This window comes from Petaurus breviceps, unplaced genomic scaffold (assembly GCF_028583685.1).
Source record: "Petaurus breviceps papuanus isolate PSGF00001 unplaced genomic scaffold, PetGlider_PUasm1.0 90865, whole genome shotgun sequence".
Taxonomy (NCBI): Eukaryota; Metazoa; Chordata; class Mammalia; order Diprotodontia; family Petauridae; genus Petaurus; species Petaurus breviceps.
In genome coordinates, this window is record NW_027187367.1 from 3,430,532 (window position 1) to 3,574,710 (window position 144,179).

Consider the following 144,179-nt stretch of genomic DNA (forward strand, 5'->3'; position numbering starts at 1 on the left):
GTAGGGTTCCAGAACTACCTGTCCCCCTCCCCCATCTAATTCTTCTGTATCAATTCATGACATAATTTCAAATTTAAACTCTTTTGTTCTGGTGTGGGGATGGAGAGTCCTCTTGACATTGCAGAGTATTAAAGCTAGTGGAGAATTCCTATCTTCTCTTTACAAACCTCCACCCCACCCCAGGTGGGAAGGTATTTGGACTGGACTGGACTTGACTAATTTGGAATTGTCCTTTGGGCTTTTTAGACCTTGAAAAGGACCAAATGCTGGAACTCATTTTCTTCCTTCCTTCCTTCCTTCCTTCCTTCCTTCCTTCCTTCCTTCCTTCCTTCCTTCCTTCCTTCCTTTCTTCTTTTCTTTCCTTTAATTCCTTCCTTTCTCTCTCACTTTTTTGTTTTATTGATGCATTTTCTTTTTACATTATAATTATTTACAGATTACCCTCATGCTGTGAAAGGTCTCAAACTACAAAGTAAAATGATTAAGTAAAACTAACAACATAATACCCTCTGAAATTGCATGCAACATTTCACACCTGTAGCACCCTTCTTCAATCTTTCTATTTAAAAAAAATGAACAGTTCTACTACCCCACTGGAAAAAAGATAAAAAGGAAAATTTCTTGTAAAAAATATGCATAATTAAGAAAAACAAATTTCCTTATTGGCCATATACAAATATATATATCATTCTGCTCCCTAAATCAATCACTTCTCTTTCAGGAAGCAGACTATGTTTCATCTTCAGTTCTTTGGAATCATAGGTATTGATCATAGTTATAACAGCTTTTGAAGTTGTTTGTCTACAATCTTGTTGTCATACAAATTGTTCTACTGGTTCTTTTCCTTTAAATTTTTATCACTTTATAAAAGTCTTCAAAATTATTCATGTTTATAATATTGATGTTATAGCATAAATTATGCTTCTAGCCTATTTACTTCATTCTGTACCAGTGCATAGAAGTCTTTCCCCACATCTTTGAGATCATCCATTTCCTCATTTCTTGCCACACAATAGTATTCCATCACATTCATATGCACCAACTTATTCAGCTACTCTTTAATTGATGACTATCTATATAGTTTTCAGTTTTTTGCCACCACAAAAAGAGCTTCTATAAATATTTTTGTACATAGAGAACCTAGGCCCTACAATGCTATAACTGGGTCAAATGGCATGCACTCTATTTTTTTCCATTTAACAGAATTTTATTTTTTCCAACTACATGTAAAGCTAGTTTTCAACATTAACTTTTATAAAATTTGAGTTCCCAAGATGGCAGCATAGAAGCAGGAAAACTCCCTGTACTTCTCCCATAACCACCTCAAATACCTATAAAGAATAACTCTAAACAAACTTTAAGGTTACATAACCCACAAAATAACAGAGAGAGAAAAAAACCTCCCGCTGAAGACAGCCCAGCAGACTGGCAGGAAGGGTCCTTTGCAGTGCACTGGGAGCAGAGCCCAGCCGCATGAGTCTGTGGTTTTATCCCTGGAGCCCAACATGGAGGGACTCCAGGAAAGTAGACCACCAGCAGCTGTGGTGGGTTCCAGAAGTATCAAGCCATAAATACCAAAGATAAACTAAGAGGTCAGTGAACTTTGGGAACAGGGAGTCTGTGAGTGTGGTCTAGCCTCTGCCCCCGGGGCGAGAAGTGGCTGAGGTGTGTTGGCCATGCAGCTGCCATGGTGTGTCTCCTTCAGAGCTCCTATCTTGCAGATTGTAGTGGAACCAGGCTAACATTTCGAGGGGTAATCTCTCTTGCTTTAACCTGCTTGAATCTGGATCACTGTCTTGGGTGGAGGTCCTGGGGTGCGAGACCAGTGAACCAGAGCATGTAGATGCTTCAGAGAGGGCACCCAATTAATAGCTCTGGCAGCTGAGAGAACCCCAGTGATTTGGGACAAAGCTTTCCTCTCTGGTAGCAGAGTTCTACTATGTCAAAAAGCTCAAAAGTCAAATAATTGAGTGGCAACATGAGCAAGCAAAGCAATCTGACTTTGGACTCTTTTTGGGGGGACAAAAAGGATCAAAGCACAGAACAAGAGAAAGACAACACAGTCAGAATTCCTGCACCAAAAGCTTCCAAGAAAAATATGAACTGATTACAGGCCAGAGAGGAGCTCAAGAAGGATTTTTTTATTATTATTTATTGACTTATTACTCATGCAAAGTGTTGGGATAAACACTGGGTATACAAATAGAAAAGCATGCTAATGCTAGCTCTCAAGGAACTAATTTTCTTTTTTTTTTCATTTTTCAAATAATTTATTAACTTCTGATTTACATCATTAATTTCCACCAGATTTTGAGTTACAAATTTACTCCCTGTTTTTCCCATACCCACCACCCCAGAATAGCAGTCCCACAGGATATCCTGCCTCCAATCTGCTCTCACATATCTTCTCCCATACCCCATTCGACTTTTCCAGTAGGACATGGTGGATCTCTATGCCCAGTGCCTATATATCTTCTTTCCCAATTACATGTAAGATAATATTAATAATAGTATATATGTATATATAATTTTAAACATTTGATTTTAAAACTTTGAATTCCAGATTCATTCCCTTCCTCCATTGTCACCCACCCTTACTAGGAAGATAAGCAGTTCAGTATAGATTGTACATGTGTAGCTAAGGCAAAACATTACCATAATAGATATATTGTAAAAGACTAACTATATTTCCCTCCCTCCTATCCCACCACCCACTTGTTCTATTCTCTACTTTGATCCCATCCCTTTTCAAAAGTCAGTGCTTCCAACTTCCCTCCCCCCACCGCAGCCTGCCCTCCCTTCCATCATTTTGCTTCTCATCCCCTTCCCCCTACTCTCCTGTAGGGTGAGATACCCTATTTAGTGTGTATTTCATTCCCTCCCTGAGCCAAATTCAGTGGGAATAGGGTTGAACCATTCCCTTTTGCCTTCCTATTCTTCCCCTCCATTGTAACCACTTTCTCTTGCCTCTTTTTATGAGATAGTTTACCCCCATTCTGTCTCTCTCCATCTCCTCTCATTATATTCCTCTCTCACCTCTTAATTTCCCCTTTTAAGTATCATCCCTTCCTATTAAATTGGTCCTGTGCCCTCTATCTATGTATACCTGTAAGCATATATACACACATTCACACATGTATTCATACTCCCGTATACCCTCCGATATAGGAAATATATATATATTTCTATTCCATTCAACTATTTTCATAATGAGAAAAGTTTCATCAATTACAATTATCATTTTTCCTTGTAGGAATGTTAATAGTTCAACTTTGATCAGTGGGTATGATTTCTTTTCCCTGTTTACCTTCTCATGCTTCTCTTGCTTCTGGTATCTGGATGTCAACTTTTCTATTCAACTCTGGTTTTTTCATTAAAAATGTTTGAAAGTCCTCTATTCCACTGAATGACTTTATTTTCCCCTGAAAGATGATACTCAGTTTTGCTGGGTAGGTGATTCTTGGTTTTAATCCCAGCTCCCTTGACCTCTGGAATATCACATTCCAGGCCCTTCGATCCCTCAGTGTAGAAGCTGCCAGATCCTGGGTTATCCTGATTGTGTTTCCACAATATTCAAATTGTTTCTTCCTGGCTGCTTGTAATATTCTCTCCTTAATCTGGGAATTCTGGAACCTAGTTATAATATCCCTAGGAGTTTTCTTTTGGGGATCTTTTTCAGGAGGTGATCGGTAGATTCGTTGAACATCTATTTTGCCTTCTGGTTCTAAAACATCATGGCAATTTTCCTTGAGAATTTCTTGGAGGATGATTTCTAGGTTCTTTTCCTGATGGCTTTCAGGTAGTCCGATAATTTTGAAATTATCTCTCCTGGATTAATTTTCCAGGTCAGTGGTTTTTCCCATGAGATATTTCACATTGCCTTCTATTCTTTCATTTGTTTGGATCTGTTTAACAGCATCTTGATGTCTCTTAAAGTCACTAGTTTTCCCTTGCTCCAGTCTAATTCTGAAGGAATGATTCTCCTCAGTGAGCTTTTGAGATTCTTTTTCCATCTGGAAAATTCAGCTTTTTAAGGCATTCTTCTCCTCATTGCCTTTTTGAGCCTCTTTTGCCATCTGAGTTAGTCAATTTTTTAAGGTGTTATTTTCCCCAGTCAGGCTATTGATTCTCAGTTCATAATTTTCTTGCATCGTTCTCATTTCTCTTCTCCATTTTTTCTCCACTTCTCTTATCTGCTTCTTTAGGTCCTCTATGGCCTGTAACCAGCTCCTATTTTCCTTTGAATCTTTTGGTGCAGGAGTTCTGACTTCACTGTCTTCCTCCTGTTCCATGGTTTCCTTCTTTATGTCCCCAAAATAGGAGTCTAATGTTGGAGTCTTCTGTTTGTTTTGCTTCCTCTGTCTGGTCATGTCACCCCTCAGTCACTTGACCCCTTTTTGCCACAGTAGGACTCTGCCACCAGACAGGGGAGCTTTTTGTCCCAAACGCTGGGGTTTTCTCAGCTGCTGGAGGTATTAGTTGGGTGCCCTCTCTGAGGCCTCCACATGCTCTGGCAAGCTGGTCACACATCCCAGGACCTCTACCCTATACCACCATCCAGATACAAGCAGGCTAAAGCAAGAGCGATTACCCCTCAGACTGGTGCTTGGCCCCCCTACACACTGCAGGCCAGGAGCTGAAGCTGCCACGTGGCTCTGGCATGGTGTCTCAGCGGCTTGTTGCCCTGGGGACAAAAGCTGTCACAATCCAAACTACTGTTCCCAAAGTCCACACTGCACTGACCTCTCACTTTGTCCTTCGAATCTATGTGTTGATGAATCTGGAAATGGTCACAGCTGCTACTAATCTGGAGTCCCTCCAGCCAGCAGCTGGTCAGGCCAGCCCTAGGGCTAAAGCCTTGGCATGGGGCTGGGCTTGGCTCCCAGAGCACTATGCTGGCCAATTCCTGCCAACCTGCCAGGCTGTCCTCAGTGGGAGGTAACTTCTCTGTGTCATTTTGTGGGCTCTGCAGCTCCAAAATTTGTTTAGAGTCCCCTTTCACATGGATTGGGGAAGATGGAAGCTGGAGCCCCGAGGAGGTCCTGCTTCTACTCCGCCATCTTGACTCCCTCAAAATTGGGAAGAGATATGACAATGATGCAAGAAAATCATGAAAAAAGAGTCAACAACCTGACTTAAGAAAATAACACCATAAAAAATAGACTAACTCAAATGGCAAAAGAAGCTCAAAAAGGCAATGAGGAGAAGAATGTCTTAAAAAGCCAAATTTGCCAGATGGAAAAAGAATCTCAAAAGCTCATTGAAGAGAATAATTCCTTTAGAATAAGATTGGAACAAATGGAAGCTAGTGACTTTATGAGAAATCAAGATACTATTAAACATATCCAAAAGAATGAAAAAATAGAAGGCAATGCAAAATATCTCATGAGAAAAACCACTGACCTGGAAAATAGATCCAGGAGAGATAATTTAAAATTTATTGGACTACCTGAAAGCCATGATCAAAGAAAGAACCTAGAAATCATACTCCAAGAAATTCTCAAGGAAAATTGCCCTGATGTTTTAGAACCAGAAGGCAAAATAAAAGTTCAAAGAATCTACCAATCACCTCCTGAAAAAGATCCCAAAAAGAAAACTCCTAGGAATATTATAGCCAGGTTCCAGAATTCTGCATTAAGGGATCAAAGGACTTGGAATATGATATTCTGGAGGTCAAAGGAGCTAGGATTAAAACCAAGAACCACCTACCCAGCAAAACTGAGTATAATACTTCAGAGGCAAATATGGATATCCAATGAAATAGAGGACTTTAAAGCATTCTTGATGAAAAAAAAGAGCTGAACAGAAACTTTGACTTTCAAATACAACAAGCAAGAGAAGCATGAGAAGGTAAAGAGAAAAAAGAAATCATAAGGAACTTATTAAAGTTGAGCTATTTACATTCTTACATGGAAAAATGATAATTGTAATTCATGAGACTTTTCTCAGTATAAGGACAGTTGAAGGGAATGCGTATGTTTGTGTGTGTGTATATATATGCATATATGTATACATACATATATGTATGTATAGGAGGGTCTATGTATGTATATATGTGAGTATGTGTGTACATGTATACATAGAGGGCACAGGATGAGTTTAAAATGAAAGGATGATATCTAAAAAATAAAATTAAGAGGTGAGAGAGGAATATATTGGGAGAAAGAGAAAGGGAGAGATAGAATAGGGTAAATTATCTCATATAAAAGAGGCAAGAGAAAACTGTTACAATGGAGGGGAAGGACAGGAAAGTAAAAGAGAATGAGTCAACCTTACTGTCATTGAATTTGGCTTAAAGAGGGAATAACATACACACTCAATTGGGTATCTTACCCTACAGGAAAGTAGGGGGGGAAGGAGATAAGAGGGGGGAATAATAGAAGGGAGGGGAGACTTGAGAAGAGGGTAGTTAGAAGCAAATACTTTTGAAAAGGGACAAGGTGAAAGGAGAAAATAGAATAAGTGGGGGTCAGGAGAGGATGGAGGAAAATATAGTTAGTCTTTCACAATATAACTACTATGGAAATGTTTTGTGTAACTACACAGGTACAACCTATATTGAATTGCTTGTCTTTCCACTAGGGGTGGGTGAGGAGGGAAGAAGGGAATTTAGAAGAAGTATCTGAAACTCAAAGTTTTAAAAACAAATATTAAAAAATATATTTTAATGCAACCAGGAAATAAGATATATAGGCAAAGAAAGTTGGGGGGGCAGGATATAAGAGAGAACAGATTGGGGGAAGTATGCTTGTAATCTTGGGGTGGGGGTAGCGGTAAGATGGGGAGAAAATTTGTAACTCAAAATCTTGTGGAAATGAATGTTGAAAATTAAATATAAATGATTAAATAAAAGGAAGAAAATTTTTTTTGAAGAATCATATACAAAAAATACACACGGAGGACTCTAAACAAACTTTGGAGCTACAGAACCCACAAAATGACACAGAGAAGCTAACCCCCCGCTCAGGACAGCCTGGCAGGCCAGCAGGAATCAGCCAGTGCAGAGCTCTGGGCCCAAGCCCAGCCCCACTCTGAGGCTTTAGGAATATTATAGCCAGGTTCTGGAATGCCCAAATTAAGGAGAAAACATTACAAGCAGCCAGGAAGTAACAATTTGAATATTGTGGAAACACAATCAGGATAACCCAGGATCTGGCAGCTTCTACACTGAGGGATCGAAGGGCTTGGAATATGATATTCCGGAGGTCCAAGGAGCTGGGATGAAAACCAAGAGTCACCTACCCAGCAAAACCGAGTAGCATGTTTCAGGGGAAAATATGGTAATTCAGTGGAATAGAGGACTTTCAAGCATTCTTGATGAAAAAACCAGAGTTGAATAGAAAATTTGACATTAAGATACAAGAAGCAAGAGAAGCATGAGAAGGTAAACAGGGAAAAGAAATCATAAGGAATTTATCAAAGTTGAACTATTAACATTCCTACATGGAAAAACAATAATTGTAAATTATGGAACTTTTCTCAGTCGTTGAAGGGAATAGAAATATATATCTCCATATATATGTCTATATATGAAGGTATATGGGCATATGAATACATATGTGAATGTGTGTATATGTTTACAGCTATACATAGATAGAGGGCACAGGACTAATTTAACAGGAAAGAATGATACTTAAAAGGTGAAATTAAGAGGTGAGAGAGGAATATAATGAGAGGAGATGGGGAGAGACAGAATGGGGTAAACTATCTCATATAGAAGAGGCAAGGGAAAATGGTTACAATGACGGGGAAGAATAGGAAGGCAAAAGGGAATGGGTCAACCTTATTCCCATTGAATTTGGCTTGAGGAGGGAATGAAATACACACTAAATAGGGTATCTCACCCTCCAGGAGAGTAGGGGGGAAAGGGGATGAGAGGGGGGATGATGGAAGGGAGGGCAGGCTGGGGGGGAGGGAAGTTGGAAGCACCCACTTTTGAAAAGGGACAGGATCAAAGTAGAGAATACAACAAGTGGGAGGTGGGATAGGAGGGAGGGAAATATAGTTAGTCTTCTACAATAAATCTACTATGTTATTGTTTTGAATTAGCCACACATGTACAACCTATACTGAATTGCTTATCCTCCCAGTAAAGGTGGGTGACAAGGGAGGAAGGGAATGAATCTGGAATTCAAAGTTTTAAAATCAAATACTCAAATATATATACTATTATTAATACTATTTTACATGTAATTAGAAAATAAGATATACAGGCACTGGGGCATGAAGATCCACTGCAAAAGTCGAAAGGGGTTTGGGAGAAAATATGGGAGAGAGCAGATTGGAGGAGGGGATATCCTGTGGGACTGCTATTCTGGGGTAGTGGGTATGGGAAAAACAGGAAGAAAATTTGTAACTCAAAATCTGGCAGAAATGAATGATGTAAATCATAAGTTAATAAAGCATTTGAAAATTAAAAAAAAAGAATGCTTGAAAGTCCTCTATTCCACTGAATGACCATATTTTCCCCTTAAACATGATACTCAGTTTTGCTGGGTAGGTGATTCTTGGTTTTAATCCCAGCTCCTTTGCCCTCTGGAATATCATATTCCAAGCCCTTTGATCCCTCAGTGTAGAAGCTGCCATATCCTGTGTTATCCTGATTGTGTTTCCACAATATTCAAATTGTTTCTTCTTGGCTGCTTGTAATATTTTCTCCTTGATCTGGGAACTCAGGGAACCTGGTTATAATATTCCTAGGAGTTTTCTTTTGGGGATCTTTTTCAAGAGGTGATCAGTGGATTCTTTCAATCTCTATTTTGCCCTTTGGTTAAAATATCAGGGCAATTTTCCTTGAGAATTTCTTGAAGGGTGATTTTTTGATCATGGCTTTCAGGTAGTCCAATAATTTTTAAATTATCTCTCCTGGATCTATTTTTCAGGTCAGTGGTTTTTCCAGTGAGATATTTCACATTGCCTTCTAGTTTTTTTCATTCTTTTGGAACTATTTAATAGCATCTTGTTTTCTCATAAAGTCATTAGCTTCCATTTGCTCCAATCAAATTCTGAAGGAATTATTCTCTTCAGTGAGCTTTTGAAATTCTTTTTCCATCTGGCAAATTTTTCTTAAGGAATTTTATCCTCATTGGCTTTTTGAACCTCTTTTGTCATTTGAGTTAAGTCTATTTTTTAAGGTATTATTTTCTTTAGTCAGGTTGTTGACTCTCTTTTCATGATTTTGTTGCATCATTCTCATTTCTCTTCCCAATTTTTCCTCCACTTTTCTTATTTGGTTTTGAAAATCCTTCTTGAGCTCCTCTATGGCCTGTAACCAATTCATATTTTTCTTGGAAGCTTTTGGTGCAGGAGTTCTGACTTTGTTGTCTTCTTCTTGTTCCATGCTTTGATCCTTTTTGTCCCCAAAAAAGGTATCTAAAGTTGGATTACTATTCTTACTTTGCTTCCTTTGCTTGCTCATGTTAACACTCATTTATTTGACTTTTGAGCTTTTTGCCACAGTAGAACTCTGCTTCCAGAGAGGAGAGCTTTGTCCCAAATCACTGGGGTTTTCTCAGCTACCAGAGCTATTAGTTGGGTGCCCTCTCTGAAGCCTCCACAGGCTCTGGCACCTGGTCACACACCCTAGGACCTCCACCCAAGACAGTGATCCAGATCCAAGCAGGTTAAAACAAGAGAGATTACCCCTCAGAATGGTTGCTTGGTCCCCCTATGATTTGCAGGCCAGGAGCTCTGAAGCAGCCATGGTGTGGTGGCTACATGGCCACCATGACTCTGACACTTCTAGCCTTCTCGCCATGGGGGCAGAGGCCAGAGGGCACTCTTGGTCCCCCTATTCCTGCAAAGTCCACACTGACCTTTAATTTTGCCTTTGGCATTTATGGGTTGATAATTCTGGAAAGCACCACAGCTGCTGGTGATCCACTCTCCCAAGGTCCACTCCAGCCGCTGCTGGTCAGGGCCACCCTGAGGCTAAGACTGCTGGGCTCTGCTCCCAGTGTGCTACAAAGGACCCTTCTTGCCAGTCTGCTGGGCTGCCTTCAGCAGGAGATTTGTTTCTCTCTGTCACTTTGTGGGTTCTGTAGCTCTAAAGTTTGTTTAGAGTTATATTTTATAGTTATTTGAGGTATTTATGGGAAGAGCTCAAAGAGTTTTCCTGCTCTTATACTGTCATCTCAGCTCCACTCCCCACTATTTTATATTTTTAAAAATATTCATTTAATTCATTTAAGTTGTTAATTTTATTGATATATAACTGGGCAAAATAGTTTCTAATAATACCTATTTCTTGTTCATTTATGCTGTGTTTTCTTTTTTCATTTTTGATACTAGTAATTTGATTTTATCATTTTAGTTCAATCCATGAGACACTGGAGTGATTTGCCATTTCCTTCTCCAGTGGATCACCTTTTGCTGAAATTGCCAGACTGGATGAATCAAAAGCTGGAATTAAGGTTGCCTGGAGAAATATCAACAATCTCAGATATGCATATGATACCACTCTGATGGCAGAAATTGAAGAGGAATTAAGAAGCCTCTTAATGAGGGTGAAAGCAGAGTGTAAAAGCTGGCTTAAAGCTTATCATCAAAAAAAAAAATTAAGATCTAGGCCACTGGATCCCATTGCTTCTTGGGAAACAGAGGGAGAAGAAATTGAAGCAGTGTGAGATTTGATATTCTTGGGTTCAAAGATCACTGCAGACGGTGACTGCAGCCAAGAAATTAAAAGACACTTGCTCCTTGAAAGGATAGCAAATTGGGACAACACGGTAAAATGCAGAAACATCATCTTGCCCACAAAGTCCACATAGTCAAAGTTATCATTTTTCCAGTAGCAATGGATGGTTGTGAGAATCGGACTATAAGAAAACCTGAGAACTTCAAGAACTGACACTTTCAAATTGTGGTGCTAGAGAAGACTTTTGAAAGTCCCTTGGACAGCAAGGACATCAAATCAGTCAATACTTAAAAGAAATTAATTCAGGCTAAACACTGGAAGGTCAAATACTGAAGCTGAAGCTTAAATACTCTGGCCACATAAGGAGAAAGTGGGGCTCATTGGAAGAGACCCTAATGTTGGGAAAGACTGAAGGAAAAAGTAAAAAGTGGACAGTAGAGGATGATATAGATGGATAGTATCATGGAAACAATGAACATGAATTTCAATTGAATTCCAGAGATAGTGGAGGATAGAAGGGATTCTATGGTCCATGGGCTCATGAAGAGTTAAACATGTCTGAATGACTTAAAAACAACAATTTTATTTTCCTTTTTCTTCTTTTTAATCAACTTAGCTAATGGTTTATCTATTTGGTTTTTTTAATAGCTCTGACTTTTATTTATTATTTAGTGGCTTTTTTTGTTTTAAATACTTTAAACACTGGGTACATAAATGTTAAATACTGAAATAAATTCATTGTCTACCTTTCATCAAAATGTAGTTTCACTCTTTATCTCTTTTAATTAATTTGTTATTGCTTTATTTGAAATTATAATGACTGTCCCTAATTTTTTGTGCTCAGCTGATGCATAATAGTTTTTCTTCTGGTCTCTTATTTTAATTCTGTATAAATCTTTATGTTTCAAGTGTGTTTCTTGTAAACAAGAAATTGTTGAATTTTACTTTTGGGGGGAAGGGGGTTGAGTCATTTATCTATTTATCTTTTGCATACAGAAATTTGAGAGGAAACAGGAATGAAGTGAAGCCAGTTTTATAGAATCTACTCTGCTAACCTCTTCCATTTTATAAGTGAGTTCATCCCATTCACACAATTATAATAGCTAATTTTTTATTTTCCTCCATTCTATTTTCTTATACTTTTTTCTTCTCTATACTCTTTCTTTTTATTTCATGTTGTGACCCTTTCTTTTTAACATTCTCTTCCCCCTCTCAATTCTTAGGGTCTGTTTTGCTTATTCTTGTCCTTCCCAGAATCTACCTTTTTTCTTACACTACTCTATCTGTTTTGAGTTAATTTTTTTGCACACCAAATTCTTTGTGTGGATTTTCTGCCCTCACTTTATATGAAACTGAAGTCAAGTGATGCCTGCTCCCTCCACTCCTATATTTATATATAGCTGAATTTATACAGACTGATTATGCATGTTATCAGGTATCTCCATCTATCCTACCATTTTCTCTGGTGTCCTTTCCCCTCCCCCTTTTCTTTTTTCTTACACTATATTCAAAACTATTTATAGCCCTTCTGCCTCTGACTATTTCCATGAGCCATTGTGATATTAGGATTCTAAAAGAACCCTTTTTAACATTCCACCCCCCCCCCCAATAGAAGGTAAAGAGTCCATCCTTATAAATTCCCTTTTGACTGTGCACTTTTATTTACATTTTTATTTTTCTCTTAATTCCCAAATTTTTATTCTAAAGTTTTTTAACTCTGGTGTTGTTTTTTTAATCAGAAATATTCGAGGTTTTCTATTTCACTAAATATCTACTTTTTTTTCCTTGCAGAACTATATTCAACCTCTTTTGACACATGTCTTTCTAATCCTTATCCCATAACCATTATCTCTGATACTGAGCTCAAGAGGCTAGAGCAGGGGTTCTTTTTAAAAACAATTTTTATTATGTCATATTTACAATATCATCATCTTTGCCCATGTGATGGGTATGAGGTAGAACTTCAAAGATACTTTAATTTGCGTTTCTCTAATTGTCAATAATTAAAGCATTTTTACAATTGTTGACAGTTTGAACTTATTTCTTTTAAAACTGTCTGTTTGGGTTGGCTAGGTGGCACAGTGAGTAAAGCGCCGGCCCAAAGTCAGGAGGACCCGAGTTTGGTTCCGGCCTGAGACACTTAACACCCACACAAAAAAACTAGCCGTGTAACCTTGGGCAAGTTACTTAACCCCCATTGCCCTTCAAAAGGCAAAAAAAACAAAAACAAAAAAACTATTCAAAGTTATCATATATAAATATGATAAAATATGATGGAGGGGATATTATTCAGAAAAACCTGGGAAGATTTGTATAATCTAATGCCAAAGGAAGTGAACAGAACCAGGAAAATAATTTATTCAGTGACAGCAATATAGTAAAGCAATATGGCATTTTGAAAGAATTAGGAACTCTTATCAGTGTAATGACTAACCAGGATTACAGAGGATTAATGATGAAATATGCTACCCACCTCCCAATAGAGAGGTAAAGGACTCAGAACCCAGAATGAGACTTTTTTTTAAACATGGACAATGTGAAAACTTGTTATGATCAATTATACATGTTTGTAATGGGGTTTCTCTTTAAATCTTTAGTTGGAGAAGTTGGGGAGGACAAGAAAGCAGTGATTTGCTGATTGAAAAAAAAGATATATCCATATGTATATAAACAAGCAAACTGCATGTTTATATACTTTGACTATCAGAAAAAAATTCTTAGTCTTATAAATTTGAATCATTTCTCCGTTTATCTTGGGTAAGAAACTTTTTTCTAGTTACCTATTTTCCTTTTAATTTTTACTGCATTATATTTGTTTTTTGAAAAACTTTTAAATTTTTATATAAACAAAATTGTTCATTTTTATCTTGTGTGACCCTCTAGATTCTTTGTTAACTCAACTGTACTCTTCCTCTATGCTAGAACTTAAAGATAATTTCTTCCTTGCTCCTTTAGTTTGTTTACAATGTGACTTTATATCTAGGTCGTGTATCCATTCACAGAATTTTAATATTTAATCCTGGAAGTAATAGGGAATCATAGGAGTTTGTTGGAAAAGAATGGGGAAAAGGGTAATATGGTAAAACTTGCACTTTAGGAAAATCACATTAGTGGCTGAGTAAAGGATGGATTGTAGTAGAGAGAGACTCAAGGCAGGTAGACTAACCAGAAGGCTCTCACATAGCCTGGGTATGAAGTAATGAGAACCTATACCAGGGTCCCATGGCTTGCCCTCCTAGAACACCATCTTATTGCCTAATAAGATTCTAGAAGGAATATTTCAAGCCTCTGAGGTAGCCCGTCTCTTCAAGAACATTAAAGTGGACTTTGAAAGCACAAATAAATAAATCAGAAGCAAATTTGAAGACAGCTCCATTTTTTCTGTTAAAGGAACAGAGAGCTGCAGGGAGTCTCCAAAAAAGCTAATTCTCCCTAAAAGATGTTATGCATCATGTCAGGGTGTGGTGACGTTGGATATGAGACCAGCTGGATGGTCTGATGCCCCATTAAAGCTGGGTGCCCATGCTGTGGGTGAATTGGGATGCAGCAAGAAAGCATACACAGGAAAGAATGTGAGCCAGAAAGGTAAGATTCTTAGTTCCATCAACTGATAGGGGAGAGGAGTCATGAAGAGCTGAACACAACTGAAAAACAACTGACCAACAACAAGAGATTCTGGTGTAACATTGAATTGGCTTACCAAGAAGTCAAGATAGAGAGAGGAAGATGGTACAGCCAGTAGAAGCAGGAATATTGTGAGATTCAAACAAGACAATGAATATGAATCATTTTCTTCTATATAAATGCCAGTATTATTATTGCTATTAGCCTCAAGTCTGGTGATGACTTCATTGCCTTAGCCTTCCACTACACTCCTGCTAAACTAAAGGTTTATAGAACAATATGGGGATATGCTGACAAATGTTTAATGATCTGATTCTCAGAGGAAAAAAAGTATACATACACTGTTAAGTTTAATCTGCATTATTAATATTTTATTAAATTTAAAAATCAACAAAACAATAAATCAAGCCCTGATTTGAAATGACTTCTGTTTTCTGAAGCATAGATGCTCATACTGAAAATTTAACAAAAGTGGCCCAGTGAGAGCTGGCACACCCCTGAGTTGTGATGTGGGAAAGAAAGGAGGGGTAGAAGTAATGGAGGTCATAGTGAGGAGGAATAAAAAGGTTAGGGATCATAATGCAGAGGAAAAGATGGAATGATAAAAGATTATGATCAGAGGAAGGAATTTTGGAATTAATGAACATGGATATGGAACACTTGTGAGTGATGGCAGAATCAAGCATATGACTGTGTAGCTAGAGTAGAGGAGTAGGTCATAGGAAATGAGTAATTAATTATTACTTGGAAAATTAGAGTGTTTGAGGGAGTATCAATATGTATGCTAAAACTTCCTAGTATAAAGGGAAAGGCTGGGACAGGTGCAGAGAGAAAGACTGTGAACCTGGCACTGAACTCACTGAGGAAGGAAAGAGAATGGACTGGAGGGTTGATACATAATGACATTAATTTTTAGTGGGTCGCAAATTTGGATTAAATAAACCTTAAAGGAAGATAAGTTATTAAGAGATAGTTATAGAAAGACAGTCTGGAAGAGGCAATGAGGAGAAAGAAGTATTCTAACTCCGCCACCAGGGTATAAGTTTCCCTTCCTTCCAGTCCCTCAAAGGTAAAACAATTACTGGAAAGGGTGGCCAGGGATGTAATATCATCAAAAGGAAGCCAGGTCTCAGTGAGAACCAGGAGGTGGAGGAAGTTGGAAAGGAAAAGTTTTATGTTGGAAGCAGATTTACTTACCGGAGCATTCCAAAGAGCTGTGAAAGGGGAAGGTAGGTTTGACATGAGACATTTGTAGGGTAGGGCTGAGGGGCCTGGGAGTAAGGGAGTAAGCAATAAGGGATAGGGAAGAGGGTTGTATAATGACAACAAGAAGTTCAGAATCATTGGGATGGGGACAGTATAATTGGATGAGAATATGCTAACCATGAAGGAATGAGGCCAGGTAGGGTATAAGTGGCCGAAGAGAAGGTCTGTAGAGGGAGGCGCGTGATACAGCTGTTGAAGGATCTCTCTGGAGGTCTAACCTTGTAGCAGGTGAAGATGTTGAGTCTTGAGAAGTCCAGGAAGACCAACTTACAGCAAGCTGAAGCAGACAAAAGCATGACCTGACAGGGGAAGGGAGAGAAAGGACAAGATAACCTAGACAAGAGGCAAGAGGCAGTAATTCAGGGTGAGACACTGGAAAAGGTTATGGGGCAAAGAAAGAGCTCCCTGGAAAATCTCAAAAGGAAAAGGGCCACAGGCTAGGCTTGCCTGAATTAATGCTCTGTGGGAAGTCTCTGAAAATCTGTTTAAATCCTCTTTCTTCAAGGTCCAATTCAAGAAGTACTTCCTCCATGAATCCTTTCCCATCTCAGCGGAAATTTCTTAATGAATATGCAGACTCTTCTATCTTGCCTTTATCACATGCTTCTATTACAGTTATTCATGCATGTGTCATGCCAAATTTTAAACTGCAAACTTTATCACCCTCCCTGTGTAACATCTGTTCCAAATCTCTATCCTTAGGCCCCCTAGAGTATCTTTCTTCCTCCCCACCCTCTTCCAGGAGAGTACCTTATTTCCTTATTTACTAAGAAAATTTAGGCTGTCAATGTGAAGCCCCTCATAATCTGGTTTCTGACCCCATGACTCAACTGAAACTGTTCTCTTCAACATAGTGGACAGGGCATTGGACTTGAAGTCAGGCACACCTGAATTCAAATACTGCCTCAGAAGCTTACCATCTGTATGGCCCTGTGTAAATCACCTAACTTTTCTCAAGCTCAGCTTCCTTGTCTGGAAAATGAGCATAATTATAGCACCTACCTCACAGGATTATGAAAATCAAATGAAATAATATATGTAAGGCATTTTTCAAATCTTAAAGCACTATATAAATATTAGGTATTATTATTGATGTTAAATCTGAAGGATTTTTCTGGTTCCTTATTCTACTTGACCTCTGCAACTTTTGACATTGTCAAAACAAACAAACAAAACTTCTTCATACAAACTCTCTTCTCTCCTCTCTAACAAAACATTGCTCTCTGATTCTCCTATCTAATTGTTCTCTCAAGGTCATTCATGGATCATCCTCCATATCCTGTGCCCTAATTCTAGAGATCCCCACTATGTTCTGTTCTGGGCCCTCTTTTCTCTCTGCATGCTAAATTTAGAGAGCTAGGATTTGTTTGTAAGAGGTGATAGTTAAACCCATGGTAGCAAATGAGGTCACTAAGAGATAGATCATATAAAGAGAAGAGGGTTCAAGGCAGAGCCTCTGTAGTACAACCACACCAGGGGACAGGGATGGTACAAAAAGAAAGAAAAGAAGGCTGAGAACCGGTAGACAAGTAGGACCCGGAGCTAGACAATAATAGCATTATAAAAATCCGGGGAAGAGAAGATGTCTTGGAAAAAGGGATGGTGACATGTTTTCAATGAGGTCAAAAAGAATAAGGACTGAGAGAAGACCAAAAGATAGTACATTATAGAGAGTGACCAAAAGATATTATAATATAGAGAGCATTGAGTGATGAGATTGGAAGTTAACTTGCAAGGGGCTGAGAAGTGAGCATGAAATGAGAAAATGGAGGAAAGGAATGTAAACAGGTTTTTCTAAGAGTTTAACTGGGAAAGAAAGGAAAGATACAAGGCAGCAACCTGAAAGGACCAAGTAAAGGTGTTTTGTTTTTCAAAGAAATAAGATCTAGGCATGCTTGCAAGCACTAGGGGGAAGAAGCAGTGAATAAAGAGACATTGAAAATTAGGGAAATTGGGGTGGCTAGGTGGCACAGTGAATAGAGCACCGGCCCTGGAGTCAGGAAGACCTGAGTTCAAATACAGTCTGACACTTAATAGCTGTGTGACCTTGGGCAAGTGACTTAACCCCAATTGCCCTGCCCTCCCCCTCCAAAAAGCAAAAAAAAAAGACAATTAGGGAAATTGTGAGGATAATAGAAGAAGCAATCCAAGGGCACAAGTAGAGGGGTTGGAGAAAGTGGGGAAGGGAAGATGTAGAGGTGATTTGGACTCATGAGAGATGGCCTCAAATTTTTCATTCATGTATTTGTCTTGGACTCAGGGGTTCTTAATCTGGAGCCTCTAAACTAACTTTTTAAAAAATATATTTTATAACTATTTGAATATAATTGGTTACCTTTGCAATCCTATATGTTTCCTTCATGCATTTAAAAACTTTATTCTGAGAAGGGATCCATAGGTTTTATCCAAATGCCAAAGGGATCCATAACACAAAAAAGGTTAAAAACCTATGCTCTAGGTCCTCTGCTAAGAGGAAGGGACAAGCAGTGCTGTAGGTGACTTGCAGAGAGAAGGAAAGATTTCCAACAGATACTGAGGGAAGTGATATAAAAAGTCAATCAGGGGAGAATCAAAGAACTAGCATGCTGAAGAGGGCTGCTTTGTAATGGACCTAGGCCGACGAGTTGTATGGATTCCTCCTTTTGTGTTCAAAAGCTTCTCAAATTCAACCTGTCCAAAAGAGAATTCATCATGTGCCCCAACCCCAAAACTATCCCTTCTTCCAAACTTCCTTGTTTCTGTTAAGACCACCAGCATCCTTCTAGACACTCAGGGTCATAAATTTAGAGGCATTCTTGACTTCCCATCAGTCCCCTGAAGGTACCCTAAACTTCTCCCTCATACCTAATCATTTACCAAGTCTTGTCAATTCTACTTTCAATACCAGGTTTGATACCTGTCGCCTTTTCTCCTCTCCCAAAGCCAATGGAATAATTCAGGCCCTTATCACCTCTGGCCTGGGCTATCAAAACAGTTATCTAATTGATCTCCCTGCTTCCAGGCCCTCCCCATCCAATTCATTCTCCACTAGTTGCCAAAATCCTATTGCTCCCTACACTGAACATTTTCCCTTAGCTATTCTCCCATTCCTGGAGATTTTCCCTCTTCCTCTCTGACTCCTGGCTTCCTTCCTGTTCCATTTAAAATCTTACCTTCTGAAAGAACGCTTTCCTGATCCCCCTGAATGCTAATGCCTTCCCTTGGTAGATTATTTCCAATTTATCCTGTTTATAACTTGTTTGGACATAATTGAACATAATTCCCCATTAGACTGTGAACTGCTTGAGACCGGGAATTTTTACCTTTTTTTCTTACCCCAGAGTTTAGCACTGTGCCTGGAACATAGTAGGGGCCCGATAAATGTTTACTGACACTACTGACCGACTGGCATAGTTCTGAACAGGTCACTCCGCTACTCAAAGCTCTTCAGTGGCTCCCTTTTGCGTTTAGAAGAAAATACAAATACATCCTAGTGTTTAAAACTCTCCATAATCCAGCTCCAACCTACCTTTCCAGATACTTCGCAAATATATTCATTTAATCTTATTCTGCTACCCGTCCTCACTATCAAACTAATAATCTCTGAAGTCTAAAAGAATTGTCGATGGTGGGTGGGGGTGGGGATGGGAGTGGGGGTGGGTTGGGGGGGTAGATCTCGATTAGTTGATTAGAAGGGACACCAATAGGCTCTGTGGATTGGCCGATTATTGAAGGGGCGTCATCAATTTCCTCCAGTCAGACCAAGTATCTGAGGCCGCAGCAGAAAAGGAAAAGTGAAAGTCGTAAAGTTTTCAGAAGTTTCCCTTGGGTTGGGCAGTTTTTCCTTCCCGAGCCCACTACCTCCTGCCCCTTCTCCAGCCACCAGCGGACTGCGTAGGCTTGCACCTCCTTCCGCCTGTCCCTGTCTTCTCCACCTGAGTCCGGCAAGGTGAGACATTCTCAAGCCGAGCCCAGAGGCGGCGGTTAGTGTGGATGGGGTGGGGGCTTTCCGTTAAAAACACCGGTTTGGGTCTCAGGGAACCTGGGTTTGGACTCTAGACGTGCTATTTAGTTACCAGCAAAACGCTGTCTTTCTCTGGGACTCCTCAGACCAAAACCCCTTCTAAGGCCACTGCTTCCTTATGTGTTACCTAGCCCATTAGGATATAAGCTCTTCGAGGTCAGGGATTGGCTTTTTTTTTTTAGATTTGTGCTAAGTCAGTGTTTGATAAATGCTTTTTCATTCGTTCTTCATATACTCAGTTTCCTTATCTGTAAAATGAGGGTTGGATTGGACCTCCAGCTCTAAAAACTGTTCATTCTAAATCTCATTAACGTAGTCGAGGTCTTGCTGTCAGTTGGCATTTAAGTACCAGCTCGGTGCTAAAAGCAAGGAACACAAAAGAAAGGCAAAAAAACAGTCCTCACCCTCAAGGAGCCCACAGTCAAATGGGGGAGACAACGCGCAAAACTAAGGACAAACATAATAAAGACCTCATAAATTGAGGGTAGTCTCAGTAGTGTCAGTCAAAGACTGAGAAAGGATTCTTGCAGAATGTGTGACTTTATTTGAGACCTGAAAAAAACAAGGGAAGCCAAGAGGCAGAGAGGGAAGCGAAAGAGTTTCAGGCTTGAGGGACAGCCAGTGAAAATGCTGTTACTTTGAAGAAAAAAATGGTTACCAGACTTATGTAATAGGTGTCACATGGACTTGTTTGGCCTTAGGAAAGGACTCAAGGAAATGCCTATTCTGAGGCCTTATATCAGCCTGATTTGCTTTGGGTTTTGTTTTGTTTTGTTTTTTGAGGGGATGAGGGGGAGTTGATGGTGGTGAGGTTGTTTTGGTTTGGTTTTTGGTTAGCATCTCACACAGGATGGGGGCATCCTGCACTGGAGCTTATTATCACTGTGTCCTAGAACAGGGATGTGGAATTTTAGACTCATTTGCAAAGTCCTAGACTTTGCTGACATGTAAGTTTTGTCTACTACTGATTTTTAAAGTTGTATAACTAGTAATTTTTTAAATTGTATTGATAGAATCCTAATAAAACTGCCCCCAGCCCCAATATTCAAACTTCATTATAAGCCTGGCACTAGTGAATAGCACCTACCTAGCTCTCCCCTCTCCCCACCAATGTCCTAACTTCTTCATATATGCCTCACTGCCCAATGGAACAACAGGTGTGTCCCTGAACTCTTAGTTCCCACAGAAACAGCAGGTGTGTCCATATGATGGGAACCCAGCTACTGCCTATTCCTGGTCACTGCCCCCAGACCTATTCTGACAGAAACAGGTGTGTTATTGTATTCAATCACAATCATATCATCTATCTAGCCCAAGATAGGACCACAATAGCTAGCCAGTTGGAGGGCAGAATGACCAGAATGTTTTAACCACCAAACCATAGATAGGACCCCTCCTCCATTAGCTAATCCCTTAACAAAGTCCTCCTGCATTTTTAATATTAATGATATTCCTCTATTCTATGTAAATTTCTGTTTTGTAATTGTATCTTTACTCTATAAAAATTCATCTTGCTTTCTCTGAAGTTGCTGGTTTTTGGAATTTAGCCTGCTTCATAAGAGGAGTCAATCTCAATAAATGCCTATACTTGGAGTAGAGGTGGTCTGACTGAATTCTTTGAGATGGTTTCCCACAACACATCATGAAACCTCAACAGTTTTGGGTGGGCAGAGCCCCCACCTCAACAGTTTTTGGTGTCCCTGGGTTTAAACTGCAACAGTAGAACTAGTAATACTCAAAGTGATTAAATACATTGCCTGGATTCTCTTGTGTAGAGGTTCTTAACCTGGAATCTATACCCCCCAACTCCCTCCCCCCCCACACACACATACATCTGTCAGTAGATTTCAGGGACTCTATGAATTTTGGTAGAAGAAAAAAATGTATTTTTATCTTCACTAACCTCTAACTGAAATTTAGCATTTCATTTCCTTCAATCCAACATTATTCTGAGGAGTTCTTGTGCTTCACCAAGACTGCCAAATGGGTCCATGACACAAAAAAAGTTATGAACCCTTACTCCAGTGGGAGCTTGAAAGCTCTCCTCAGCCTCCAACCTTGTGTGGTCTGTTGCCCTTCTTAGGAATCAGGAACGTCTGGCAAGATTTTGGAAGAATTTAAGACAACCTGAAAGAGTTGGTAAGTCTAAGGTAAGAATCCAGTTAGACCTCATTCCAGAATTCAAAATACAGTCAGATTTTCCCCTGTGAACCACTAAAAAGGATATTTTTTTTATATTAACTAATCGTTCTATCATATCAACCCTCCTTAATTTCTTTTCTGTGCACAATATATGACCTGTCTGCATTGTCTTCACCCTTCCTCCCATCCAACACCACTCCTCTTCCTCCATTTTGATTAGAATCCTGCCCTCACACCTAAGTCTTCAACCCTATTTATCTAGACCTATCCACCATTCTAACTCCTTTCCAAACATCTTCTCAAAATCCCTTTTGAAAAGAGTAGGCACTATTAGTTTGGTGCAATCGAAAGTCAGAGAAACTTGAGTTCCAGTCCCAGTTCTGCTATTTCCTACTACCTGTGTAACCCTGGAACAGTTGGAATAGATGGCCTTGTAAGGTCCTTCCAAGCCCTAAATCTAATGTATGATCCTAGTCTGAATACCTAGAAATTTGATTCCATGCTCAGTCAATTTTCATCCAAACTTTCCCCAATCAAAATTTCAATCCCTACTCACTTTCAGAATTTCTCTCTTTTACCCTATTTACCTCATTACTCTGTCTAGGAAGCGAATATAGATGAAATAAAGTGGTCATGGCTGCCAGACCCCTACCAGAGAACCTCCTGGAAGAAGTGACCTGCAGTATTTGTGTGGAGCACTTGAATGATCCAGTCAGCATTCCCTGTGGCCACAGTTTCTGCCGAGTCTGTATCACTAATCTATGTGACTTTTATAAAGCCCGTGCCCAGGACTCTGTGTCCTGTCCAATTTGCAAGGAGCCTTTTCAAAAGAAAAACATCAGTCCCAATTGGGTGCTGGCACAATTAGTCCCCAGCCTCCTCAACCTAGAACTCTCTGATAAGCAGTCAGAAGATTCTAAACAACCAGCAGATTATCAACTGTGTAAGCAGCATGGGGAAAAGACCTTTTTTTACTGTGAAACAGATGAGCAGTTCTTGTGCTTTGTGTGCAGGGAGCTCCGAGAGCACAGTACTCATGTTGTCCTACCGGTAGAGGATGCAGCCCAGCCCTACAAAGTAAGAAATTTGCCTTGGTCTTTTCTCCCCCTTGATAGATTGGTCTAGGAGGAAACTGGTGAATGCAGTGGTCACGGTACCTGCAATCAGCAATTAGTCAGCAGATATTTGTTAAGCATTTAGTGTGTGCCAAGTATTGTGTTAACCTACAGACCTGTGGTTTGGTTCTCCTGCACCCACCAGGTTTGTCACTCTCAAAGTCCCCTGCTGTCTCAAAATGCTGCTACCCTACCTACACAGATACATATCCCCACCAGCATGGTGCTGTAAAAAGAATTCTGGATTTGAAGTTAGAGTACCTGGTCTAATATCCTGGCTCTTTCACTTCTAATGTGACCTTGCATAAGTTCTTTAACCTATATGACCTTCATATTCCTGTAAATGAGGGCATTGGACCCTGTAGAGTTCCTTCTAGGTCTAAATCTATGATTCTATTACTATTACTGTTGAGTTGGTCTCCAGAAAGGACAGAGGTGTGTAACAGTAGTATTTGGTGAGTTTATTATTGAAAGGGAGAGGAGTAGGAGTCTGAGGAGGTGAACAAAAGAGGTATGGGTAGAGTTTGCTTAAAACTCATGGAGAACAAACCCCTGGAGAACTCCATTGTGAAGATTTATTCAATGAACAGCCAGCTGTGTTGGCAAAAAGTAGAAATGAACTAAAATTAGAACTGGAGCAATTTTAAAGAAAAGCAGAAATTTCCCAACATTCACAATAAATAATTAAGCCCTAAATCAGATATAGGTTTTCTTCATCCCTATGTTTTTAGGAATAGCCTCCAATATTTTCCTTTTGTACCTAGAAAAATAGAATTCTTGGCTAAAGGTGGTTTCATTCCCTATGGGAGTGATAGGATCTGAAAGCTCTGTGGTATTTTGAAGGAAAACCATTTTCTTAGAAAACCATACTCTTAGAAAGAGTAGCCATGGGGCAGCTAGGTGGTGCAGTGAATACCAGCCCTGGAGTCAGGAGGACCTGACTTCAAACGTGGACTCAGGCACTTAACACTTACTAGCCATGTGACCTTGGGCAAGTCACTTAACCCCAATTGCCCTGGCTTTCCCCCTGCAAAAAGAAAAAAAAATAATGAAAAGAAAGAGTAGCCACAGTAAAAAGGCTAAGTTAGGAAGGACCTTGTCAGGAAAGACTTCATGGAATGAGTTGAACATGGTCCCAAAGGAAATAGAGCATTGTACTGAGAGCAGGGACAGGTAAGGAACATTCCAGGAGGGGTGAAAGAACATCAGGAAGAACGTACTAAAAGCTAAATACTAGCTATGATCGGGCCCCATTTTGTATCACTAACTCTGAATCTTATGTCAAGTTTAAGGCTGTCCTAATCTTACTGCTAACGTTTTCACTTATCCTCTTCCTGTATTTAACCATAATGATCTTTTCCTAGATCCTGATATTGAGTTTCAGCCCCTTTCTCCATGGAAAGTATTGGAAGCATACTGATCAGTTTTTACTGAGACTCATAAAATGTCATCACTTTAAAGTTCTTTCATCAATAATCTAGTCCAGTCCCCTCAATTTAAAAAAAAATTTTATTCTTTATTCTGGACTTAACACCAATAATTGCATGAACATTTCTATATATAAGGAACAGAAAATGTTTACATAAGAAATGGTGAATCTGTCTTACTTTCAGTTTATTTTTTTAAGTTGCATATGATAAATTCAACAGGTTAGTTCCTAAGTCATCCTACTTGTCTGTCTCCCTCTGAACTTCTTTCACTTCTTGTCTGTACATTTCTTTTTTTTTTTGTCTGTACATTTCTTCAAATGCTTCCTTGATGCTATTTTCTTTATTTTTCATTTTTGGACATCACCATAACTAGCCCCCATACATGATTTATATGCTATCAAAAGTACTTTCTAGTTTTATATACATACTATGACTCTTTCATGAAGAGATGTTGAAATTGTATTTTGTCAGTAGGAAAGTAATTCTCCTTTCTACAGGATGAAATTCAGAGACAGCTGAAAAGTCTGAAGGAATCCAAAGAAAAAATTATGCATTTGAAGGAAAACGATACGTTCCAGGCACTGTTGGTAGGAGATAATTCCTTCCTCTTCCTCCACCTCCCCCTACTCCCACCCCCCCAAAAAAAAGTAGTGCTCTATTTCAGGGGCCCAGTGTCTCTGGATTATTTGCTTAGAGGCCTGGAAGGAAGAACATGACCCTCCAAGGTATGGAACAAGTATTCCTTCCCACGTTCCTAAGAGAATGATGGAGGGGTGAAGAAAGTATGTCTTTATGCAAATCAATCTATCTTCTTAATTTTCATCTTTGTTAAATGGTGATGAGATCCTGTTTGACACCCTCACCTGTCTTATGGGATTGTTGTGAATTTAAATGAGGTAATAGATATCAAAATTCTTTGAAAAATGCTATGCACATTTAGTTATTATTGATAAGAAAAATCTATTCCATCAAGGATAGGTCCAAGGCAATGGAGGGCTTGGGTGAGATGACAGAACTAGAGAATAATGAAAAGTCAAGAGAGATAGATATGAGAATGTTTTTATGGCTTCTCATCTTCTCACTGATATTTTCCTCCTACTTATTGCACCACTCCCATTCATACTGTACTCAAGGCCAATATAGCCATTATTTTCCATCAGTTTCACATGATGGGCAAGTAAGGTGAACACCTGAGATTATATGGGTTGGAGGCACCATGTTAGTTATATGCCATAGATCTATGTGACTATGCCATAGATTCTCAAATTCTGAAACTGGGAATCCAGTCAAGAAAAGGGAGGAGTGAAATTCTAACAATCGTACTATCTTTTTTTTTTTCCGGTTTTGGTCATTGGTAGTGAGACTCTAGGAGATTTATGGTGGTTGGTTTTTTTTTTTTTAATTTATAAATTTATTTATTTATTTTTAGTTTTCAACATTCATTTCCACAAGATTTTGAATTACAATTTATTCTCCCCATCTTTCCTCTGCCTCCCACCCCAAAAGAGCAAGCCTACTGAATACCCATTCCCCCAATCTGTTCTCTCTTATATCCTCCCTCATCACCCCCCCAACTTTCTAGTAGGGCAAGATGAATTTCTATACCCCAGTACCTGTATATCTTATTTCCCAGTTGCATGTAAAAAACCATTTTTTTAAACATTTGTTTTTAGAACTTTGTGGGTTTTTTTCCCTTCTTCCCTCTTCACCCACCCCAATAGGAATATAAGCAATTCAATATAAGTTGTACATGTGTAGATATCCAAATCATTTCCATAGTAATTATATTTTGAAAGACTATATTCCCCTCCATCCTATCCCGACCCCCACTTATTCTATTTTATCCTTTGACCCTATTCCTTTTCAAAAATGTTTGCTTCTAACAGCCCTCTCCCCCAATCTGCCCTCCCTTCTATAATCCCCCATCTTATCCCCTATCCCCCTATTTTCCTATAGGATAAGATACCCAATTGAGTGCATATGTTATTCCCTTCTTAAGCCAAATTCATTGACAGTAAGGTTGTCCCATCCTCCTTTTACCTTCCTGCTCTTCCCCTCCATTGTAACAGCTTTCTCTTGCCTCTTTTATATGAGATAATTTTTTTTTAAGCAATGGGGTTAAGTAACTTGCTCAAGGTTACACGGCCAGTTATTTCTGGGTGTGGTGCTAAGTATCTGAGCCTGGATTCGATCCCCAGGTCATCCCGACACTGGGGCCAGTGCTCTTACTCGCTGAGCCACCTGGCCGCCCCTAAGCAATTGGGGTTAAGTTACTTGCTCAGGTTACTTAGGTTACACGGCCAGGTGTTTCTGGGTGGGTGCTAAGTGTCTGAGCCCGGGATTTGATCCCCAGGTCATCCCAACACTGGAGCCGGTGCTCTTACTCACTGTGCTACCTGGCCGCCCCTATATGAGATAATTTACCCTAATCTATCTCTTCCTTTCTCCTTCTTCCAATAAATTCCTCTCTCACCTCTTAAATTTTATTTTTTAGATATCCCTTCATATTCAACTCATCCTGTGCCCTCTGTTTAGGTATACATGAACATACATATGCCCACACTCACATATATATTTATATAGACATACATCCTCCTATATATATTCCCTTCATACTGAGAAAAGTCTTATGAGCTACAATTATCGTTTTTCCATGTAGGAATGTAAATAGTTCAACTTTAATAAGTTCCTTATGATTTCTTTTCCCTGTTTACCTTCTCATGCTTATCTTGTTTCTTGTATTTGAAATTCAGATTTTCTGTTCAGCTCTGGTTTTTTCATCAAGAATGCTTAAAAATCATCCATTTCATTAAATGACCATATTTTTCGCTGTAGCATTATACTCAGTTTTGCTGGATAGGTGATTCTTGGTTTTAATCCTAGCTCCTTTTACCTCCCGAATATCATATTCTAAGCCCTTTGATCCCTTAAGGTAGAAGCTGCTAGGTCTTGTGTTATACTGATTGTGTTTCTACAATACTCAAATTGTTTCTTCCTGTATTTTCTCCTTGACCTAGGAACTCTAGAATTTGACTATAATATTCCTAGGAGTTTTCTTTTGGGGATCTTTTTCAAGAGGCGATCGGTGAATTCTTTCAATTCCTATTTTGCCCTCCAGTTCTAGAATTTCAGGGCAATTTTGCTTGATAATTTCTTGAAAGATGATATCTAGGCTCTTTTTTTTTATCGTGGCTTTCAGGTAGTCCAATAATTTTAAAATTATCTCTCCTGGATCTGTTTTCCAGATCAGTGGTTTTTCAAATGAGATATTTCACATTGCTTTCTATTTTTTCATTTGATTGAATCTGTTTTATAGTATCTTGATTTTTCATAAAGTCATTAGCTTCCATTTGCTCCAATCTAATTTTGAAGGAGTTATTCTCTTCAGTGAGTTTTTGAAATTCCTTTTCCATCTGGCAAATTCAGCTTTTTAAGGCATTTTTCTACTCACTGGCTTTTTGGGCCTCTTTTGCCATTTGAGTTAGTCTATTTTTTAAGGTGTTATTTTCTTCAGTGTATTTTTGGGTTTCCTTTAGCAGGCTGTTGTCTAGCTTTTTATGATTTTCTTGCATCATTTTTCTTCCCAATTTTTCCTCCACTTCTCTTACTTGATATTCAGAATCCTTCTTGAGCTCCTCCATGGCCTGTGACCAATTCTTATTTTTCTTGGAGGCTTTTGATGCAGGAGTTCTGACTTCACTGTCTTCCTCCTGCACCATGCCTTGATCCTTTTTGTCCCCAAAAAAGGTTTCTATGGTCTGTTTGTACTTTCTCTAATTGCTCATATTGCCAGACAATTACTTGACTTTTGAGCTCTTTACCACAGTAAAACTTTGCTTCCAGAATGGAGAGAGCTTTGTTCCAAATCACTGGGGTTTTTGCAGTTGCTGGAGCTATAAGGAGGGCACCTTCTCTATAGCCCCCACAAGCTCTGGCTCACTGGCCACACACCCCAGGACCACCACCCAAGACCGGGATCCAGATCCAAGCAAGTTAAAGCAAGAGCAATTACCCTCTGAATGGTTGCTTGGTTCCCCTGCAATCTGCAGGCTAGGAGCTCCTGAGGTAGCCACACGGTGGCATAACTGCCGCACCTCAGCTGCTTCTCACTCCACCCTGGGGGCAGGGACTTGACTGCACTCTTCCATTCCCTCCCCACCCCACCCCCCACTTCCAACAGAGTTCTACACTGACCTTTTACTTGCTCTTCGGCATTTATATATTGATAAGTCTGAAAACCACCACAGCTGCTGGTGATTCACTTTCCTGAAGTCTGCTCTAGCCACTGCTGGCCGGGGCCACCCTGAGGGCAAAACTGTGGGCTCACGTGGGACTGTGCTTGGCTACCAGCTCAGTGAGACAGACCCATCCTGTCCACCTGCTGGGCTTCCTTCAGCGGGAGATTTGTTTCTGTCATTTTGTGGGTTCTGTAGCTCTAAAGTTTGGTTTGAGTCATTTTTTTACACATTTTGGAAGTGATTGGAGCAAGAGCTCACACCAAGTTTGTGCTTCTACTCCACCATCTTGGCTCTACCCCTACATTAGGAATTTTTAACCTTTTCTTGTGCCATGTACCCCTTTGGCAATGTGGTGAAATGTATAATACTTTGTTGCTTACATTCATAACTGAAGAAAATTCAATAAGGAATTGGTGAAAATAAAGATGTAGGGACTTTTTTTCCCATCCAAATTCACATCTGTCTATTGACCTTTTGGGCACCCATGGACCCCAGATTAAGAACTCCTGCTCTAAACTGAAGAACATTTTCTGCTTCATTTCTATAGAATCAGATCCAAGACAAAAAACTGAGAATTGTGTCTGAGTGTCAACAGTTCCAGGAGTTTCTTGATGTACAGAAACAACTCCTCTTGTTCCACGTGGAGGAGCTGGAAAAGGACATCACCTGTAAGAAAGAGCAACATGCCACCCAAGTCTCTCAAAAAATATCTCATCTTGAAAAATTAATAAATAAAATGGAGGAGAAAGCTTCTCAAACCCCAAGTGAAATCCTTAAGGTGAGAAACAAGGGAACATACCATCTATTCCCCAGATGGTGAGTATAATAAATGCGTTAGAGAATAGAAACCAACATGAAAGAAGACATGGATTGAAGTGAAGGAATGACAACATACAATGGAATGAATTTCCAACTGTCAGAAGCATGAGATATTGGAACATAAAGGGAATTAATGATATTGAGAAGAGCTGGGATTTGTAGGTGTGGTGTGAGCATCTGGAACAGCTGAGGAAAAAACAAAAACTAGTTTTGGTACTCTCTAGGGATTTGTTTCATATTCAGTGGGGAATGGCTATAGAAAAACTGACTTTTTTTCCCCCTCTCTTCCATAGATCAGAAAACAACTGGAAGAAAGGTAAGTGTTCTTAGATGGGTTTTTGCCTTTGTATGTATTCTCTATGTCTCATTCATTTGTGGATATCCAATAAGTAAGTCAGTTCTTTTTTTCCCCATTAGCCTGATAGAATACTTTCAATACAAGGATTTATACTTATATTAAAAAAAATTTCCCAAACATTTATTCAAGGTCTAACAGGCATAGAACACTGGAGTAGTTTTTCTAGGAAATAGAAATTCCCAGTCCCAATAGGTTTACAATTTAATAAGGAGTGAAGATGCAAAAATATTTTTTTTTCTTTTTGGAGGAGGAAGGTAGGACAATTGGGGTTGCCCAAGATCACACCGCTGGTTTTGTGTTAAGTGTCAGATTAAGATGTTAAGACGCCAGATTTGAACTCAGATTCTCCTGACTCCAGGGCCAGTGCTCTACTCACTGAGCCACCTAACGCCCCACAAAAATAATTTTGATACACAACATTATATAAGGATATCTGAGACCTATGCAAAGTGCCACATACCATGTTTCCCCTATAATAAGACACTGTCTTATTTTTTTTGGACAGAAAAACACCAGAGGGCTTATTTTCAGGGGAGGGCTTATTTTAATGAACATTGACAGCAATGACATGTGACTCCTCTACAATTGCTTTCTTATACTCAACAGTATAGCTCTTCCTTTTTGTACTCATGTCTGGGGGTCAAAACAGACAGAATAATAAAATTATGACCATCAGTCCTTCTTTTCACTCCATCATGCCCCCTGAGTTCTTCTTTTTTCCTCCATCATGCCCCCTCACTCCCGCTTACATACCGGGTTTTTATGTTGTCCTGCCTCAGCTCTCCTCCGAGGCACTGCTCTCAATGGCGCCAGCAAGCAAATCACTGGGGAAGAACAGGATGACGCGCTCACTGCTGCAGCTCTGATTGGATGCAGCTCAGAGCGCGGCGTGCGTTTCATGGGGGGGGGGGGGGAAACGGTGCATATAGAGGGTACCGTAATGTAGCGTGTAGCACAGGGGATCACCTTCACTACAGTAGCAATCTCAATATGGGCTTATTTTCGGGGGAGGGCTTATTTTAGAGGAATCTTATACAGTAAGGGGAGGGCTTATTTTCGGGATAGGTCTTATTATCAGGGAAACACGGTAGTAATCTAGTCTTTGCTTGAAAATGCCCAATGACAGGAGACCCACTATATGCTAAGGCAACCCATTTCACTTCACATGTTCCCTGAGTCTTCTCTTCTCTAGGGTTCTCCTTCCTACCAGTTTCTGCAACTGATCTGCATTTAGCATGAACTTGAAGCCTTTAACCTTGCCCTCTTCTAGATGCTGTCCAGTTTATCAGTGTTCTTTGTAAAATGTGGTGCCCAGAACTGAATGTGATACTCCAGATATGTAGACTGATCAGGAAAAAGTACAGTGGGATTAACATTTCCTTATTCCTGGGAGCTGTTTCTCTTTTATCTTCATTAAATTTCAAGATTGCATTAGCTTTTTTGGCTGCTATGTAACATTGTTGAACCCCATTCCCTCCCCTCCCCAGATCTATCTAATTCCACTACCATCTAGTCCACATTTTTTCCATCTTTCTTACAAGCATAGCATAAGAAATTTTATCAAATACTTTATTAAAAGTATCTTTAAACCATATCTATAGATTACTTCTATCTACCAGTTTAGTAGCCTATTGAAAAATAAAATAAAATTAGTTTATTATGATTTGTGCCTGGTGAAACCATGCTGGTTCCTTGTTAACACCTTTTCCTTTTCTAGATGTTCACCAAGCATTACTTGAATCATACATTCTATAATTTGACCAGGAATTGAAATCAGATTAATTTGCCTGTGACTTGCAAGTTGCTTTCTCTTCCCTATTTTGAAAACTGGGGCATTTGTACTCTCCAATCCTATAGTATTTCTCCTGTTCTTTAAGATTTTTCAAATATCACTGTTTCAGCATTCATATTTGCCAGGGTTTTCAGTACCTAAGGATGTAGTTCTTCTGGGTCAAGTGACATACTGAGGTCGAGATGCTTCTTTCACATCCAGTTAGAGATACATCCTTAAGGCAGTTGGAAGTGCCCATCTAGAGTCTGAGTCAGAACCAGAGATCAATATTTTAGAATCATCTGAATAGAGATGGTAGTTGGAGCTGTGGGAATGAATGACAATACCAAGAGACTATCAGATAGGAAGAAAAAACACATGCACATGCATGTGCCCAAGTTTCATTTTTGACTGATAAATAGGTAAGATCTCATACTCTTGTTCCATTTTTCTTTTAGTTCATCCTAGAAACACAGTGCATCCATTCAACTTTATACTTTCCCCAGTTTTCTAGTCTGGAGGAATAAAGACAGGGAGGAATAAGATGATTTCTACGGATTCCTTCTTTCCATAGCATTCCTCTGAGTTTGTTTTGTTTTTTTGGAGGTGTGGGAGGAGAGTAGCTTTTGTTTTGGTGAGTCAGTTTAGTTCTAATGGTGGATTAGTGAATAATGAGAAATATGAAAAAACAAAAGTATCTAACATTTTTAAAATTCACAAAAGAAAAAAAAGCAGGAGATAAATAGCAATTTTGTTAGTACTTGGTTAAATGTCGTATAATTTATGTATTTTTAAAACTATGCAATAGAAGTTCATATTTTCTTATACAGTTCTTCTTTCTTTGTTCCTACATTTATTCGTTATTATACTTGAGATTCTAGATCTTCTATTTTTCCAAATAAGTCCTGTTATTATTTGGTCTAGTTTTACAAAGTAATCCCTTGATAGATTGATTAATATGGTATAAAATTGTAAATCAACTCCTCTTGGAAAATATTGTACATGAACCTGCCAATCTGTACCATAACTTGCTTTCCAAGTATGTAATAAATTCAACATGTTATTTTTAAAGTTGACTTGCTTATCAGTTTCTTATTAATATTCCTTCTGTTCACTTCTGTGCATTTTAAAAATTTCAAACTTAGGCATTTCCATATACAAAATAGAACAAAAAAAGATCATATATGAAACTGCACATATTTCTGTTACATACATCTTGGGTTTTTTTTCTTTTAAGTTTATAATAAGCTTTTTAAAAAAATATATAATAGGGGGCAGTCAGGTAGCACAGCGAGTAAGAACACCGGCTCCAGTGTCGGGATGACATGTGGATCGAATCTGGGCTCAGACACTTAGCACCCACCCAGAAACACCTGGATGTGTAACCTTGAGAAAGTTACTTAACCCCAATTGCTTAGGGGCAGCCAGGTGGCTCAGCAAGTAAGAGCACAGGCTCCAGTGTAGGGATGACCTGGGGATCAAATCTGGGCTCAGATACTTAGCACCACACCCAGAAATGACTGGCCATGTAACCTTGAGCAAGTTACTTAACCCCGATTGCTTTAAAAAAAAAAAATATATATATATATATATATATGATAATTTCAACATGTAATTTTTAGAGTTGTCCTGATTGTTTCTATTTGCTTCTGGCCTTCTTTCTGTTTTCTTCTGTGCATTTTGAAAAATTGTTTCAATAATCTTATTACTGTTCTTTTTGTTTTGTGGTTTATAGCAGCCCTATTCATAGCCCACCTCCTAACTCCATTAAAAAAGAAAAAAAAAACTCCTGAAACAATTATACATAGTCAAGCCAAACAAATGCCCACATTGGCAGTGTCCAAAAAGTATATCTTATTCTGCACCTTAAGTCTATTATGTCAGGGGATGTGTATCATCATTGGTTTTCTGAAATTTTTTTGTTGATCATTCCCTTTAATAGAGTTCTCAAGTATTTCAAAGTTTTCTTTCTTTACATTGTTGTATCATATAAATTATTCTCTCGGTTCTACTCATTTTACTCTGTATCAGTTCAAACAAATCTTCCTAAGCTTCACTGAAATCACCCTTATATCATTTCTTATAGCACAATAGTTTTCTGTCACAATCATATACCATAATTCACCCCTTAATTTCCAATTCTTTTCCAACAAAAAGAATTGTTCTAAATATTTTTTTTCAAAACTCCATCAGTTTTCATTTTCCATTTCAATGAGTAAGACAGAACTTCAGAGCTGCTTCAACTTATACCCTCTAATTAGTAATGATTTGGAACATTCTTTTCAAATAGTTGCTGATAGCTTAGATTTCTTCCTTTGAGAACTGCCTGGTTCATATCCACTGGTCATTCATTTAATGGTGAATGGTTTTTCTTATATAATTAAATCAGCTCCTTATATCTCTTGGCTATGAGAGCTTGGTCAAAAAAAAAAAAACTTATTGCAAAGATTTTTTCCCCCAGTTAACCTTTTTCTCTTCCATAACTACATTAATTTTATTTGTTTAAAAATTTTTCAATGTCATAAAAGTAGTCCATTTTATTTCTCTGGCCCTCTCTATTCCTTATTTAGTCAACAATCCTTACCCTATTCATAGTTACAAAAGGCATTTCATTTCTTGCTCCAATTTTTTTGTGATATGACCTTTTACAATCCAAGTCATCTACTTGGAACTTACATTAGTATATGGTGTGAGAAGTTGCTCAAAACCTAGCTTCTGTCAGACTACTTTCCAGCTCTCAAACATTTTTGTCATTTCATGAGTCCTTACCCCAGTAGTTGGGGTCTCACTATGCTAATATTTTCATTTATTTCTCTATATTTGTACCTAATATGTTTCACTGATGATGTATTTTATTTTTTAACCAATGCCAGATAGTTTTGCAGGATTACTGCTCTATAGTATAATTTGAGGTCAGGCCCTGGTGTTAGGCCATCTTCCTTTCTACTTTGTTTTTCATTCTTTCCCATGAGAGTCTCAACTTGTTGTTCTGCCAGATGTTGATATTTCCACCCTAATTCGTATAAAGTAATCCTTCGGTAGTTTCCTTGGTATTAACTGAACAATTAAATAACTTAGATTAAATAAGTAGTTAATAAATAAATAATTAGATGGTATTATCATTTTTATTATAATGGCCTAATGAACCATGAGCCATTAATATCTCCATTTATCCATATGTACCTTTATTTCTTTAGTAAGAATATTTTGTAGTTGTATTAAAGTAGCTCCTATTTATGCATTGATAAGTAGACTACTAAATATCTTATACATTCCGTAGTTATTTTGTACAGAATTTCTCTTTCATCTTTTCCTATAGGGTTTTGTTGTTAATATGTAGAAAGACTGATGATTTGAGTGGGTTTATTTTATATCCTACCATTTTGCTAGTTACTGTTTAAATTTATTTTTAATTGATTCCTAGGGTTCTGTAAGCATATCATATCATCTCTAAATAGCAACGGATTTGTTTCTTCTTTACCTTTGCATATTCCTTTAATTTTCTTTTATTATCTTATTGCTATTCCTAACATATCTAGCACAATATCTAAGAACACTAATGATAATGGACATCCTTCTTTATTCCTGATCTTATGGACATATCTCTAACTTATCCTTATTGCATATAATGTGGGCTTTCGTTTTTAGATAGATGCTATTATATTTTCTAAAGGTCCATTTATTCCTGTTTTGAGTTTTTTAAACAGAAATGGGTGCTATATTTTGTCAAGCCTTTTCTGTATATGTTGATATAATTTTAATTGTTTTTGTTATGAATATGGTCTATATTGCTTACACTTTTTCTAATATGAACCAACCATGCATTCCTGGTATAAACTAAACATAGTATATAATCTTTTTTAGTATGTTGCTGTAGCCTCTTTGCTAATGTTTTATTCAAATTTTTTGTTGATATGCATAAGAGATATTTGCTTAGAGTTTTCTTCCTCTGTTTTATCCCTCCCTGAGTTAGGTATCAAGACAATATTTGTATTACATTTGGTAGGATTCTATATTTTCTTATTTTTGCAAACTGTTGATGTAATATTGAAATTAATTATTCTTTAATTGTTTGGTAGACTTCACTTGTAAGTCTATCTGGTCCCAGGGTTTTTGTTGTTTTTCCCACTTTGGAAGCCCATTTGTGACTTGTTCAATTTCTTTTTCTGAGATTGCATTATTTTAATTCTCTGTTTCTTGTTTTTTTTTTAATATAGATATTTTATATTTTTGTAAATATTCATCTGTTTTGTTTATTTTGTCAGGTTTATTGGCATATCCTTAGGTGGCTCAGTGGATAGAGTGCTGGGCCTGGAGTCAGGAAGACTTATCTTCCTGAGTTCAAATTTGACCTCAGACACTTACTAGCTGTATGCCCCTGGGCAAGTCACTTAAACCTCTTTTCCTTAGTTCCTCATTTGCAAAATGAGCTGGAGAAGGAAATGGCAAACCACTCCAGTATCTTTGCTAAGAAAACCACAAATGGGGTCTCAAAGAGTCAGACACAATTGAACAACAATTTCCTTTTATTCTTTTCAATTTGGTGTATATTTTCCTTTTTTCATTTGATGATAGAGATAATGGTTTGATCTGAGGTGGTGATAGGAAGCAGGTGGAATGTGGACCAGTAGTATAGTTTATTTTTTTTTAATTATGTGGTTATTATTCTATAGGATTTTTTTTCTCATCTTTTGATTGTTGTTGTTTTAATCGATTTTGTGTATTTCTAACTGTTTTTGAGTTGGAAGTGAGGAGAACTGGATTTGGCCAGAACCTTTCATTCCTATTTTTCCTGAAGTCTCTTCTGATGTTTTCTATTGACCTGTTTCTCCTCAGGTGGGAGAAAGAACAGGTCTTGACTCCTTTCACCAAATCTCAAGACCTAGAAGAAAGAGTGTGTGCATTCACTGAAAAGACAGATGCCTTGGAGGAATCCATGAGAAGTTTCAAAGGTAAGGAGAAGGGCCCATAGCATCATGGGGACATTAGTGTTCATACAGTTCAGCATCTGCCTTTGACAGATGAGGAAGCCTAGCCCCAAAGCCTAAAAGAGTTCTTGAGGGGGCATCTAGGTAGCTTAGTTAATAGAGCACTGGCCCTGAAGTCAGGAGGACCTGAGTTCAAATTTGGCCTCAGACACTTGACACTTAGCTAGCTGTGTGATCTTGAGCAAGTCATTTAACCCCAATTGCCTTGCCTTCTCCCCTTTAAAAAAAAAAAGAAAATTAAAAAAAAGAGTAATTGGGAAACTAGCTCAGTAGGGTGGGATTGTAAGTGAGCTTGAATTCATGGTCAATTTTCTATAGCTGCTGAGCCCCCAAGAGAGGAAAATGACTTGCAACAGATCAGATTGCCTCCTCTTTTCTCAGAGAGTCCTCGGCTATGTCCAGAAAAAGTCCTTTTTTAACCTGTCGTTGTGATGGGCAAGTGATAGAAACCCACAAGTTAAGTCTCTTCTTTTTGTCCTTTTTTTTCTTTCCCCTAGCTCCACGGCTACAACTTCACCTTCAGAACAAGACAACTAAGGAAGAGGTTTGGCATACATTTTTGCAATTTTGTTATGTATTTATCAGTGTTCTAATGAGCCCATATGTCCATCTCTGAAAGGGAGAATCATTGATTATGAACCTAGCCCTCAAGTGCAAATGATTAATGAGGATTCTACTAGTTACTATTACCCCATTCTCTTACCATTACATTTTGGTTCTCTCCTTCATCTGAATGGAAAGTGCAACATTATTGAGAAATTATTTGGCACTCCTCCCTCCCAATCCCTCCCCCCCAAAAAAACACAAAAAAATATGGTCAACTCTTAGTTTTCTATTTTTTCCAAGGTAGAATTTCAAAAGTCACCTCTCATTCTTCTCTGTCTAAAATAGGGATAACCCTAGAAACATTAAGAACACTTGGATTAAAGGGAGGAAGCATCTGAGCATGTGTTTATTTGACCATTACCAAGCCAAACAAGTTACTTTTGGATTTTCTATGCCCACTTCTTTTCCAAGACAGAATTGAATGCTAAGTGTAAATATAAGAATAATGAGTTTTTTAGAAATTGTGGAAGATTTGACTTTTCCTTCTCAGTAAATCCACCTCTTCTGTCCCTTTTCTTTCCCTCATGTGCCTAACTCATCGATTGTGTCTCCTTTCTCCTAGATATGCCAAACAGTGGAGCAGATGTTATACCAACTTGCCACTGAAATAATAACCCAATCGAAGTCAAAAGATGGTCAAGGAATCTTTTCTGAAACAGACAGATCTGAAATACTAGAGATGGTGGTCCTGGGAAAATTAAAAGATTTATCTTCCAAATTGAGAATGAAAATAAAGACTACCCCCTTGAGAGTAGCTGTGGTTGGAAATGCTTCCCTGAGTAATCCATTGCTCAGTACTCTGCATAGGTTGACTTTTAAGACCAATATGCAAAGTCTTTTTGGCTTCAAGACTGCCTTCACAATCCCCTTTGTAGCAGAGTTGCAAATGCTACCAGATATTGAGACATACAGGGAATCGGTAACAACTTACCTGAAGGAGATAGATTGTGACCATTTTAATGTTGTCATCATTGTTGTCTCTATCTACATTGAATCTGTTCATACCAGCCTAGCAATAGAGCTCCACAATATGGGGAAGAAGGTCTACTTCATTTCAATGAATATACAGCCCGTCTCAGCATCCCCAGACCTATGGTATAATTTTGGAAATACAATGCTATCTGTTTGGAACCTGGAAAGGATAAGTATAAGTAATCCTCAAGTGTTCCTGATCTCTGTCATGAATGGCGTATCTGACTTTGAAGCTTTTTCTATGGCCCTGAGGGTATTTGGCGATCAGAGGAGGGCCATGGCTCATATTTTGATGGATTTCCTGTCTAATACCTGTGTAGATGCCATTGAGAGGAAGAAAACTGCCTTACAGGAGGTAATTGGAGTGGAATCTTTGATGGTGGCCCTACAGGTCTCTGGTGCTTCTGGGGTTTTAGACGAGCTCAGGAACTGTCTGAATCATTATCGAAGGTTGTTTGGAGTGGATGATCTTTCCCTCACCAATCTGGCTCAGATGCTTGGTTGGGACATAAAGGAATTACAGCGCTTCACCAAATCCTGGAATTTTCAGGCAGTTGTAAAAGATAATCAAAAGTTATCTTTTATCATAGGCAGGAAAGTTGAGGTAGCAAAGCCTCTTAACCAACACAGTTACCAAAAATTATATAATCAAGCTCATGACACACATAACTATTTTCTTGAAATAGTGACCATTGATGCAATTATAATCTTTCAGAAAATGTGTCTGCAGCTGTATTTAGAAGCCAGTTGATCTTGTAGGTCTCTGAATTAAGACCAATCCCTTGCAATTTTGTTTCCATCCAAAATCCTTCTTCTTTTTATCTTCCAAGTACTGCAACCAAGTTGCTTCTTGAAATCCCGTATTATTGTCATAGAAGAATGAAATAATTTAGTAATTTTTGTACACAAGGCAAACTAATCATTTGGTTTCAAGGGCAGCTAACACTTTCTTCTGTTCCAAAGTTAGTCTTCCATTCCCACAATGAAGTTTCATGAGAGTGCAGGACCTCTAATCCATGACCACCTATATCTCTTCCAACAAGTTATCAGTTAGTGTCAGAGATAGGTTTGAGCCTGTCTCCCAAGTGAGGATTTTTTTTTCACCTGATCGGTTAGCTTTAATCCACAAGTATTTATTGATAAACTGTTATTATGCTAGGTGATGTGATGTGGAAATACAGAGAACCACAAGAAGTTTCTGCCTCTTGGGTATAGCAATCCATCTTGTCCTACTAGAAAGTTAGGGGAGTGATGGGGGAGGATATAAAAGAGAACAGATTAGGGGAAGGAGTATTCAGTAGGCTTGCTATTTTGGGGTGGGGGTAGGGTAAAGACAGGGAGAAAATTGTGAAAAATCTTGTGAAAATGTTGAAAACTAAAAATAAATAATTTTTAAAAGAAGTTTCTGCCTTCTAGGATATTGTAATCTAATTAAGGAAGTCATAGGAGCTTATATTTGAGGAAAACCTCGATGTTATTTAGTCCAAATCCCATTTAAAAATCTCCACTGTAATATCCTTGAAAAAACATCAAGTCCAGTATAAGAACTGAGTACATCACAATCCAACTTCTTCAGCTTTTGACTAACTTTGATTGTTGATTATGGGAAAGTATTTGTTCAAGGAGCAAAACATTGCCTTAAAAGGTTCTCTTCCAAAAATATCTCCCATCTACACATCAAAAACATTAAAAACACTTCAAAAGGTGTGACAATATGAATACATTTATATCAGTACTTTTTATTGTAATAACTGGAAAATAAAGTGGGTATCCATCATCTGGTGACTGAACAAATTAGGACAGATGGATATAACAATATCACACTTTGAGAAATGATAAATATGATAGAGTCAGAAAAACCTGGAAAGATTTTTCTAAACTGATAAAGAGGGAAATGAGCAGGACCAGGACAGTTTATACAGTGATAATAGCAATATAAAGGAAAATAATTTTAAAAGACATAAGAACTCTTATCAATGCAATTACCAATTATTATTTCCATAAGACTGATAATGATGCATGTTTCCCAGCTTGGCAGAAATGTGATGGATAGAGATAAAGAATAGGACATCAATTTTTCAGAATTAGCTAATGATTTGTTTTGCTTAAGTATACTTATTTATTACGATGGAAGACTCCTATAGGAAGGAGGGATTGGAGTTGGAAGAGGAGATAAGGGATGGTAATAGTAATGCAGAAAAGGAAAAAAGAATCAGTGAAATATCTTAAAATACAAAGAAGAAAGTAGTGAGAAGTTAAAAAAAGGACATAGATAAGCTGGGAAATTTTATTATCATTTAAAATTTAATATACACTTTAACACTATGCAAGTTTAGAGCTGCATACACAATCATTTTTATATTCTTTGTATATTGCAATGTCCATTTATTAATGTTTAAGTTTATAATAAAAAACTTTTAAACAAAAAACAAGATATAGCAACAGAGAGAATCTTGGCAGGTAGCCTTCAGATAATAAACATCAGGAGAGCCATAAAGCAGGGAGCTATATGTCACCAAAGGTATTCACTACTGTCATGGAGGAGATCCAGTAGAGCATCCACATGGAAAAGTGTTTTCCTGTGGATGGGGAGGTCCTGCAGATTTTGTGGATTATATTGTGCTGTTTTTATGAGGCTTCATAATGTTAAAGAGTGTCCTAGAAGAAAGCTGCAACCACTCAAAAATTTTAACCTGATAAACCATGCCAGAAAGACCTAAGTAGATAAAAATGTCTGTTGCCAAAGAAATTGAGAAAATAGACACAGCTAAACAAGAAATAAAATCATTGTTATTTGCAGATATTTGGAAGCTCCTTGAGAATCAACTAAAAGTTATCAAAACAATAACTTCATTAAAGTAATAAATATAAAATAGACCCATAAATATAAAACAAAATTGACCCATAAAAATCATCAAGGTTTCAGTATATTACTAACAAGCCTCCATAGGAAAAGATGGAAAAAGAAATCTCATTAAAAATAACTACACAACACCTGGCCATGTAACCTTGAGCAAGTTACTTAACCCCAATTGCTTAGGGGCGTCCAGGTGGCTCAGCAAGTAAGAGCACCGGCTCCAGTGTCGGGATGAGCTGGATCAAATCCGGGCTCAGATACTCAGCACCACACCCAGAAATAACTGGCCGTGTAACCTTGAGCAAGTTACTTAACCCCGATTGCTTAAAAAAACAAACTACAAAATGTATAAAATATCTAGAAGTTCACCTACCAAAACATACTAAGGATACATATGAATACTACAAAACCCTTTATAGAAATAAAGGACTTAATTAAACGAAGAGAGATTGATTGTTCATGGTTGGGCTGTATTAACAATAAAAATAATGATAGCATCTAAATTTACAGATTTAGTTCTAACCCATTCAAATTAGCAAGAGATTGCTTTTTAGCATTAGGAAAAAATAATAAATTCATCTGGAGAAACAAAAAATAAAAGAAAATAATGAGAAAAAAAGTAAAAATAAAGGAGGCCTCAGTACCAGATCTCAAACTAAAAAACAAAAAAAGCCAAAGGCTATATATTAGGGAAGGTTAATCAAAATATTTTTGTATTGGTTTAAAAAAAATAGAAAAGTTGACCAATGGAGTAGATTAGGTAAATAAGAAACAAGCAAAAATAGTAGGATACTGTTTGATAAACTCGTGGATACCAACTATTGGAGTAAGGACTCTTTTATCTGACAAAAATTTCTGGGAAAACTGGAAAGCAGTCTAGCAGAAATTAGATTTAGGCCAACAACTTATACCATATACAACAATAAGTTTTAAATGACTACATGATCTAAATTCAAGTAATTATAAATTAGAAGAGAAGGGAAAGAGATACCTTTTACATCTATGGATAGGGGAAAAATTATTAACTAACTAAGGCATAGAAATGAATGAAAATGAAGTGGGCAAATTTGCACAAAATGTAAAAGCTTTTGCAAGAAAAAAATGATAAAAGTTATAATTAGAAGGAAATAGTCAATTGGGCTAGACCCTTTACAAGTAAATTTCTCTCATAAATGTCTGATATGCAATTAAAATTAGAAGGAAAATATGTCCAGAAAAAAATCCAGCAGTTCTCTGAGAAAAAAAAATAGAATCTCATATGCAATATATAAGGAACCAATTAAAATGTATAAAAAAATAAGAGCCATTCCTCAATAACTAGTCAAATAATATGAATAGGTAGTTTTCAAAATAAGTAATCCAAGCTATCACAACAATATGAAAAAGTGCTCTAAATCACTAATAATTAGAGAAATGCAAATTAAAGCAACTCTGGGGTTCTACATAACACCTGCAGACTGGCAAAGATGACCAAAAAAAAAAATCACCATTGTTAGATGGGCTTCAGGAAAATAGTCAAGTTAGCAAGCATTTATTAAGTGTCTGTTATGTGCTAATAACTGTGGTAAGTGCTGGAGGTTTAAAAAAAAAAAAGTTCTTGCTCTCCAGGAATTCACAATTTAAAGGTGGAGGCATCATCCAAACAACTGTGTACAAATAAGATATATACAGAACATAGGATTTTAGTTGAAATTACAAGTAATTCAGGAAGTGGAGATGAAGAGGGAGAGAGTTTTAGGCATGGAGAACAGTCAGTGAAAATGCTCAGAGTTGAGAGGTAGAGTGTGAGGAAGAGCAAGAAGGCCAGTGTCACTGGACCAAAGAAAACATGAATGGAATAAAGCATACTGATACACTGTTAGTAGATCCATGACTTGGTCTAGCCAGTCTAATAAGTGATTTGAAACTATAACCACCAAAGTCACTACCACTATCATACCCCAAAGAGAAGAAAGGAAAAGGAAAAGGACCCATATATACAAAAACATTAATAGCAGATCCTTTTGTAGAATCAAAGAACTGGAAACTAAGGAGATGACCATAAACTGGGGAATGGTTAGACAAATTAAGAGTATATGAACAAAATGAGATTGTGCTGTGAGAAATTGTGAAATGGATGTGTACAGATAGAGATGGAGTACTACGTATGGTGAGAATCCATGTGTGGTAAGAGCAGCTCTTATATGGCTTGAATAGCTGGGGGGAGGGGGACGGGGGGGAGTCCAGGTACAGAATAGCAGAATAGACATCACTAACTTCTTCTCCTCCCAACCTTTCTCCAAGAAAGACTTTTATATCTTTCAGGAGGGGAAGCAGGAAGTTGAGGCCAAAGGCCACTCCAAAACTCCTCAGAGAGAAGGTGTTCTGCAATAGAAGTCTATCCATCTGCTCCTTTAAAGAGTATACATCTTGGGGGATATCAGGTTTGAGCTAACCTGTGATTGTTTTATCATTTGTGGAGGGGAAGAGGACTCCAAGCTCTATAGCCAGACTTGAGCCCTTTCCCACCAAATATCAGTTCCACAAAGAACATACACAAAGAATAGCTAAGAAACCTGTTTATCCAAATCCATAGTGATAATCATTTAATATCAATTTAATAACCTCAGTAAGGGCCAGGACCTGAACTAATCAACCAGAAGAAGAGCCTGGACCTAACAGCTTCTTTGTTCTCTGAGTAAACTCAGAGAAACCTCTTCCTATGTCAACAAAGCCAGGTGGGGCTTACTTTATGGCCATTAAGGATGAGACCCTTAACCTGAGACATTAACTTCAGTATTGGGACTTTTTCTTATCTTAATATTTTTTTTTACATATACTAGACTATGGCATGTATAATGGTAAAGAAAACACAGATATCCTGAGTCATAATTTCAATCGACACTTTGTCAATTTCCTTATTTTATTGTATTTACCATCTATTCAATTAAGAAAATTCCTTTCGGGGCAGCCAGGTGACGCAGTGAGTAAGAATGCCGGCCCCAGAGTCAGAAGACCCGGGATAGGTTCCAGCCTCAGACACTTAGCATCCACCCAAAATAACTGGCCGTGTAACCTTGAGCAAGTTACTTAACCCCAATTGCTTTAAAAAAAAAAAAAAAAGAAAATTCCTTTCTCATACAATGATTAAACATTTATGGAGATCACAAATTTGAGTGACACAGCCGCCTTGAATCAGGATGGTTCTAAAATGAATTTAAGCTTTCTCATTCTTTTGTTCAGGCAGTCAGAACTTAGGTTCTGGCTCCATGTACATATATCTGTTAGCTTTAAGGGAATAAAAGATATAACCATATATCACCTAGCCTGTTTGTCTCCTCTAACCAAACTTTCAGGTTAACAATAACAGAACAAAAATCAGAGAAAAGTACACAAAGAAGAATACATACCAGATAATACAGAGTGAAGGAGCTCTCCCATTGGGAGTGAGATAACTCAGTTTAACCCAGAGAGAGTATTCTGGATCTCACCTAAGGAGAAACTACCTAAAGTCTCTAGAGTAGCAAGCTGAAAACAGGACATGATGGAGACTGCTAACTCCTCTTTTGTCTTCTCACAGCCTTTTCCTTCAGCAGCCTTAAGTGAAATTTTCTTCTTACATCTCTCTTGAAGCTGGAAGTCAGAAGCAGCAGAAATGACTCAACCCTTGAAGAAGACTTGGAAGCTTAACCAGTCCTAAAGGAGACTAGCTCCAAATTAGGACTCACTTGGAAAGTCCCTTAAAGAACTGGCAAAAACTAGAGTTCTCTCACTTCTTACCAACTCAGCCCTGCCCCTCAGGCTGAGCAAAGCATTCATCTCCACCAGTAAGGAGCAAGTCCTATACCACTGGGCTTTAGGAAAGGGATTACAGATGGTTTCTGAGATACCTGGAAAGACCTGTATAAAATGATATAGAGGAAGTACATATTTATGTAAAATAAAGTAACTATGTGATAACATTTTCTAAAAAAACAACTTTTAAAGATTTCAGAACTCTGATCAATGAAATAGCCAACTACAATTTCTGATAAATTATGAAGAAGTCAATTACCTACCATTTGACAGAGAGGTCATGGATTCATGATACAGAAGAAAACACACGTTTTCAGATACAGCCAATGTAAGAAATTGACTTTTTGGGGAGGCCAGGTAGTGCAGTGAATAAGAGCACCGGCCCCAGAGTTGGGATGACCTGGTTTCGAATCTGGGCTCAGACACTTAGCACCCACCCAGAAATGTAATCTTGAGCAAGTTACTTAACCCCAATTGCTTTTAAAAAAAGAAAAAGAAATTGACCTTTTTTTTTCCAACAGGGGTTGGTAGTGAGAAGGGGATGGGAAAAAGAAAGAAGGAAAGAAAGAAAAAAATAAAGAGAGAAAGGAAGGGAGGGAGGGACCACTGGGGTCCTTGTGTGTAGATTTTCCAAAATTGTCCAATCTGCAAGGGAAAAAAAAACACTGAGGCAGAGCTCTGAATCAATGGCATTTTATTAAAGGGTCTATGGTCCCCTCCAATGAAGTGGACCCCAGATCTTCCTCATGATCTGAGATGCCCCCTTCCTCCAGGGCCTTATATATTTCATTTTATATATTTTATAACACTTGATATTTGGACAATACAGGTGGATCAAGCCAAAAACACAGTTTGATTGGTAGGTAGACCTTGTCCTTGACTCTCCAGGAGGGTCTACACAAAATGCAGAATCCCATTGGTTGACAGACAGACTTGCAAGCATACCATAACAGACCTATTTTAACCTTCCAAGAGGTCCTACCAAAATAGAAAAGCAGGCTCATAGGGCTGGGCCGATGAGCAGATGTTAAAATATTTGCATGAGCTGATGGGCCAGAAGAAGGGCAGGCCACAGGCCAGCAACCAGGGTCACTCATTGGCTACATCCTCATGGTCATCTCCCCATATTGGTCAATAGAGGGATAACAAGAGACAGAGGGGCAACAAAGATAGCTGGGTGACTTTCCATGTAATTCAGTCAGATCTGTCACATAAGGAAAAACAAGGGTTTTAGCTTCCTATGATTAAGCAAGTGAATTTACAAACTGCAGTTCACAGCTCTGGGGACTAATATAAAGAGAACTTATAACCACCACTCCTGTTGAATCATATTAAACTCACTAATACTGATTAGAATAAAATAGGGGTCCAATAAAATAAGGGCTCAATTAATCATCTCTTACACTTGGTTAAGAGTCTATAAGCATGTCCTGTTTCCCAGCCATGAAGAGTTAGTTGCAAACAATACAATAAAGTTTTCTCCCAATTCCCACAACTGAATAAGGTTTTCTCACAAAACAGTTGAGGGGCGGCTAGGTGATGCAGTGAATAGAGCACTGGCCCTGGAGTCAGGAGGACCTGAATTAAAATCTGGCCTCAGACACTTAACACACACAAACAAAAACTAGCCATGAGACCTTGGGCAAGTCACTAAACCCCAATTGCCCTCCAAAAAGGAAAATAAAAACAAAAAACAAAACAGAAGTTGGACTAAACCCGTAATCGAATAGAAACTAAGGTAGCTCCAGAATTGAGTCACAAAAGGAAATAAATGTGGTTAACTCAATTCCCACAATTAACCTAATTCCCTCAATTCATTCATTGTGGAAGTGGCATTTGGTGGGAAAGAAGTCAAATTGTGAATATAGAACTTGCAGTCCCCTCCAGAAATAGCAAAGTGATCAGAAGTTAGTTCAAACATAATCATATCCCCTAGATGAACAACATTTAAGGGAATAAATAGATTGATAGACCTTGTCCTTGACTCTCTTTGAAGACAGCAGAGTGGTGGCCTGTGGCCCCAAACTCCTGATTCCACTCCTGGCAGAAATTTAAGTCGCCCTTGGAGAAGGGTGGGGGAAGAAGGGGCTAAAGATGTTTCTTCTGCCTTCCCTCAAGCCACACAAGGATAGTTCTCTACACATGGGGAGCCCACACTCTCTACATATGTCTTCTCTTCTAAAAAATTTTTTAATGTTGTTTGCCATTTGGTTTTTTCTGTTCTTTTATATCACTGTCACTAGGAAGTTATACATTCAGTCAATAAACATTTATTAAGAACCTACTATGTGGGTCAGCTAGGTGGCACAGTGAATAGAGCACTGGCCCTGAAGTCAGGAGGACCTGAGTTCAAATCCGACCTCCAACACTTAACACAAAAACCAGCTGTGTGACCTTGGGCAACTCACTTAACTCCAAAAAGGGAAAAAAGGAATCTACTATGTGCCAAATTCTGTGCTAAATGCTGGGATTAAAAAGAAAGGCAAAAGACAATCCCTGCCCTTAAGGAGTTCACAATTTAGTGGTGATTTGAAGGTTTATACAAGGCTTTTGCTATGTGCATAGGCACAAAGTGAGTGAGTAGGTTAAAGCTAAAAAGTAAATAATAAATAAAAGTTAAAGTGGGCTGGTACAACTTGGCTTTAGAGTGCCACCTGGTGGTATGGCCAGACATAACATCACTACCCACTCCAGCCACACACCACTGTGGCTCCTAATACCGTGTTTCCCCGATAATAAGACCTATCCCGAAAATAAGCCCTCCCCTTACTGTGTAAGATTCCTCTAAAATAAGCCCTCCCCCGAAAATAAGCCCTATTGAGATTGCTACTGTAGTGAAGGTGATCCCCTGCGGCACACCGTTGCCCCCCCCTCCCCCCGTGAAACGCACGCCGCGCTCTGAGCTGCATCCAATCAGAGCTGCAGCAGTGAGTGCGTCATCCTGTTCTTCCCCAGTGATTTGCTTATTGAATAAAGGTACATTTTTTTGTTCACATTTACCTGTTTATTAAAATTGCTGTCAATGTTCATTAAAATAAGCCCTCCCCTGAAAATAAGCCCTCTGGTGTTTTTCTGTCCAAAAAATTAATAAGACAGTGTCTTATTATCGGGGAAACACGGTAGTATCTTCTCATGGGGAAGGTGCTGCTATGCCTCTCACTAGTTCTCATTACCAGCTTAGCACCTTGACCATGTACCATTTGTGCCTTTTTCTTCTTGCTGGATTTTTCTTATTTGTGTTATCTTTCACAAAGCATGGCAGCCCTCTTTTTGAAAGGTCCCACTCACAGAATGAGTAGTATTAGAGCAATATCAAATAACTCCATTTATGTTAAAAAACAAACAAACAAAAAACTAAAGGTTGTCCAAGATTTACATTTCCTGTTCTTTTTGGAATCTAAAAATAGGAAATTGAGGGGATGGGAAAACCAATGTGTTTCTATCAAGGATTCTTTCAGTTTTTATTAATAGATGAAGGTATATATATATATGTTGCAAAATAGGGAAGATGTTGGTCACATAGCAAAGGAAAAGACTTGATCCTACATTTGATCCACTGGCTCAGTATCTTTGAAGGTGAAAATGCCTTTATATTATTTTACCCAAGAATATGGAAATCCTACATTGCTATCCTAAACTTCTTCAGATGAGCAAATGGCTTAAAGGGAGGTGGAATGCAAGGAGAAAATGGGGTTATTTTTTCTTATGTGCTATTTATGACCCAAAATAATTAACCATGGAGATAAAATCTTTTTATATATTAAATTCACCATTGGAAAAATCATATGGATATTACATGCTATAAACTGGTTCATCCAAAAAGGCAGGAAGCCATAATGTTAGCATTAATGATTTATATCTGATATTTTTTTTCTTTTAAAAAGTATCTTGTTGGTAGCTACTCCAGGCCTTGGCGCCCTGACCCAAAGCCGAAGCAGCCATGGTGGTGATGAGCCTCTTGCTGAGGGCTTCAGCCTTGGTCAGTGGGAGCAGTCTTGGTGCTGACCCACCGCAGTCAGGCTCAGCCACAGCTGGTCCTCCTCAGCTTGCTGACTTGCAAACTCACACAAAAGATGTGGACAGTGTTGGTTCCAAATTATTAAAGTTATAGCACATCTTTCCTTTCTTTTAATAAATTTCAACACATAGAAGAGAGTTACCTATACTATTCACTGAATCATATATATTTTAATTATTCTTAACAATAAGTTCATATGGCAGGAGTTGGGGAGGGCTTTGGGAAGTAATGTTTACAGATTATCCAAAATAAAAGCATGAAGGCTTTTTTTTTTTTTAAGCAATCGGGGTTAACTAACTTGCTCAAGGTTACACGGCCAGTTATTTCTGGGTGTGGTGCTAAGTATCAGAGCCCAGCTTTTGATCCCCAGGTCATTCTGACGTGAGCCAGTGCTCTTACTCGCTGAGCCACCTGGCCGCCCCTAGCATGAAGGCTTTTTATCTTAAAAAAAAGTATCTTGCTAATGCTTTTATTTAAAAAACAAACACACTTTATTGATGCCTTTTGTCTTTGTCTTGTGGTCATTTCAAACCTCCCTGTAGGGTGAAGCTTAGTTCAAATACGCCAGACCTTGCCTTGAACACTTGGAGGGTCCTACCGTGTTTCCCCGATAATAAGACACTGTCTTATTATTTTTTTTGGACAGCAAAACACCAGAGGGCTTATTTTCAGGGGAGGGCTTATTTTAATGAACATTGACAGCAATTTTAATAAACAGGTAAATGTGAACAAAAAAATGTACCTTTATTCAATAAGCAAATCACTGGGGAGAACAGGATGACGCACTCACTGCTGCAGCTCTGATTGGATGCAGCTCAGAGCGCGGCGTGCGTTTCACGGGGGGAGGGGGGGGCAACGGTGTGCCGCAGGGGATCACCTTCACTACAGTAGCAATCTCAATAGGGCTTATTTTCGGGGGAGGGCTTATTTTAGAGGAATCTTACACAGTAAGGGGAGGGCTTATTTTCGGGATAGGTCTTATTATCGGGGAAACACGGTAAGATAGCAGCTAGCCATAGCCCTCAAGTGAAAGTAGCACAAAACAGATTAGCCATCCTGAGATGGCAATCTAGGAAGTAAGAGCCAATGGTGGTGATCCAATAGAGTTTGCCCTACATTCTCTACTTTTGAGACCATAGTCAGTGATTTCCTACTAAGACAACATTTGGGGGCATTTATCTCAATGGTGACAGTAAAGTTGGAGTACAAAGGAAATGGGGGAAGGTTAGAAAGTTCAGACTCTGCCACAAAAATCTATGGTTTACTTAAGCTATTGTTGGTTTTAATACTCTACCTGGATTTTTCATTTCATTTCAGTAAATAAATATTAATCTGCATATGAGTGAATAGTCTTTTGGGGATAACACTGAAATGGAAAAATAGATTAGTTAGGATTTTGAGGGAATTTATTATAATTAAGCTAGATAAGAATCTAGGAAAGGTGACTAGAGATGACTGTCTTCTGAGCATGCTAAATTGGTAATGGGTAGATTGCTCAAGACTAGAATAGACAGAAACTATGTATAGTTTGATACAAAAACATTTATTTTTTAAAAAGAAATATGTACATTGTAAAAGTAAAATATAACAGAATGGATTTTTTTTTAATTCTCCCTCTGTCCATGTCTGTGCTTTTTTGTGTTATGTGTGTGTTATAACCTTTTATATTTAAGTAGAATATATACATTTTGAGATTATTATTGTATATGGTGTGAAATATTCATCTAAACCTAACTTTTCCATTTTTGATAATATGCCAGAGAAAGTTTGGTGTTCTGGATCGAGGAGTTCAAACATTTATGGGTATGACCATATGACAATCATGGGCATGACCATCCTGGTTTAGCTGGGGTTGAGTTAAGATATAGCAAATAAGAACTGAGGACAGGTGCCAACCGGCAGCTTTATCACCTTGAAGTAACAAAGTGAAAAAAACTGATGACCAATTCCAGGTCTGTGGTGTAATGGGAAAAGGAAATTGTGTTCTCACTCCCTCCCTCCCTCCATCCACCCCAAGCTGTCTCAGGCTTAGAAGCAAGCAGTAATAATGTGGTTCAGATCCCAGGAGTAGAGTTGGGTTTCAGTTCCAGTTTCTAACCCAATTTGATGGCTGCAGAATAACCAGGGCAGGAATTTCAGACCAAAGGGGAGGTTACAGTTCTATCAGTCTGAACAGAGTTTTCCAGCTGGCTGACAGTGGCTGAGTCTAGAAAGAGTCTTATTACTGCTAAGACTCAAATTCAGGTCAAGAATCTGCAGAGTTCAGACCAAGGGGACAGCAATCAGATGTTACCCTGGATCAGACTACTTTGTGGGCATTGAAGGCCACAGGTCCCTAGTTCCTAAGATCCTGGAACACAACATTCAATACCAGGTCAATGGGACCAGGTCAAACCTTTCATAAAGAAGTACACAGGGTCTGGCCCTAACATAAAGTCTGAATTCAGGAAATAGCCCGGAATAATAAGCAAACAAAACAACAATTCCTCTCCACAAAGCTTTTATGGTGACAAGAATGCTCAAAACACAAACCTAGAAGAGAAGAACTCCAAAACATCTACTAGCAAACCCTCTAAAACAACCACTGTGAGGGAACAAATTCAACTATAAGAAGAAATGAAGCAAGAGTTTAGAAAGGAGTTAAACATTTTGTCAATGAAATGAAAGAACTAGAAGAAAAAATTAGAAAAGAAATGATGGCTATGGAAGAATGTCTTGGAAAGGAAATTAATAGTTTGGAACAAGAGGTACAAAGTCTTGCCCAAGAAACAAAATCTCTAAAAATCGGAGCAGACTGAGTAGAAGCCAATGACAGTATGAGACAACAAGAAATATTAAAACAAAGTGAAAGGACTAAAAAAAATGGAAGAAAATATAAGGTATCTTGTAGCAAAAACAATTTCTTGAAAACAGATTGAAAAGAAAAATTTTAAGAATCACTAGACTATCTGAATATCGTAACCCAAAACAAGATGCTAGACATTATATTTCAAGAACACTTAAAAGAAAAACTGCCAGGGGCGGCTAGGTGGCGCAGTGAATAGAACACCAGCCCTGGAGTCAGGAGAACCTGAGTTCAAATCCGGCCTCAGACACTTGACATACTTACTAGTCATGTGACTTTGGGCAAGTCACTCAACCCCAATTGCCCTCCAAAAAACAAAAAAACAACTGCCCAGATAACTTGGAATCAGAGGGCAAAGTGGTAAACAGAAAGAATTTACCTACTAGTTGTCTTCTGAAAGAAACCTCCAAATGAAAACTTTTAGGAACATTATAGGCAAAATCCTGAGCTTCCAGGTCAAAGGAAAAAAAAATATGGCAAGCAGATAGGAAGAAATAATTCAAATATCAAGGAGCCACAGTCAGGATTATACACAATTTAGCATACACCACTATAAAGAAGGAAAGAGCTTGGAATAAGATTCCAGAAGGCAAAGAATATAGGTCAGGAATATATAATAATATATTCAGCAAAACCACAATATATAATAATATATATAATCCTACAGGGGAAAAAAATAGATTCTTGATGAAACAAAAGGACTTCTAAGCATTCCTGATGAAAAGACCAGAGCTGAGTAGAACTTTGAAGTTTAGATAAACACAAATGAACAAAGATAAACTGCTCATATTTTAATATGGGGAAATGATAAATGTATCCCAGTAAATCCTATCATCATAGACAGAAGGCCTAGAGATAGTCCTGTTATGCCTTGAGGATCTTAAGAGAATAATGGAAAGAAGGAGAAAAGGAATACACTGGAAAGAGTGAAGGGGAATGGAAAGGGAAGTTAGAGGAAATTACCTCACAAACAGAATAGTAAGTATGCATCTAAAAGAACAAAGATGAAGGAATGAGGTGGGGGAAGTGATTGACCCTTTAACTACCCTCTCATCTAAACTCATGAAAAGAGGGAAAAACAGACACATATACAACACATACACCCATAGTTGGGTACAAAAATACATCTTACTCAATAGAGAAATTAGAGAAGGGAAAAGAGGTAATTAGTAGAAGGACAGATGAAAGAGGGATCAGTCCTACCTAAGCAAAATGATCTCTAACTTAAGATATACAAATATGTATAGCTCTAAGGTGACAAAAAAAAAAGGAATCTGAGGGGATGCCTATAAATTGGGGAATGAATCCTGCTGTAGTATAAAAAAATAATAAAAGAGATAGTTTCAGCAAAAACTGGGAAGACTTATATGAACTAATACAGAGTAAAGAAGCAGAACCAGGAGAATAATTTATTTAACAAAAGGTCAAAACAGGTAACTTTAAAATAATTAGGAATTCTGATCAGTATAACCACCAACCATGATTCCAGAAGACTAATGATGAAATATCCTACCTACATCTTGATAGAGAAGTGAAGAACTCAAGAATGAAGAATCAGACTTTTTTTGGACTTCACCAATGGAGAAATATGTCTTACTTGGGGCGGCCAGGTGGCACAGTGAGTAAGAGCGCTGGCCCCGGCGTCGGGAGACCCTGGACCGGTTCCGGCCTCAGATACTTGGCACCAACACAAAATAACTGGCCGTGTAACCTTGAGCAAGTTACTTAACCCCAATTGCTTTAAAAAAAAAAATACGTCTTACTTGACTACACATTTGTTACAAGGGTTTTGCTTTTGTTTTGTGCTTAATTGTGGGTGGGGGGGAGAGGAAAAAAAGGTGGATTTTTGCTGAATTTTTTAAAAAGAAAAATGGAATTGGGACAAAACATTCAAATATATAACAAAGAACTGATAGCTCTCAATGCAGGTATTTCTCTCTCTTTTTTTTTTTGCTTGCCTATGAATATCTATTTTTTTTATTTTTCTTAAAATTAATTTGTTTATTTACTTTTAGTTTACAACATTCAGTTCTATGGTCCCGTGAGTTTCAAATTTTCTCCCCCTCCCTCTTCTCATGCCCTCCCCCATGGCGACATGCAATCAAATAGGATCTACAAATATCTTCACATTAATCACTAGTCAGGTTATAAATAAGGATTTTAACTAATGGAATGATCAGTGGGAAAGAGGAAACAAACAAAACAAAAAAAAGAAACTGAGCAAGTAGTTTGCTTCAGTCTGCAGTCAGACTCTGCAGTTCTTTCTCTAGATGTGGACATCTCTTTCCATCATGAGTCTTTTGGAGTTGTCTTATAACCTTGCATTGCTGAGAAGAGCCCAGTCTGTCAAAGTTAGTAGTCACACATATGTTGTATCTGTGATTGTGTACAGATTTCTCCTGGTTCTGCTCTTCTCCCTCAGCATCAGTTTATATAAGTCTCTCCAGGTTATTATGAAGTCCATCTGCTCCTCATTTCTTATAGCACAGTAGTATTTCATTACATGCGTATACCACAATTTGTTCAGCCATTCCCCAATTGGTGGGCATGCCCTTGATTGCTACTTCTTTGCCACCACAAAAAGAGCTATTATAAATATTTTTGTACATACGGGTCTTCCTCCCACTTCTATGATCTCTTTGGGATATAACCCTAGAAATAATATTGCTGGGTCAAAGAGTGTGCACTTATTTATAGCCCTTTGGGCATAGTTCCAGATTGTTCTCCAGAATGGTTGGATAAGTTCACAACTCCACCAACAGTGCATTAGTGTTCAAACTTTTCCACATCCTCTCCAGCATTTGTCATTTTCCTGTTTTGTCATCTTAGCCAATCTGGCTGGTGACATGTGGTACCTCAGAGTTGTTTTGATTTACATTTCTCTAATCAACAGTGATTTAGAGCATTTTTTCATATGCTTATAGATATCTTTAATTTCATCTTCTGAGAACTGCCTATTCATATCCTTTGACCATTTATCAATTGGGGAGTGGTTTGTATTCTTATAGATTTGACTCCATTCTTTGTACACTTTATAAATGAGGCCTTTATCAGAGACACTGCTTGTAAAAATTCTTTCCCAATTTTCCACTTCCCTCTTAATCTTGGTTACATTGGCTTCTACAGAAACTTTTCAATTTAATGCAATCAAAATTACCCATTTTGCATTTTATAATGCTCTCTAACTCTTGTTTCATCATAAAATCTTCCCCTCTCCATAGATCTGACAGGTAAACTATTCCTTGCTCTCCCAGACTGCTTACAGTATCAGCCTTTATACCCAGATCATGCATCCATTTCAATTTTATTTTGGTATACGGTGTTAGATATTGGTCTATCCCCAATTTCTGCCATACTATGTTCCAGTTTTCCCAGCAGTTTTTGTGAAATAGTGGGTTCTTACCCCAAAAACCGGGGACTTTGGGTTTATCAAACAGTAGATTACTATAGTCATTGGCTGCTGAGTCTCATGTTCCCATTCTATTCCATTGATCCACTACTCTATTCCTCAGCCAGTACCAAGTAGTTTTGATGACTGCTATACAGATTAAAATCTGGTATGGCTAGGCCACCTTCCCTAGCATTTCTTTTCATTAATTGCCTTGATATTCTGGACCTTTTGTTTTTCCAAATGAATTTTGCTACTATTTTTCTAGCTCTATAAAGTGATTTTTTGGTAGAATTATTGGTATGGCACTAAATATGTAATTTCATTTAGGTAAAATTGTCATTTTTATTATATTAGCTCGACCCAGCCATGAGCAACTGATGTTTTTCCAATTAGTTAGATATGATTTTATTTGTGTGAAAAGTGTTTTGTAATTATGTTCATATAGGTCCTGGGTTTGTTTTGGCATGTAGTTTCCCAAATATTTTATAATGTCTAGAGCAACTTTAAATGGAATTTCTCTTTCTATTTTTTGCTGTTGGATTTCGTTAGAGATATATAGGAATGCCAAAGACTTATGTGGGTTTATTTTATATCCTGCAACTTTGCCAAATTTATTTATTATCTCAAATAGTTTTTTGCTTGATTCTCTAGGATTCTCCTAGTATATCATCATATCATCTGCAAAGAGTGATAGCTTAGTCTCTTCTTTGCCTAATTTGATTCCTTCAATTTCTTTTTCTTCTCTTATTGCTACTGCTATACCAGATTTCTAGTACCAGATTGAATAAGAGGGGTGATAGTGGACATCTTTGTTTCACCCCTGATCTTATTGGAAATGCTTCTAGCTTATCCCCATTACATATAATACTTGTTGATGATTTTACATATATGCTACTTATTATTTTAAGGAAGACTCCATTTATTTCTATACTTTCTAGTGTTTTTAATAGGAATGGGTGTTATATTTTGTCAAAAGCCTCTTCTGCATCTATTGAGATAAGCATATGGTTTCTGCTAGTTTTGTTGTTGATATGATCAATTATACTGACAGTTTTCCTAATATTGAACCACCCTTCCATTCCTGGAATAAATCCAAGTGTACTATTCTTGTGATAAGTTGCTGTAGTCTTTTTGTTAATACTGTATTTAGAATTTTTGCATCTATATTCATGAGGAAATTGGTCTATAATTTTCTTTCTCTGTTCTGTCTCTTCCCCATTTAAGTATCAGTACCATATTTGTGTCATAAAAAGAATTTGGTAGGACTCCTTCTTCTCCAATTTTCCCAAATAGTTTGTAAAGTTTTGGAGTCAATTGTTCTTTAAATGTTTGGTAGAATTCACTAGTAAATCCGTCTGGCCCTAGAGATTTTTTTCCTAGGGAGTTCATTGATGGCTTGTTCAATTTCTTTTTCTGAGATGGGGTTATTTAAGTAGTTTACTTCCTCTTCAGTTATTCTGGGCAATTTATATTTTTGTAAATATTCATCCATTTCACTAAGATTGTCAAATTTATGTGCATACAATTGGGCAAAATAATTCCTAATTATTGTTTTAATTTCCTCTTCATTGGAGGTAGATTCACCCTTTTCATTTTTGATACTTCTAATTTGGTTTTCTTCTTTCTTTTTTTTTTATTATATTGACTAAAGGTCTATCAATTTTGTTGGATTTTTCATAAAACCAGATTTTAGTTTATTTATTAATTTAATAGTTTTCTTAAATTCAATTTTATAGTTTCCTTCCTTATCTCTTTTAATTAGATCCATTTTTTCTTTTGCTTTATCTGAGATAAGGATTGCTACCCCTGTTGTTTTTACTTTAGCTGAGGCATAATATATTTTACTCTAACCTTTTACCTTTACCCTGTGTGTATCCCCATTTCAAATGCGTTTCTTGTAAACAGCATATTGCAGGATTATGGTTTTTAATCCATTCTGCTATCTGCCTCCATTTTATGGGAGAGCTCATCCCATTCACATTCACTGTTATGATTACTATCTGTGCCTTTCCCTCCATCCTATTCCCTCCCCTGTTTATGCTTTTATTTTTCCCTTCTCCCTTCCCCTCCTTAAGAGTTTGCCCTTTGACCACAGGCTCCCTCAGTATTCCCTCCTTATCAGTCCCCTCCATTTTCCTACCCTTCTCCCTTACTACTTCTTCCCTCCCTTCTAACCACACCCCTCCCCCCGCCTTTTCTTAGTCCTTCTCTCCTCCTACTACCTGTAGGATACAATAGATTTTTATACTTAAAGTAGTATGTTATTTCTTCCTTGAACCAAGACTGATGAGAATAGATCTCATTAAATGCTCCTCTCCCTTCCCTCTTTCCCTCTATTATGATAGGTTTTGTGTCTCTTCTTGATAGAGTCCTATACTTAACTGATTATTTTATTCCCTCCTTACACCAGGACCAATGAGGGAGAAGCTCATATAATGTTCATCTCCCTCTCTTCTTTCCCTCCACTATATGTTTTTATGCTTCTTTGTGTGGCATAATTTATCCTTTCCTAATTTGTTCTTTCTTCTTCCTCCATTGCAGTCCCTTTGCACCCCTTAATAAGGTTTTTTATCATTTTGTTTAATTTATACACACACCCTCTATTTATCTATATCTCTTTTTTTTTCTTTTTGGAGGGGGAAGGTAGGGCAATTGGGATTAAGTAATTTGCCCAAGGTCACACAGCTAGTAAGTGTTGTGTCTAAGGCTGGATTTGAACTCAGGTCCTCCTGACTCCAGGGCCAGTGTTCTATTCACTGCACCACCTAGCTGCCCCTATCTATATCTCTTTTAAATGTCATGATAAGTATACAATTCTCATTAACAAGTATCAGTTTCCCATATACAGATGTAAACAGTTTGCTCTTATTAAATAACAAGTTGTGTGTATGTGTATGTGTGTGTGTGTGTTCTCTACTTACCTTTCTATGTCTCTCTTGAGTCTTATAATTGGAGATGTCTGGAAGTCCCTTATATAACTGAATGACCATCTCTTTTCCTGGAAGATTATGCTCAGTTTCACTGGATAGCTGATCCTTGATTGTAACCCAAGCTCTTTTGCCTTGCAAAATATCATATTCCAGTCCCTTTGATCTTTCAATGCAGAAGCTACCAGATCCTGTGCAATCCTCACTATAGTTCCACAATGTTTGAATTGTTTCTTTCTGGCTGCTTGTAGTATTTTCTCCTTTACCTGATAGTTCTGCAATTTGGCTACAACATTTCGCAGAGTTTTCAATTTGGGATCTCTTTCAGAAGGTGTCTGGTGGATTCTTTCGATATCTATTTTATCCTCTGGTTTTAGGACCTCAGGGTAGTTTTCCTTGAGGAGCTCTTGGAAGATGGTGTCCAGGCTCATTTTTTCATCATGACTTTCTGGTATACCAATAATTCTTAGATTATCTCTCCAGGATCTGTTTTTCGGGTCAGTTATTTTTCAATTGAGATATTTTACCTCTTTTTCTAATTTTTTCCTTCTTGATGTTTTGTTTGACCAATTCTTGGTGCCTCATAGAGTCATTAGCTTCAATTTCTTTGATTCTGATTTTTAGCAAATTATTTTCCTCAGTTAGTTTTTGAAGCTTCTTTTCCATATGTGCAGATTTCGTTTTTAGGAATTTATTTTCTCCAGTTAGATTTTGAGCTTCTTTTTCCATTTCACACATTTTTCTTTTTAAGGAGCTGCTTTCTTCATTGAAATGTTTTTCTGAGGGGCGGCCAGGTAGCACAGCAAGTAAGAGCACCGGCTCCAGTGTTGAGAAGACCTGGAGATCGAATCCCAGGCTCGGACACTTAGCACCCACCCAGAAACACCTGGCCATGTAACCTTGAGCAAGTTACTTAACCCCAATTGCTTAGGGGCGGCCAGGTGGCTCAGTGAGTAAGAGCACTGGCTCCAGTGTTGGGACGACCTGGAGATTGAATCCCGGGCTCAGGCACTCAGCACCACACCCAGAAATAACTGGCCGTGTAACCTTGAGCAAGTTACTTAACCCCAATTGCTTAAAAAAAAAAAAAAAAGAAATGTTTTTCTGTTTTTGCAATTTTGATTTTAAAAGAATTAGTCAATTTATCTTCTACCTCTCTAATTTGGTTTTTAAAGTCCTTCTTGATCTCTTCTAAGAATGATTTCTGGGCTTGAGAACAGTTCATATTCCCTATTAAGGCTTCAGCTGTGGGTATGGAGACAGTGCTGTCTCCTTCTGAATTTGGTTCCTCCTACTCACAATAATAGGATTCTAGAATCTTTGTATTTGCAATCTGTCTTTTACCCATTTTGAGGCAGGGCCTTATCCATGCCCTTCCTCTAGGACTCCCAAGCCTTCACTATTTTAAAATTTTGCTCTGGGGCAATAATTTCTGTGTTTTCAGGGTCAAGGGTTGGGGGGGGATTGGAGCAGCTGGTGTTCACTCTGCCATCCTGGTCCCTGGAAGTACACTTAGGTCTTTTTTTCAGGCTATGGGTTGATAGTCCCATGAGTAGCTGCTACCACTGCCATGGGCCCTGCATTTTTCTCTTATGCAGCTCTGACAAATCCCAGTCCTGCAGTGATAGACCTGGGAATGGCCTTTGCAGTTGGTGGATCAACTTGCCGCTGCGACATCTTCCTCCATACACCGCAACGTCCACCTCCACGTGCTGACAGGTATTTTTCTCTTTTCACAGTCTGGGATAATACAGGCAGACATCCCAGCAAGATGTGGAAGAAAAAAAAATGCTGAACTCGAAGTCAGAAGTTGGAGTTAGGGGACAGAGCCAAGATAGTGTAGTACCAATGCGATATTTATAGCACTTATGATCAGGATAAAAACTGTGAATATAAATATTAATATTCCTACATGGCTCTTGATTGAAAAATATAACAAACTCTCCATATAGAGGACAGAACCAAAACATTTATTTAGACACCAGAAAACCAAATTCTAACACCAAGAAAGCAACATAAAAGTGAATTACCACAATGTAGCAGAGAGCCATGCCATCCTTTAGCCTTCCTACAAACCAATACAAGATCAATATTTACACACAAACTTCTCTATCTTCTTGCCTGAGCTCCTCTCTCTCCCACCTTCTCTCTGGCTCTGACTCCCAGCTTCCTGTGGCTCTACCTACCCTTCAGCAAACACAGGCTCCATGTAAATACATTCAGCCTATTAGAGGACAGAGTTTACTTTCTTTTTTTTTTTTGTTCCAAACCAAGTAACTCTTTTTTTTTTAATGTTTATTAACTTCTGATTTACATCATTCGTTTCCACCAGATTTTGAGTCAGAGTTTACTTTCAAAGCAGGGAAGGTCTTCAGATTCCCCTCCAGTTCTATTAAGGGGCAGGGAAGATCTTCAAATTCCCATTCCCATTACAGATGGCATAGTAAAAGCAGGGACTTGCTTGAGATCTTCCCCAAACCTCCAAGTACCTGTAAAAAATTATTCTAGGAAAATTCTAGAGCTACAGAACCCACAAAATGACAGAGTGAAACAAACATCCAGCCCAAGACAGCCTGAAAAGTCGACAGGAGGGGTCTATTGCACGGGCTGGGAGCAGAGTGTATGGTGTGGGCCATGCTAGCACAAATAGGGCCAGAGCAAGCCTCAAAGAACTGAATCACTGGCCACTGTGGTGGTTTCCAGATTTCTCAATCCACAACCACCAAAAACAGCATAGAAGAAGGTCAGTGAGAAAACTCTGTGGGACCTGGGTGAAAGAGGAACCCATCTAGCTGAGGTCCAGCCCCAGCCCTGGAGCAGTGGAGGTGGTGGTGGTGGTCGTGTTGGCAGTTGAGGGGGTAGCAGCAGCTGCTTCTAGAGTTCTGGGCCCACAGACAGTAGGGGTCTGAGCAGCTGACACAAAACCACTGAAGCCTGGGACAGTACACCCACCCCCACCCCCACTGGAAGCAGAGTCCTACCTTGAAAAAGAGTTAGAACATCAAGTATTTGACTAGGAAGATGAGCAAACAGCATAAAAAAACTCAGACTATAGAATCTTACTTTGGTGACAAAGATCAAAACATACAACCAGAAAAAAGACAACAAAGTCAAAGCTCCTACATCAAAAACATCCAAGAAAAATATGAATTGGTCACAGGTCATGGAAGAGCTCAAAAAGGATTCTGAAAATCAAGTAAGAGAAGTAGAGGAAAAACTGAGAATAGAAATGAGAGTGATGCAAGAAAATCATAAAAAACGAATCAACAGCTTGCTAAAGAAGACCTGAAAAAATATTGTAAGAAAATAATATCTTAAAAAATAGACTGACCCAAATGACAAAAGAGGTCCAAAAAGCTAATGAGGAGAAATGAATGCCTCAAAAAGAAGAATTGGTCAAGTGGGAAAGGAAGTCCAAAAGCTCACCAAAGAAAATAATTCCTTCACAATTAGAGTAGAGCAAATGGAAGCTAATGACTTTATGAGAAATCAAGAAATTATAAAATAGAACCAAAAGAATGAAAAAATAGAAGACAATGTGAAATATCTCACTGGAAAAATCACTGACCTAGAAAATAGATCCAGGAGAGAGAATTTTAAAATTATTGGACTACCTGAAAGCCATGATCAAAAAAAAAGAGTCTAGACATCATCTTTCAAGAAATTATCAAGGAAAACTGACTTGATATTCTAGAACCAGAGGGGAAAACAGAAATTGAAAGAATCTACCTGTCACCTCCTGAAAGAGATCCCAAAAAAGAAAACTCCTAAGAATATTGTAGCCAAATTCCAGAGTTCCCGAGAAAAGATTGCAAGGTCAGTAAGAAACACTTTGAGTATTGTAGAAATACAATCAGGATAACACAAGATCTAGCAGCTTCTACATTAAGAGATCAAAGGGCTTGGAATATGATATTCCAGAGGCCAGAGGATCTAGGATTAAAACCAAGAATCACCTATCCAGCAAAACTGAGTATAATCCTGCAGGGGAAAAAATGGACATTCAATGAAATAGAGGACTTTCAAGCATTCTTTCTGAAAAGACCAAAGCAGAACAGAAAATTTAATTTTCAAATACAAGAATCAAGAGAAGCATGAAAAGGTAAACAGCAAAGAGAAATCATAAGGGACTTATTAAAGTTGAATGTTTACATTCCTACATGGAAAGAAGATATTAGTAACTCATGAGATCTTTCTCAATATTAGTGTAGTTAAAGGAAAAAGATAGAGAAGATGTAGGTCACAGGGTGAGTTGAATATGAAGGGATGATATTTTTAAAAATTAAATTAAGGGGTGAGAGATATATTGGGAGTAGGAAAAAAGAGAATGGGAAAATTATCTCACATAAAAGAGGCAAGAAAGAGGTTTCACAATGGAGAAGAAGAGGGGGGAGGTGAGAGGGAATGAGTGAACCTTACTCTCATCAGATTTTGGCTTAAGGAGAGAATAACATACACATTCAATTGGTTATCCTACCCTACAGGAAAGTAAGAAGAAAGGGCATGGGGGGAGGGGGATGATAGAAGGAAGAGCAGATTGGGGGAGGAGGTAGTCAAAAGCAAACACTTTTGAAAAAAGAAAGGATCAAAGGAGAAAATAGAATAAGTGGGGGAGCAGGATAGGTTGGAGGGAAATATGGTTAAGTCTTTCACAATATAACTGCTATGGAAGTGTTTTGCATAACCACACATTTATAACCTATGTTGAATTGCTTGCCTTCTCAATGAGGGTGGGTGAGGAGGGAAGAAGGGAGAGAATGTGGAACTCAAAGTTTTAAAAACAAATGCTTAAAAATAATTTTACATGCAACTGGGAAATAAGATATACAGGCAATGAGTATAGAAATCTATCTTGCCCTACAAGAAAGTAAGGGGGAAGGGGATAAGATAGAAGGAATGATAGAAAGGAGGGCAGACTGGGGGAAGGGGTAATCAGAATGCTTGTGATCCTGGGGGATGGGGAGAAAATTTGGAACTCAAAATCCTGTGGAAATGAATGCTGAAAACTAAAAACAAATAAAAAGAGAAAGAAAGAAAGAAGAGAGTATTGGGGGAAAAAAAGTCGGAGTTTAAAGTAGTTAATTCTTACTAGCTATGTGACCTTGAGCAAATCATTTATCCTCTCTGCAAAGCCTCAGTTTTATCATCTGTAAAATGGAGGTATTAATAATTACACTATATATGTCAGAGGTTGATTTGAGAAAAGTACTTTGTAAACCTTAAGACGGAAATGACCTGGACCTGTGATTTCTTTTTTTTCCCCCAGGACAGTTAGTGGTCAAACATTTACCAACACTCCCCTAGCTGGGAACGTCCTGTCAAGTTAAAGATGAGGACAAGTAAAAAAAAAAGATTTGTCTGTAAGCTTCTTGAGGGTAAGGTTTGTCTCATTTCCCCCCCTCTTCGCCCACCAAGTTTTTCTTACCTCCCTAACAGTCTTATTGCCCACAGGAGTCGCCTCAGGTAATAGAATAGATCTGGTCTAAAAGTGGGGCGGGGGTTCCACACTTCACCTCGCTGATTGGTCCAGACTAGGTCCAGCTGCTCCAATAAGAATCACAATCGGAGCTCCCCCTTTGGTCTCTAGGCAGAACAACCTGACTGTGAATGAATAGGAGAAAACCGGAAACCCAGCCCCGACGGGAAGCAGTTTGGAGGAGCTAGCTGAGCCCACAGAGAAGATCCTCCTCCGCACCCGTCCCTCCTCTTCTTGCAGGCATATCACACAAACACACACACACGCACACGCACACGCACACACACACACACACACACACACCTCCTCTTCTCCCTCCTTCCCTCTCTCCTTCCTTCCATCCCTTGAAGAGATGTCTTGGGGTATTGCTGAGAAGCTAGGAGACTTCCTCTCCGACCGCAAGGCAGGCGGAGACCGAGACTCGGGGTAGGTGGAAGGGCTCTGGAGGGACCCAGGGCCACTGACCCGGGACTGGTACCTGTAGCCTGAGAGGAGGGGAGGGGCGGGGAGAAGGGGAAAGGCGGAGACTTGAGGGATAGCAGATTCTGCTGCTCTCTTCCTCCTCTTCTGCTGCTGCTGTACATGCATCCCTCTGGTCTCGAGCTTCCTCTAGCTTCCTCACAGGCCCTCCTTGCTACCAGATGAGCTGGAGCCCAGAGGCTGATCACGTGGGTCTCGTTCCTAAGACCATGTGCTTTGAGGAAACAGAAACAGGAGAGAAAAATGTAAGGGGAAATTCTAAAAGAGAGAAGGTAAGGCGGAAAGAACTCCCTCTAGGTTGTCAAGAGAGACCTGGTTTCTATCCAGGCTTTGCCACATCTATGATCATGGGCAAGTCCGTTCACTGGACGTCACTTTCCTCATTTGTAAAATGAGGGCTTTGGACTGGACTCAGTTAAACAGGCAAGGCATTATATTCTCCACTAGGAATACAAAGATTTTTAAAAGTGACACAAATCTCTGCCTTAAAGGAGCTTACAGTCAACTGGAGGGGGAAGTGAGGGGAGTGGGAGAGGCACAATTTGCATGTACCTAAGTATAATAACAGGTAGACTGAAATGAAAGCAATAAAAGGATCAAGACAAAGTTTTCTAGGAAAATTTGATCTGGGAGAGAACCGGGAGGGAACTCTGCAGTACAGAATGGGGAAAGACTTGTCTGCTTCTTGAAATAGATGGTAGTAGGAGTCACTGATTGCTATTAGGTTTGCTAGAGTCAGGAAGTTATCTAGAGATAGTTTACACCACCTTCAGGTGGGGGTGGGTTGGGGAAAGAATGTTGCATGTCCAAGGAGGTCACAAGATTAAAGGCAGGATCCTTTTGGCATTGCTATGACATTTGGGAGAGAGGAAGACTGGAGTAAATGCCCTGGGTTAGGAGTGGTAGACAGGAACAAGTTCAACTCAGAATTAGAGTTGTCAGTTAACAAGTATGTATTAAATACTTACTTTGTGCTAGGCACTGTGCTAGCTGCTGGGAATATAAAAGTAAAGAATGTAACCACCCCTAGTCTCAAATTTATATTCTTTCTTTTAGGTTCCCTAACATTACATAGATACCAGCACAGCATTTGGGCTGCACAGCTGCTCCTGTTCTTGCTACAGGTCTAGCCCACCTTCTTTTCCAGTAGGACATCTCTGTGATATTTTTTTGTACCACATCTTATGCGCAATTCTTTGTCAGTAGTATGCTGTGATCTATTCATGCCCACCATATATCTCTCCATTGCCTTTTGAATGGCTATGTGGTTTTGATCTTTCAGAGATTATGCTATTCCATGATTCAAATACTTAGCATCACTGGGAAGAATAAAGAAATAAAAAAATACTGATGTAAAAAGCTATGTTTCAGTTTCAGAAATCACTATGTGATTTCTCAAATGTAATTCAGCCCTTTCTTTTCTTACTTAATTCTAGGCTAATTCATTATCCATCTATGGTGTTTGGTCAAGATCTGTGTACTAAGAGACCAGTTATATAGGCTGTGCATCCAACTACAAACGGGTTGGCGATGGCAGCACACTGCCTGGTTTTTGTACAGCCTCACCAGCTAAGAATGGTTTTTACATTTTAAAATAAAGCTTTATTGTATTTTAAAATATACAAACCATTCTTAGTTCACAGGCCATACAAAAACAGGCATGCCCTGGATTTGACTCACGTGGTTTGCTAACTCCTACCTTAGCGTATAAAATAGATATTCTTCATTCACTTAGTTTTCCCAGTGTATCTAATTAAATCTAACTCTTTTGAAGGATTAGGGATCTCATTTAAGTAAGTGGGAGTTGATGCAATCAGCACTGTTATCTGTAAACAAAAGTATCTGGAAGACCTCAATATTTATAAGGAATCTATTATCTTTTGTTAGGCTTCTGCACTGGACATCCCTCATAAAAGTGGTACATACCTTTGGCAAGTTATGTGTCTCCCTGTTTTATTCCTTGCTTAATATTAAGTATTAGAGAATTATTAAATAATGTTATCAGTTTTGTTGCATCTTTCAAGGAGGCTTGTATGATTTTAACATATGCATGGAGGACACTTTATTGAAGGAAAGCCTTTAAAGTGGCATTTTGATTTACCAACTCAAAAGCTTTTTTTGCAATCAAACAGTAAGCATTGTAAGATCACGTACTCTCTGTAACTTTCATTCAGTGGTATAACTATAAAGAAGTGGTCTGCTATAGAATACCATTTGTAAGAGCCTACCTGTTCCTTTCTAGTACATTTAAGGATAACCTTGATATGTTTGTTACTTATTCTCATTTCATAGATAAGAAAAAGTAGGTATTTATTTTCAGTGTTTTCTTGATTACCATGGCCAGTTTTTCAAGTGTTTAGTGTCTTCACCTTTTTCAAACATTTCAAGGATTAACCTCTCAAACCCCACCCCCCAAATTGTGTCACCTTCAGCATGGACCCCCTTTCTGTATATTTAGTCTAGTCTAACTGCTCTTTCTATCCATATTTTCTCTAATGTCATTTCTGCATCCTTTTGTAGCATCTTGGGGACTATAATGTTTGAATCCAAATGTGGAGGAAATAGTTTGTTATAGGAATCCTGACAGATCTTTTCCCTTTTTTTGTCTTTGCTGTCCTCTTTTTTAAAAGTTTCATCCTTAAGTGTTCTTAGGATGATCTTGGTTTAAATTAGGTCTCTCACGAAACTTTATGTAAATTTATTTTTCCCTTTAGCTACTTTTTACTATTCTGAGATGATGCACCTTATAGCCCTCCCAGATCCAATAAAATTTCACAAATGAATTTATTATTGAAACTGTTTTTGTTTGACTTTGGCTGCTTGCTGAAGTGGTTTTTAAACTCTTTTTGGCTTATTTATTCTGGCAGTTGATTTATATCACTTAAGTTTCAATAGGAATTGGCTCTCCTTGGTATCCATTTTCCCTTTTTTCCAATGTCAATACTTTGTTTATGTAAGTCAAACAGGAGTGGTTTTAAATTATACTCTATATCATCTTCTCATTTTTATTCTAATTTGGTGTTGATTTTGATATTTGCTCTAAAAAAAGTCGATGGTTTTACTATGCATAGGCAGCTGACTTAGAAATGACTATGACATTGGTAACCAGGTATTTCCTGTCTGTTAAGATATACTAAATTTCACTAATTATGCTGTTTGTAGATGCTTTCCATCTCCTGAATTCCTTCTGGAAGAACATGTTCATGATACATAGACATAAGCCATCGGTCATTTATCTACATTGGTTTCCTTCATTTCTTAACTTTTGGCCATGTTTTTCCCTTTCCCCAGTGTTCACCTTTGCATTTGAAGTTACCGACTAACATTTGGAAGGTCTTATTTAGTTCTTTGAAAAATTTCCCTACCTTTTCATCTTCTGCAACAAATGTTGATGTATAAACTAAAATTATCTTAATGATAAGTGGGGATTTTCCCTCCAAAATACTTATTATGAATATTTTGATATGAGATGAACAAGTATTCCATGAAATTATGTTTCTTGTTGCCTTTGGACCATGATACAGCCAACTACCACTGACTCCATTTTTTCCTCTTCTGCAAGGAGAAACTATAAGCCATCCCTCCATTTAGCTACAATTTCCTTGTAATTTTTTGTTTCAGTTATAATAAGAATATCCATATTAATATGATTCAGTTCTTTCAGTATGTTGACCTATCAGGTTTTAGACAAAGATAACAAATTTATGGTGCCAGTGTTACTGTTTATAGTCTAAAAACCATGATTCTTATCACTTTCTGCCCTCCTTCACTATTCTGCCCTAGTAAATTCAAAACCAGAGCTCATAGGATTGAGGACCATTTGTACTTTTGTTTCATTGTTTGACATAACCAAAGAATTCACCACCGTCCTAATGGTGATGAAATTCTTTGTATTTAGGTTGGCTGGTCCTCAGAAAGCAGACATAGTCAGTTGCCGGGGCTGTCCTTTCCATCATAGTAGAACCTACCAGAGATTGTACTCTTTTGACATGGGTCTGATTAACCCCAGAGGGCAGAACCAGAAGAAGTGGAGTAGAAGTAACAGAAAGATGGAAAGATAAATTTCTTTTGATAGAAATAAAAATTTCTCAACAATTAAAATTACTCAAAAGTAGAAAGGGTTGCCTCAGGATATAGTGGGTTCCTCATCATCAGAAGTCTTCAACTAAAGACTGAATGACTATCATGTCAGAGTTGGCAGAGTGGTCTCTGGGGTTTCTTCTAACTCTGAAATCCTCTGTGATTCTATGAGAATCAAGAATTTGTTGGATAGAATTGAATCACCTCTATGCCCACATGAGACACTGGAGTAGGGCTTCAGTGGGCACTTGCTGATACATGACCCTTAATTATATATTAGCTAATTGGATTTGTTTTAACTAAAAATCTCAAACAGGCAGACATTGGGGGTAAAGACCAGGAAGCATCACCATAGCAAACATCTGTTCCACACTTAGTGGAACTACTAACTACATTCTAATCTTGGCATCACTTTATTAGTATAAATAGAGAAAATCAGTCCTCTACTTATCTAAGTTCCACCTGTCCTGCAAGGCATACCTGCTCTGTAAAGCCTTCTCAGACTACTCCAGACCATGCTCAACTAGCTCTCTTCTGATCCTCTATGGCATTTATTTTCTGCACTAGTCACTTAAAACATTATTTGACTTCAAATTCAAAACTATTCACTATACTATGCTGCCTCTCAATTATAATAAGCTCCTCTTATTCTGAAGGTTCTCAAGTCCAGGTGCGTGGAATTTTTGAGCTGGCAGCATCAGAGAACTTAGTTGTGACTTACATGTGTTGATACCAGCCTTTCCATATGACATATCATAGGACTGTTACCCCATCCCTCCCCCCCCAGGGTTGTAGAGTAATATGCCATTATTACTAGTTTGCAAATTCTTTGAAGACTAGGTCTCAAGAACCTCATTCTCATTTAATCTTATTGCTCTAGTGCCTAGCATAATCCTCTAGAGCAGAAACATTTAAAAAATGTTTCTTGTTGAATTATTGGTGTATATGTCCAAGCTCTTTATGTGTTACTCATAGGGTCATAGATTAGAGAAGGAAGGGATTTCAGCATTCTAGACCAATATCTTCTTTTCAAAGATGAGGGAAACTTAAGGCCTAGAAACAAAGTGATTTGCCCATGGTCACAGAGCCAGAGTCAGGATTTGAATTCAAGTCCTCTGACTTGAGAGTAAGTTCTCTTTCACCTATGCCATGCTTCTACTTCTCTTTATAGCTCTTCACACAAGGCATGAGGAAGGATAAAGCAAAGTAGATGGGGCTCTTTTCAATTCATTTTAGCAAGGTTTTTAAGTTGATTACTTCTGTGTTAAGTAAATTAGTATCTTTCTCTCTCTGCATCAACTCCGTCTTTCTCTCAGGCCTCCCCACTTCAGGTTCACTTTGGACTTGTTCCCTCTCTTCTTATTGATTTTCTCCTGGGATACAAGTAATACTAGAAGGGCCTGAAGAAAATCTGGATTTTTCTGCCCTCCTTCCCTAGCCTGGGTGTTCAGTATTTAGGGTATGCAGTGGATGACTCAGAATCTAGCTTGGAAGCATTTGCTCTCCACAAATATATCTTGGTGTATTGTGACAGTGTAGATAAGAGAATAAGTTGGCAATGGTTATAATTGGTTATGTGGGTTATAATAATCAAAATTTTCACAGAGAAAGCCTGTTTTTATGATTGGAAAGGACTCTGAAGATCATTTATTCTACCATGTTCATTTTACTGGTGAGGAACTTGAAGCCCAAAGAAATTAAGGGACTTGCTCAAGGTCATATAAGCATGTAACTGGCAGAACTGAGACTAGAACCCAGGTTTCCTGATTCCTAATCTTTTATTCTTTTCACTTACTAAATTGATGCCTCCCCAGTGTCCTCATATGTTTACTGTTCACTACATAAATAAGTTCCTTTTCTTTGTCCTAACTTATTAAACTCTCAGTATAGCTATGATCCCATTTGCCATTGGCATCTATTCAATCAGTATTCAAAATTTATTTATTGAATACCTACTATGAATTCAACATACACTAAGCATTGAAAAAGTTTCAAGAGAAACAATAAGGAAAAGCTCTCTCTGTGTGTGAGTGAGAGAGAGAGAGAGAGAGATTAAGGACTACAAAAGGAGCTGTCCAACTTCATTGAAGGGAGAGGGCCATGTCGATTGAGGTGCCCTAGTGAAGAGAAGAAAAGAGAGAAAAGTAGGAGGAATAAGAGAGAAATAAGAAGAAAACCTAGCATAACAAATATAAGAATTGCCACACTTGGTCAGGCCCCTAGTCACTAGTCCAGATCAAACAATCAACAAATGCCATGGTGGTGCAAACACCATGCTAGTCCAATATTCTTTCTCTAATACATCAAGGGATGGTTCATTGGAAAATGTAGTAGCTATCTTCCATGACACCTTCCTCAGTGATGAGGAATTAACCCCTAAATCCATTGATTTTAACATATAGTACTACTCTTAGGGTACAAAATTAAGAGTCAGTAACCTCTAATAATCATGAGTGCTAGCTGATAAGATATTGGAGACCTTTAAAAACTGCCTTGGGAAGCACTTGATAGTACTAGGGCTGTCAGTTATCTATGTCCTAAATCATTCCAATGCCATCTTGAATTCCTATCCATCCTCCACCACCCCAGCCCTGTCCCTCTCACCAATCAAATAAGGAAGCAGAGTCCTTCATAGGAGGAATTTTCAAACACACCTCAGACAGCAGCCATGGTTTCTGAGCCTACTCTGGAAAAATTGCTTAAGCAAGTGACCTGGAGCATCTTCCTGGAATACATTTTGGATCCTGAGCATTCCATATGGCCTCAGCTTCTGCTGAACCTGAGGGCTGTGGCATATGCAAGTCCACAGAAGGAACTACAACCTGAACTTTATGTCAGAAGCCTTTTCAAAAGAGAGACATCAGACCCAATGGGATTTTAGCAAATTTAATGCTCAGCCTTATTACTCCAGAGCCCCATGGTGGGCAGCCACCAAGGGAGTATCAGTTTTGTGAGCAGTTTTGGGAAGGTGACATTTTCTACTTCAAGAAGATGAGTGCTTCCAACGTGGAGTTCACAAAGATCTGAAAAAGTGCAAAGATTATTTTGAACTTCAGACAGAGGAGGATGCTGTACCATACAAGGTAGGAGAATCATCTTTCCTTTATAACCTCCTAGTTACTATTATCTGCTAGTCCCCCATGTCATTTTCCCTCCTTTCATTAGTAGTTCAGTACCTGGTTTAAGCTTCCTCCCCACCCCACTCTCTTCCCTCAAACTTAGGAACTTCAGTATACATGTTGATTGTCCCCACACACATAACACCCACAAATAATGCTGGTCTCCTCAGCTTTCACGATCGGTACCTCCATTTCCCCTCTTCCACACAGAGGGATCATTATGCTCTTGATCCCATTATCACCTCTAGCTGTTTGACCTTCATGATGCAGAATTCAGAGCTTCGTTTCTCAGACTGTAACTGCTTATCCTTCCCTCTTGTCCTCTAGCTCACTCCTAAACCTTTTCTTCATCTTCATCATTCTCTCTAGTCACTCTACCCCTTCCTGCTTTCACAGTTCATTATCCCCGCTCTGGATTCATTTTCTTCCCTTCACAGTCTCAACCAGGTTCAACTTTATACCCATGTCCTTTGTTGCCATGTCATTATAACTGCTCCTACCTTTTCAAAACCTTTCTCTGGATTACTCCCACTTCTCTACTCCTATTCACGTAGGTCTGAACTCTTCTGGAGGAAATCCCACAACTGTACTGACTAAATCCACTACAAAATTACATTATCTAACCTCTGCTGGGCTCTCACTGCTACATGTCAGTACTTTTACTCATCTCTGATTGACTCTAGATATACTCCTACAGAGAACTTTCCAAACCTTCTCTCCTCAAGCCACCTACATAACCCCTTTCTCTTATAAAAAGACCTCACCTTGTACTTTGTTTTTTTTTTTAAAGGCCAACTGTGTAAATATATACTCTGAATGAATAGAATGAAAGACATTCTATGCCTCAAATTCTGTCATCATTCCCCCTTAGCTCCAGTGTAAGAGGAAGAGGTAGACCTTCTCCTTGAAGGCCATTCCCTGTACTTATGCCCTTGATCCTACTGCTTCTGAACACCTTGATCATTCTCTCCTCTCCCTCTCCTCCAGTAGCTCTTCTTCTGCTACCTATAAACATGCCCAGATTTCCATCCTTTAAAAAAAAACCTTTGTTTGACCCTGCTGTCCTCTGAAACTTTTCACTTCTATCCTCAAAATCAAACTTTTCAAAGCTAAATTGTCAGGAAAAGCTGTCTACATTTGTTCCTTCCACATCCTCACTTTCCACTCATTTGTCAGCCCCTTAAAATTTGGCAACCCCACTCATCAATGGAAATTACTTTTCCTAAAGTTGCCAAGCTCAGAGGCTTTTTTTCATTCCTCATCATTCTTGACCTCTGTAGTATCTGACACCATCCCTCCTCCTGTATACTCTCTCTTCCCTACATTTTTATGAGACTGCTTTCTCTTGTTTCTCCTCCAACCTGTTTGAACAATGTCCTTTGCTAGAGCATCCCTAACCACCTCTTATGCATGGGGGTATGCCCTGGATCCTCTTCACTTCACTCTCTCATCAGTTCCCATAAGTTCACTAATCATCTCTAGGCAGATAACTATAGATTGACCTACCCAGCCCCCATTTCTTTCCTGAGCTCCAATTATGTATCACCAACTGTCTGCTAGACATTTCTATCCAAATGACTCATTAATATCTAGACATATATAAAATAATTCATTATCTTTATTTTCAATTCATTCCTCTTCCTAAATTGTCTATTTTTCCTGATAGCACAACCATCCTTTAAGTCATCCACATTCAAAACTTGTCATTCTCAACTCTTCTCTCCTTCACCTTCCAGGTCCACTCAGTTTCCACATCTTGTCATTTTTACCTCCACAATGCCTCTTCCCTGGACTATTGAAATAACCTCCTAATTGATTTCTTAACCTCTGTTCTCGTCCCCACTTAAGTCTGTCCTCCATGCAGCTGCCAAATTGATATTCCTAAAGCTTAGGTCTGACCATAACATTTCTCTGATTAAGAAGGATCAGTATAGGGGCAGGTAGGTGGTGAAGTGAATAGAGTGCCGGCCCTGGAGTCAGGAGGACCTGGGTTCGGATCTAGCCTCAGACACTTAACACAAAAAATAGCCGTGTGACCTTGGGCAAGTCACTTAAACCCAATTGCCCTCCCCCAAAAAAAGAAGGATCAGTATCTTCTATTTCCTCTAGGATAAAATATAAATGCCATTTTCTGGAATTTAAAGCCCCTCATAATTTGGCTTCAAACTATCTCGACTGATTAATACTTTCTCCTGTGCAATATACATGCCATCCAAACCTGCTTTCTTGCCCTTTCTCATATGTGGCATTCAATGTGCTGTTTGCATTGCCTTTATACAACATCTACCTCAAGCCTGGAATGCACCTCCTCTTCACTTCTGCCTCTTGGAATCCTGATCTCCATTATAGGCTTAGTTCATGTGCCTTTCAGATTCTTCTGTTAATGTTCTCTCAATATCCTGAAATTACTTTGAATATGTTTTGCATATACTGATCTGTGTGCATATTTTTTCCTTCCAATAAAATGTAAGTTCCTTGAAGGCAGAAGCTATTTAGTTTTTAAACTATCCAACATAGTGCTAGGCACTTATTAAGTGCTTACTGAATTGAATTATTTTCTAGCCCAAAGACAAGTGTTGGTTAAGAGTTTCTTCTGTATCATTACAAAGTCCCAGCACCTGCATTCCAACTAGCAACAACACCAGTAATCATGTTTCTCTTTCATTTCTCACCTTGTATTTATAGCATAACCAGTATATTTACCCATGAGTACACTATCCACATGTGGGAAGTTTGAAGATGCATCATGTTGTCTATAGTATTTCTTGGGACTATATAGAATGAAGCAAACATTTTTTAAAAAGCTAACAATGACAATGATAGCAAAGTTCTTGCTGTGTAGCCTGTCTTGATAGATGCTAATGCCAACTGGACCTAACAGGCTTCTAACCTGTGGTTGGCTGGAGCCAAACAAGAGCAGAATAGAAACAGGAGAGTCAGGAATCAAACAGAAGTTTAATTTCAAAGTGAGAGAAATGGCTTGCCAGCAAGGAGGGCCCCACTTCTAGGGGGCATCTGCTTTAGTGTGGCTGAACCTTGATTTATATACTTGTGGATAGATAAAAGAGTCAAACAGCATAGTGTAGTAACAGTGGTGAGGCACAACAGCAACAGTGAGGCAAGTTTGTCTAGTGACAAAAAGTCCATTCATAGTAGGGCTTCATGTGTGGGCCTGTTGGTACTTGCTTAAGTTCAGAGACCATCAGTTCCAGAAGGTGAGAGCAAAGGATTGTTGTCACAGCATGCTTGTGCTGGGCCTTATATCTGGAAAACAGTGTGTCTCCTAATGGTATCTTTTTTTCCTTTTTTTTTTTTTTGGAGGGCAATTGGGGTTAAGTAACTTACTCAAGGTTACACACTCAGTTATCTGTGTGTGTGTGTGTGTGTGTGTGTGTGTGTGTGTGTGTGTGTGTGTTAAGTTTCTGAGGCCAGAACCGAACTCCCTGACTCTGGGGCTGGCGCTTTACTCACTGCGTCACCTAGCGGCCCCTCCTAATGGTATCTTGATACTAGTTTGGTTTGGCTTGACTATTCCTTTACTGGGGAATTTAGTTCTTCTGGAATTCTAAATTTTGTCCTCTTCCTAATTCCAGTCAAGAAGGCATGAAATGTCCAATGGTCTTACCCCTTCCTGGGTATGTGTTACTCTAATTCTCTCCTTCCTCTCAGAGCTGATTTTGATATTCTGCTAACTTTTTAGGAAATCTAGATTGTAATCTCAATTCTACCACCAACCAAGTGTGTGATGTTAGCTAAAGTAAGTTAGCCTCTTTGGGCCTCAGTTTTCTTGTCTATAAAATGAGTGAGCTTGATAAAATAATCTCTGATGTCCCTTTTAGATTCATGTTGGGTCATTTTTAAAATTGTCTAGCAGACCAGGATGGCATTTACTTCGTAAAATTTACTTTGTTATGATTCTCTCTCTCTCTCTCTCTCTCTCTCTCTCTCTCTCTCTCTCTCACACACACACACACACACACACACACACACCCTTTAATGAACCTAATAAACATTAATGGTTTAACAAACATTAAGTTTTACGTACCTCTTTCAAAACTGTCTTCTGATCGTTATTAATATTTATTCATTTTCTGCTGAGTTTCAAGGTGTATATATTTTATGTTCTACCCTTTTTGGTTATTTCTTATACTCATCTTCATATGCAATATAGTCTGCATATTTGAATGAATAAAAAATTATTAAATATTTTGTGCCAAAGAACTGTGCGAAACTGTGAATACAAATACAAAAGCAAAAGATAGCCCCTGACTTCAAGAAGACAGCACACTATAGGGGAGTGGTAGCCAGGGAGGATTGTTTTGGTATGGACAGTATGGCAGTTAATTTACATGACTTTCCAAAGGCAATGATAGTGTAGATTTCATTAGTTCTCAATAGCAAGAGGTGGAAAGTGAGGCAGTATACTTAGTGTCAGAACAGAAAATGGCAGGGATGAAGATAAGGTTGCACAATCCTAGGAATTTCATAACTAAGGAGTTTAGCTTCTTTTGAGCATGAATTCTAGACATCCAGTTTGGAAGGTGGAAAACAGCAGAAAATGACAAGGTTGCTGATAAGGACAACAAATTAGTTTTGGAAGCTATAGCAGTTGGGGAAGGGAAGAGGGTAATCACAAAAGGCTTCATAAATAAAATGTAATGATTCATCCAAGTCTTAAAAGAAACTAGGGATTCCAAGAGGCCAAGTTGAAGAAGATGGGCATTCCAGACCTAAGGGACAGCCAGTAAAAAAGCACAGAGATGAGATGGAGTATCTTGTGTGAGGAGCTAAATGAAAGCCCTTGGAATTGTTTGAATCATCCCATGTAATAAATATTAAACAAATTTGGAAAGTTTTAAAAAGATTTTTCTCCCAAACAATAGAGATGAAAGAGGCTGAAATACTTCTCTAAACTCCCCTCATAATAACCCAGTTTGGCCCGGTAAAGAAGGCAGTTAATACTTGGAAGTTTAGAGTAGATTATAGGGAGCTAAATGAAGTTATGACAATTACTGCAGTCCTTCCTGACTTTATCAATGTGCTAAACCAGACAGCCCACATACTGGGCTAGTGGTAGAAAGTTATTGGGGGCAATACATTTTTCTCTATTCCTGTGGTTGAAGCTTATCAGAAGCAGTTTACTTTTACCTGGAAAGGAACTATCTATCATAATTTTCCTTCATATTGCTACCATTTTGGTGGGCAAAAAGTTGAGGAGGCCTATTTCCTGAGGGCATTAATAACCACCACTTTATTGATGATGTAATGTTAACTGGGCCAACAGTGGCAGGAACCTGATATCAGATGGTAGTTTATATAAGAAAAAAGGGGTAGATGATAGATACTAAGAAATTTCAGAGCCTAACCTCTTTGGTTAAGTTTTGGGGAACCACAATGGGTAGAGAAAATACAGATGTAGTCTGTAATAAGCTACTGACATGTGCTTCATGAAAATCTAAAAAGGAAGCTCAGAGGTTATTAGACATTTTGAGTTCTAGAGAATTCATATTCCTTATCTGGTTATTTTAATATCCTCTATTTACCAAATCATTTGCACATCTTTTAAACGGGGCCCAGAACAGACTATTCCTTTGGAAGACCTAAAGTGGGCCATTTAGTGGTCTCTCCCTTCAGGTCCTTAGCATCCTTGTGAGATTCATGTTTGTGAAGGTCTCTGTCCTTTGGCAAACATCAGTAGGTAACCAGACTAAATGACTGTTAGATTTCAAAGTGGCTACTCATTATGCTGATACTTTTGAAAATTAGTTGCTTGCCTTTTACTGGGACTTAATTACACTAAACAGATGAGTTTGGGTCATGCCATCACCCTTCATCAAGAATTGCACATTATGAATTGACTGATGCAAGATGGGACCTCTAACAAGATGAGTGACTTCCACTGTTAAATGGAAATGGAATGTAGTGTTCACCAAGGTCTCTCTGATGTTAATGTCCTTCATGAAAAAAGTTGTAATTTTGCTAGTTGTGTGGAATTGATTACCAGCACCAATGTTTTGCTTTCCTCTCTAAATCTATGAGGACTTAGCTTTTGAGGAATCCTCTTACTTGGTAAACACTATGAGTGTGGCATGAATAATTAGTTGGACCTCAGTATTTCTATTAATCTAGTATTGGAGAACTCCCTGAGGAATGGGAATGAATGGCAAATCTTCCCAGTTGACCAAACTGCAAGTCATAAGACAAGCCTGTAAGAAAGCCTGGAGGAATGGAGCAGATAAGAATTTCATTCCTAGGTGGTGGCCAAGAGTCTGACTAGGTGGTCTAAAACCTGGAAGAGAAAAGGACTGGACAGTCAAATGTTCTTCTCTTTGGAGTCACAAACAAAGGAGAAATTTTGCCATGCTTCCCACCACTTACAGTTATGAGCACATACAGTACCCTCATAAAATGATACAGAGTGGGGACTATGTCCATTATTAATATGGACATAAGGGCCATGATGCTATGTTGCAGTAGGTGTAGAACTTTATGATCCACTAAGGATGAGACAGCTACTTCTGTGCAACAGTACACCTCATGCCAATTGGGGCGTCCATCTCTGAAAGATCAGTATGTCACGAGTGATTTCCAGCTTGCCTCCAACTAGTAAATTGATTACTCTGGACTTCTTCCCCATCTCAGGACAAAAGGTTTGCTCTTAACAGCAGTTGATAATTATTCAGGATGTATGACATGACAGTGCTGGTCAAATATGTTCTTTAAGAACATATCCCTGAGGCAGCTAGGTGGTGCAGTCAGTAGAGCATCAGCCTTGGAGTCAGGAGGACCTAAATTCAGATACCTCAGACACTTTACACTCACTAGCTGTGTAACCTCGGGCAAGTCACTGAACCCCAATTGCTTTGCCTTCCCCCCTCCAAAAAGACAAAAAAAAGAACATATCCTACCATATGTTCTGTAAGAACATATTCTTCTTCCCTATGCACCTCCCTACCTCTGATCAGGGCACCCATTTTGCAGCACAGATCATAAATTGACCATTACATTCATTCAGTGTATTTTCCATACTCTGTATCTTCCACAGGCATCTATCTGGCAGATATGAATGTCAGAAAGGAATCTTGAAACAAAAGCTGTGTTATCATAGCCTTAATCATTCTGGGGGATCTCCTACCCTCCAAAAGTTCTATCTGTGATAAATTAGCAACGTTCTGTAAGATTTCTTAGATCTAGTCTCTAAGACTTAACTGATAAGGATGAACTAATTTTAGAATAGTCCAGAATCACACACACACACAATCACCACCCTCATTCTAACACATGCTCAGAATCACTCAAGTCTTGAAGTTTTTTTCACCTCAGAAGGTTCTGCATATCTTAGGAAAGAACAGACCATTCTGGTACCCTCTAATTGTCAGGTCTTACTCTCCCCCATATCCCATGGTTATGGTTATAGTTATGGTTAAGGGGCAACTCCTTTCTAGAAAAAATTTGACTGACCAAGGGGTGGAATGGTTCTCTATTTTCTAATGACATGAGGAAAGTGAAATTCTTTACATAATTATGGAGAATGTGAATTCTCCTGGGAAAAACAGGAAATCCTTTAGGTTTCTCGGTGGTAGTCCTGAGTCCCTGGATGAAGGTAGGGACCCCCACAGCAAATCTCCAGAGAGAAAGGAGAAAAACCCTGAAGTAGATACCTTAAAAGGGCAAGGATTTGGGATCATGTTCTGACAGGACTTCCATGGAGAGGGAGATTTGAGCTAGTGGGCTAGAGAACATTGAATGGGTGGCAGCATAGGGTAAGTTTTCCATATCAACTCAGGCAGGCTCTGGGACAGGCTGCTTTAAGAAGCTTATGACCTCCTAGTTAACCTTGCTTCAAATAATCCTATCCTGTGATGGGGGTTCATGACTGTGAGAGGCATCACCATTGGTGATATGGTACTGGTGCTCCTGATCATCATTACTGTTTTATATCAGGACACCCACTGTGACAAGCCATATCAGCTGCACACCTGGGGTATTTTGATATTGATTGATGTTTCTATTTTTACTTTTTTTACTTATGTTTATCTCCTTCAGTACTGCCTATGGTAGGCTTCTCACATCCCTTTGTTCTGAGTTGTTTAATATGGGTGTTAAGGACATTTACATGGTAGAAGCTCCCCATGCTGATTTTAGGGATCTTGACATCAAGGAACAGGATGTGTTAAGAATGGCATTCTAGTGGGGGGATGAGGGAGTGGAGGGCACCATCAGGATTCGGTTGGTCTAAGGGACTACAACTTGAACCAGTGATGTAGTTTCATTATATGTAGACTGAACTAGGTCCCCTTTTAGAGAGAGCTAGGAGACCATCCTCAGGATTTTGGTGGTTGGGGAACTCAGGCTTGATCCATTAAGTTAGTTTCCTTTTTGCCTGAGGCATAAAAAACTTGACCCTGTGTAAGGTTGAGGTTTAGCAGAATTCCTACTACCTTGCAAGATGTCTTTCTGACCCAGCATTGCCATGGCAAATGTATAGTTGGAGGAAAGCAGATCTGTTTGGATTAGTAATAAGTGCTTATATCCCTTTAAATCTCTTATTATAAGTAAATTTGTTTTTGCTGAATTTTTTGGTCCTTGAGTATTTCATTATATTCCAGTTCAAAGCATGAATGGCCTGGCCCAGAATACATATAGTAAATACAATGTATGTATTATAACTATCTATCTGTGTTGATGTCTCATTCCCCACTAGACTGCAAACTTTTTGAGAACAAGGAATGTCTTGTCTAAACTTTGTATCTCCCTCAACATTCTCACACCATTTAATATTTGCTGTATTTGCACTCTGACTAAATATATCTAGATATGGCTTTATGCCCTTCCAGAAAAACTTTGGGTCAACTTGTAAGTGAAGAACATAATCCTATGACAATGTGCTGCTTTGCTTCCTTTTTTTCCTTTCCTTAAAAACTATTCCAAATGAAGAGAATCAAGAATTTGCTAGGTGCCAAGCAAGTCAACCAAGTCTTGGTTCTTTTGTAGGCCATTTGGGTTGCTTCTAAACTTTTGGTATTATTGCTGCTTTGAACATATGAACAGTAAACATTTCTTAAGCACCTACTATATGCCAGGAAATGTGCTAAGTGCTAGATACACAAATAAGAAAAGGAAAAATAGTTCCTTCCCTCTAGGAGTTTACAATCTAATAAGGGAAAACAGCATACAAGAGGAAGCTGAGGGGGGACCGGGAGGTGAGATACCAGGCCTGGAGGCATGATAGTGATGATAATGGAGTAGAATCCAGAGTGCACTGGGCTCTTTTTAAAATGAAAGCTTTGGGAAGTTTTTTTGCTCCTCCTTCCAACTCTCCAGAAGGGCAGCAAGTTCTAATGAGGTATAAATACCTAAACTGAAGCACTCTCCATGTTAATGAGTTTCTTAGACTATTCCTATTCATCCTATATACTACTGCCAAAGTAATTTTCCTTAAGGACAAATTGACCATCTAACTCCCCTATTCAGCCAACTCCAGGGGCTCTTACCTCAAAGATAAAATATAATCTCCTCTGTCTAGCTTTTTTTTTTTTTTTTTGCTTTTTGGAGGGGAGAGGGAAGGCAGGGCAATTGGGGTTAAGTGACTTGCCCAAGGTCACATGGCTAGTAAGTGTTAAGTGTCTGAGGCTGGATTTGAACTCAGATCCTCCTGGGTCGGTGCTCTATTCACTGTGACACCTAGCCTCTCCTGTTTAGCTTTTAAAACTCTACACAATTTGACCTCAACCTGTCTTTCTAGATTCAATTCAATTCTAGATTCAACCTGTCGATCTAGATTTCTAGATTCTAGATTCAACATTACTCTCCATCCTGCAAACAAATATGTACAGACAAGCTATGTGCAGGATAAATAGGAAACAACAGAGGGCTGGCACTAGAATTAGGAGGAATTGAGATTCCTGGAGAAGGCAGGATTTGAGTTGGTACTTAAAGAAATCCAGGGAAGCCAGTTAGGTGGCAATGAAAGGGGAGAACATTCCTGGTATGCTGTTGCTGGTCCTTTGTTCTCAAAGCGGACCAATAACATCACTAGTGTGGTCTTGACTAGTGCACGGATTTGATTTAGGTGAGGCAGACTAGCCCAAAGTCATCAGCCTCACTCACTCCTCCAGTCTTCGAAGTACAGAGGCTAGACAAAAGTCTAGTTGACCGTTGATGCAATGGATGATCTTGGCCTTTCTAAATCAAGGTCTTTCCCACCAGACTTCAGTTTGTCTGAGGCACCATTCAGTGACTAAGAGCTAGGTAAGAATTGAAACAAAAGATGGTCTAATTTACCATCACAAAAGAATCTGTGTGGGAGGGGAAGACCCTTAGATTTTTTGGCCCTCAGAAAATTGCTATTTACACTCATTCTAAGCCACCAGAACGTAAGCCTCGGAAGCTTGGGCCTGGGGCTCCATTTTACCAACAAGGAAACTGAGGCTGCAGGAGGTTAGGACTCTACTCCAGGGTAACACTGCTAATGTGTCTGAGTTAGGATTTAAACCTGGGTCTCCCAGATCCTCTGTATATCTCACTCTAAACAAAAAAAACAATACTCTTTGTGAAGTCAGGAAAGCTCTCATTTTTATCTTAGTACAGTATTCTACATTCCTAGTAAACAGGTCTCCTTCCCCTCAATAGAGAGTACATTTTCTTTAGACAAATGTCAGGCTTAAATGCCCTTCCAATTCGAATATTCCCACCTGCCTCCCATTGGCTCACATTCTAGGGTTCACTAAATCCCGCCTCTTGATTACATCTTCTCATTTCCACTTTTCAGTTCCCCTCCTTCCTTCCTTCTCATCTTCATTTTTCCTTATGTAAAGGAAGAAGCAAAAAAAACGCCAAATGCTTCTAGTCTCCTCCCCTTTTGTCTGCATCAGATAGCGTGACAAAGGATTTTCCTCCAAGGCTAGAAGAATTGACAAAAGCTTGAGTTTGAAGAATCAAACCAGGCTTTTGACAATGAAAGTCCCATTATAATGAATCTACTCCTGAATCTTTGTGAATGAGATCTGGCCTGGCTATTCCTTGGATTTCCAGGAAGAGGCCTTTTCCGAACAACAACAAAAAAAAAAAACAACCTGATTTTCAAGTCCTGCATCCTCCTATGCCTTCTACAAGCAGTCTTGTTGATGATATTAGCCATCAGTATGGCTTCAAATCATGTTTCATTATAATTCCCATTTTTATATAATTTCTGTGGAAACAAAATTCAATCATATCTTCCATATCCATCACCTAGTACAGTACTTGTACATAGTAGGCATCTACTAAAATCTGGTGAAGTTTAATGAAAATAGATGACTTCTTATAGCACATTAAGGTTTTATTCACACAAGGCAAGCACCCACAAGGTTAGAAAAAAATGATACAAGGACACTCTCAAGGTCTCTGAATAGTATGGGAGACACTGGCACAGGACTGTACAGCATCGTGTACCCAAAACAAAGAAGACACTCAAAAGAAATGTGAGATGAGAAAATGTAGAGACATCTCCACTTCAAATGTTTACATGGACTGTCTGTGCCCAACCTGTAGTATTGCCTTCCCAGCTCATATGGGTCTGATCAGCCACAGTCGGATACACTGTACCTTGACCAGAACATAGTGGTTATTTTGGTCCTCTTCGAGCAAGAGGAACAACCAAGGTTTTTTAAGCCTTTGCAGACATTACTTTCATTTAATTCTGACTATAAACTTGTAATATAAGCAATGCAAGTGTTTTATTATTTCCATTTAGCAAATGAGGATTTCATGAAGTTGATAGAGACTGAGTGACTTGCCAAAGGTCTTGGCAGCTAAGGAATTGTAAAGTTAAGTAAGAATCAAAGATAATTCGAAAGTTTTATTAAACCTGGATGGTTGTGTTACCATCAACAAAAATAGGAAGGACAAATAGGGGAGGGGTGAAAGAACACCTGTTGGGGTTTAAAATGTTGAAGTTTAGGGATGCTTGGACCCCAAAATAACAACATGCCAGGGCCTGCCTGAATGAATTCAATTCAAGCCTTCTTTCAACCAAAGTAAAACAAAGTTTATTAAAGATTTGCCATATTGGGTGGACTCTTAAGGAGCCTAAGCATTTGTAACCCTTGTATTGACCAGCTGGCCAGATTGAATCTCAGCTAGATTGAACGTGAACACCTTCAGGGAGGCAAGAAAGACTTATGGGAGGGAACCAGGAGTGGTCAAGAAGTCTGGGGTGACTAAAGGAGGGGTTTGGAGAGGTTCTTGAAGAGGAGTCTAAGGAGGATGTTGATGGTACTGGGGTGACTAGAGGTCTGATTCCAGGAACCAAGAGAATGGGATTTTGATGGGATCAAGGGTGGGAAGCAGCTGGAGGCAATCCAGAAGTAACTGACAATTGGAGGGCTAAGGGTAATTAGAAGGTAACAGATCTGGGCATGAAAAAGCCAGATTAAGTGGGAAAATTCAGGGAGAATTCTAGGTGGGGGTTTCCCAGGGCCTGTGGACAAATGGGACTCAAATTCTCTTGGAGTGAAAAGAGAAAAGGTCTTGGCTTGAGCCCGTACCCTGCCACACCCAGGTAGGACTTGAGCTCAAGGAGCAATTGAGGCAAGATATTTATAGATTTCAAAATAATATGCCTATGAAATGCCCATGGCCTCATATACTAAGCCCCTGTATGTAACAAGTTTGGAAAATTACCGAATTCTTCCATACGTGCTTAGCCAGGGGTCCCTCTCTTTCTATACAATAGTAAGACCCACCTTGCTGCACTTCCTGATAAGATGTCAGAATGACCCTGGGCAGGACACGGACGACTGGGACCCCCCCGATAAGTCAGAGTAGGGCTATACAACTGTCCAGATCAAGGTCTGGCTATAGAAGACCTGTTTATCTACCGTTGTCAAACTAACTGTACTTCCCACACCTGTTTTGTGGTTTTTTACTTTAAATATTCCCCCTTTCCTGATGGTTGGGGCAGCTCTCCCAAGGTTTCCTTGGGAGACTGTCTCTGGCCAGCTCAATAAAATGATGCTCAGAATAACTGACATGGGCCTGGGGTCATTTTTTTCTCTAACTGGCCATTTCACCTACAGATGAGGTGCAGGTGGGATTGCCAAGGGAGTAAAGGGGGAGAGAAGAAAAGAGGAACCAGAATAGAATTTTCCTGTAGTCCTCTACATCTTTCAGTTTCTTAAGGGGTTGTTGATTAGATAGAAATGAGTCTTGGAGGCAGATGAAGCAAGCATCCAGAATTGGTTGGTACAGGGTGCCCCCCAAGCACATTGGGGTACCACGGGGAAATGATGTCATATAGATGGGTAGGTTCTAGTGATGAGGGATAGCTCCCAATAGGTTCAGCAGGAACTCTGATCTTATCCAAGACCAGAAAACCTGTAATAGCTTCTGGAAAGAATTCAAGGTCTCAGGCTTAATTGGAGTGAGAGTTGTAGAAGTTTATTGTTAAGCTTCTATAAGAAGCTGGCAAGAGTCCTTTGGGGGCCTTCAAGTGAGAGGGGTACATGCTTTTACTTTTAAAGGGTAGGGCTGCCATTGTCAGGGCTGACAGGATGGAGGGAAGGGACCTCAGTGCATAGATAAAGGTTAGAGCTGACTGAGAGGAACTTGTGACTTTAGTGCATAGATTGTTTAGATAAGATTTGGGCCAGACCGGAGGAGACTTAAGAAGAGATTAAGTAAGAACAAAGGCAGAGTTCGGATAGAGGAAAGGGACAGTTTGAGGCTGGGAAAGAGATTTTACAGATTACAATTTTACAATACAAATTGCAGTTACAGTTGTACTGGTTTTACAAATTGGTTTTACAAATTGATTTAGACCCCAGGTACCCCATCAGTAGTGTCCTGAAGAAATTAACTTGGAGCCATAATCAGGGGGTTTGTTATGAGGCACAAATAAGAATCTATGTAAAAGGCTTTACAAACCTTAGAGTGCTATATAAAATGTCAACTTTCAGTTTTTGTTGTTCAGTCTGTCCAACTCTCCATCACCCCATTGGGGCTCCTCTTGGCAAAGATACTCCTGGAGTGTTTTTTGCCTTTTACTTCACCAGCTCATTATACAGATGAGAAACTGAGGCAAATAAGGTTAAGTGACTTGCCCAGCCAGGTTCACAAAGCTGAGGATGAATTTAAACTCTAGACAAGGCACTATTCACTGTGCTACCTAGTTGCCTCCAACTATTTAGTAGTAGTTTGTTATTGTTTCTTTACCTTTGGCTGTTACTTTCTTGTTACAGTTGTTATTGGTTGAAGATTCACCCTCCCTTATTGGGGAGAGAGATCTAAAAGGCTTCTTCTAGGAGAAGGGTGCATGTGATCTGAACCTAGAAGGTTGAGAATTTCAAAGGGGAGAAAAGTGAAAAGTTCATTTCTGGTGTGGGGGAAAATTCAAGGAAGAGTGTGAGTGTTGGATGTCTTGAAAAACAGCTAGAAGTCCAGTTTGGCTGAAATGCAGTGTCATAAGTACAAAATAAAGCTAGTAAGAAATAGTGATTATTATAGTTGTGTATCTGGAAGATCGCCCTGTAAAGGAAGAATTGAAGAAGGAAAAGACTGGAGGTAGGGAGACCAATTCCAAGGCTCTTGCAAAGTAGTTCAAGTGAAAGCTCTATTAAAAACGTGACAGGGCTTTTTTTTGCAGCTACAGTATAACCAAAGTGAGATGGTCTTCAGTTCTGGAAATTCTTCAGATAAACTTAGCAAAACTTTTGGAATTTTCTCAGCCTAAGCTGAATAACATTATTCGGTATCTAAGGATGTAGTTGTCACCATTCTTTACAATTTAGTAGCGACATCTTTCTGGGCATATCAGTTCGCCATCCTAGTCTTGTAAATTCTCCCACATGGGGGTCAAGTCTCCTGCACGAGAACCAATTCTTGCTGCCCTTCCCCCCACGTTCCCAAAACTGTAAACTTTCCAGAATCACATTAGTGAAAAAGCCTTAGCAAGCTCGATAATATCTAAGAGCTCAAACTCACACAAGGCGTTAGTAAAGGGGAGGTCTGGATCGGGAGTGGAACTGCGGTCTTCAGTTTTCAAGTGCATATTTTGTTTTGTTTTTTACACTGACGTGGGCCACGTCGCCTCCTTCCACCTTCAAAATACGTTTACCTACCAGTTGTAATTTAATAGAAGAGGGGAGGGAGCCTTCTTATTGATCTGTTCTTATAAAAAAAAAAAAAGGAACACTGTAAGAGTAGCTCACGTTCACATAGCACTTTAAGCGCTTTTAAGCAAAACCCTTTCTTGCGACAGACACTCCAGGGAAGTGAAATAATACAGTAATTCCCATTTTAGTTTTGATTTTGGTAAACCTTCCCCTCCACGGGCGCGAGGAGAAATGGAAACGGCCAGCCACCGTATCGCCGAGGGTCCTGCCCTAGCTTCCCTCTAAGTTCGCTCCCCCGGCCCAGAAAGTGGGAGTAGGGAGGGGTGTGGTCGTTCAGTTTTCCCATCAGAAGACCCAGACTCACCTCGCCCCAGTTCCAGGCGGGCTGAAGAGGGCGCCCGCGGCCACCTGGGCTTAACCCCTCCCCCCTCGGCCCCCCCCCCCCCATCACCGCGGCCACTCTAGCCCGCGCCCGCTTCTCTGTGGCCTCAGGTAAGCTCCAGGGCGCCTGCGCCCCGAGGCCCCACCCACCCTGGCCACCACCCGCCCTTCTCGGAGACTTCACCAGCTCCTGTGGCCTGTGCGCAGGCGTGCGTCCCCAACGCCCCCTCCTTCCGCCCTTTTCGCGATGGCCTCGCGGGTCCATTGGGCGCGTGTTACGCGACAGTCCAAACCCGTTTTTCCTTAATCCTTTCTCGCCCCAGCTGATCGGGGTTGAGCCTAGTTTATACCCACGGCGTGTTGGCGATGGCATCACGGGCTCCTCCCCCCAGCCGGCTGTGGGCACCGAGGCTTCAGCCCGGGGTGGGACTCGTGGAGCGTAGATTCCGCTTCCGGTGTGTATTGTGTGTATCTTTCGGGGGCTGGAGGAGGAGGCAGTGGCCTCGGCGGCTCCGGTCCCCCGGACCCCCGGATCTGGACCTGGGGGAGGTAAGTGGGAATACCTCCCCCCCCCTCCGACTTCTGCTACCCTTTTCTCCCTGCCCAGCTTCAGCTCTGCGCTCCAGCGTCCCCGCGCCCTGTTACTACGTCACTGCCACCCCCAGCACGTAACAATCGCCTTCCTCCTCCTGCTTGGGGGGCTGGTGCCAACGTCACCTCTGCCCTGGTGATGTCAGGGCGTCCAGCGTTGTCTAGCTACATTGCCTTACCATTTCCCCTTTGCAGTACTTTCTTCATGATCTTCATCATCCTCCTGCTTACCCAACTTCATGATGTCATAGACATCTTCCACTCCATCACAACAGTCCGAGATACTCTGCTCATGCCTCCTTTTGGAGTCACAACCACCCTTCTTGCCAGCCAGAGGCCTTGTTTTCCTTACCTCTCCCTGAAAAGTCCTGTTAGGCAGAGCTGGTCCTCCCAAAGATGGGGAGAAGCAAAATGGGGGTTCCCACAAAGTTTGCCCTTCATTCACTGACACATTCAGAAGAGGAAGAGAATCTGTTTCACCACTCACAGAGTCAGTACCAGTAGGAACAGTTTTGTCTTTCTTTAGCACCCTCCATAGAGCTTTCTCACTACAAATATCTGACAGTTTTCTTTCTTTCACTTTCTTCCCTCAGGGCTGGGTGGTCCTTCCTTTTTCCCATCCTAATGCCCTGTTCAATCTTGGCTCCTAAGCTACGGAGACTAGAGCTCTTCCCGAGGTAAGTAAACCTCTCAGCTTTTACATGTTTTATGAACATGGCAAGAGAAGATCATAGAACTGGGTTCCTTACAGGCAGAAAAATGTGAAAACTTAATTCATTTCCTGGTTGATAAGGAAAGGATGACACAGGAATGGTCTGTGCTAACTTACCCTCCATTCAGTGAAAATCAGTAAATACTTATTAAACCCAAGTATATGTTAAGTCATGGGGTTGAAAAAAAATGAATCCTAGTTTCTGCCATTGGGGACCTTAATGAACTCGGGTAGGTAGGATATTGGTTCTGCTAATGGATATAGAATGTCTAAAGAATCCAGCTTCCTTTTCTTTAACATCCTTTATTTCTATGCTTCATTATGCACTACTGCATAATGAGAGATACTATACTACTGTTTATACTCCCTTTCCCTTCCCACCCCTGTTCCCCCCCAAAAAAACCCAGGATCAACAATAGCTAGAGAAAATTAGTCAGGAGAAGGTGTAATGTTAGACGTTAAATTTGTTTTCTGGTCACACAAGTCTTTTGCTCTCTTTGGACCTTACAGAGTTTTCCTGGTGTTAGGCATAAAAAAGAGACTTGTGATATGGGATAGAGAGCATGTGTGCTGACCATATAGGTCAGGAAGAAAGTAAAAAGTGAGTATAGGATTTGTTATAGGTTGAGCATAATATTTTTTATAGGCAGAAGGATGAAACCATTCTGTTTGAGAAGGATGAAGATACATTTTTTAAAACAAATTTTATTGGTGTATATGATCCAAAATTTTGTGTCAGTTATTTTCCCCTAAACCCTACCTTGACACAAAACCAATTAAGCAAACCAACATAATGACTGACATTTCTGAACAATGCAATGTTCTGTTCCTATAGTCTCCCAGCTTTTTAGAGAGAGAGGGGAGGTGCTTTCCTTATCCCTTTTACAGGGATAAGATTGATCATTAAAATCACTTTGCTTTGAGATGATTTGTAGTCAGATTTTGTTTACATTATTGTTGACCTAATGGAAAAAAGCTATTTTGGCCAGTGGATTGTATTTAGTAGAGAGCTTTGTAGATAGTTTTTGGCAGTAAGCTATGAATTAGGTATAAGGGAATATAGACTTGAGGTAGTTACAGAATTTGGATCCTGGAAGAGGGAAGGATAAATGCAGAATGAGTTACTGAAAAGATCAAGCTTACTGTTTTTTTTTCCTTTATTTTAATCCCTACTGCTTAGCACAATTTATTAGATAGTAAATACTTTTTAATGGATTTGATGGAATGGAGTAGAATGTGTTTCTGGAATGTGCTGGGGTGATCCATGTTAAAGAATCTAATCACTGCTAACTAATCTGGAGTATGATTGACAACCTTTCTTGTTTTCAGAGGGTGATTTCCTTGGGCCTAATAGGCACTACCATTGGCGCTATTGAATGTGGATGCCATATATTTGCTACTCTTTAAATGTGTGCATCAAGATGAATAGATCCCCAGTATCAGGAGGATGTTAAGACAAAATGTCCCCAAAGAGCAATGGAGCACTTTGTGAATCATTTCAATCAGAACAGAGGGCAAAGTGCACACCTTTTAACATCATGTTACTTTTTGCTGGCTTTATCTATTAGGCCTTCCTGAAAAGAAGCAGGGTGGCATCCATCCTCATCCCAATTCAAGTCCTGTGAAAGAGTGGGGGATGAATGACCCATGAGGAGGTGTATGAAAATATTGGTAAGGAATAGGCCTAGAAGAAAGATGAAGAGCAACTCTAGGAGAGAAGAATGATTGGGACAAGTTGGAGGATGGGGAAAAATAGTAGATACAGGTGAGTGGTAGAAGTTGACAATTTGGTGTGTCCTAGGGTAGAGAGGAAAATGTTCATTTTGTATGTATCACAGAATTTTGATGGGGAGATGTGCCTCCTTTTTTTTAGTTATTTCAATAAAATCTTTACACAGTTTGAGTATTGATGATGATAATGATAATGCTTAGAAGGCCCAGTTTGAAGAGTATGAGCCTTGTAAGGCAGGCAGATCTGTCCTGTACTGGGGAGAAGAAGAGATGTAGCTTCTGAGATCCTCTTTCTGATACCTATAGTAGAACTTAGGAGACCTGAGTCTAAATCTTTTCTTTTAAATTTCACATGTTACTAATTATATTCGTAAATAAGTCATTTAATTTATGAACCTCAATTTTGTTATATGTAAGATGTCAATTGGTGATATTTTGGCAATCTCAGGAGGGACTGGGGCTTGATAAATAGATCTGCAAGTCATCTGTATGGATAATTAAAACCATGGGATCTGGAGCTATTGATGTCACCAAGAGTATAAAGTCACCAAGAGAGTATAAAGTTAGAGAGAGAGGGCTCCATATAAGAGCCTTGAGTCTTGTCCCACAGGGTCAAGATAATGGATAAATAAATAGCAAAGGAGGTTGAGAAGGTCAGATAGGTAGTAGTAGAACCAGTACATAGTATAACAGAAATCCAGAGATTATTTAGGAGGAGAAGGTGATCAATAGTGTCAAAAGCTACAGAAAGATCAAGAAAGTCAAGGACTAAGAAATAATCATCAAATTTAGACATTAAGAGGGATATTGGTAACTTGGGAGAGAGCAGTTTCAGTTGAGTGATGGGTTTGGAAGACATTGCATAAGGTTGAAAGGTGAGAGGAAAGGAACTAGAGACAGTATAAATAGCTTTTTCTAGGAGTTTGACTGAGAAAAGGAGAAGAAATGATAGCTTGTGGGGTGGCCAGGTAGCACAGCGAGTAAGAGCACCGGCTCCAGTGTCAGGATGACCTGGAGATCGAATCCCGGGCTCAGACACTTAGCACCCACCCAGAAACACCTGGCTGTGTAACCTTGAGCAAGTTACTTAACCCCAATTGCTTAGGGGCGGCCAGGTGGCTCAGCGAGTAAGAGCACTGGCTCCAGTGTTGGGATGACCTGGATCAAATCCGGGCTCAGATACTCAGCACCACACCCAGAAATAACTGGCCGTGTAACCTTGAGCAAGTTACTTAATCCCGGTTGCTTTAAAAAAAAAAAAAAAGAAATGATAGCTTGAGTAGATGGAATAGGGTCTAGTAAAGGTTTTAGGAATGGAAGAAACTTAGGCATGTTCATAAGCAGCAGGAATTGGAATATTCTGTTCCTTACAGAACCTGTCATCAAATAATTTATAGGCATGACCAACAATTAAAGCAAATATAATTATACAGTATACCTCTGTACTTCCAGTGAACTAATGATTACATCATTGAGGGTATTCTTAAAAACATAAAAATCCCAAATCCCTAGGGCAGGGCATCTTAAACTTTTTCTCATGTGACCCCTTTAAGCACCATGCCATAATGAAGTTCAGATGTCTAAGATTCATTTGGTGGTCTCTGGTTAATTTATAGTAATAAAATTATGCTCCAAATCTCATATAACTGTGCTGTTAGACACCAGTTACATAAGGAGCCCCAATGCCTGTATTTTTTCTTTCCTAGTTGGGACCTTTGATTTGATATAAGAATACTGAATTTCCAGGTAAAGCAAGTCCTGTTAATTCAAAGCAGCAAATTGTTGTGCAACTTTAGTCTTAGGGACTTGCTTGGGCACTGAGAAGTTGAGTGATTTGCTAAGGGTACCACAACCATTATTTGTCCAAGGTTGGCTTTAAAATGTGGTTTTCCTGCCTTCTCAAGCCAACTTATTATCAGCACTGCCCCTAGCACATAAATACAACCTTATAGTATCATAAACTTGACCTAAAATTAAACCTTACTGTGTATTGGACATTGTATTAGGTAGGTACTAGAAGAGATTCAAGTTTAAGTAATAGTTGACCACTGCCCTCAAGAGTTGTTCGGTCTAGTAGTAGGGGTATATAACATAGTCTTACATAGGGCTTCAAGATTTATAAAGAACTTACTTCAAAACAACCCTATGAGGTAATTAGTGAAATTACTGTTTTCCACATGAGGAAAGTCGTGGATTAAGTGAATTGCCCAAGGACTTGACCCTGTCTGGCTCTCCTGAATCCAGCAATGTTGTTTGAGATCAGAAGAGTACAGAGGTTATTAGTGACACAGGAAAGACTCTAGCATTAAGCAGGACCAGAAATGGCTTCTTACAGAACATGGCATTGTTACTGAGACTTGAAGGAAGCTAGGAAGTGGAAACTTAGAGAGAGGAGAACATGTAGGTGTCAGACAGCCCCAGAAAATTCTTTTTTAAATATAATTTTTTTATTTTGGAGGGCAATTGGGGTTAAGTAACTTGCCCAAGGTCACATGGCTAGGTTTTTTTGTATGTGTGTGTTAAGTGTCTGAGGCCGGATCCGAACTTGGGTCCTCCTGACTCCAGGGCTGGCACTCTACTCGCTGCGCCACCTAGCTGCCCCATGCCCCAGAAAATTCAGTCAGAAGATGGAGTTTCATGGAGAAACTACAAGGGGGCTGGTGTGTCCTTGGATCATAGGATTACATGGAGGGGAATAAAATATAAGACAACTAGAATGGTATAAAGGACCCAAGTTATAGAACTTTGAAAGTGAAACAGGATTTTACAGTTTTATTTTGGATCCACTAGAGTTTATTGAATTGGGAGGATGAGGGCATCAGACTTGTACTTTATAGGAAGTTCACTTTGACAGCTGAGTAGAAGATGGATTGGAGTAGGGAGAGACTTGAGGCAGGAAGACCAACAAGCAGTCTCTTTAATAGTCCAGATGTGAGGAAATGAGGCCCACACCAGGATGGTGGCATCTTCAGAGAAGTAAAGATTGGGTGGGGGCAATGGAACTAAAGAAAGGACAGATGGTAAAGATATCTCAGAAGTAAAATGACAAGACTTGGTAACTTTATGAATGAGGAGTGAAGGGAGAGAGGAGGGTCAAAAATAACAAAAAGAGGTTTCAGTTTTAGGAACTAAGTAATAATGTAATAGTAAACTTTCATGATCTAATTAACAAGAATTTTGTTTGCCTTGTAAAATTGAGAAGGGCTTTGGAGAGATGATTTTTGACAGCCAAGCTTCTGTGGCTTCCAATCATTTCTAGTATTCAGATGAAGCTTTCATTTTGAGGGGGAAAAAATTCTAGAACCTTAATATGATGACAGTTGTACTATTATCTATTGACTGAGAACATATATTATGACAAAAGGCTACTACGAATTTATTAACACTTTAAAATGAATTTGTATTTTATCCATCCACATAGATTTGAAAATAATTGCATATATGTGACATAATATATTGAGCCTCCAGAAGGTATGTTTGCTTACTTATTATACTGTCGTGTAATGAAATATGGATCCTTTGTCTTAGCTCTACTCTACAGGTTGGAACCCACTGCTTGAAATAAATATCTGTGTAATAAGCAGAGGTATCCCATACCTTAGAGTTGACTATTTTTCTTAGTTATGTTGATAAGTTGGATTCAAATTGATGTATTCTGGTAATTTATCAGCTGACTTGAAGAACAGAAATAATTTCGTAAAGCAGTGTTAATAAACCATAATTTATGAAAGGATGAGAAGACTGGAAGCGTACTCAAAGTAATAAACCTTCATAATATGCTATCTAACACCATCAAAATTACTCCGCCTGGTCAAGTTTCATTTTTAAAAGTATTGTGAAGTATTATGTAAACATCCTATTGAACAGAATGAGGTATGCTTATTAAGTGGAGCTGTGTTATTCAAAGCAAAGATAGCTCTTTTAGTCAGTGTTAAGTCACTGCAGGATCACCTGTATGAACTTGGGTGGCATATGAGATAATTACTGTACCTTGTCTTTTGGAGTACTTTATACTCTTCCAAAGTACCTGCTATGTTGGCACAGGATCTGTGTCAGACTAGGAATATATTATGTAAAGAGGAGCTAACCACTGATTTTCTTAAAAAAAACTTTTTTACAGGACTTTTATTTAGATATAGTGTATACTAATACTTTGCATTTGTGAAATGTTTATTTATAGTCTTTCAATATGCTGACCATTGTGCTGGGGGTGTCTATATGTCCTGCATACCTCACAGAGAATCAAAGGAGAAAAGTTCTGTGAAAGCAGGGGGACTGTCTTATCTAAACTCTGTATCCATTCTGCTGCCCAGAACAATGGGATGTAGAGGTGGGAAGAGAATGGGAATCTATAGAAGAATCCAAGAACAGAAGAGGGGATGTGCCAGAGAAACAGAGCAAGAAAACATAATAAAAGTTACAGAGTTTGAGAGCAAGACTGTGGTAAATATGTTTTCAAAAAGATATGGGATGGAAGGTTTAGGCTAGGGCAGGGTAATATGGAAAACACCTGGATGAGAATATATTAGTGGCATCCAGACCTAGGATTATACTGGAATATTGGGACCAGGGATGAGGATGAGACTTTATTTGTTGAACTAGGACACCAAAGAATTGAAACTAAATCCATCTCCTTTCCTTTTCTTCCCTGACATAAGGTGAATAATGGCAGATACAGGCCTGATTGAGGCAGGGGCCTCAGCGGCCTCAGCAGCTACAGCCCTGGAGAACTTACAGGTAGAGGCAAGCTGTTCAGTGTGCCTGGAGTACCTGAAGGAGCCTGTCATCATTGAATGTGGGCACAATTTCTGCCGGGCTTGCATTACTCGTTGGTGGGAGGAACTGGAAAGAGACTTCCCTTGCCCTGTTTGCCGCAAGACATCACGTTATCGCAGCCTCCGGCCCAATAGGCAGCTGGGCAACATGGTGGAAATCGCCAAACAGCTACAAGCTGTCAAGCGGAAGACCCGAGATGAGAGTCTCTGCCCCCAGCACCATGAAGCCCTTAACCTCTTTTGCTGTGAGGACCAGGAACCTGTATGCTTGGTGTGCGAGATCTCCCATGCCCACCGGGCTCACACCATCGTGCCACTGGATGATGCTGCACAGGAGTACAAGGTGGGGAACCTGATGCGTGATGCCGACGTGGGGAGAAAAAGAGGGAGGAGCAACAGAGGATGGGAGACTCCATTGGGTAGAGGATTGTAAGCTCCTTGAGGGCAAGACTGCATCTGGTCCACATTCTGTAAACCTCCCAGAGCTACACACACAGGGGGCGCTCAGTACGTCCAGTCAACTCAATTATCCACGCGAATGGAAGCAAACAGTGGTGAGGATTATCCAAAAATCATTTATTTTTGATTTTGCAGCACATTTTGGGGCCTTATGTATGAATATCGGTGTGTCTGATCTGGGAATTTACAGTATTTTGCACAAATAAATGACATAATTTTGAGAAGTCCTGACTGGGAGAAGATGGACTGATCTGGCCTTCCCTTTCTCCCTTCCTTCCCTCCCACCCCTTACCCCCTACCACACACAAATGCACACACACCCCACACAGTTTTCCCTTTCTCCCCCTTGAGGCTGGGAAAAAGTAGCTTCATACCTTTTTAGACTGATGCAGCACCGGCATCAAGTTGAATTTCTATTGGTGTCTGCATACTTTTTTATGATTGAGAAGGGAGAGTTTATTTAAGTTACAAGATTTCCTTCTGGGCTGCAGAAGGAAATGTTTAATAGTACATAGAGAATAATATATAAACGTATTTTTATTACCTACTTTTATAACTTAAATATAAGATTTGAGTTAAATCCATATGTCTAATGACTATATTTGATAATAGACAAAACAGATGGACAATAAGATGAGTGGACAGATGGAAAAGGAGTATATTCCTTGAGTGAAAATTAGGGAGTTTAGGAGGGAGGGGGCAGGGGAAATACTGAAAATTGATAGTGGCCAGTGAATCCTAGCAATTATCTGGTTGAATAAGAGATGAACAAGGTTGGTGGTGGATTTTGAGTTTGGGGCAGCGATTAGATAAGTGAGATTCACTAAGTAGAAGATTGGGTATGAATTGTATATAGGCTCTGGTTGGTGGTGGGATGTTGAGTAAATGATTTCAAGAGTTATGAGATATAGTGATTGAACTGAGAAAATCAGCAAAGAAAGACAAGTGAGTTTGAAGGATTGGGCAAGTGATGGTGACAGCCAGCCTCCATCACCTTTCACAATCCCTTCATCTCAGGAGAAGCTGCAAAAGTGTCTGGAGCCTCTGGAGAAGAAACTGCAGGAGATCACCCAGTGCAAGTCATCTGAAGAGAAGAAGCCTGGGGAACTCAAGGTGAAAACACTTGGGAGGGAGAGAGTTTAACCAGAGCTATGCTGTGGGTATGATCCTTATAGACGTATAACCAAAGGCTACTACAGGTCAAATCCCATTACAAGAATACCATGAAAATAAAAACTTTGTCATGATAAAAAATATTTTCACAAAGAACTGTATTAATTTAGCTTTTGCAATTGCTAAACCCAGTTCATGTGATGAATATCCATTAGGTACCTACTATGTGCAATGCACAAGTAGTGGCCCAGTTTTCTTTTTAAAAAAATGATTTAAGGTGAATAACAGCAGAGCCTTTTGCCTTGAAATTTATTATAACCAATATCATGATACCTTTTAACTTTAATATATTACATTAAACTATGTAGGTTTTCATTCCAAAACATTATAATGAACTTTTTTTATTAAATCCAGTTAAATTTTCAAAACTTTTAAATCAAGAAAATAAATTGTTAAACATCACAAACTGTATTTATCTGTTCAGATGTTCACCACTCCCTTACCACTAATCCACTAAAGCTAATATCTCCTTTAGTCTGTCACTATTTAGTCACTCTATTCTGAGAAGTTTTAATTGTGTGTTGTTTGCAAAATATTTCTCAACTATACTTACAGAGAACATCTCACTTGCTAATATACTGTAAAAGTGTAAAGGGGAAGAAGAGTGGAAAATTAAGCAGAGGAATTCAAGCAACTCCCTTCTTCAAACATCCCAAATTCTCAAACAACCCTGCAAAACCAAACAGCAGACTCAGAAAGATATAGGAACTTGGAGGAGTGAAGGGATGGGGTGAAGGTGTGTGCATGCCACCTCCTTGAAAATGAATGAAAATTTGCTTTGGGGGTTTTCCCCTTTTCTCTTGCTGTGTTTTGAGCACTTTTTTTTTCCAATTGCTAACTCATAACCCTACCAACTGCCTACACAAAGGCCAGTAGAACTCAACCTCTTTAAGCTTGGAATATTATTTCCTGCAATGTACTCATTACAAAAGAAATTGTTATCATGAAAATGGGTATCCTTCAGTTCCTTATAATGGGATTTAACCTGTGTTAATTCATTTAAGTGGTGGCTTGTGGGGTTGAGCTACTGAATTCCCACTTGGCCCTGTTGACACTTATCCTTCTCTTTTCTCAGCGTCGAGTGGAGAGTAGGCGGCAGCAAATTGCAGGGGAGTTTGAGGAATTACATCGAAGGCTAGAAGAAGAGCAGCAGCTTCTACTTTCTCGACTGGAGGAGGAGGAGCAAGACATCCTACAGAGGCTTCGGGAAAATGCTGCCCAGCTTGGGGAGCAACGTCGAGATCTTGCCCGCCTTGCTGCTGAGATAGAGGGCAAGTGCTTACAGTCAGGTTTCGAGATGCTCAAGGTGTGACTTTCTCTTCACTCTCCTCACCTCCAACTTTCTACTCATCTAAGATCAGACCCATAAGTAACTGTCCACCTAGGATAGCTTGATGTAGTGGAGTGTTGGATTGGGTTTTGAGGCTGATTCTAGTCTTGGCTTTTTTGCCTCACTCTCTCCAGGCTTTCAAAATTTTTTACTTTAGTGGAGTGAGGAAACCTGATTTCAGATCCTGACTTAGCACAGGGCTGTGTGACCTTAGGCTAGATACTTTAGTTCTCTGAGCATTCATTTGTAAAATGGAGGTATGTTTAAACTACCTACTTAACTCAAAGGGTTGTTGTAAAGAAAGCACATTTTATAAAACTTTAAAGTGTCATATCAATACAAGTTGCTTTTACCAGGAACTGGATTCAGAAAGCTTTTATAGGTCTTTATAAATTTACTTTAATGTATCGTAGAGAATTTTTTATCAATTATATATATAGTGATGCTTCTGAAAACAGTTCTGTTAAGCATAATTAATTAATAAGGGTTATAGAAAATGTGTTTGTCCCTTTTTAAGTAACAGGTTAATGTAATGAGAATTAACAAGTATTCATTCATGGATATTACTTTAATTGTTCTCATATTCTTTTAAGTATGGATGTTCTGTCATCCTCATTTGCTTGAGGGCTCCTTGATGGCAGAGGCTGGCCTGCTCTTTTGTGCCCACTAAAACTCAGAACTTTTTACACATGGTTACAGTGCTCATGAAATAGTAAGGTCCAGTATAATGTAAAAGGTCCAGGAACCAGAGGTGGAATACCTAGATTCAAATTCCTGGTCCTGCCATCTTCTCTCTTTACAACTTTGGGCAAATCACTTTCCCCCTCAGGGACTCTGTTTTTTCATCTGTAGAAATGAAGGTGTTTTACTAGATAATCTCTTCACTCTATTCCAGCTTTAAAATATCATGATCCTAAATGGCAGTAGAAGTATCTAAATTGCTACTTACCTATGATTCATTCACATCTACCACTCATTAGACTTATATTAAACTCCTGTACAAAAAAAGGATAAAGAAAGGATTAGATGAGATCCTTGTCTTCAGAGAATTCCCAGTTTTGTTATTATTGTTAACATTGTTAACTAAACGTTGTTACAACTAACATTGTTAACTAAACCTCCTATGGGCATAGGTTCAGACATGTACAATTCCATCGGTATGGAAAACTCAAGACTCAAAGAATATTTAGGGTTTGAAGGGATCGAAGTAGCTACATAGTCCAACATATACCTGAAAGTAATCCCATATAATGAGAAATTGGTATCCAGCATTTTTTTTTCTTTTTGGAGGGGGAAGGGCAGGGCAGTTGGGGTAAAGTGACTTGCCCAAGGTCACATGTCTAGTATGTGTTAAGTGTCTGAGGCCAGATTTGAACTCAAATCCTGGCTGCAGGGCTGTTGCTCTATTCACTGCACCACCTAGCCACCCCTATCCAGCATATTCTTGAAGGACCTCCAAGAAGAGGGAGCTTCTCTTCCCCCCTTCCGCACGCACATGGCAGCTTATTCCACTTGTAGACAGATCTAATTATTAAGATGTTTTTCCTGACATTAAGACTAAATTTCAGGGCGGCTAGGTGGTACGGTGAATAGAGCACCAGCCCTGGAATCCGGAGGACCTGAGTTCAAATCTGGCGTCAGACATTTAACACAAAAACTACCTGTGTGACCTCAGGCAAGTCACTTAACCCCAATTACCCTCCAAAAAGCAAAAAAAAAAAAAGAGAGACTAAATTTGCCTCTATGACTTCTATCCATTGCTTCTGGTTTTGCCTTTTCCATCTAGCATAACAGTTTTTTAAATACTTCAACACAGCTATTGTGTTCTCCCAAGTCACATCTTTAGATGAAACATCCCCATTCCTTTAGCCAATCTTCAGATGATGTGGACTATAGGCCCTTCACCATCCTGGTTGCCACCCTTCAGATTCTCCCCAACTTATTCATGTCCTTCTTAAACTATAGTGCCCAGAACTGAGCAGAATAGCCCTAGTGAGGTTTGACCAGGGTAGGGGGGGCCTGCTTCCTCCATATTCCAAGAAGCTGTGCCCAAATGGAGCCTAAATTCATTTTTGCTTTATGGACTGTCACATCACAAACCCTGCTGAACCATAGAGCTTGTAACCCACTAAAACCCCTAGATCTTTTTCAGACAAATTGCTAATTTCTGCCATCATATACTTGTGAAGTTGAGGGTTTTAATCTTAAGGGTAAAACTTTACATTTATTCTTATTGAATTCATCATAATAGATGAATAGTAACTACTAATGCTACTTTTGCCTGCCAGGATCTTTTTAGGTCCTGAGTCCATCATCCATATATGTACACACCTGGTGTAGAAGCTCATTCCTCTAGTGCATATCACACTCGCTTTGTTGTCTTAATTGCCTGGACACTGAAGTTCATGGTGGTCACACAGCTCATGGGCTTCGGATTAGGACTTGAACTCAGATCTTCTTGACTCCAATATCAGCCTCCTATCTACTCTGCCAGTCTGCTTCCCCCTTGTGGAGAAACACAGCCAAACATACATTAAACGATTTGGAAGTAATTTCTGAACATCATTTTAAAGGAACAGAGTTGAACCTCAAATTGCAAACCAAATAAAAGAAGGCATCATGTCAGATGAGGCTCTGAGCCCCACCCAGAATTTTCTTCTCCACACTTGGCTACATCCCCTTGTCACTCCTAGTTCTAGGATGCTTTGCTCCCTCTGGAGACACTGAATCTATACCTGGGAACCTTGGGGAGGACTCTCAGGGCTGGGCTGCGCTAAAGGGGGGGCAGGAGTAGTAGGAGGGCAATAAAAGATAAAATTAATTCTGCTCCCTTCTCTCTTACAGGATGTCAAAAGCACACTGGAAAAGTAAGTGACGACTCCTTGGACCAGCTGCCTGTGGTGGGGGGATTCAAGGTCAGATAGGGCCTCAGTGTGGGAGAGAAAGGTCCCTAGCACCAAGAGGCACGAGGTCACTGGGATGGCCTTGACAGCACCCTCTTCTTCTCCCAGTTTATTGCTTATATTTCCCTAAACACTGAGCAATGACAGAATTCAATCCTGTCTCAATCTCCCAGTTGGAATGGGACCTAGAGGAGATAGAATAAAGGGGTACCAAGGGACCTATAGAGAGCTCTGAAAGGAGAGGTTATTTGGGGACCCTATGCTGCCCCTCCCACCTTCCCCCACCTAGCTGATTGGATTAAGGGAGAGAATCAAAACAGGAGAGGAATTCTTGGCTACAGTTTAGGGAGCAAGAAATGGGAAGGACTGGAGATCACAGCTTCTCTTTGAAGACTTGGATAGCTGTGGCCCAGTTGCTTAGGGCATTTCCTTGATCTGGCCCCTTATCCCCACTCCCACCCCACCCCCTCCCAGATGTGAGAAGGTGAAGACCATGGAGGTGACCTCGGTCTCCATTGAGCTGGAAAAGAACTTCAGCAGCTTTCCCCGACAGTACTTTGCCCTAAGGAAGATCCTTAAACAGCTGATGGGTGAGTTGGGCCAAAAAGAGAACTAGCTGCAAGAATATATAGGGAGGAGAGGTTCCTTAGGTCTTTCCCCTTTGCCTCCTCAACCCTTCCTCACCCACCCATCTCCCTTGACTGGCCTCCAGTCTCCCCTTATTTTCTCTTTCTCATACCCTCAACCTTGTCCTCTCTCCTTCCCAACTCACTACTTCCCTCTTTCTGGCCCTCAGTCTTTGCCCTTCCCCCTCTCAACACATTGGGGCAGATTTTAGTGAACCAAAAAATGGAAAAGGCCAAAACCTGAATTAATCACCCCCTAGCCAATTAGCTTTTGGATAGTCAAGTTTGCTGTAAGTGAACCCATTGGGATTAGGATGAAAATAGTATTCTCCCTCCATCATGGATCATGAAGGACTAAAAGTCAACCAAGTACAGTGATTGGGGGATCTTAGAGAAGATAGGCCTTACAAAGTTAGGTCCATTGCATCCTTCCCACCTTCTCCCTTACTCTGACCTCTTCCTGCAGCGGATGTGATCCTGGACCCAGAGACAGCTCACCCTAATCTAGTCCTATCAGAGGACCGAAAAAGTGTCAAGTTTGTGGAAACTCGGCTTCGGGACTTGCCTGACACACCTCGGCGATTTACCTTTTACCCCTGTGTCCTGGCCACAGAGGGCTTCACCTCAGGTCGTCACTACTGGGAGGTGGAGGTGGGTGATAAGACCCACTGGGCAGTAGGTGTGTGCCAGGACTCTGTGAGCAGAAAAGGGGAGCTAACTCCACTTCCTGAGACAGGATACTGGAGGGTGCGACTGTGGAATGGGGATAAATACGCAGCCACGACCTCACCTTTTACCCCTCTCTGCATAAAAGTGAAACCCAAGCGAGTGGGTGTATTCCTGGACTATGAGGCTGGCACACTGTCTTTCTACAATGTCACTGACCGCTCCCACATCTATACTTTTACTGATACCTTCACTGAAAAACTCTGGCCACTCTTCTACCCGGGTATTCGAGCAGGGCGAAAGAATGCAGCACCTCTTACCATCCGGCCTCCTACAGATTGGGAATGATGATGGGAAGGAACAGGGTGGGATGTTGAAGTAATGGTGATGACAGGGGAGACAGGTATTTGGAACTGTGTCTCTTAATTTCCTGTGTCCTGCTGCTAGAGGTTTCCTTACTATCAGGCTCATGTCCTGTATTCTGGAGAAGGTGAGGTAGTGGGAGGGAAGGTTATCCTAGGAAAGAGACTGGGCCTGGAAGAGAGTCTCAGAGATCACATACCTGGGGACTGATCTTTTCCCATTATGTGAAGAGGAGGTGGGGAGAGGTCTACTGAAGGTGAGGCTGTCTTGGTTGCCTGCACTGGGTTCCACCAGTTTCCTCATTGCAAGAGGACTTTGGGGAGGGGGGGGCCTTCCCTCCAAAACAGAATTAGGTGTGGGAAACCCTGAAGCCTCTGCTCACCCATTTTGGGTGATTCTATATGCCCAGGACAGTTTTGTTCCTTTGAGGGAAGCAGGATAATCTCTGTATCCCTAGAATGAAATAAAGGTGAATTGTCAGTCACATGGGAAGAAGAGTGTTAAAGTTGGTCTGGGGCAAAGTGTAAAAGAAAATAAGTAAATAAAAGTTAGGAAAGGGGTTTGAAGAGGACCCAGAGGTTCTAGCCACAGGGAAGAATAGAAAATGTCTCCTCTTGTTGCCACTTTACCCTAGCCAGGTGTGGTAGAGAGGAAGTCATTGTATCTCAGGCACTCCAGTGGTGAGGTGTAGAAGCAGAGAAATGGTTGAAACTCAGAAATGGCAGATGCTACTGTAGATGACTCGGCATCATAGATGAAGAATTATTTCTACATGTCCTGGCCTTGAAGGTTTGAATAGCTGGGGCTAGAGCACAAATGAAGGTAGTGGGAAAGTAGTATGATTGGGGAGGAGGGGGAGCACTGAATTTGGCTTCAGGAGCCAGATCCAAATCCTGGTTCTGTCATTTATTAGCTATATGATCGTTGGCCAGTCCCTTGCTCTTTCTGAATTGATCAGTTACTCCATCTGTCAAATGATGGGGTTGAACTAGATAGATAATCTCTGAGGTTCCTTCTAATTTATCTTAATACTGACTATGCCATTCATAGAACTAGAAACATATTTCTCCTCACCCATCCATTCTGTACACTTGGGGCTGGCAGGATGGGTGGAGTAGGGCATAGCAGCAATTACCAGGTTACAAACTGGGGTTTCGTACAACCAGTCTTTAAATCCTGAACCCAAGCTTCCTCCTAAAGCTGTTACCCATCATCATATCTGATTACCACCGTGTTCAAATTAAGGCTGGCCAAAGTAGAACTGAGGCAGATGTGTTGCCAAAAGCATTACACGTCCAAAACCAAATCATCTGTGGCTGTTGGTAACCAGAACTTCACATAACAACAGGCATCACCACCACAAGCTTATTGAGTGAATCAGATTTGTTCTGGTTCCCTGTCCCACCCCACCCCCCAAAAAAAAATTGGTTTAACCCAATATCCCAGCCCCCTTTAATCTTTGCCTGGGCCCTATTTATGTTTATGGGGCTAGTAAAGTTATGGGGAATATATTAACCCTTAAATATGTTAATATTAAGCTAGTGAAAAGCTAATAGAATCAGTTTTGTGGGGAATGAAACAGAATAAGGTATCTGCCTACAATCTTTATGATTCATCAGGGCTAGATAGAGGTGAAAAACTAATACCTTAATTCAGTTATTCCCATGCGGGATCACAGCGTTAGAGCTGGGAGGAACCATAGAGACTAGTGCAATCCTGTGTGTCTCACTTTACAGGTGAGGAAACAGCTCATAACAGTTTAAAGATATATTGCAGGTCACAGTGATAGGTAGCAGAATTCAGGTCTGCCTCCAAAGCCAAGCCAGAACTCCTTTACTTTTGGCCAGATTTGTTAGGCTGCAAAAGTTTTATTATAATTGCCTGGGACATCCACTTAAGTGGTATTTGAATGTGTATTTATCCTGACTTGAGAGCTAGCCCTCTATGGTGTTCTAGAAGGTATCTCAAAGTTTGATGAGGAAAAGTCTGGAATTTTTTTTTTAATCTCTAGCACTACTCATCCTTCTTGCTGGTGAGGGCATGTTGGTATATGAATTTCTCCCAGATCTTCACTACCCTTTTGTCTGTGGTTCGTCCACTCTCATGCCAAAAGGAAAGCCTATTTTGTGTTACTTTATCCTCCCATAACCTTGTTTGGTGGATTTCATGATCTTTGAATATGTGGGAACGTGAAATGCTTCTGCCCTGTAACCTTGAAGAAATAGAATAGGTTATACTACCCCAGGAGTCAGCCACTGTTGTGAAAAGCGCAACAACTGGAGTCTAAGGACCGAAATTTGAGGTCTGACCTTATTAACTGTCGTTTTAGGCAACTCATTTTGGCCCTCAGTTTCTTTAGCTATAAAATGGTTGGATTGTGATCAGAGTTCTTAAATGTTTACTTTCCATCATTAGTTACTCCTGTATATCGAGATTTAACACGAATTGGATGGAGTTAGTGAGTCCCATGAAGAGAACAATGGGGACCAGCATGGGACTGGGGATTAAGGGGTCAAGTTAGGATAGATAGATGAAAAACGGTGGCAAAGTGTTTAAATGAGTTGACAAGATTGCGCGAATAGCGGCGTGGTATACTTACCGGCCTGGCTAGGCGTTAAGAGGCGGGGACTGGGTGGACCTGCCCTACGGAGGCGGAGGAAAGGGGAGGTTCCCCTTTTGAAAGTAAATGCATATGTAAGTGGTGGCGGGGGAGACTACTTCTCCCAGCAGGCGTCGCGCGAGTAGTAGTTCCGCTAGGGGGTGGAGCGGTATTCGAGAAGGTTGGGGTACCTGAAGGCTGCAGAGGAGATGGCTGGACAGGTGAAAGATAAGGAGGCTTTTCAGAGACTCAGCTTCCTATACCAGGTGAGGGCGCGACGGGTAGAGGGTAGAAGTGGGACGGGGAAGTCGGCGTGGGTCTGAGGAACGACCAGCGCCGCTTCCTCCCTCGCTAGGCTGCCCACTGCGTCTTAGCCCAGAACCCTGAGAACCAGGCGCTGGCGAGGTTTTACTGCCACACGGAAAGAACCATTGGAAAGCGGCTCGTCCTGCGACAGTGAGGCTTCGGGGCGGGGCGGGGTAGGGGAGGCGAGGGACCGGGCGAGCGAACGGGGCGGGGGAGGAGGGGTAGCGGGGGAGAGGGACGAGGCCGAGGCTGACCTCGCTGTCGGTCGTCGCCCCCTAAGGGACCCCTCGGTCAAGAGGACCCTCTGTCGCAGCTGCTCCTCCCTCCTCATCCCCGGTCTGACTTGCACCCAGCGGCAGAGGCGTGAGTGTTACCTCCACCCAGGTGGGATGAAGTGGGAGCGGCGATGGGCAGGACCGGGTTCTGTTTTGTTTTAATAGCTTGTGTGCGGTGTTATCGCTAGCCTTTCTCTTCTTTACTAATAGAACTCCACCTAGGAAAACTGGGTTGGGGGTCCCCGTCTGTAACTAGACAAACTTGGAAGCATTTAGGGGCCACTGGAAGTTTTAGGGCTGGGGGTCAGTGGGAAGGCAGACAGTCCTCCTCTACACACTCTGTCCCTCCCTCCCCCCGGTTCCAAGGTCGCCTAGGCCAGCGCTGGACAGTACAGACTTGTCTAACATGCCATCGAAGCCGGAGATTTCTCAATGACCCCAGGCACCAGCTCTGGGGGGACCAGCCTGAAGCCCAGCTGGGGAACCAGGCGGGTAAGGAAAAGAAAAATATCCCTAATCACAAGGAGGAATAAATAATGGGGTGAATTAATCAGGGAGAGACCTTCTATAAAGAGAGATCGAAGGATGGAGGTAGAGTCTGGGTTGATGGGAAGGGTGGCTATTGTGGATGAATCTTTTTCTTCTGTCTCCAGACCCCAAATTGACTAGATCTACTGTAGCAAACACAAGCCATCCAGTCTCAGCCCAACCATCTGGGGAAAAATTGCATCATCAGGACCTCACAATACAATGACTGTGAGGATATCTTCTACAAAGGACTAGGAAATATGGGGTGTCATTCAGATAAAATATTCAATAAAGTTTTGTCCTGCCTCTTTTTACTTGTATACTAGTATTTTCAAGTGGTAAAAATTCTGTCTAATGTCTTTTCTTTGACACAACCTGTAATGTAGTGGAAAGAACATTGGAACTGGAGTATTGGACTCAGATGGAGTATCAGAGTCAGAGAAACTAGTTTCAAATTCTGTCTACAAGCTGTGGGGTATAGACAGATGTAACTAAGAGCAGCCATAAAGTACATCAACAAATGAAAAATCATATTCCACAAATTTACTTTGAAAGTTTGGAGAGTTTGGAAACCAGGACATGAGTTAAGGTACCATTAAGTAGGGGATTCATCATGAAAGTCAGCTTGCTAAAGGCCAATTGGAGCCAGGTTGGTATGGAGGGAAGAAACTCGAATGGTTGGAAAGACATTCTGCCAAGGAAATAACTGGATAAAGACTATAATATGTTAGAGAGATGAATTCACAGTTCCTGGCTTGATAGAGGTTTTTCATAAAAGCTAATAGAAATTGAATGTGGAATGTAGAGATCTTGGAAATCCTTTTATCGAAACCCCACATTTTACAGAGATGAAATTGATACAGTTCAGGGGTATCCCAAAACAGGGTACAAGGTTGTCTGGAAAGGACAGGCTGGCTCCAAGTAAACATGTTTTTTTGTGAGTAACAACACCCATGAAGGTTCCTTTAACCCAATTTAAATCAGGGAAGGTGGCAACCCCCTATGAAAGAGGGGAAGCCCCCCCCCATCCGAAGGATATGCCTCCCACTAAAGGGTGATGCCCTCTTGAAGGGGACACCTGCTAAGACAAGATGCCCAAGTTGGGAGGATACCTTGTGCTTAAGGATGCCCACTAGTCAGGAAAGGCTAGGGATTCTTAAAGAGTAAAACCTGGGATGGCTAGGTGGTGCAGTGATTCACTGGCCCTGGAGTCAGGAGGACCTGAGTTCAAATCCGGCCTCAGACACTTAACACAAAAACTAGCCGTGTGACCTTGGGCAAGTCACATAACCCCAGTTGCCCTCCAAAAAGCAAAAAAAAAAAACAAAACAAAACATGAGTTTACAGGGGCGGCCAGGTGGCTCAGTGAGTAAGAGCACTGGCCCCAGTGTCCGGATGACCTGGGGATCGAATCCGGGCTCAGATACTTAGCACCACACCCAGAAATAACTGGCCTCATAACCTTGAGCAAGTTACTTAAAAGTTTGCTTTAAAAAGGAGTAAAACCTGCCATGGGTGGAGAGATGAGATAACCAGGGACAGTACAATTGTTCAGTGTGGGCAGAAGGGCCACTCTTTAGTTCTTGTATTTCATTGACCAGCCTATTTGAATCTCATTGTCTCCTAAAGTGGCTTTAAGTGGAACTTGACAATAATGGACTTCTTGACCACTCTATTTGAATCTCATCAAAATTGCTTGCTTAAAAGTCACTAGTTGCTAGTGACTCTGAATGGAACCAAATTATTTTCTTTTTTTTTTTTTCTATCTGGGCCCAGCGGGCACTTTTAGTGGCTCTGTTCACCCCTCAGGCTTTGACCTCATCTGCCTGGGACTTTCCCATCACTGTGAGCTGCTGAATCTTCTGGCTCATCGTCTCCATGATAGCCTGCTTCATGAAGCTTCCTGCAGAGCTGGCTGAATTTTTTCCATCTGATTAGTAAGGAAGTCAATTTTCTTCTTGAAGAAGTCTTTAGCATCATCTGCTGACTTCTCCACATAGTAGCCAGTTCCTGCGTCAATGAGAACATGCTCCATCCACATCATGAAGCTTCCCAGGTTCATACATAGAACTGGTCAAGGGGACGAATAATTCTTTCCCCCTCCTTGCTCTTGTTCAGCACGTTCAGGCGCTCCTTGGCCTCCACATATTTGGTCTGTACAACCTTGAGCTGAGCAATGGATGAGGAGAGAAACTCCACCTCCTGGCCCAGGTGGTTCTTCAGCAGCTCCAGCTGTGGCAGCGACAGCTTCATGATGTTCACCGACTGCTCCATGTTGGGAGGCTCACCAAATTATTTTCTTAAAGACCATGCCTGAAAGCCACTTCACTCTAGCTCTCTTTGATTGGCCAACAATAGGTCTCTGCCCAAGCACCACTTAATAATTTGGGGGGGGGGGGCCCTGTTGACTCAGTGAATGTAAATAGTAATTGTTTCTCTTTTGGACAGAAGCAAACCTAATGGTCTCACCCTCCCTGTTTGATAAGTTTTTTTTTTTTTTTATTAAAGGGGCCATCCCTTGGCTCACTTCTTAAACAGTCCTAATTACCTTTGCCTCAGTCAAAGTGAGAACTTGGAAGGACCTTAGCTTAAAAAGGCCAAGGTCTCCCACTGCATCCTGGGCCATCTCCAATTATCCTGACCTATCTGGCCAGTGGACCTCGATGGCTCTGGAGAAGAAAATAGGGCTGGTGACTTTGCACAGCCCTCCATCACTGTAATCCAATTCACTTGCAAGTCATGGCATCATCTTCCTGATGTCATGGTCTTCTTCCAAGAATGAAGGACAAACCACACACATATATAAATGTAATGAAATACTATTGTGATGTAAGAAATCAAAAAAAGAATGGTTATAGCTTGTATCAGTTGAAGCAGAGTGTGAAGTTAGCAGAACCAAGAGAACAAGTCATACAATTACAATATAAAAAAACAAAAGATTTCAGAAATCTGATCAAAGTAATGACCAACCATGACTCCAGAGGACTGATGATGAAGAATGCTACCCAGTTCCTGAGATGAAAGTATTGGGTGCAATATGCAGATTGAACTAATAATTGCTCATGCATAGGTGAAATAATAGAAGATAATATTATCTAGGTTAATTTACATATTCAGTTCCATACCAATCAAATTCAAAGTATTATTTTATAGAGCTAAAAAAAAAATAACAAAATTCATCTGAGGGAAAAACAAAAGGTCAAGAGTATCAAGGGTATTAATGAAAAAAAGGCCTAGCAAAACCAGATCTCAAAATAGTAGTCATCAAAAAAAAATTTGGTACCATCAAGAAAAAGAAAATTTAATCAGTAATTCACTGCTTGACAAAAACTGTAGGGAAAACTGGAAAGTATTTTGATAGAAACTAGGTACAGACCAATACCTTGCACCATATACCAAGAGAAGCTTCATGTTGGGTGTGTTGAGGTCTAGGGGTGCTAGGGACCCCGAAATTCAGGGATAAGCAATGCATGTCCTGCCCTGAATGAATTCAACCCACAACCTTCTTTCAGCCAAAGATGAAGTTTATTAGAACAATAGTGGGTGAAATTTTAAGAATCTAAGCTATTAGCCAGACTCAAGGAATCTGAACATTGGCCAGACTTAAGGAGTCTGAGCACTTTAATGGAGGCAAGATGGATATACTGTGGTCAAGGAGTGAGAAGATAGGGATGTGAATTGGACAAGTAGTCTGGGGTGACTGTGAGAAGGATTCTAGAAGGAATTAAGGGTGGGAAGTGGCCAGGGTAATCAGGAGATAACAGGCAATAAAGGGTTGGATTAGGTTAGAGGTAACAGAAAATTGGATGTTTGGGCATGGGGCCACAATGAAAAGCCAGTTGACTGGGATAGCAAAGGCCAGAGACTTGGTCATGTGCAAAAGTTCAGGGAAAATTGGGGAAAGGGGGTTCCCAGGGCCCAAAATCCATCAGGTGCATGAATTAAACATGAACATGTCATAAACAGGAGCAAGGAAGAAAATACCTGTCAGAGCTGTGGATAGGTCTCATGACCAAATGAAATAAAGAGAAGCTAAAATGAAAAATTTGGATTTCATGAAAAAATTTTTTTAAGTTTTGCACAAACTAAACCAACATAGCTAAAATTAGAAGAGAAATGGACAAAAGGAAAAAAAATCTTCACAGCAACTTTCTCTGTTAAAAATCACTGTTCTGGGATGGCTAGGTGGCACAGTGAACAAAGCAGCAGCCCTGGAGTCAGGAGGACTTGAGTTCAATTGCAGCCTCAGACACTTAACACTTACTAGACATGTGACATTGGGCAAGTCACTTAAGGCCAATTGCCCTGCCTTCTCCCCTCAAAAAAGAAAATCACTAGTCTAAGATATATAAAGAATTGCTTCAAATTTATGAAAATAAAAACCCTCCCCACAGGGGGGGTAGGTGTCACAGTGAATAGAGCATGGCCCTGGAGTCAGGAGGACCTGAGTTCAAATCCAGCCTCAGACACTTAACACAAAAACTAGCCATGTGACCTTGGGCAAGTCACTTAACCTCCAAAAAGCCAAAAAATCCTTCCCAGTTGATAAGTGAACAAAGGATAAAATCAAGCAGTTTTCAAATAAAATGTACCCATTTCTTTAAAAAAAAGGACTTTGGTGGCAGGATCATAAGTGCTGCATTTACTAGTTTTCATAAATCAAATGGGTTTCTGTAAGTTGGTGTTTCTTCAGAAGGTACAAAACAATGCTAAGAGGGATTATCACATGGCTGTTTTTCTCTTTCTGGCATCATACTCATTGGTAAATAATCATTAGCAATAATGCCTTGCTTAAAGTTAATCTGTTACCTGTGGTATTCTTGTATGTGTAAAAGACAGTTTCTCATGGAAAAGAAACACAATTGAAAAATGTATTCTAGAATGAAGAATGCTATGACTCATAATTTTGTAGTATACCTTTTCACTTGGTGAAGTGTTTTGTGGTAAGTCAACGTGAAAAGTATATGCTAAGTACTGAAATTTTGGGGGATATGTACTGAACTTTTACTTTTTGTTCTCAAGTACAATATAACAATTTAGCAAGCCTTGGGTAATTTCAAAGTTATTAATTTAACAGTCAGATTTTAAGAATCTAATAAAAGATTGTGTCCTCGACAGTCTGATTCTGCTGTTCTTCTCAGGTCAAAGAACTTTGTCTTTCTTCCATTCAGAAAGTTGATTTTAGACTGCACATAGGTATGATTTCTAACCAGCCTAATGCATTAAAAAGAAAATACTGTACTGCTTAATAACTTATATCCTGAAAAATAGATAGGAGCCATGAGCTTAGAGGTCCATGATCCAGGACATATTAAAGATTCTTTATTAACTTCAGAAGGAGAAATAGTCTTCCTTCAATTTCAGTGGAAGTTTTGCCTGTGTTAAACTAATTTGCATAATTAGTTCTATGTGGTTTTAAAACATTTTATTGTAACTTAGAAAATACATGTATCAAACTGAGTTGATACATAAAAACTATAGAAAGCAATTTTCTTTGTTACTTACTCTGACCACCCATATTGGATATGACATGAAAATACATTTTTCATTTGCTAGCTCAGTGATTTGAGTTAGATAAAAAGTGATAGATGCTCTGCAAAGTGTTTGCAAAGTACAACTATAGTAACTGTACAATAAGATTGGGCAGGGCATAAAATGCCACTTCTGCTCCTGGTCTTTATATTTTGACACAATGAGCCATCAGTAATGCACTAAATGGTAACCTTGTGACCATAAAGAGAGAGAAGAAAAAAATAAAAGCAATCTAATCTTAAAATTTATTCTTATAAAGTCAATATACATGGAAATAACAGTGATCCTTAGATTTTAAGCAAAATATGAGTCAAAAAGGCAATATAACACTGACGTATAAGAATGGTTATTATTTGCTAGATACTTACTAGATACTTACCTCTTCATTTTATAGAAAGAAATGTTTTGGCATCTACAATGTTAGTGCAATAAATGTTAGTTAAACTTTTTCACCCCTGCACAATACTATTCGATAATACAAGACTTAAGAAAAATCAGCTTACCCTCTGGAATTTTTGAAAAATATCCACTGATCTAATATTTATAATTCAAGAAAAAATGGAATTAACAAAAACAATCCTATCAATTTTTCCTACTAAAAATAAAATATAATATAGATAAATGGTCTATGAGTGATAGTACTCGATTTGGAAAAACAATTTCTGATATTAATTCACAGTGGGGCTAATGTTATATCTGTTTTTTTTAACCCTCTTTTATTTCTTTATTTTTAGTTTTCAACATTCATTTCCACAAGATTTTGAGTTACAAATTTTCTCCCTGTCTTTCCCCTAACCCCCGCCCCAAGATAGCAAGCCTACTGAATAGCCATTCCCCCAATCTGCTCTCTCTTATATCCTCTCCCATACTCCCTCTAACTTTGTAGTAGGGCAAGATGGATTTCTATACCCCAGTATAGAAAATATCTGTATATCTTATTTCCCAGTTGCATGTAAAAAACAATTTTTTTACATTTATTTTTAAAACTTTGAGTTTCAGATTCTTTCACTTCTTCCCTCCTCACCCACCCCCACTGGGAAGATAAACAATTCAATATAGGTTGTATATGTATAGTTACGGAAAACATTTCCATAGTAGTTATATTGTGAAAGACCAACTATATTTCCCTCCATCCTATCCCGCCCCCCACTTTTTCTATTTTCTACTTTGACCCTGTCATTTTTCAAATGTATATGCTTCTAACTACCCTCTCCCCCAATCTGCCCTCCCTTCTATCATGCCTCCTCTTATCCCTTTCCCCCCACTTTCCTGTAAGGTAAGATACCCAAATGAGTGTGTATATTATTCCCTCCTTAAACCAGATTCAATGAGTAAGGTTGACCGATTCCCTTTTCACCTTCCTGCTTTTCCCCTCCATTGTAACAGTTTTCTCTTGCCTCTTTTATACGAGATAATTTACCCTATTCTATCTCTCCTTTTCTCCTTCTCTCATTATATTCCTCCCTCACCTCTTAATTTTATTTTTTAGATATCATCCCTTCCTATTCAACTGATCCTGTGCCCTCCATGTATATATGTACACACATATACACACACTCACATATATATTTATACACAAATAGGCCCTCCTATCCATACATATATATATATTCCCTTCAACTATCCTCATACTGAGAAAAGTCTCATGAGTTACAATTATCATTTTTCCATGTAGGAATATAAATAGTTCAACTTTAACAAGTTCCTTATGATTTCTTTTTCCTGTTTACCTTCTCATGCTTCTCTTGCTTCTTGTATTTGAAATTCAAATTTTCTGTTCAGCTCTGTTTTTTTTTTCATCAAGAATACTTGAAAGTTGGGGCAGCCAGGTAGCACAGCGAGTAAGAGCACCGGCCCCAGTATTGGGATGACCTGGGGATCGAATCCGGGCTCAGACACTTAGCACCCACACAGAAACACCTGGCCATGTAACCTTGAGCAAGTTACTTAACCCCAATTGCTTTAAAAAAAAATAAATAAGATATAGTTATTTCAATATGTATTTTAAAAAAAAAGAATACTTGAAAGTCCTCTATTTCATTGAATAATCATATTTTCCCCTGAAGCATTATACTCAGTTTTGCTGGGTAGGTGATTCTTGGTTTTAATCCTAACTCCTTTGACCTCTGGAATATCATATTCCAAGCCCTTTCATCCCTTAATGTAGAAACTGCTAGATCTTGTGTTATCCTGATCGTGTTTCCACAATACTCAAATTGTTTCTTCCTGGCAGCTTGTAATATTTTCTCCTTGACCTGGGAACTCTGGAATTTGGCTATCATACTCCTAGGAGTTTTCTTTTTGGGATGGTTTTCAAGAGGTGATTGGTTAATTCTTTCAATTTCTATTTTACCCCCTGGTTCTAGAATATCAGGGCAATTTTCCTTGAGAATTTCTTGAAGGATGATTTCAAGGCTCTTTTTTTGATCATGACTTTCAAGTAGTCCAATAATTTTTAAGTTATCTCTCCTGGATCTGTTTTCCAGGTCAGTGGTTTTTCCAATGAGATATTTCACAATGCCTTCTATTTTTTCATTTGTTTTGATCTATTTTATACGATCTTGATTTCTCATAAAAGTCATTAGCTTCCATTTGCTCTAATCTAAATTTGAAGGAATTATTCTCTTCAGTGAGTTTTTGAAATTCCTTTTCCATCTGGCAAATTCGACTTTTTAAGGCATTCTTCTCTTCACTGGCTTTTTGGGACTCTTTTGCCATTTGAGTTAGTCTATTTTTTAAGGTGTTATTTTCCTCAGTATTTTTTGGAGTCTCCTTTAGCAGGCTACTGACTCACTTTTCATGATTTTCTTGCCTCATTTTAATTTCTCTTCCCAATTTTTCCTCCACTTCTCTTACTTGATTTTCAGAATCCTTCTTGAACTCCTCTATGGCCTGTGACCAATTCATATTTTTCTTGGGAGCTTTTGATGCAGGAGTTTTGACTTCATTGACTTCTTCTGGATCCATATTTTGATCCTTTTTGTCCCCAAAAAAGGATCCTATGGTCTGATTGTGCTTCCTCTGCTTACTCATCTTGATGGCAAATTACTTGACTTTTCAGTTCTTTGCCACAGTAGAACTCTGCTTCCAGATTAGAGAGAGCTATGTCCCAGATCCCTAGGGTTTTCACAAATGTTGTCAGAGGTCTGAGGAGAGCACCCTCTCTACAGACACCCCAAGCTCTGGCACACTGCCACTCACCCCAGGACCACCACCAACGACCAGGATACAGATCCAAGCAGGTCAAAACAAGAGTGATTACCCTCTAAATGGTTGCTTGTTCCCCCTACAAGCTGCAGGCCAGGAGCTCTGGAAGCAGCCATAGGGCAGCAGCTGCAGCCACTGCACCTTGCCACTTCTTGCCCTGGGGGATTGCGCTCTTCAGTCAGTCACCCAGTTCCAACAGAGTTTCCCACTGACCTCTTATTTTCTCTTTGGCATTTATGGGTTGAAAAGTCTGGAAACCGCCACAGCTGCTGGTGATTTGTTCTCCTGAAGTCTGTTCTGTCCTGTCTGTCTCGCTGGTGGGGGCAGCCAGGGTCTGGTCAATATTTGTTTTTTTAATTAAGTTTTATCTCAGAGCTCCTCTTTCCCCTCTATGATAAAATTTATTTGTTGAAATGCACTGATTTTTTTCCAAATATATTTTAAGATATTAATGATGGTGATCATGGGTAAATCCTATTGTAAAAATTAATTTTGGGGGATGACTAGGCAGCACAGTGAATAGAGCACTGGTCCTGGAGTCAGGAGGACCTGAGTTCAAATCTGACCTCAGACACTAAACACTTACTAGCCATGTGACCTCAGGTAAGTCATTTAACCCCAATTGCCCTGCCTTTCCCCTCCAAAAAACAAAAAGCAAAAAAAAAAATTTCATTTTTTGTCCTGAGAATTTTTTTTTAAGCAATCGGGGTTAAGTAACTTGCTCAAGGTTACATGGCCAGGTGTTTCTGGATGGGTGCTAAGTGTCTGAGCCCGGGATTCGATCTCCAGGTTGTCCTGACACTGGAGCTGGTGCTCTTACTCGCTGTGCTACCTGGCCACCCTTTGTCCTGAGAATTTTGCATTAAAATAGCTCTATATACAAAAAATAAAAAAAATCCAAGCTATCAATATCTATGTGAAAAAATTATCTAAATCATTAATAATTAGAAAAATGACCATTAAAACAACTTATACCCATTCAATTGACAAAGGTGACAAAAAAGGAAAATGAGAAATGTTAGCATGGCTATGGAAAAAAATGATATTAATGCACTATTAGTAGAACTATGAAATGGTCTCGCTGTTCTACAAAACAATTTGGAATCATAGGCATAACTTGGTGATATTGTGGGTTTGATTCCAGCCCACCACAATAAAGTGAATAGTGCAATAAAGTGAATCACACTAATATTTTGTTTTTCCAGTGCACATAAAAGTTATGTTTATACTATATTATAATCTATTAAGTGTGCATAGTATTTTTTTTGAAAACTTTTGAATGGAATTTCCCTTTTTTTTATTTTTAATGCTTTATTAACTTCTGATTTACATCATTCGTTTCCACCAGATTTTGAGTTACAAATTTTCTCCCCGTTTTCCCCCCACCCATCCCCCCAAAACAGCAGTCCCACATGATATCCCCACCTCCAATCTACTCTCTCCCATATTTTCTCCCATACCCATTTCAACTTTTCCAGTGGATCTCTATGCCTCAGTGCCTGTATATCTTTTTTTTCCTTAATAACATGTAAGATGGTATTAATAATAGTATATATACACACACACACATATATATATATATTTGAATATTTGATTTTAAAACTTTCAATTCCAGATTTATTCCCTTCCCCCCCTGCCACCCACCCCCACTGGGGAGACAAGCAGTTCAGTATAGGTTGTACATGTGTGGCTAATGCAAAACAATAACATAGTAGATGTATTGTAAAAGACTGACTATATTTCCCTCCCTCCTATCCCACCTCCCACTTGTTCTATTCTCTACTTTGATCCTGTCCCTTTTCAAAAGTGGGTGCTTCCAACTTCCCTCCCCCCCAGCCTGCCCTCCCTTCCATCATCCCCCCTCACATCCCCTTCCCCCCCTATTCTCCTGGAGGGTGAGATCCCCTATTTAGTGTGTATTTCCCTCCCTCCTCAAGCCAGATTCAATAGGAATAAGGTTGACCCATTCCCTTTTGCCTTCCTATTCTTCCCCTCCATTGTAACCATTTTCCCTTGCCTCTTCTGTATGAGATAGTTTGCCCCACTCTGTCTCTCCCCATCTCCTCTCATTATATTCCTCTCACCTCTTAATTTCACCTTTTAAGTATCATCCCTTCCTGTTAAATTGGTCCCGTGCCCTCTATCTATGTATACCTGTAAACATATATACACACATTCACATATGTATTCATATGCCCGCATACCCTCATATAAAGACATATATATATATATATATATATTTCTAATCCCTTCAACTACTGAGAAAAGTTTCATAAGTTACAATTATTGTTTTTCCATGTAGGAATGTTAATAGTTCAACTTTGGCCAGGTGGGTCAGCGAGCAAGAGCGCTGGCCCCAGTGCCAGGACGACCCAGATCAAATCCGGGCCCAGACACTCAGCACCACACCCAGAAACAACAACTGGCTGTGCAACCCTGAGCAAGCCACTCAACCCCAATTGATCTAAAAAAAATAGTTCAAATTTGATAAGTTCCTTATGATTTCTTTTCCCTGTTTACCTTCTCATGCTTCTCTTGCTTCTAGTATCTGAATGTCAAATTTTCTATTCAACTCTGGTTTTTTCATCAAGAATGCTTGAAAGTCCTGTATTCCACTGAATGACCATATTTTCCCCTGAAACATGATACTCAGTTTTGCTGGGTAGGTGACTCTTGGTTTTAATCCCAGCAGGCTGTGCTGGTGTCTCAGCGGTTTCTCGCCCCGGGGGGTAAAAGCCACACACTCCCACTTACTGGGTTCCAAAGTCCAGACTGCACTGGCCTCTCACCTTGTCCTTCGCATCTATGTATTGATAAATCTGGAAACGGCCACAGCTACTGCTGATCTGTAGTCCCTCTGGCTGGCGGTTGGTCAGGCCCGCCCTGGGGCTAAAGCCTCTGCGTGGTGCTGGGCTCTGCTCCCAGAGCGCTGCACTGGCCGATTCCTGCCGGCCTGCCGGGCTGTCCTCAGCGGGAGGTTAGCTTCTCTGTGTCATTTTGTGGGTTCTGCAGCTCCAAAGTTTATTTAGAGTCCCCTTTTTACATGGATTGGGGAGGGTGGAAGCCGGAGCTGCGGGAGGGTCGTGCTTCTACTCCGCCATCTTGGCTCTGCCCCCCTGTGCATAGTATTTTAATAAAAATAAAACATCAATATACATACTTTAATTTTAAAATATTTTGTTGCTAAAAATGCTAACCATTATCTGAGCCTTCAGCAAGTCATAATCTGTTTGCTAGTGGTGGGTTTTGCCTTGGTGATGTCTGATGACTGATCAGGATGGTCGTTCCTGCAGGCTGGGATGGATATGTCAATTTCTTAAAACAACAATGAAATTTTCCACATTGACTGTCTCTTCCTTTTACAAAAGATGCTGTTTGATAGCATTTTACCCACAGTAGAACTTCTTTTAAAATTGGGGTCAGTTCTTTCAAACCCTACTGCTGCTTTATCAACTAAGTTTATGTAGTATACTTCAATATTGTTGTACCTCAGGGAATAGAGGGGTCCAAGGAAAGGAAGAGAGATGGGGGAACAGTCAGTGGATCAGTCAGAACACTCATATAATTCTTATTATTATTCTTATTGGGTAAGGTTTGTGGCACCCCAAAACAATTAACAATAATAATATCAAAGATCTCTGATCTGAGATCACCATAATAGATATAATAACAATGGAAACATTTTTAAAATTACAAGAATTACTAAGATATGAGGAGAAACATGATATGAGCACATGCTGTTGGAAAAATGGTGCCAATAATAGACTTGCTCAAGACATGGATGCCACACATCTTCAATTTAGAAATCTTCAGTTTAGAAAACAACAAAAAAAAAATCTGCAAAGCAGAATAAAATAAAAGTGTGCCTGTATAACCAAAAAGTTCTTAAACTGTGTGTGCCACTTCTACTCCTGGTCTTTATATTTTCACTATATGTTTCCTTTATAAAAAAAAAAAAAAGTTGGGCAGCTAGGTGGCGCAGTGAGTAAAGCGCAGGCCCTGGAGTCAGGAGGACAGGAGTTCGGTTCCAACCTCAGACACTTAACACCCACACAAAAAAACTAGCCGTGTAACCTTGGGCAAGTTACTTAACCCCAACTGCGCTCCAAAAAGTAAAAAAAAGAAAGAAAAAAAAAAGTTCCTTTGACACAATGAGCCATCAATAATGAACTAAATGCTAATCTTGTGGCCATAAAGAGAGAGAAGAAAGAAAAAGAAAAGCAATCTAATCTTAAAATATATTCTTATAAAGTCAGCATACATGTAAATAACAATGATTCTTAGATTTTAAGCAAATTATATGAGTCAAAAAGGCAATATCACACTAACCTATAAGAATGGTTATTATGGCAAAACTAGATACTTGTTAGACACCAGCCATACCACTAGCACATTTATACTCCAAAGAAGACAAAGGAACAGGAAAAGGAACCATATGTACAAAAATATAAGAGCCTTGAAGTGGAAACTAAAGAGTTGAGTAATAACTTTTTAAAATTATGGTATATGAGTTTGATAGAATATTATGTAGAAAATGGCAAAAGAAATGGTTTCAGAGAAAACTGGGAAAATGATAATAAATTGGTGAAGAGTGAAGTATAAGGTGATAGATTAAGATGGTGTGTGTGTGTGTGTGTGTGTGTGTGTGTGCATTTTGGTTTTTGTCTGAGGCAATTGGGGTTAAGTGACTTGCCCAGGATTACACAGCTAGTAAGTGTCAAGTGTGTGAGGACAGATCTGAATTCAGGTAAGACATGTTTTTTGAACATGGCCATTGCTAAAATTTGTTTTATTTGTTGACTCTACATGTTTATAATAAAAGTTTTGTTTTTTTACTTTTACATTGATGAAAAGTGGTAGAGGTGGGAAGGAAAGAAAATAACATAAAATTTAATTGTTTTAAGAAAAAAGGTCATATGTTTAACATGATTGTAGGTATATAACCTGTATCAGATTGCTTGCTGTTTTGGGGAGTGCGGAAGGAAGAGAGGGAGAAAAAATTTGAAACTCAAAAATCTTACAAAAATGAAGTTTGAAAACTATCTTTACAATTGGAAAATAAAATAAAATACTATTAAGTGCAAAAAAAGAAGGTCACAGTATAATGGGAGAGATAGCATATATAGGAGTCTTCAGCTGCCAGTCAGATGGAAAGGCCCAGTACTCTCTAGGGTGCATCTTATTTAATATCATTTCCATTGATAAAATTATAACCATTTACAATATTGAACCATTTGACCATAGCAAAAACTTTCTTATCCTGTAGCTATGAACGGCATAACCACAAATCTCCCCTACATCATTTATTTCCTTTTAAAAATATACATAATTAATTGAACAACTTGATTTCAAAGTTGCCTTTCTTGGTTGTGTCTCCCTTTGAACATCCTTTTGTTTACTTCTTTGGCTTCTTTTAAATACTTTATTAATGTTCCTCTCTTTTTTTCTCCTCTTTTTGGTGGGGAGGAGGCATTACTACAAACAGCTCTCCTCTTCTCCTAATCCACATGCAAGCGCGCGCACACACACACACACCAAAACAAGTATAAATAAATAAATAAATAAACTCTTACTTATAAAAACAAATAAGCATCATCAAGCAAAAGAAATCCACACATTGGTCAGGTCCAGAATTTTGCACCTCTCGTCCATCACCCCTCTCTCAAATGGTGGGTTCTGTCTGGTCATTGCTTCAGTCAGAGCTCTCAAGTTTTTTAAAGTTTTTTTTCTTTATAGGGTTGTAGTCATTGTATAAATTGTTCTACTAGTTCAATTTACTTCACGTTGCAAGTCCTACAAGTCCTACCAAGTTTCTATGAGTCCATACCTTTTCTTCATCTCTTATAGCCAATTAGTATTCTATTATATTCATCATTTGATTAGCCATTCCCCAATTGATAATTACTCTCTTAGTTTAACCTGGGCATTTTTTCTGGATTTTTGATGTCTACCTTTAGCAGACTGTTAACTCATGGCCAAGTTCCCAGCTAAAGAACTATTAGACTATGCTGGTCAGAGGGAGATTTTCTGGTCACCATACTTCAGCATATGGGATCCCCAACCCTAACAGATGGCCTTGATGATCTAAAGCCTAGAAGATGATGATAGAGAGAAGCATTAAGAACAGTCATAATATTGGAGACTCAGGTGGCTAGGTGGTACAATGAATAGGGCACCAGCCCTAGAGTCAGGAGGACCTGAGTTCAAATTTGGCCTCAGACACTTAACACTTACTAGCTGTGTGACTAGTCACTTAATCCCAATTGCCCTGCCTTCCTCCCTCCCTCCAAAAAGCAAAAAACAAACAAACAAGAATATTGGAGACTTTTCCAATAGTCTACTAGTTAGCCTACCTGCTTCAAGTCTCTCTTGATTCCAGTCCATTCTCCATCCAGCTGTCATCCTGGTCTTAAAATATATTTCTGACCATATCACCTCCTTATTAAAAACAGCGTTTTTTTTAATAAGCAACAGCGGTTTCTCCCTATTAATTTCAATATCAAATACAAAATCATCTGACTCTTTAAATCCTTCATAAGCTAGCCCCTTCCTACATTTCCAGCCTTCTTACATCTTAGATCTTACTAGATGAGTGATATGAGGTTATTGGTTTTGCCAGTGCCTTTTTCCCTATTCCCGTGACAAAGACTAGTCAGAAACAGTTCATTTTCACCTGGGAAAAGAGTCTAGCATACCTTCACTGTCCTTCCTCAAAGAAATCAGCAGAAGAACCAAGTACATCTGGCCCCTTCCTACCTTTCCAGTACTGGTTGTCCCTCATGCCTTGAACTATCTCCTTCCGTATCTGTTTCCACTGATTCCTTCAAGTCTCAGCTAGTCTCTCCTGCAACAAGTCATCCTCAGTCCTTCTTAATTTTAGTATCTTTCCTCTGAATCTACCCCCAATTTATACTGTATATATCTCATCTGTACATAGGTGTTTGCATGTTTTCTCACTCATTAGAAAAGCTCTTTGAGAGCAGGGAATATTTTTTATCTTCATATCCCCAGCACTTAGCACAATTCTTGGCACACAGTAGATCTTAATAAATACTAATTAATTGACTAAAAGATTGGATGATAACCTGTGGGGAAAATTATCCTGTATACATACTCATAGGAGGAATCTTTCCTTATTTAACTATGGCATCTGACTAATTGTATTTTGCTTTGAACAAATCTATCTTCTGCCTGACTGGTAATAACCACATCAGTAGGAGCTTATAAGCAATAATTTTGAATGAATGTTGACTCATGGAATGCCTCAGAACTGGCTTAGTTCCTCCCCCTCTCCTTCCCCACCTCCATCCTCCACCCCAGGACCATATGTGAAAGGTGATACCCCCAGTTCTGTATACGGAGGAGGACAATGAGGCAGAGGGAGGCAAAATAACTACACAGGTAGTTATAACATATAGGTGTCATGTGGGTGTTTTGCTTATGGAGAGTATCTATGTCCACATAGATCTGTGTAGAGATAACTCACTAGGAGGCAATAACATACGTCCCTAGCATACTTCCCCAACTCTTCTCCAAGAGAGATTTTAATTCTTTCCAGGAGGGGAAGCCGGAGGATAGACAATTCTGCTCTTCAAAAAGAGGTACTGGGGTACTTTAAAGAGTGCTACTGAGAGGGGCAGCCAGGTGGCACGGTGAGTAAGAGCGCTGGCCCCAGCATCGGGAGACCTGGGATTGGTTCAGGCTCAGATACTCAGCACCCACACAAAAATAACTGGCCATGTAACCTTGAGCAAGTTACTTAACCCTGATTGCTTTATAAAAAAAAGTGCTATTGAGCTAGAATTATATCTATCTGCTCCTTTAAATATTATTACTATAGAGGATGTAATTTTTAGATTCAGGCTGCAGCTTGAGGGATGTTTTTTCCTTTTAAATTTATTTATTTTTAGTTTACAGCATTCAGTTTCACAAGTTTTTGAGTTCCAAATTTTCTTCCCATCCCTCTTCTCCCTCCTCCCCCCCCAAGACAGTATGTAATCCAATATAGATTCTACATATACCTTCAAATTAAACATATTTTCACAATAGTCTAGCTGTAAAGAAGAATTATAACCAATGAAATGAACCACGAGAAAGAACAAAAAACAAATAAAGAGAGAGAGCAAATAGTTTGCTTCAATCTGCATTCAGACTCCATAATTCTTTCTCTGGATGTGGATAGCCTTTTCCATCGTGAGTCTTTTGGAGTTGTTTTAGAACCTTGCATTACTGAGAGGCGCCCATTCTATCAAAGTTAGTCATCAAAGATATAATGTGTCTGTAATTGTATACAATATTCTCCTCTGCTCCCCTCACTCAGCATCAGTTCACATAAGTCTTTCCAGGTTATTATGAAGTCCGTCTACTCTTCATTTCTTATAGGCCAATAGTATTCCATTACATTTATATGTTCAGTCATTCCCCAATTGATGGGCATCCTCTTGAATTCCAATTCTTTGCTACCACAAAAAAGAGCTGCTATAAATATTTTTGTACATACAGGTCCTTTTCCCATTTGCATGATCTCTTTGGGATATAGCCCTAAAAGTGGGATTGCTGGGTCATTGAGAGATGTTTTTTAATGGGGGAGGGGTTCCCTGAGTTCAGTATCCAAGGATTGATCTCCTTTCCCACCACATGCCAATTCCACAATAAACAAACATAGCAACAAATAACAAACTAATTTATCCAAGTTGATAGCATAACAGATGTCAGAGAAAGTATATATACCAGTAAATACAGAATGAAGGAGTTCTCCCATTGAGTGAAGTAACACAGCTCAACCAAGAGAGAGAGAGAAAGGGGAAATTCTGCAGTTTCTAGTCCCTAGTGTAGTTTTTTTTTTAAGTCTCTATATTAAGCTGGAAATGGGATTATAATCGAAGTTCTACATGTTGGTTTCTTCCCAAAGTCTTTCTCTCACTTCAGCCAACAGAAGAGAGGTTAAAATTGTATATCTTCTCTCTCAAAGCTGAAAGTCAGAAGAACCCAGATCTCTTTTTCTTTTCTGCTCTCACCAGCTATGCAAGCTGATCTCTCTCCTTGAAGAAGCGAAAGGTATAAAGTAACATATCTCTATTCCTCAGGTTATCAAGAGCAATGAAATGTTCCTTAAAAGACTGAAAGATGTGTGGAACAAACAAGGAAACAAATAAGAAAAAGGCATAGGGTAACTGCAACCTATATCAGATTCCTGGGAGGAGAAAGAGAACATAGATTACCTGTAGATTGATGAACTGGATCCTCTGAAGGAAGTAGCTTCCTATGCTTCAAGAAAGAAAAATGTGGATCCTCAGATCTTATCAGATAAGAATTCATCTGGTAGTGGTTAGAGAAAGAAGGGATAAATATTAGTCACTGTGACTCCTTGCTGAGATGTACAGAGATTAAGAAGACCACAAAGTAGAAGGGCCAGCTGTCTTTCTATGGTATGTATCTGAGACATGATGGAGATCTTCTCAAGACTTTCTAAGTCTGATACCGACTATTGAGTTCTGATAATTCATGTAAGATAAAAGATATCACCATAAGGAACCTAAAGATGAGAGGGAGTCTTTAATAGTATGCAGATTCATTTTACAAGTCATGTAAGATTAGCACAGATAAAGAATTTTTAAAAACCCTCTGGTTTTATAGTTCAATATTATGTATGTCTACTGTTAAATATGATATGAATGTACTACATGTATTTGGGTTTATTTAGTTTAGGGAAAGTATTATGTTTTAATGGCTAGATTGATAAAGGTGGAGGAAGTGTGAAAAAGAATTTGAATTAAAAATTTGTTCCTGGGGCTGCCAGGTAGCACAGCGAGTAAGAGCGCCGGCCCCAGTGTTGGGATGACCTGGAGATCGAATCCCGGGCTCAGACACTTAGCACCCACCCAGAAACACCTGGCTGTGTAACCTTGAGCAAGTTACTTAACCCCGATTGCTTTAAAAAAAAATTTTTTTTCCTTCTGAATTTGATGATTAAGGGATTTTTTTTAATTGAAGGATTTTAATTGATTTTTTTGTTTGTTTGTTTACTTATTCTTCCAACCTATATCCTGACTTAGATTTAATGTCAAAATTAGGCTCTATGGCACTTCTGGGGGGAAGGTCTGGGCTGGCCCTGTTGCTGCTTTCTTGGGACGTTGAGTATTGTGTTATTTAGCCAATAGTCAGTAGGCATTTATTAAATACCCGTTATTTGTCAGGCATAAGCCCTGAGGTTATAAAACGGAAGAAAAAAAAAAAGACAGCTCCTGACCTCAGGAAGCTTACAGTCTAATGGAGGAAGACAACACATAAAAGAAACTAAAAACCGAGGGGAGAGAGGGAAGAAATCCGAGAGTAGTTCATCCAAGTTGGAAATGAGATGTTTGCACTGAGCCTCCTCTTTGACTCTAAAGAGCAGAGTGTAGGGATGAAGTGTGAGTACCAAGGCTGATTTGATCTTGCAGGATAATGAGGTTTTTTCCAAAAGATGAGCTTCCTGGAGTATAATGCAGAAATCAGAAAAGTCCCAAAATAGTTCAGCCCAGTGGGAAACCATATCAGAAACAAGCTAGGGACTTAGAAGTTTTCAATGTTCCTAAAGGGGTCCAATCCAGGTCAAACACCTGATTGTTGCTACCTCTGAGCTCTGCAAGGTCCTGACCTGGGTTTCAATCTAATCAACAATAAGAAGCTGCTGGACTCAGCCTTTATCAGCCAACAGAGAAACTGTGCAGATTCAAAGTGACAGAGTTGTAGGATCCACTCTGGTTTGAGATTCCAGTCCGAGTTATTCCTCTTCAGGAAGGGCTAGGTGCTAGAACTAAACCCTGCTCTGTTCTTGAGGTTTGAAGAACTTTCTGCTTCTGGCTGCTCCTTTCTCAGTATATACTGCCCAGAGCTTCCAGACCTTGGAAACTTACTTACCCCCAGTAGGTTCCTTTCTGATTCTTTTCTGGGTCTGTGACCCAGAACTGGATAATTAGCCCCTAAGTTGCCAACTGGCACCTGTCACTGTCTTGGTGATTCAGAATGTGACTAGTGATGTTTGGTATGGGTATAGAACCTTCTTTTCCCCCAGTTCACAACTTCTTACTGGGCATGTCAACATGCTTCTAGCTTTACCCTAGCCCCAGTTATCTGCAGACTTTTTTGTCAATTTCCCTATGACTGTCTGGGCTGAACAAATGACTGACTCATTGTGACTTTTACTGTTTTTTTCTGTCAGAATTCAATCTAGTGTATTTTCTAGATCTGTTTGGAAATTTTGGGTTTTGGTTTTTTTTTTTTTGAGGGAGGGGAAGGGAACAGATATCACTGTACCGCTCCCTCTTACTCTACCATCTGGGTTCCAACTCCCTGAAGCTTAAGGAGGGGACAGGAATGGAATTGTGATTATATCACAAACGAAAGGGGGAATTTCCATACACACACCCCTACTCCCATGGAAAAGTCAAGGGATTAAATGCTTTTTTCTAATGTAAATACTATCCCTTACACATAAGAACTTACAGATGGAGACCATGACTGAAGGATAGGTTGTGGAACTCTGAGGAAGATGAATCCTAGATTATTTACTTGGGTTGGGAACTCACAATACTTATACCCCCTGCTTCTTCTTCTGTGTTTTTGTACATGGCAGTGAGAGCAATTGTAATTGGTAGGTTTGGCTGTAAATGGGAGGAGGGACCATTCAAGTTCTAGTTTCTGGAGTATGCAAGAGACTGCCATCAGAGGCTCCTGTGAGGCAGTGTTTGTCTATAGGTTATCTGAATCCCAGTGGATTCATCATAACATTAGATATATAATGTGGGAGTGATACATTGACTAAGATATTAAATTAGCCAGAGAGATAGTCAGTAACCATTAGATTTTTAAGGACAAAAAAAGCAGTTAATAGTATAAAGTCAATGCTAATACTTTTCATTAGTCTTCTTTATGAAATAAATCACATATCGATTGTGTATTTCATATTTTATTTCACTCTGTAATAGACTCTATTCTGTAACTTTATACTATATTTTATATAACAACCTAAGCCCTCTTCTCTTTCTCTGAGTGAAGAAGCACGAGTTAAAAAAAAACACACACAAATGTCTTCCTCTCTCAAGTTAGATGCAAAAGTTTAGTTTTCCTATCAATCATTTTTAACTAAAGAAAAACTGAGCTAAGTTCAGAAGTTCAGTGTGCTCATAAAACACTTGAATTCAAAGGGAATTGTTATCTCAGCACCACCTGCAAATCACTTTATGCCAAAGAAACTTGTTATCCCTCATAACTTCAGCCCCTGAAAGCACTTGTGTGCTCTCTTTGAAGGCCTACAAACTGACCTGGCACATTTTCTCAAAATACAATGCCCATCCTTACCCAACTGAAAATAATCTTATTAGGGGGCAGCTAGGTGGTCCAGTGAATAGAGCACCAGCCCTGGAGTCAGGCCAACCTGAGTTCAAATCCAACCCCAGACACTTAACACTTACTAGCCAATGTGACCTTGGGCAAGTCACTTAACCCCAATTGCCCTGCATTTCCCCCTTAAAAAAAAACCAACAACAAAAAAGAAGGTATTCTCATATCCTTTTAGGAGCCAGACAATCTGCTATTTCTGATTTACTATCAATGACCTCAGGATGCCGATGGATTCCATAAATCAGTAAATTATTCCTGTAAGACAGAGAGGGGTGGTCATTGGCCTCACATGAGCTAGCCCCCTTTCTTCATGTAACCATTCATGTTGTTCTCATCCCCTTACTTACTGCCAACCCTATAACCAATCATATTATTTCCTCACCTACCTTACTCTGTTCTTTGTTCTATACTTATGAAAAGGAACTGTGGGGTCTTCCTTTTTGCGGTCTTTTGGCCTGAGCTAGTCTTTTGACCCACTTTATTAACAGGTTCAAGCTCTACTAAAGAGCTGTTATCTTACATGGGGAAAATGTGCCTCAGTTTACCTTTCTTGAATTTTGCTGATGATGTTTAGGAGGAGATAGGGCAGAATTTTAAGGACTCATTACTGTATATAAGGGATGGGGTAGGGAGAGAATAGAAGAACTGGAGAAGGGAGAAATAAAAGCAAAAAGAATCAGAGTTAATTATTGGGATTAAAGGGTTTGGGAATTCCAAGAGGGGTAAAGGCAAGGGCTTAAAAACCGTTAGAATAAAATTTGTGCAAGTTTTCATTCTAGGAGAGAACCTTATGACACAGGGGTTTTTAGAAATAGTAACATCTCAGACCTCAGTGGGTACAGGAAATAAGAGTCAAATAACTTGAAGCTGGTCAGAGAAAGAAAATACATAAGCAAGTAGTATACATTGACTTTTTTAATTGCTTGAATATGAGCCAAGAGTAGGGTGTCTGTGAGAGCAATCACTGTTCTGAAAGAATATTGTCAGCATCATCAAAGCATGCTATTTTCTCTTTCTTTTGTTTTTTTCTTTCTCATGGTTTTTCCCTTTTCTTCTGGTTCTTCTTTCACAACATGACTAATGTGATATTATGTTAAATATTATCATACATGTATATTCCATATCCAATTGCATGCCATCTTGGGGAGGGGGCAGTAGGGTAGGGAGGGAATTTAGAACTCAAAATATTATAAAAGCGAATGTTGAAAACTAAAAATTATTTCATTAATTTAAAAAAACATTAAGTAAGAAAAAACAAGATATTCTTACTGTAGCTCTTATTAGATATAAGTTCTTTTGTGTGGAGAGGGCTTCTAGCTGGTCCAAAGGACAAGACTTGAAGAAAACAGTAGATGGAATTAGCAGGCTGTAATTCCTTTGCCTACAGGTTGGGGGAAGCAAACAGATTTTTCTTCACTTCTTTCTTTTATCCCTGACACCTTGAACTTTTGAAGATCAAGGTTGTATGAAAAATAATCTATATCAAACTGCTTAAGATTACCTATTAATGGGACAGCTAGGTGGCACAGTGAATAGAGCACCAGCCCTGAAGTCAGGAGGACCTGAGTTCAAATCCAACTGCAGATACTTGACACACTTACTAGCTGTGTGACCTTGGGTAAGTCACTTAACCCCAATTGCCTTACCTTCCCCCCTCAAAAAAGAAAAAAGATTCCCTATTAGTTTAACACACTAGAAGGTACCTAATAGTTTAAAAACATGTTTCCTAAAATAAATCAGGTAATAGCAGTCTGTCAGCTATGTACATATGACTCACCACCAACATTGCTTTCATGCTAAAAACTAAAAATATTGTAATAAAAGATCATAATTACCTGGGGACTTAAAAAAAAAGTATTGTCAGTATCTCAGTCTAGTTGATAATACTGATGAGACCTGTGGACCCAATGTCCTGTTTCGTGTCTATACTATGTGACAGTTGGACCCTTGACGTTGTGGCAAGGTCCAGACTGGCTGGGGTGCTTTTTTTTTTCTTAAACTTACTGAAAGGTAGGGTGAGAACAATCGTCCAGCAAGAGAATGCAAGATCTGGGTTGTCCACCAGGTGCCACTTTCCTTGAGTTGGGAGCCTTCAGTTTTCCCTTGCTCACAACATTCAAGCTCTCTAAAGTGCTACCCAGTATCCCCTTGAGGATACTTTAGGACACTGAACCAATAACCATCCAGAAGACACTGAACCTATAAAATATGCTCTCTTACCATCATGGTACTAGGATTCTTGTGGTGGAATTCATTGGTTCAAAACCCATGCTGTGATAAAAAATGTTATCTCCATTAAGAGACAGAACTGATGAACTCTTGATTGCAGATTGAAGCATTTTGTTTTTTACTTTATTTTTCTTGCTTTGTTTCCCCCAATATGGCTAATATAGAAATACATTTTGCATGACTTCACATGTATAATGAGTATCATATTGCTTGCCTTCTCAATGGTTGGGGGAAGGGCTGGAGGAAGGGAGAGAATTTAGAACTCAAAAAAAGGAGAATTAATTAAAAACAGAACAAAAATTATGCTGAATGGATTCAGAATTAGCTAGGGGATAATAAACAATATTGTATAAAATTGTCAAAATAATATCTGTGATATCGGTGGCTCTAGCACCTAAGGGGGAGAGGTATATCTAGTACCACAGTTCTAGGTCATGGAGCATGAACAAAGGAACACAGAAAAATTCTGGAAGGGAGAATGAACTCCCCCATCTTGGGGTCACTAATCCACCAGGATTCATGATAGTTGATATTCTTAGGTACTCGAGATCTATCTTCCTCAGATTCTAGTCCCTGACTGTGCTTCAGAGTGTAATTTACCTCCACAGCTCTGGCGTTTTGGCTCTTCCTCCTCCTGTGCCATGATTACCTGCAGTCATCTTCACTCAGCAATCTCCAGTCCCAAAGTCAGTTGCTGCTCACTCAAAAGGTGAGTTGGAAGTCTCAGCTTGATGGCAATGGCTTTCTGCTTCCCATTCCCATTTATCATGAAGAAAAATTCATGATAAACATGAATTCTCTGCGTCAAGGACCAGAAAAGGAAAATGAGAACTCAAGAACTGTATGCCCACATACCAGTAAGGGCCCAAGCCAAGTGACCTTTTCCTTTTGCCGCAAAAGAATTTGAGTCCCATTTGTCCATAGGCCCTGGGAAGCCCCCACCTAGAATTCTCCCTGAATTTTCCCACTTAATCTGGCTTTTTCATGCCCAAATCTTTTACCCTTATCCTAGCCTAGCCCTCCAATTGTCAGTTACCTCTGGATTGCCTCCAGCTGCTTCCTACACTGGATCACATCAAAATCCCATTCTCTTGATTCCTGCAATCTGACCTCTAGTCACCCCAGTCCCATCAACATCTTCTTTTAGACTCCTCCTTAAGACCCTCCTTAAACCCCTCTAATCACCCCAGACTACTTGACCATCCCTAGTTCTCTCTGTATATAAGATCCATCTTGCCTCCATGAAGGTGCTCAGATTCAATCTAGCTGAGATTCAGTCTGGTCTGCTGGTCAATACAAGTATCACAAATGCTTAGGTTCCTTAAGAGTCCACCCAATATGGTGAATCTTTAGTAAACTTTATTTTTCTTTGACTGAGAGAAGGCCTGAGTCAAATTCATTCGGACAGGACCTGGTGTGTTATTTTAGGGTCTGAGCATCCCTGATCCTCAACATCTTAAACCCCAACACACCCATAGATTTCATCCCTTCCCTGTCTTATGTGGCTACATGTGTTTAGTGAGCACAGGCTCCCCAAAAGTCCTGTCAGTGGAAGGGTGTGGAGTTATCAGAAATGTTCTTCTAGCTCTAAAACATCATCATACCCCTTCCCGGAGCCCCAGGGAAAATCACAGTAATTCAGAAAGATAAAGTGGATAGAGGATACAGGTTACAGTATGGTTAGACAGATTGGAGTTGTTTGAATGACCTAATCTAAAAAGTAGTAATTATTAGCTCAATGTTAACTCAGAAGGGAGGTCTTTTAGGCTCTAGCCTATGAAATCTTGTTACTAATGAGTGACAAAGGCAAATGTGAAAGCAGACAAAGGCCCCACTCTTCTTTGAGAAATTTTAAGGAAGCATTTTAAAAGTGTCCCAGTTAGGGGCAGCTAGGTGGTGCAGTGAGTAAAGCGCCTGTCCAGAGTCAGGAAGACCCCAGTTCGGTTTGGCCTCAGACACTTAACACCCACACAAAAATACTAGCCGTGTAACCTTGGGCAAATTACTTAATCCCAATTGCCCTTCAAAAGGCAAAAGGCAAAAAAAAAAAAGTGTCCCAGTCTGAAGTCTTTGAACTAATTTGAAAAAGAAATCCTTATCAATATTTCTCTAGTTTAATTTCTCTAGTTTTCAAAACAATATCCTGCTTCCTTCTCTCTAGATAAGCCCAGGAAAGACTTTTCCCTAAAAGTAATTTGTGCCCAGAAGGGATTTTAATAATAATTCACCCACAAGAAAGAAGTCTCTTTGATTACTTCAGGTCATTTGTGACAGATAAGAGAGAGAACTCTTAAGGCAAAGGTTCTGAGAGATAGAGTTGTTTAGAAAAAGGATTCTCCAGACTAGGCTATGATTGTTCTCTACTGATGAAGCAAAATGTTAACTTTTACCTTACCCGGGGTTGTGTGTGAAATTTTATTTGTTCCAGATTCCCATAAGTGTTATTTCAAAAATATCTTGTTTTGGAAAGAAGTCTAAGGGTATGAGGAGACTGACAGGTTGAACAGTTCTCTCTCAAATAGAACAATACTTGGATTTAGAATAATGATAACAAAAATTCATTTTGGTAGGCTATCCCTATAAAGACAGAACAATATTAATATTCTTCTTTGACAAATAGAAAGCATGCTTGTCAAATTTGTCATCATTATAAAGCTAGGAGGTATATAATATGTTGAATGATAAGAGATAGTATTGAGGTTTGGGGTTCAGAAGTGCTCAAGACCCCAAAATACCGACACACTGGGTCCTGCCAAATGAATTTGACTTGTCTTCTTTCAGCTAAAGTAAAACAAAGCTTATTAAAGATTCGCTATAATGGGTAGATTCTTAAGGAGCCTGAGTATTTGTGATGCTTGTATTGAAAGCAGGCCAGAACAATCTTGACACAGACTGAGTCTGGGCTAGATTGAATCTCAGCACCATCATGGAGGCAAGATGGATCTTATATACAGAAATATTGTGGACAGGATCTAGGGGTGGTCTAGAGGAAGGATTTGGGGAGGCCTTGAAAAGGAGTCTAAGGAGGATCTTGAAGAGACTGAGGTCAGACTGAAGGAATGGGATTGAGTTGAAGTAGTGGGAAGGCTAGCTGGAGATGATAAACAATGAAGGGCTAGGCTAGTTTAAGGGTAACAGATTTGGGTATAGATATTTTGATAGGATCTAGGATGGGAAGTAGCTGGACAATGGAGGGCTAGGCTTGGTTAAGAGTAATAGAGATTTGGTCCTATCATTTAAAGGCTTATGACCTCAGGCAAATAAATGCCTTATCTAGTGGGAAGATTCTAGGAGAGTTCAAGGGGGTTCCTAGAGCCTATAACCCATCAATAGGACCCAAGAGAGATCTGGAAAAAAGGGGTAGGTGCCTCTTATGTGTTTGTGAGGTTGCATTATATAGAGTTCAGTCAAAGGCAAAAGGACATTTGACTGATTGGCCTCACATAGGCAGCTTGAGATATTTATCTTGAGGGACCCAAAACAAGACCTGAGGGAACCCAAAACCAACATTCTTTATATCCATCTGGCTTTTCCCTAGAACATTTCAGAGGTCAGCTTGACCTCTACAATAAGTTTTTCAAGTTAATTTTCTAGCCATATAAAGCTAGGTTCAAACAATGTTAATAAACGATAAATAATAATCCATGAAATCAACTTCACAAATAAAAAATGAAGTAGTATGGCTAGACAACAATTACTGTGAAGAAGATTTGGTTATTATAGTGGAGCACAATATCAATAAGAACACAATCTATTAACAGGTGTACACAAAGTCCCTCGAGCTTGGTAGGCTCTCTTGGAGTATGCCACAGAGAGAGAAATCCAGAGACATATTCTTCAGGTAATGATGATGGACAGGAAACAGGAAAAAGAATGAGGATGGAAAGGGAGCAGAGTAAAATTCATCAGGAATGAATTAAGGGAGTGTTATGCAGTACAAGAGACCAATTAGACCTAAATAATATGAAATAACAGTTGCCATTCAATTTAACAAAGATTTGCTTGGTGCCTAAAGTGTACAATGTAATTTGTCAGGCCCTGGAGGAAGGAGGGAGAGGAGAGAAGATAGAGAGACAGAGACAGAGAGACAGTGCACCTTTGATTGATTTCCTGACTGTTGCTGCTTACTAAGAAGAAAAGGAGAAGGGGAAGGGAATAAGCATTTATTAAGTGCCTATTATGTGCCAGACTATGCTAAGTGCTTTACAAATATCTCATCTGATTCTTACAATAATTCATAATAAAAGTATGCAAAAAGCAAGACAATTTTTCCTCTCTAGATTTCAGTTTCCTTATTGGTAAAACTAAGATAATACTGCCTTTACTGCTTTCCTAGAGAGATTGTTGTGAGGTTAGAGTGATGTTAAAGGTTATATGTTAGAGTTAGAGGTTGTGTGGTTAGAGTTATGTCTGTTAAACCCTTTGTACACTTTGTAGTGCTATATCAATGTCATTCATTCTGACTTCTACATTTTTTGTTATTCCTTTTCTTTTCTTCCTGATTGAAGAATAAAATTTGTAATTGTTATTGGTTTACAAGCTAGAGTTAGGAAAACCTCTAGTTATTTGACTTAAAGAGTCCTAAGGGGGCCAATAGGAAGGGATGCTAATAAGGTATGGGCTCAGGGAGCCCCCTGGAGCTCTCCTTGAGTCCTTGAGGTACAGGCTCTGGGAACCTCCCTTGGACTCTTGATTAAATTGTCTCATTTGATGAGGCATTTTCATGAGGCAATAAGCCTTACATAGTGCCTAGTTACTAACTGCTAAACTACTAGCCCAGTTACTAGCCTAGCCCTCCATTGTTTATCTACTTCCCACCCTTAATCACTCATTGACCTCATTAACTCCTCCTCTAGACCACCCCTAGATTCCTTCCACAACCTTCTATATATACCGGTAAGACCCCATCTCACACCATGTGGAGAGCGCCACAGAATGACTTAGCACAGACTTACTCTGTGTCTAATGCAAGCGAACTTTTAATAAACTTTACTTTTCTTTGGCTGAGAAGACTCGAGTTGAATTCATTTGGCAGGACCCGGAGTGTTGGTATTTTGGAGTCTCCAGAGCAACCCTAACCCTCTTAGTGGGTAACCTCTTCAATGCCACCCACCAAGGACAGAATTCTAGGAATGGCAGCTCTCATTCACATTTCAATAGGGAGTTCTGTTTACAGGGGCCATTCCTGCCACCTCATGGCACACCGACTATAGTAGCCCATTACTATCCTTTTAGTGCTGAAAACATGTCTTTACACAATTAATATTAATTCTAGTTATGGTATTGTTTTGTTTAGCTTCCATCACTGAAAGCTTTAGACAGAAATTTATTTTTTCCTGTGAAGCAACAAAGAAGATTGCTTCTGCTCAATTTATCCCTTCCTCAGGTCAGCCACTGCAAAACTGATCCAATAACCTGAGGATTACTTGAATACTACACTTCATTGAAGGATATAATGGGCTGTTCAAGCAGAATTTGACTGCTTATGGCCTCTACCTCTCTGAAAGGATAATGCTGTTGCCCTACTAAAGCAGTCTCACTTGAATACTAGATATCTTATGACTTCAGATGATCAGATAAGCATATTTAGGGGTGGGAAGCCAGGGGACCTGAGGCCACATGTGGCCTTCTAGGTCTTTGGGTGTGGCCTTTAGACAGAGTCCAATTTTTACAGAATAAATCCTTTTATTAAGGGGATTTGTTCTGTGAAGTTTGGATTCAAAGGGCTGCACTTGAGGACCTAGAGGGCCACAAGTGGCCTTGAGGCCATAGGTTCCCCATCCCTGGTGCCATATACCCTTATCATCTCTCATCAAACCTCCCACGACTCCCCCTCTTCCCTTCCCTCAAATGAGAACTTTGCTTCATATTTTATAGAAAAAAATTTAGGCCATTTGCCAAAAATGCCCTCGTCTTTCCTCTTTCTCATGTCCTATCACTCACATGCCTTTTACCACTATCTCTTCCTTTACTCCTTTCACATAATGAGGTGGCCTTATTCCTTACCAAGGCTAATCCCTCTACCTGCTCAAGTGATCCTATTCCATTCCTTCTCCAACAGATTACCTCCCTCTGCCATCCCCACTCTATTACTTATTATTTATTCTCTCCCTGTCTGTTGGCTCATTCCCTACTGCCTTCAAACCTGCCTGTTTCCCCCATCCTGAAAAACCCTTCACTCGATCCTTACATCCCTAACATGGTCCTATCTGTCCTTTGTGGTTAAACTCCTTGAAAAGACCATTTACAAAAGATGCCCCTACTTTCTCTCCTCCCACAAGTCCTTTACAATCTGTCTTCTGACCTTATTCCACTAAAATTGTTCTCCTCAAAGTTACCAATTATCTTAGTTGCCAAATCCAACAGCCTTTTTTCAGTCTTCATTTTCCTCAATCTCTGCAGTCTTTGACACCTGATCACCTTCTTTTCCTTAATACTCTCTTCTCTTTAGGATTTTGAGGTGCCACTCTTGGTTCTACTACCAATCTGAACTCTCCTCAGTCTCCTTTGCTGAATCCAGATCACATCCTATAGCCATAGATGTCCCTTAGGGTCTGTCCTGAGCCCTCCTCCTCTTCCTCTATATATTTCACTTGGTAATCTCATCAGCTTCTGTAGATTTAATTACCTATGCTGAGGATTCTCAAATCTACCTATACTACCCCAAATTCTCTGCTGACCTACAATCTTGTACCTCCAAATTGCCTTTCATGCACCTTGAACTGGATATTCAGTAGAAATCTTAAATTCAACATGTCCAAAATGCAACTCTGTTATCTTTTCCTCTAAATCCTTCCTACTGCCCACCTTCCCTCATAGTCCCTCAGGCTCACAAGCTAGAAGTCATCCTTGACTACTCACTATCTTTCACCCCTTACATCCAATCTGTTGCCAGGGCTTATTGATTTTACCTTTGCAACAACTCTTAAATATGCCCCCCCTCTCTTGACACTGCTACCACTCTTGTGCAGGGTCTTATCATATCACATCTGGATTATTGCATTAGCCTGCAGGTGGGTCTGCCTGCCTCAAGTCTCTCCCCACTCCCATCCATTCTCCATTGAGTCATGGAAGTGATTTTCTTAAAGCACAGGTCTGACAATATCATTCCCTTACTTAGTAAACTCAAGGGGATCAAATGCAAAACTCTCTGTTTGCCCTACCAAGCTCTTCATAACCTATTACCCTCCTACCCTCCAGTCTTTCCACACTTTACTCCATTCCATGTACTGATTTAATGACACTAGCTCCCTGGCTGTGGCACCATTTCTCATGCCTGGAATGTTCTCCTTCCTCATCTCCACCTGCTGGTTTCCCTGGCTTCCTGCAAGTCCCAGCTAAAATCTCATCTTGAGGAAGCCTTTCCCAACCCCTCTTAATTCTAGTGCCTTCCCTCTGTTACCTTCCATTTATCCTGTATATAGCTGGCTTTGTATATATATGTTTCCATATTGTCTTCCCCATTAGGTCACAAACTCTTTGAAGGGAGGGACTAGTCTTTTGCTTCCTTTCGTATGCTCAGCACTTAGCACAATGCCTCAATATACAGGGGAGAGCATTCTAGCTCAACTCTTCAAACCAACACGAGAATCAATATCTGTAAAACCCGAGACTTGCCTACTCTAAGAAACGTAGCAGACAGGAGATTATAATTCTCCAATGGGAGACCACTAAGACCAAGGGATACTGACAAACAATGGCATAACTAATCATTTGCCACTTATAGATTTTGAGGTCTAGTCTACTATCCCTGAGGGTAATAGGCCTGGGGAAAATAGTGCATCTAAAGTGGACTGGAATGATCATAGGTGGCACAGTGGGTAAAGGGCTGGGCCTGGAGTCAGGATAGACACTCACTAGCTGTGTGATCCTTGGGAAAGTCACAACCTATTTGTCTCAATTTCCTCAACTGTACATTGGGGTTAATAATAGCACTTTTCTCCCAGGGTTTTTGCAAGGATCGAATAAAATATTTGTAAAGGATTTAGCACAGTTCTTGGCACTTAGTAAGTGTGATATAAATGTTAGCTACTATTATATCTCTCTGTTCAGAATGCAGAAATTTTTTATCTACAGGAACTAAGGTGTTACAAAAACCTACTTGGTTTGAGATGAACATTATTATAATTTCGGAAACAAGGGGAGATCTTCCCAACATTTGAGAGATTTGAGGGGAAATAGCAATAACAAATGAGTTGTCTACAGAAACAGAATAAATTGACGATAGGAATCTGAAAAAGCTTTTCATCCTGCATCTTCAAACTTAGCAACTGGGGTGGCTAGGTGGCGAAGTGTATAGAGCACTAGCCCTGGAGTCAGGAGGATCTGAGTTCAAATCCAGCCTCAGACATTTAACACTTACTAGCCATGTGACCTTGAACAAGTCACTTAACCCCAATTGCCCTGCCTTCTCCCTAAAAAGTAAAACAAACAGCAACTCAAATCTGAAAGGGATACATCCTTAAATTAAGAAGGACATTTCTAAGCTAGAAAGTTAACCAGAATGTTGAAGGGCCTTGAAATTATGCTTGAGATCAATGACAGATATCAGGTTGTTTAGCTTGGGGTGAGACTCAATGATAGTTGTGTGCAGATATTTGAAAGGCAGTCAGTCATTTGGAAAAAGAGATTCAATAGGTAAACTTGAAAAAAGAAGGAAATTATGTTCAAAGGGCTATGGGGAGAGAAGAGTACTCATTCATTATTAATGGAGCTAAATTGGTCTAACCATCCTAGAAAACAATTTGGAATTATGAGAAAAATCAGTAACTTCATGACCCTTGACCTAGCAATCTTACTGTTGAATATATTCCACAAAGAAAAAGAAAGGCCCCATATATGCCAAAATACTTATACCAGTACTTGTTCTTGTAGCAGAACACTGGAAATAAAGTAGTTGCTTACCCCCTAGGGAATGCCTGAACAAATTGTGGCATATGAATGTGATGCTACTATTCCATAAGAAATTTTGCACAAAGCAAATAAATGCAGCTAGGAAAAGAGGGGAAATTGTTGGCTGGGGAAAAAATCCTTGCATAAAATGGTTCTGATAAGGGTGTGATACACAAAATACATAGGAAATTAGCAATATAAAACCAGCCATTGGTGAAGTGATAGGTGATTAAAAGGGTATAAACAAGAAGTTTACAAAAGAAATGCAAACTATTAATCATGATTTTTTTCAAATTACTAATAACTGAAATATAAATCAAAATAATAGCTTGTATTTGTGTAGCTTTTTAATAATAAAAATAATAAAGACAGTTAACATTTACATAGCACTATGTGCCAGGCATTGTGTGAAGCACTTTACTGTTTCCTTGGATCCTCATAATGCCCCTGAGAAGTGGGTGCTATTATTAACCTCATTTTACAGAAGAAGAAACTGATGCCAAGATTTGTCCAAGGTCACATAGCTAGTGTCTAAGGCTGGCTTTGAACTCAGGTCTTCCTAACTGCAAGCCCAGCACTCTCCACCATGCTACCTAGCTGCCTCTAGTAAAACAAATAAAGCAACCCTAGTCCAGCAGAAGTTATATTGAAGGGGCAGCTAGGTAGGGTAGTGAAAAGAGCACCAGCCCCTGAAGTCAGGAGGACCTGAGTTCAAAGCCAGCCTCAGACACTTAACACAAAGGTAGCCATGTGACCTTGGGCAAGTCACTTAACTCCAATTGCCCTCCAAAAAGCAAAAAAAATTAAGGATAGCCCCATATTCAATTGAACACAATGGAAGGTGAGGCTCTCCCATCTCTCCCACTGCCCACCTGTAGAACCACTGGAAGTGCTGTAGCTGACAAGGGATATGCTTGACACTAGTAAGAATGTTATAGGCAGCTTCTGTGTAGGCCCTGTGCAGTCAAGCACTCTATACCACTAATGACCCCATCACCTGACATGACAGGTATCCCCAGTTAAGTCTAGAGTTTTCCTATATTTGCTACACATCCTGTGGCTGTTTGGTAAAAGCTGCTTTAGTCACTTAGTCTGACTTCTGTTGTCCTTCTATACCCTGAAATTCCCAACAACGTATGGACAAGGGAACAAGAGAAGGCAGAATTGTCCAGATGCTCACCTAGCAGACAGATGTAGGGCTGTGGTGGGCATGAGAAGTATAACTCCTCAAGTGTTCACTAAGTGTCTATTATAGGCCAGGCACTACACATTTCAAGCCCAGGAATATAACACCCTACCACATTTCTTGGATGTGTTCATTGTGTCCCCTGCTCTACAGGCTATATCGATATTGCAAAGCAAACTACTTTAGTCACCAGTGTATATATAAATTGGGTGTCTCTCACTAATTCCAAGAGGGAGATGCTAGAAGGACAAAAGTCTTGCAGATACCAAGTTGGGGAACAGTATAGAATCAACCCCAGGGCTGGTCTTTTTTTTTTCTTTTAAAGCAATCTGCATATTTATTCTTTATTAGTATTAATAGTTTTTGACACCACAAATACTTCCCCAAAAAACAACTGAAGAACATTGCTCCCCCAATACTGATTGCACAATACCACTTAATAGTGATTTATGACTGATAGTACATGCTTTTTTTCAGTTTATCCATTATTTACAGAAAGGAAGTGTGCTTCAATAGCTTGATACCAACTTTGTCCATTGTATTTGACCTGAGTTTTGTTGTCTTTTAGTGTTATCCTTATTTACATTCTAGTAACTGTTGGGTATATTGTTCTTTTTATACCTGCCTTCTTTATTTTATGTCACTTATAAGTTTAGCTTCTTAAGGGACCTAGGTTGTGATTGGTGAGAATTGGGCACCTGAGTCTCCAAGTAGGGAGCTAGTATAAAGTGATGGGCTAGGCAGGTATCTAGTAGAAGGCTTAGCTGACTGAAGCAGGGTCAAGAGGATATATTTCAGAAGGCCTCTGAAGGGGTCGGGCATGAGGGAAGCAAAGAATGATGGGAAGACTTGATTCCTGGTTTTCATTCTTTTGCCTTAGATTAAGCTAGTAAGGATGGGAGATGAATGGTGTCTCAGAGAAGGAAGGGAGAGGAACTATTCTTTTCTCAAGTGCCCTCAAGTGAATTACTTTCTGCTTCCTCGTGATGATTTATTGCCTAGATAAGAGCAACTGTCAGGGCCATGACTGATTGGGCAGGAGGTTCTGCCAAGAGTTAAATGACATCCACTCTCAATTCCTGGCAAACTTAGGGAGAGTCGCCTGTTAAAAAAAAATTCACTCTCTTCACTAGCTTTCAAGGCCCTCCACAGTCTGGTGCCACCCTCCCTTTGAAGCCATGTCTCATACTCCATGGTCTCTGCTTTCATCAAGCCCATCCCTTGCTCTGCTTACTAAGGTTTTCCTATTTCTAAAAGTGTCTTCCTTTCCTTTTTCCTGCAGAATTTCAATTTATCCCTTAAAGCCAAATTTGAAAGTTACTTTCTCCAGAAAGTATCCTCTTATTTGATCTGACATGACCTTTATCCTCAAAGACTTTCAATTGCCTATTATTTCTCTACAGAAGAGTAAAATGGGGCATTTCCAGATGAGGAAGAGAAAGGGGACATGTTAACAGTAAGATGTGGCTACGTTATTCCTATCTTAGACCAGGAGCTCCAAGAGAGCAGAAGCCATCCCTGATTTACTTACATCTCTCCTAGTGCTTGGCACAATACTGTACAAGTAAGAGGCACTTAATATTTGTTGAAATAAAAAAAAACAACAACAACAAAACTCACCTGGGTTCTCCTCACCTTACAAATTGCTTTTACTGCCTTTCTATGGGCCATTTATTTCATTTTTCCTGCTGCTTCCCTTTCTTCCTCAGCTTTACAGAAGTCTGTGCAGCTCATGGGAAAATGACCTTTGAAGGTGAGGCAAGCCACCTACCAGGAAAGACTGAGGTAGTGAGCTATGGCTGTGGGATGAGATGGAGGTTTTCAGATATGGCCAATGTGCTGATCTTTTCCCTTTTTTTTTTTTTTTTTGCTTAATTGCATTTTGTTACAAGGGAATGATCTGAAGTGGAGGGAAGGGGTTGGAAAGTGACAGTAATGTTAGTTTTTTAAAATGCATTAATAAAACTTCTTAATGCTCTGTGGTAATACCACTCTAGAGCATTTAACTGTCTTCAGGAATGTAAAAGGAAGTAATAGTTGGGACATTCAATACTGAAGAACTCATAAACAAGGATTATATTTTGTTAACAATCGAGGTGACTTGTATTTTGGGTTCAATCATTATGGCAAAATTCTGAGATGGCAGGAAATACATGGTAATTCTTTTTACTCAATCTCTCACTCTATGTAGTTATAGAGTACTATGGATAGATATGCCACAAACCCAACATGCCAACATTCCAAAGGCTTCCTGATTGACTATAATTGAATTTAGGGCTGTGATTGGACAAGGAACACATCCAGGGAGCCCTGGCAAATGAAATCCTAAATTGGACCTGGGTATATTCTAGGATTGAAGCTAACATTCTTGTCTAGGGTCACAAAGTGAATGAGATACCAGAGACTGGGGCTTCTGGCTTAAAGAGAAATATGAACCAGTGTCCAGGGACTGATACATTTTTGTTAAAAATTAGGTTAGACAAGATTGTGTCCTTTAGTTTGGGACTAGGTAGATTATCTTTAAATACTTTCAAATATATCCTGTTGTACTATTTCAAACTGTGTATTCTTTCCCCTAATAAATAAACCTTAGAAAATACATTTTTGAGGTCTATACTGTATAGAAATGGAGGACAAGTGGGACACTGCTGCCAGAACTGGGTATACAGTCGTACATTAGGAGCAGCAGAGGAAGGATGACAGGAAATTTGGGCTTGGGTTAAATTTCAAAACACAGGGAGTCAAGCCATCTCTTTACTCAGGAAGTTTAAAGAGTTTGGTACTTCAAGTTCAGGTTCAGTGTCCATAGAGATTAAAAACCAGTGAAAGCCAAAAACTCTCATGGCTAATGTCAAAGCTGACCATGGCCTGTTAGATCTAAGGTCCAGGACTGGATCCCTCCCAATTCCCACCATCAGACCAAACTCAGGCTCTATCACTCAGCCTCAAGTCAAAACTAAAGCAGACACAAATAGCATGAGCAGGGGCTCGCTGCAAAGGATGGCTTTCTTTTCTTTCTGGCCTCTGTATGTCAGGTATCCATCAAAAATAAGGGTTTACCTGTTGGGCTTGCAGATACATTTTAGCAACAAAATGATTTCATATTTTTTGTCAACTTAAAGCATTTAAAACGTATGACCTCATGGAGGGGACCATGTCCATTCACCCTCTCCCAGCAACTCCTAATCACTTGGTACACTTTAAGATCTGAAACTATTTTATTTCTGCACTCAGAGAAAGTTCTCAGAAATGTGCAGTCATGAACTGTGGGAGGACACACTTTTTCAATATTAAAACTTGGGTACCTAAGGATGAGGTCTCCCTGTTGGCATCTGCCTAGATGGGTCCCTCAGAAGGAATCTGGTCTCCTACTTGAGCCTACCACCTAGATAATACACTATATAGATAATAGTCTATCCCAGACCTCCACACAGGGACTAGGGAATGGTTTCCCTAGGATACATCCTGTAACAGGTCTATTAAGGCTTTTCCTAAACATGTTTTCCCTTCTCCTAGTAGAAGAGATCTGAGTCTGGTGCCAACTCCAGAACAGCAAGAGAAAGGTTTCTATGTATTACACTGAGGAGCCTGGGATTAAACCAGACCCTACTGGCAGGAACTATCCCCCATCTGCTCTTTAGTAACAAGACATTAGGAGAAATAAAGATGGAAATAGGGACTCGTGTATTAGACCCTATTTCCAAAGGACTATTATTAACCAGGGCCCCTGAAGTAAGGGGTCTTTGGGTGAAGGTTAGGATGAGACCTCCAACTGCTAGGATAACAATTCAACCTCAGCTTTAGTCCAGATGGGAAGGGGGCGAACAAACCAGGTTATCTTTATTCACAGTTGGGGAGACGGAAAAAGAGTACCCCCGGATCAGTCCAAGAGCAAGGATGTTGAGTGGGAGGGAGGAATAAAAGATGGAGATTCAGCATTCATCCTCACCCAGCAGGGCATAGGGGTTTGGGCCTGCCAGATGTGAAGGTCGGGCAGGGGTGGGGGTGTCTTCATCTCCCTCACCCTCCTCATCAGCGTCTCGATCCTCCTCTCCTTCCTCTTCCCCAGAACTGCTCAGCTCTTCTTCCTCATCCTCATCCTCACCCGACAGTCCCACCCTCCCCTGCATCATCACCAGCTCCAAGGTTTCTGGATGGGACTCCCAGGAGGCTAGAGGGAATGGGGAGGAGACAAAAAGAGGATGATGAAGGGTTAGAATGGGGCAAAGATGTCTGGACCCTTTAAAAGAAGAAAGGCTATGAATAGAAATATGCCTGAAAGAAAGGGGACACTGGGCAGGAAGAAGGTGAAAGAGGGGTAGAGAGTGAGATACAAGAAATATAGGAGACTTGAGCCCTTGAGGAAAGCAATCCACAGAAAGTCAGATGCCAAGGTCCAATAGAGGAAAGAGGCAAAGACTGTCAGGTTAGATGCCATTGGTAAAGGAAGGCTGGGATTTGGGTGGCAGACAAACGGGGAGTGTCAGACCCTAGGAACTGCAAGTCTGCTCCTTTTACCTCGCTGCTCACTGTAGCCAGGTGGACGAAGACAAAGGCTGAGCCGTCCGTCCGCAGCCAGCCGAAGGAGGCTGTTGGCTGCTCGGTACACATCGTTCCTAGCTGCTTTGGCTGTCTTGTAACCACGCTTCTCAGCCCAGGCTACAGGAAAGGCAAAGGGATGGAGAGATAAGAGGGCAAGAATCAGTTAGTTACCCTGCAGCCTCATAGGCCTTCCCAAAAGGATAAGCCCAGAACAAAAGAGACAAGTGGGAGCACATCCAGAAGAAGGTGGCTAGAATGATGAGGGGTACTCAAAACCATGCCATATGAGGAGCAGTGGGAGGAATTGGGAATGCATAGCCTGAATAAGGAATGACTTAGGAGAGCCATGAGAGATATCTTTGAAAAAATTGAAGAGATATCCTTTAGAAGATGAATTAGGTATATCTGTATAGTTCCAAAAGGCAGAACACTTAAACCAAAAAGTGGGATTTACCAGGGGGTATAGTAGGGGGCACAGGGAGAGGGCAGAGGTGGAAAAATACTTTTGTTCAATATAAGAACATTTTAACAATCAGAGCTATTCACTGATGGAACTGATTGGCTTGTGAGGCCATGATTTATCATTGGAAATATTCAAGCAGATGCTAGGAAACAATGCTTCTGTAGAGACAAATTCACACTCTAGGTAAAGGCTGAACTAGATGACCTCTGAAAATCCTTCTAAATCCCAGAACTCTTTTATTTAAATTTTTCTCTACGATATTTAAAGCCAAAGAGGTAGTTAGCTGGGGCTCACAAAGA

General features: G+C 39.6%; 4 protein-coding genes and 1 pseudogene across 13 annotated transcripts in view; 3 read left to right on the forward strand and 2 right to left on the reverse strand.

Moving 5' to 3' along the window:
- The first annotated feature begins 19,245 nt into the window (after positions 1-19,245).
- LOC138149931 (E3 ubiquitin-protein ligase TRIM31-like) lies at positions 19,246-39,369 on the forward strand. 2 transcript variants are annotated; one of them, XM_069073143.1, is made up of 9 exons: positions 19,246-19,454; positions 21,613-21,679; positions 22,276-22,748; positions 24,714-24,803; positions 29,002-29,232; positions 29,567-29,589; positions 36,239-36,354; positions 36,888-36,934; positions 37,559-39,369. In XM_069073143.1, the coding sequence occupies exons 3-9, from the start codon at positions 22,305-22,307 to the stop codon at positions 38,717-38,719; spliced, it is 2,112 nt and encodes a 703-aa protein (XP_068929244.1). In that variant the 5' UTR covers positions 19,246-19,454; positions 21,613-21,679; positions 22,276-22,304; the 3' UTR covers positions 38,720-39,369. The 2 variants fall into 2 exon arrangements, with proteins under 2 accessions (XP_068929244.1, XP_068929245.1); XM_069073144.1 differs by having other exon boundaries at positions 21,613-21,668.
- Positions 39,370-63,399: 24,030 nt separating this feature from the next.
- TRIM39 (tripartite motif containing 39) lies at positions 63,400-102,221 on the forward strand. Of its 9 annotated transcripts, none has more exons than XM_069073150.1 (10): positions 63,400-70,899; positions 87,593-87,676; positions 89,280-89,476; positions 92,864-92,913; positions 94,101-94,560; positions 95,694-95,789; positions 96,925-97,155; positions 100,024-100,046; positions 100,557-100,672; positions 101,175-102,221. In XM_069073150.1, exons 5-10 carry the CDS (start codon positions 94,108-94,110, stop codon positions 101,720-101,722), a joined length of 1,467 nt encoding a protein of 488 aa, XP_068929251.1. In that variant the 5' UTR covers positions 63,400-70,899; positions 87,593-87,676; positions 89,280-89,476; positions 92,864-92,913; positions 94,101-94,107; the 3' UTR covers positions 101,723-102,221. The 9 variants fall into 9 exon arrangements, with proteins under 9 accessions (XP_068929251.1, XP_068929249.1, XP_068929248.1 ...); XM_069073148.1 differs by lacking the exon at positions 92,864-92,913 and adding an exon at positions 93,756-93,885; XM_069073147.1 differs by lacking the exon at positions 92,864-92,913 and having other exon boundaries at positions 63,400-64,008; positions 64,793-70,899.
- Positions 102,222-104,445: 2,224 nt separating this feature from the next.
- Positions 104,446-105,765, forward strand: RPP21 (ribonuclease P/MRP subunit p21). Its single transcript, XM_069073155.1, has 5 exons — positions 104,446-104,602; positions 104,692-104,792; positions 104,923-105,005; positions 105,284-105,409; positions 105,571-105,765. Exons 1-5 carry the CDS (start codon positions 104,546-104,548, stop codon positions 105,669-105,671), a joined length of 468 nt encoding a protein of 155 aa, XP_068929256.1. The 5' UTR covers positions 104,446-104,545; the 3' UTR covers positions 105,672-105,765.
- A 150-nt stretch (positions 105,766-105,915) lies between these two features.
- On the reverse strand, positions 105,916-110,543 carry LOC138149935 (prefoldin subunit 5 pseudogene; annotated as a pseudogene).
- A 28,638-nt stretch (positions 110,544-139,181) lies between these two features.
- GNL1 (G protein nucleolar 1 (putative)) overlaps positions 139,182-144,179 on the reverse strand; it is a 10,660-nt gene continuing 5,662 nt past the window's right edge. The window contains exons 10-11 of the mRNA XM_069073644.1: positions 143,394-143,534; positions 139,182-143,046 (exon numbers count right to left, since the gene is read on the reverse strand). Of these exons, the coding sequence (XP_068929745.1) occupies positions 142,808-143,046; positions 143,394-143,534 (380 nt within the window). The 3' untranslated portion in view covers positions 139,182-142,807. The remainder of the gene's footprint in view (positions 143,047-143,393; positions 143,535-144,179) is intronic.

Excerpts from the sequence above, each read along its gene's own strand:
- RPP21 (XM_069073155.1), top strand. The coding sequence starts at position 104,546 with ATGGCTGGACAGGTGAAAGATAAGGAGGCTTTTCAGAGACTCAGCTTC. Across the intron at positions 104,793-104,922 it reads AAGCGGCTCGTCCTGCGACA|GGACCCCTCGGTCAAGAGGA; the intron begins GTGAGGCTTCGG and ends TCGCCCCCTAAG. Across the intron at positions 105,006-105,283 it reads TTGCACCCAGCGGCAGAGGC|GTCGCCTAGGCCAGCGCTGG; the intron begins GTGAGTGTTACC and ends CCCGGTTCCAAG.
- TRIM39 (XM_069073150.1), top strand. The coding sequence starts at position 94,108 with ATGGCAGATACAGGCCTGATTGAGGCAGGGGCCTCAGCGGCCTCAGCA. Across the intron at positions 95,790-96,924 it reads AGAAGCCTGGGGAACTCAAG|CGTCGAGTGGAGAGTAGGCG; the intron begins GTGAAAACACTT and ends CTCTTTTCTCAG. Across the intron at positions 97,156-100,023 it reads CAGGTTTCGAGATGCTCAAG|GATGTCAAAAGCACACTGGA; the intron begins GTGTGACTTTCT and ends TCTCTCTTACAG.
- LOC138149931 (XM_069073143.1), top strand. The coding sequence starts at position 22,305 with ATGGCTGCCAGACCCCTACCAGAGAACCTCCTGGAAGAAGTGACCTGC. Across the intron at positions 29,233-29,566 it reads CCCCAAGTGAAATCCTTAAG|ATCAGAAAACAACTGGAAGA; the intron begins GTGAGAAACAAG and ends TCTCTTCCATAG. Across the intron at positions 29,590-36,238 it reads AGAAAACAACTGGAAGAAAG|GTGGGAGAAAGAACAGGTCT; the intron begins GTAAGTGTTCTT and ends GTTTCTCCTCAG.